Here is a 144,179-nt window from a genome sequence, read left to right on the forward strand (position 1 = left end):
TTTATGTTTCTTAGGATGTTAAAGATTACAGACAGCCAGCTGTAACAAGTGTATATGTAATTAGTAACTCTCTGAAACCTCTGAAATAAACAGAGCTCCTCACTGCAGTACCAGGCATATGTGTTACCTGTACAGAGTTCAATTTTGCAAAAGATCTTTGGCAATAGCAATGCTGAGTCTCTTAAACACTGTACCTCATGTTTCATTAGCATGTTAAAGTTTCCCAAGCAGTGTAATAGCTCATATTTTTAAACCTCTGGTTGGACAGATGAGGATTCTGAGGGTCTTATAGGAGTCAGGTGACTTGGCCAAATTCACCATCAGTTAGCAACACAGCCAGAGGTCACATTTGATCTTCAAACATCCTTCCCATACTTATTTACGTCACATGGATTCCCTTTTCAGTGCTTGGATTTCACTAGTGAAGTACAGTAGCAATTTCAAAGAAATATTACAAGTTCATACATGATGCTCACAAGCTTTAACTGTCAGGAAACTAACATTCTGTTCATCTCCAGTGGCAACATTTAGAATTTTAGACTCAAATGTGACAGGATAAACTTGAAAGCCTGGAGTCCCATTAACTTCTCCATCTCCCTTCCCTTGATATCCTATCAATTGTTCTGATAGGTGGATTATAATCCCCACATCTCTTGCATGCATCCCATTTTCTATTTCCACAGCCCCAGTATGTGCTTGTGCCCTTGTTATAATGCAATAACTTACTCTGTCTCTTTGCCTTCATTTTCTCCCCACCGCTTATACAGTGTGCTGGATTAATGTTTTCAAAACACAATGCAGATAATGACATATGTCCCCTTGTTTGCCCTAGCTCTAAAGCTCTAATAATCTTCCTTTGATTATAGATTAAATTCTTAACTCCATAATCTGGCTCTACAATCTGGCTCCAATATTCCTTTCCAAACCTTGAAGAATCCTCCTTTCTGGGTGGGAGTCGCAAGCAGTGGTGTGGTGGGAGCAGCTCATGATTGCTTTCAAGAGCCAGTCTTACACCTCTCGTCCCAGCTCCACATTTGGCAGTGTCCCTTGGGTAGCTTGAAGCTGGCCATAATGGGAGCCTTTACACCACACAAATCAGTCAATGCCACAAATCAGGGCTTTTTTCTCTTTTGGAAGAGCTGGTAATTAAACGTTACCAGCACACCACCAGTTGCAAGGGAACCAAGGCTAAATCTGAGAGTGAGGGTTCCATATGGTATAGGAGACAAAGGTGTGGACACTAACAGCCCACATACCAAGTGAGAGATAAGAGGGCCTGGCAGAGGAGAACAGAAGCAGCATGTTGAAAAACTGTTTCCACAGAAGCAGACACTGAGAAAGGGGTTTGAGTTCAAGGGGTTTATGTGGAAGATGATCCCAGGAAGCACTGGTAGAGGAGGGAGGGAAGGGAGACGATGAAAGGAAGGCAGCTGATGTGGGTTGTGTGGATGAGCCCGGAACCACCAGGGGCAATTGAGGCTCAGCCCCACTGGTTGCCCACGTGGGGGTGAAGATTGAGTGGCAAGGAGGGGAGTATGCGTATCAGCTGTGGGCACTTGCACTCAGAAGGGGTGGGTATGTAGGGAAGACCAAACGCAAAGGGGATACAAACTGGACATGGATATTCATGGTCTTACGTTTTTCATGATTCACTTGGTGGTGGCAGGGCTTCATTTAAATGGTCAGTGTTGGGGTGACCTCCAACTGGGAACCACTTGTTGCTACCCCAAATGCCCTAATTGTTTCTTCCTCTGGGTCTGCTCACAGGTTCCTTCCTTTGCTGTAATATCTTTTGTAGCTCCCTCCAGTTTTGACAATTCCATGACTCTTCCCAGTGCATCCGGGATCAGTCCTACCTCCTCCAGGAAATGCTGTCTAATCCCTACCCCTACACCCTGATGAGGGAAGCTGGGTGAGAAACAAGCCAAGCTGGAGGTCCCATGGGGCTGGAAGATAGGGAGCAGGGAACAAGCCTCCCCCTTGGTTAGAATGGCTGGGGTGAGGAGACGGAGACAGAAGTTGTGCTCTGGCATCATTCCAGACAGTGCACTCCATGTGGGAAGGGACTCATCACTCCTGTTTATCACTGCATCCCTCGGGGCCTACCCAGCACAGAGACCCAGCTCATGGTGGCTGCACAATTATTGGCGGTGTCAGAGAAAACTGAGTGAATGGAGGGCTGAGTGAACAAAGGCAACTAGGTAGAGAGCCAAACTAAGCAGTTGAAGTAGAATTAGAGAAGTCAGGAGTCATGGAGTGGATCGATAAGAGCACCTGGTAGAATTCTGAAGATGAATGTCAAACCCTATAAGGTGTTTCCACGTGTGACCCTGATGTCATTTGAGATACTTATCTTTGGAGATTCAGTGAAATTGCCGTTAACCTCATCCCACTTGCACACTGAAACACGTTCTCTACCACAGCACTGCAGATGCTTCTAGATTCCTCCCCAAGCAGTTGTTTGTGTAGGTCACACACTTGACTGAAAATACCAGCTTTATATTAGCATGCAGTTCGACCTCTTCTCCCTGCAGACATACAGTTTCCTTCCCTGTTTTGTGGAGATCAATTTTTCTCTCCAAAACCTATCCAGCCACTGGCCCATTCTGCCTCTTCAAAGAAGCTTTCCCGTCATTTCAAACAAGATATCATCTAATCTCTGACTTGGGACATTCACCCTATACTGTCTTACCTCCATGCCTTTGCAAACACTTGCTTTTGCCTGGAATGGTCTCTCCAGAACCGAAGATTTGGCAGAGGTTTGGAAACTTCAGTCTTTCCTCTCTTTATCTCATTCTGCACGTAGAAGGAAATACTGTCAAGGCTTATTTTCTTGCTGTTACTAAGTATGACATCACCACTATCCCTGCCCCAAAATGGCCATAACCCTTTTTTGGCATTACATACATCTTTACCAAGCAGCTTACCTGAGTTTGCTTAAGTCATATAAATGGCCAGCAGAAACAGCCCCCACCCCTTTCCCTCTTCCCTGCTTCCTGCCCTCCCCTTTCCTGGGGTGATAGCACCTGATCCAGACCTCTCCTATGGGCTTGTATTATTCATGTTTATTTACTAATCATATTGCCCTCACTGCACTGTAAACTCTACAATGGTGAGCTCATCTTCCTTTTCTGAAGTTGCAGCCAAGCCCAGGATCTGGACACAGAATATATTTGAAAACATCGGATTTATAACTGTGGGTAAACGAATGAATATGAAGCTTTGGGTGGCCTTTATTGATCTGGAGGGGCCTCCAGGGGAGGAGCATATCACTTCTACTGACTGTGGAGTCCTTCTGGAATTAATAGACAACTACCTATTTATTGAAGACCTGACCATGTGTAAGGCACAGTGGGGGCTCCAGGACTGAGAGTGTTTTGCTATACCTCTACCCCCACTCCAGCTTCTCACCATCAAAAAATAGCTCCAGGGCATTTCTTTCTATTCATTTTCGTGGAAAGGCTGGGACTCAGAAGTAGGAAAGTAATATCACTGCAAATACTCAGGGCTGTCATGTTTACATCTGGGGTTTTGCACTGCCAGTTCATATTTTCTGAGTGAGTTATTTCTATGTACCTTCACAGCAGCCAGCACCGCAGTGCCTGGCATATATTAGACACTCAGAGAGCACTTGTCAATTGATTTTGTACAAGTATGTGACAGCATAAATACATTATGAAAAATGAGGAGTCTGGACACCAAAAGAGTCAGGATCCCTTCTTAAAAAAAAAAAAACACAGTGGGGGAGCTTGGCTTAAAGTTCAAATGCTCCTGTACCCTGCCCTGCATATCTCTAACCAGGGCAATTTGATAAGGTAGGTGAAGGGTGTTACTACCCTTTGCTCTCTCATTGCAATTGAAAGCATTCCTGGATTTTAGGTGGACCCCACTGGCTACCTTGGTGAGCATAGAATCATCCTTTTTGTTATCAAAAGAAGATGCTATTTAATTTGAGGAACCTGTTGAACAACGTGACTCTTAGAAATGGTCACCATCTCGTGGTTCGAAATTTTCGGTAAGTGATGGCCAGAGATTTAAATATGACTTAAGAAGCATGAGTAATAAATGAAGTTCTATTCCACAGAGGAGTGCAGCCTCAAAAGGCCTCTTTTTGCAGGGTATAGTGCCAGGTTCTACCTTTATTTGAGGTAGCTTCTCTAGTTCTAGCTGAGTCTTCCTTTCTTTGTCCTCTGCAACCAGATTTCATCGTGCGCTTGGGAAGGGAGGGGGTACTAACCGTGGCAGGTAGAGCAGACCAAGTGTTCTTGGCATCTTCTGTTTGGGTACATTCTGAACGAGCAACTGGCTGAAGAAAATTAGAGAAACTGCTTTATACAGGGCCTTCAGCTTGTATTTGGGTTTGCTTGGAAACAATATTATCATTCCAGGGCATGGGAGTTTAATCCATTCTTTAAAAAAACAAAAACAAAACAGGCCTTGAATAACAACTAAATATTTACAGAGTTGCTGCAAAGAGCCTTTTATGTGATGAGGAGAGGACAATGATATTTTTAAAGCAAAATCCAAATTTGAAATCTATCTCTGAAATTCTTGGTAGCATGGAAGAGGAGGCTGTCTCCAGTGATTTCATTACAGAAGCTACATACTGCTCACAGCCATTGAGCGTGTGGTGGAGGGTGGTATGCAGTGCATCCACGGGGAAGGGGACAGGGGTGATGAGCTAACTGGGAAACAAGGCCATCAAATTCGGACATCGTTGCCAGAGAGCTTCTGGAGTAGTTGCATGTTAACAATCAGACAGAATTTTCCCAGACTGTCTTTGCAACCTACACCAACCTCAAAACTACCCCCACTGACTTCCTAAAGGAAGAAGTTTCTAGTCTGAAGTTTTCTCGTGCTGTTGGGAAGTAGACCTGTGACAGTGGCCCTGGGCCTTTCTTCTCCAGGCTAGCTGACAGCTCTGGGGTCTTTGGACTCCACCATTAGCACCCCTTGGTGAATATAAGACTTTCAGAAGCCAGAAGGACATTATAAGTGATACTATAAATTAAGTGCATACATTAGAAGTAGGTGGGACCTCAGGGTCACAGAACAGTGCCTTCTCTTATTTTACAGATAAGGTTAATGAGTTCCCAAGAGATTATGGGGTTTACCAATTAGTGCCAGAGTTAGATGATGTAACACAAGAACCCGAAAGAAAGCTCAGGCTTTGGAGTCTAAAGAACTAGTTTCAAGGCTTGTCACCACCTTTTGCTGGCTATATGACCTTGAGCAAGTCACTAAACTTTTCTGTAATATTGATTCACCTATAAAATAGGAAAAAGAAATATCTGCTATGCCTACATTACAGGGTGGTTCAACCATTCATTTAATAAATAGTAATCAAGCACCTGCTTAGTGCCACACCCTATGCAAGGTGTTGGATGTACCATGGTAAATAAGATATTTCATTCCAGATACATGAAGTCAAAGTCTGGTGATAATCTGAGATAATGTGTGTGAAAGTGACAGACAAATGTTCATCATTTTATTATTGCACACCAATGAGTTACAACAGATAAAATTTTATTCTGTAGTTTTTGACAAAGAATCATCACTGTGCTGAAAATAATCAAGTGAATGAATAACCAAAGCTTGGAACTGAAACTTAAACTCTTTTTGGAAAATTGCAGCAATGACTGATTTGTTCTACAGTTATTATGGGTTAAATTTTTGCAAGTAAAACCTCTTCCAACATTTGGGCTCTACTAATATTCTACTGTCTGTAACCAGTAGCCAACCAACAATGCTGAAAATCCTGCACAGTGCATGGGGGCTGAGGTGAAAGCATGGCTAAATCAGCCCAAATCCATACCTGTTATTTGAAAATATGAAGGCCTTGAATCATCTATGTCATTAGAAACTTAGGAGCGTTGAGTCTCTATTGAAAAATGGGGTAACATTGAAATGGTGTTCTTATGTGACGTGGGTATTTTTCTTTCCTGCTCTTTTAGTTAGGTACACTGCATGCCAGCTAGATCAGGATTGCTGATCCCCAATAAGACCTACAGCCATACCGCCATGGACATGATAAAATAACAGCCTAAGTGAGGCTAAAGCAATCCATGCAGGCTCCTGGATCAATCATTTTTAGTCAATTATTACTATTTTTTTTACAAAATCAATAGGCTTACACACCAAGACTGCCAAAACCATGCAGTCTATAGGCTTTTCATCTCACAAACAAGGCTCTTGAGTCTGGCTCTGTTTGGATAATAGACAGTATCCTATGATTTGTTGCCTATTAGGGAAACCACTTATAGCCTTTAAAGAAACCACTAAAAAATATCTCTTTCTTTATCAGAGAAGACCAATTTGTACATGCAGCTCAATTCCATCTCACAAGTATAAATTTCTTCAGAGAATATTGAGCTAATTCTGTGGAAGTTATGGATTGGAGCTGAAGGTGACTAGTCTTCAAGTATTCCATTCCAGACCTAAGGGCTTACATAATTCATTATGTTCCCTTCATCCCACACACATGCCCACCTATACACACATGGATACACAGATGAAGTGATTACAGGCCATCCATGCTCTTGCATAGAGAAAAGAAAACAGTCCCCTTCGATCACTCATATTTTCTGGCATACCTGAAAATGAATGCCTTTTTAAAAACATATTTCCTGACTTCGGAAAACTATACAAGGCATGAGACCAGGAATGGAAGGGGGTATGATGTTTCCCTTGACCAGTGGTAGAATTTGGTTTTATTTCTATTTATTATTTTTAGTAATTTAGTAATTCAACAAAGGTAAAAGAGATACTATAAAGGCAGCCACAGATGTTTCCACAAGTTTGGGTTTCTAGCCCTTTAATAGTAGGTCTGCAAAAAGCTAACGCTCATCTGATTCTTCAATTTTCAGATGAGGGGAAATTTCACAGTTTTAGAATATTGACAATCTAGTGTATCTTAAACATTGCTTAGTCACCAAGTCATCAATAGTAATGCATACCACATTTGAGTATGTGACAACAGACAGGTTGCAAGTAACTTTTGTTAATAAATTATTATTATTATTGTTGATAATAAAGAAACCTGGAAATGATTTGGTTTTGAGTTTCAAATCAATAGCATCAGATTCAAGCACTTTGTGAAAATAAAGTCACTCTCTCTTGCACTCATTGCAATATGTCTTCTTGAGATAGGAAGAAAGGGAAGGAGCGAAAGGCTACTGCGAAGTCTGATGACTCTATTAGGACTCATGGGAAATCTTGTATTTATAAACTTCTTGAGTGCTGTGGAAAACAAAGATATGAAGGATCAATGATTTTAGTTCATTTTCTTAGTTTTTTCAGATGAGGAATTGAGGCCAAAGATGGAAAATGATCTCCCCAAGGTCATAGTTGAACTTGGATTAGAATTTGAATTTTTAAAACCATTGCTTTTTTCATTGTATTGCTTTGATTACTTTGATCCTTCCAATTTGATCAAGTTGGCCAATCTACCCTTGCACAATACCCTTTTTTTTTTTGTAGATATAACCAAAATATCTCAGTAAGGAAAAAAATGACAAGAAAATCCACCTTAACTTTTGTATCATTCTGCAACATTAAAGAAACAGCAAAATCTCAACCATTGGCTCATTGGCTCTCTCTTATGCCTCCAGAAGATAAAGTCTTTATCTCAAATTCTCCATGGAGATCAAAATATCATTTAACACTGAATTTTTTCCTACTACTCTGGCAAAGTCATTTTCTGAGTGTCCATATTTTACTCAACAAGCACTTTCTCTTCCAACAAAATACAATTATACAAGGCAACACATCCATGTCTCTCCCTATGCTCCAAGCACTTTACCAGAGTTGGAAAATGCAGAGTCTAGCAATGAAAGGTTTCATTCTGCCAGTAGTGAATACTCTTCCATTTTCTAGCTAGGAAGATATTTGGGTATAGTTAACACAGGATCTCCTATTACCTTGGCTTAATTTCTTAGCATTCAGTGATTTGGGGTTGAGAAATCTCTATAATTATTTCTTTCAAGGGATAAAATGAATGTAAAGAACTAGTCTGGCCTTTATCAAAAGCTCTGGCTTTAACCAGACTTCAGTGACAGTTTGATGGAAAATCTGTACATGGTTCCCATTGTTTTCTCCAATATTGTACCCTCCCTATTATGTGTTGGCATAAGTATGATAATGTGGTTTAGGTCTGGTTTACCAAGAAGACATTTGAGTACAAGAAGACCAAGCATTTTATGGGAATACTAAAATAGTGATTTTAGCCCTGGTTCAAGTGCTTGTGAAACCAGAGTTGGCCGATTCCAACTGAAGCATGGGGCCTCTGTGAGACCCTAGTAGTCATTTATGCCAGTGGGTTTACCTGGCTAATTCAAGTGTGGATTTATCATGAGAAACCAAGAAATGCTTGATACTGATCAGAAAAAAAGGGGGCTGTGGTGGAGGCATTTCAACATGGTATAATTATGGAGCTCTTCTACTTTTCTCTAAATTTTAAACAGCTTAGGAAAGAGGTCTGGCAGCTCCATTTTGGAGCTGAGGGGAGGTCTAGGAGGAGACAGTAAACAGGATAGGGATTTAAACTGGAACCATTGTGTTTACTTTCCTTTCAGTGATACATTTTCCTGGTTACCTCTTAATATCTGAAAAACAGGTCTTTTTCCTAAGTGAACATTTCCTGCTCCACTTCCTGGGTAGAACTGAGATAGGTACTGACTAGTCTAATGATTTTTCAATGGTGTAAACAGTATGACCCCTTCACCAGTTGAGGTGCAATTAAACAAAAATTCCAGTTGATCACTCAAGCCCTTACACGCCAGTATAACCAGATACACAGTATCTATCTCTCCACCCTTTTTGTGTCCAAGAACCCTGGGGACTTATTCTGTCCCAAAGGGATTCATGGGAGAGGGAACCCAAATATCAATAGAGTGCACTATTACTGCTGTACTTTGGGTTTGGCCCTCATGGTGCTGTGAGCTGAACCTTGTCCCACCAGGTCCTCGCACCAGATTTCCAGGTGTGTGTAACTAACTCAGACAGCTGTGCCTAGGATCCAAGGCTGTAACATTGTTCTAATGCATATGCACAACTACTGTTCGCAGTAGTGCAAATACTGTACCAGAGTGGTTGAGCCCTGAGGGATTTCGGCTTTAGCAACACACTAGGCCACAATCAATTCTCCTCCATGACTCGCAGGCCTTGTGTTCAGCCTGGGCCACAGCCCATACTTGCTCTTGCCTCAACATTAATTGTGTTTTGCAAGCTCTTGGCATCTTTTTTATCATCAGACTTTGGTCAGGGCCTTGAAAACCCATTATGACAAATAGCTCTAAATTCATTCCCAGAAATCTGCTGAATTTCTTATATATTGATTTATTTCTGCCCCAGAAACCTACTACCATTCATTCATCCATTTACCTAAAAATTTTTATGGAATGGCTACTATATCCCAGACACTGCAATGAGCCCGGGGCATATATTAATGAATAAAACAGACAGGATCCCTGACATCATGGATTATACAATGCAATGGGAAGGTAAAAAAGTAAGCAATGAGCAGACACATAAATATGTATTAAAAATTGTGCCAAGTGTTATGAACAAAATGAAGGCAAGATGGAGACCACTTGGTACAGTCAGGGAAGGAATCTTGCAAAGGTGGTATTTAAGCCCCCAGCCTGAGGACGAGAAGGAGCCAGCCTTGAGAGCTGAGGGTCGAGTGTTCTGGGAAGAGAGGATGGTACATGAAAAAGTCCTATGATGGGAAAGCATTTGGAGTGCAGGCAGTCCTTCCTTTGCATGGTCCCAATATGCAAGAATTTCACTTATCACAGTTGAGTTAAATAACACCAGGTTTCCAAGTACACAGTTCAAGTTTAGTTGCTATGGTATATTAAATGTGAGTAGCTGCATAAAGTGAAAGCTTCATCATTAGCCCTTCAGTCCACAAATCACTGTGTAAATAACAGATGCACATCATGATCAGTGACCAATCGCATCACTTCTTTCAAAGTCTTTGGTGATTGCTCACTGCATATCTGTTATCCAAGTTTACAAACAGCAAAGAGTATATTTGTGCTGCTTTCATTTCTCTCAGAGATAAACCTACGCTACATTTTATAAAAACGGATAACGACAAGAAGGAATTGTCCAACAGAGATGGAAGTGCAACAAAGAAATAAAACAACAGAAGCAGTTAAATTTGAATCAAATGTGAATGTATTTATAGAAGAAAGAGCTGACATTGGGATTATTGACCCTGCTAGTGATTGAGGGACTCTAGCTGTGCAACCAGAACGAAGTTGTTCTAGAGCAGGTGCTGCTAGCAAAAACAATTCACACTAAGGGAATTCTTCAAGATACTTCACAACAGCGAAGGTGCAAAGGATATGTTGGAAGTTGATCCAAACTTAGAAAGGAGTGTGACAGTGTACCAAAGCATAGACAAGATCTTTTGCTCCGGATTGTAAATTATATGCTCTGCAGTTGGCATGAACTATTCAAACTACTCTTGATAGTTTTGTACAAAGAAATCAAGTGCTATAATTCTCTATGTTTCTAATGTTTTAAATTACAGCGTACTAAATAGATATAGGTTTTACTATATTTTTTCATTACCCTATGCATTTATAACTGACAATAAGAGGATTTTTAAGGTTTTGACAAACAATTTGAAAGTCACAGAACAATTATGATCTTCTCCATTGATTATTAAGGTTTCAGATTTAATGGTTATTTACAGTCCCACACTACTGTGCAAAGCCAGAACTGTCCGTATTTTTTTAAAAAAAGGGTATCTGCTAACATTTACTGGAGGTAAGATTCCAGGGCAACAAGAGTGAGAGCAACACTGTCAGCGGCTGCCACGTGGAGACTGCAGGCACGAGGAGGTATTCGTCTAAATCACTTGTGGTCGAAGAAAATGAATCTGAAATAAGGTTTCTGTTACCATACACATTTTTAAATGAAAGGTCTGGACAAAAAGGGAAGATTCAAGCAAGATGTTTGTATCTTCTTTCAGGCTCTAAACCCAACTCCGTCAATGGAGAAATAAAAAGAGCATCATCTCACAATGAGATCCCAACAGCAGAACATTAACCCTCACCCTCAACCCAGCCTTAACCCCAGCTCCAACTAAAAAACTTCTTGAAGTGTGGAAAGGGCATATCTGAGAAAACCCCAGAGACCTTTTACCTCTCCCTATCTGTCTTCTGTTTGGGTGATAAGAGCTGGAAGTTGGAGCTTTTTTGAAGTAGCTAAAGGTGTCATTGGGCCTCCTCTTTCATCATTAATTTCCTATTGCCTTTAATGGAAATGGGAGAAAATTTAGTTCCCTGCAAATTTTCCGTTTCCTTCTCATGTCCAATTCTTTTTCTCTGAGATTCAATAGAAACACCACCACAATTCTAAGATGTATGATATTCTTTTAAATGAAACTTATAGTTCTGTGAGGATTTAGAAAATAGATACAACCAAACCCTGCAAGGGCTGAGAGTGGGGCTGGGTATTGAATCCCTCAAGTGTAGCAGTTTGGACATTCAGCATTTGTGGGATACCAAATAACTGGGAATCTGAGCTTGAGCTCTAGGCAAAAAATAAGGCCTCAGAATTAGCTCCTGGGTTGTTTTCCCTGTTGCTGATGGATGTGAGTTCATAGTGAGGTTTCCCAAATTCCTTGAATCCTAGGGAGCAGGGTTTTCCAGCAAAGATTCCCCCCCCTTTAAAACTAATATTGGAGGAAGTCTGAAGCCATGGAACATTAATGTTTTATTGTAAGACATACAGTCAAGAGAGTTTAACCTCCGTGATTTTACGTTGCTTGGATCTTATCCCAGAAGAAAAAACTATTTTCAAGGCTACTCTAAATGTGAATTGGGAAAAATTAAGCTGTCCATTCCAGGCCAGACATGTTAAACCTTTTTACAGATTCCCCAGAAGAATCCAGCTGACCCTGAGAAATGCATGAATATCAGTCAAAAGGTTAACATCTCAACAATATCAGTATTTGTATATTCCAAGTGTTGCTTAAAATTATCACTAATTAATATGATCAGAACAAAACATGTAATCAAAATACAGATGTAAAAAAAATTTCCTGCCTAAATGCTATGTCTCTAATTATCAAATTACTATTGCTACTATCCAGTCTTGGACTCAGTTTTATAAGCTTTTTACTAGGGTCTCAGTAGAAGGAAGAAAATGAAAGTCTGTTCTAGAAACTTCTTTAGCCAGTAAAATATTTTTGTATGCTTGTAAGTTCACTTTTAAAATATTTGGTTCTACTTATTCTAAACTTCTCCATTTTTATTTATTTTTATGTTTTGTAATGTGCATCATTAGGATAGTAACCCATTTATTATAAATAAGTAAACATACATTGTAGATCTATGTTCAAAATTTTTCAATGTCGTCATCTGTAACAAACAAAATTGAGGAGGACTGTTTCAAGGAAATTTCCATCTGGACAGCATACGAGTCATATATTTTTAAAAGTTGAAGACAATGGCACATCTTTGAAATAGGAATGTTGCCCAAAACTTGCTCTACATATAAACTGAAAACACTAATTTCTGTTGGAGTTGAAAATGTCATTAATATATTAAATCAATCAGTCAACCATTAGCCAACTTATCACAAACCCTTGGTTTTTATGAATGTTCCTTTCCTTACTAACTAGAATCTCTGAAGGGCTTGATCTCACAAAAGGTCTACTGAGAAAAATGTATTCATAACTACTGAACATTAAGTGAACCAATCAACTCTGCCAGAAAGTTGGACATTTAGTGAAAGAGTCATTTGTTTAAGTTATTTGACATCATGCAGTGGAAACAACAATTTGAGTGCATTTGTGATTTTCCAACCTATCATCTAGTCACCATTGCAAAAAGACATAACTAAATCCCACCAGAGAATTTACTTTTCATCTCAAAGAGCACAGGCTCTTTTCTTAGGCTGGTATTTAAGCATGATCTTTTTGTAACAGTTGTTTTATACTCCTACTAAAATTAATGTTCAATACATTAGTGAACTGCAATTTGATCCTAGTTGTTCAGAATTTCTAGTGGTATAAGTACTAATTATTATTATTATAAAGATAACACTGGGAATAATGAAAGAATAAATGTCTGTTTTACATATCGATCATCCCAAGCAACAATTACTGTCATCACAATATTAAAATGGGCCTTTCTGCCTCTGTTTATGTCCAGGCCTAATAGGTTCTGACCCTTCCTCATTCCAAAGTGAAATGCTAGACCACTAAAACAGGACTTGCAAAGGAGATAATAAGAGGTAGTTTTGCAACCCATTGGTGACCACCTCCAGCTTCTCAAATGGATTTCAGATACTAAGAGATGGGTTGTAGATTAGAAGATTTTTGAAGTGTTACCATTGTGTATGATGTGCCCCACATGGAGGGGTACTCTTCCCTCACCTTAAACCTAGAAAAAGTGGCCCCAATGGCACCAATCTCTTCAATGGGAAAGCTTGGAGACACAGTACACTGATGCCAAGCCTATACTTGGGAAATCTAAAGGAAGAAGGATTGGCTGGCTAGCTGTTTTGGCGACAGAACAAGAGAAGAGTCTAGACTGGGATGGACCTGACTCTTGGCAGAACAAAGGTCACAAGGGCTTCCCATGAACCAATATGGATTGAGAAAGAGACCTAGCATGGTACTGTTTCACATCATGACCAAGAGACCTCATGAAGGGGTGGGGAGATCACAGCAAAAAGAGTCTTGGAAAAGTATTCCCTTAGGTGGCAGAGGAAATGTAATTATTGGCCTTCGAGGACTGCTGTGAGAAATTCCCAGTGATAAGGGCATTCCCACAAGAGAAAGAGTCAGTCTCAGGCACTTACACCAATGCCAGATTGCTAGAACAGAATCACACTTTGCCTGGCCCTTAACTCCTCACCTTCCCTTGACTTTAGTGGTAGAAACTGAAGGCAAGGAGACAGAGGAAACAGCCCAGGTTCCCTCTTCTCCCTGTAAAGGAGACCAGCTTGAATTAGGCATGAGCTGGAAGGAAGAAAGTTTTAACTAACTTGCAGTACATTTCTGAAAGGTAAAAAAATCATTACTATTATTACACATTATTTTACTGAGACTCTTTGAGAGATTAAGTAAGCAGAGGACTTTTAAAACATTTTTTATGAAAGTTACTAGAAAAGCCACAGGGTCCATTGTATTTGAACAGGGACAAGTAAAGAACAAATTTCCAAGAATAGATTTGAAGGGCAGTAGGTGAAAAAGAATGAAGTTGTTTCTATTGTATGTACATTATAAATTCTGTTTGTGTAATCTAAGGATTTCAATAATAGCTAAAATTTATCAAATGCTTATTATATGTCAGGTACTATATGATTTCATTTATATCAATACTATATTATATCATTTCATCCTGTCAACCCTAGAAGTTGTTATTGTCATTTTCTAGTGAGAAACTGCGGCTTTCAGAGAGAGGTTAAGTAACTTGCATGAAGTTGCCCAGCTAGTAAGTCTAGCAAAGCACCCATATGACTATAACTAGTAAATAATAATTCTACCTCTCCACTCAAATTTTTCTTTTCTATCGACATCCAAAATACTGGGTAACTAAAATGGACCATGCAGCCCTATCAATTTTAATGCATGAGCCCTTTGCACAGACACATGAGGCTACATGTGATTTGCTACTTTTTATTTCAAGAATAAAACAACGAATCACCATAGGACATGGGTTTTTTCCTTAAATATGTATTTCTCCTTTTGTTGTAGCTGTGGACAACCACTACAAAACAAAGTACAGCTGAAAGGTCGTGACCTTCTCACTCTGAAGAACTTTACAGGAGAAGAAATCAAGTATATGCTGTGGTTATCAGCAGATCTGAAATTTAGGATAAAACAGAAAGGAGAGGTGTGTAGCATTTTCGTCTTCTCTTCCACGACCACCAGTAAGCCATTTTAAAGACAGCCTTTCCAAAGAAAGAGGGAAAAGAAAATACATTAAGATTCCTAAACAGTAGCTAAGTAATGAAACTACACAGTCAAGGTACTTGATTATTACTGAGTGTGCAGGCACATAAAAAGCATAAAAATCAGTTATTAAATGACAAGTCATTGTACTTCTTTCATTTGGAGAGTTGACATTCATTACTAACTATATCAGAACCTAAGGAGCTGTTCCTCCAGAAAGATTTTATTTTTATATCTCCTTTCTTTTCTCTGCATGTTTTCTATCAAGTTAAAAACAAGGCTGAGACTTTGTTTTCTAGCAACAAATTTCAATTGTGCATGAATAACAGATACATGATCATTAGGATGATGTCAAAAAATTCACAATGATGTGACAGTGCTGGAAAAATGTAGATTAGCAAAAAATAATTAAATGGTGAACAAGTAGGAGAAGAGATGGGATATGGTGCTTACCTATAAGCATCATTCTGCATTTTGAGCAATTTATGTTTGAAACACACTTAGTTAAAGCAGCAGCTTCATTTAGACTGCTTAATTGTGAAAACATTTTTGTATTTCAAGCTTGTGCAGAAGCATTTTAAAGAGTTGGTTTCAGGTTGAGAAAGTTTTACACAACCTTCATTTTCTTATCTAGTTTAGTAGCTCCCCAAGTTCCTAAGATCAGGAGTTTCTGGAAACAGGAGTGACTCCAACGGCTACGGGTTGACAGTCTCACACAAGACCGGAAATAAGGAGAAAAGGTCCCCCAAGATCCCAGGCCTGTTCTTCACACTTTGAGTGTGAGGGAGATTGGCTGGCAGGAATCTATTTGTTTTAGAATTCATTTTATCAGGAAGTCCATCTACATAACCAGAAGGAGGAAGAGCCCCACACCACACCCAAACTCCCCAGTTGTTTCAAAGGACTTCAGAAATAAAGCCTTTGTACTCCTATGAGGAGGCATGGTGAAAGTGTAGGTGAAACTCTGGGCTTCACTTTATGAGTCTTCATGTCCCATGTTGCAACAGGGTAGCATATTCCTAGCAGACAAAACACTTCCAAATCAAGCATCTTCAAGGTCATTGAACATTCATAGGCATTTCCATGGATTTAGGTAAGAAGGCGGTTCTAGTATGAAATATTACTGTACTTTGGAACAAGTGCTCAGGTTGAACCCAGAGCAAATAATAAGACTTTCTAATTACATGTCAGTAAGCTGGGGGAGCTCCTCTTCCTCTCCCCCATTTGTATGGAACATAAAAAAAATGCTTGAAGTTCACTTTGAAAATAGTGTTTTGAGTATTTACTTGGAAGCAGTGATTAAGTATTCTAACATTTTCTGAAAATGTAAAGAATAAGTTTTGAAACATAATCCTTGATATTAGATATAAAGCATACTTTTCATTTTAATTGTACTCTTGTCCTTGCTTTTCAGTATGTGCCCTTATTACAAGGAAAGTCACTGGGAATGATTTTTGAAAAAAGGAGTACTCGAACAAGATTGTCCACAGAAACAGGTGAGGCCACAGACAAACTCGCTCCTGTGTGAAGAGGGGGCTGGAGGGTGAGGACCTGGGAGGAGTAGCCCTGTAGGGGGGGTTTGTCTCTTTCGCAACCACAAAAGGAAAATGTTGTCCCTGGGAGTAGCAGTGCCAGCCTTTGCATGCTTTTTCCAATTCTCACAGAGGCTGCAAGCAAAAAGGTGAGCTTGGAATTACAGGAAGATTTGAGTAGAAGTACTAAATAGCTCTTAATGTTCAGTACAAAATGCAAGTGGGCACAAATTCTCAGACCTCAAACTCATGCGGGCAAGAAATGTGTATTTTTGTCATACATAAAGAACTTTTCCTTGCTTTTACCGATTTTGCTGGGTAGGGAAAACCTAATCTCTGCAACACTAGGCAATCCTCAGCTGTTTCAGGGTTTTACGTTATTGATTTAGGGCCTCCTCTCCCCTTCCCCGCCGTCATGGTCAAGTCCTGGAGAGCATCTGAAAGTCCAGACATCTAGGGCTATAGCGATCTGGTCATTGGTCATCAGGCAGCATCATCAAATGTCCATGCTGCAGGCTGCGGAGACTTCTGTGTCCCCATTGGACCCTGGCTGTCTTCCGTTCACTGTGGAATTTGCTTCACTCAGATCACAATACCTGAAACTATCTCTTGGTTTAGCTCTCTCAGCCTCTTGGCAGCTCTCTAAGCCACACTGGACCCAGAGATACTGTAAGACTCTCTCTACGCTATTGTTCCTTCCTCATGCTGGGTGCCAGGGAGCATAACATTTGCTGCCTCCTTTGCCTCTTAAAAGTGAGACATAGGTGTTCTCAGCTCTGGAGTTTCCCAACGCATCTGAAATTTCCACCTTGCTCCCCACCCTTCCATGCTTGGCCTATGGGAGAGACAGAAGGATACAGTGTCAAAGGTCCATCAATTTCTATTTCTGTTGCTTCTTCTCCTTTTGTTCCTCTTCTTCCCCTTCCTGGTCCAGTTTTGGAGGCCAGGTGATAAAGCAGGAGGCAAAAACTGGCTCTGACTCTCCATGTATTCTTTCAAATCTACTGTTTGTGCCTGGAATCCAAGGCTGCTGAAATTCAAAATTTCTTTTTCTCTTAAGCTATTATCTCTCTAATGAGTTTCAAAAAGCCTATTTGAAACTCGTAAGCCACACATCACCTCTTTTCTTTTTCTCTGAATTTCTGCTTTTTCAGACCTCCCTTGAAACAATGATATGACAGCATAAATGGGCAAATGGATAGAAACAAGGGGGAGGCACCACAAATAAAAATATATTAGTTGATTCTTCAAAGATCTTGTTCTACTTAAAAGCATTGAAGCTTTCTAGGGCTTAGAAGCAAACAACAGTTTCATGAGGTTCTTGCCTTACAATGATCAGTAATGAGTTTCTCCAAATATATAACAAAATGAAGCTCAGAGGGATTAAGTGGCTTGCTAAATTCACTTAATTAATATAAATAACACCACGATTGAAATCTCAAATTCATTGTTCTTATTAATCCACTCTTTGCCACTTGAGGGAAAGGAGGAAGAGGGGAAACATAAAAGATGTCACCTAATCTTTACAGACCTAGGAAGAAAATAAATGAGAACATTTTGCTCTTTAAAGCTGGCTCCTTTAAGAGATCACGTTGACATCTGACTATATAGTAAAGGAAAAACACATCGTGTGTAAACCAGCCAGTAATTTTCAAATTCTGCTTCCTTTCAACACTTGTCTTCCATAAACTGGACAGAATTGTATTTTACTTTACCATTTTTTTCCTGTTAGTACTTAAGATAGGTGTTCTTTTTGAAGTCATCAAGAGAAGCCATTATTAGTAGGTAGAAATTTCTCAATTTCAAGTTTTCTAAAATTTGTTTTTCTTAGTTGTTGCTGTTTTCTACCACTTTTCTCTGTTCAAATGTTATTTTTTCCATCACTGTCCCTGAATAAGTGATTAGTTTTGCCATTTACATTTAATGTGGCAGTTAAGCAATTAATAAAACCAGGAGTGAAGACTTCATAAGCCTTTGGGTTCAGACCCTGTGCCAAGTGCTCTTCATTAATTACATGGATAATCTCATTTAATCCTGTGACAACTTTATAAGGGTAAGAGAGAAACAGGCTAAAACAGGTTCAGCAAATGGCCCACAGACACATAGCTAATAAATGGCAGAGTGAGGACTGGAAGCTAATATTAAATGTATTTTTAAAATATCTAATTTAATTCAGACATGTAATAGTCATGTTTTATTCCAGGAAAATTGTTTCTACAGGAGGCAGTAAGCATTCTGTTAAATTATGGTTTTCTATAAATAAGTGCTCTGAAACCTACACAGAATTGCAAACTGTAACCACAAATACATGAGGAAAGGAACATATGACCATCAAACGTCACAGTTCACAGAGTATTCATCGTTATCCTCATAAATACCCATGGGGCTAATTTCATATGGCATTCTGCCAAACTCAATGGTAGGAGAATCCATCAGAGTAAGTAGTTGCTTTGAATGCTTATGGAAACAGTAAACCTCAACCCAAAACATGGTAGAGGATTCCTCTTGTGTGCATGTGCATCTTAATAATTCATCAAAACCTCCTACCTTGGTATTTAGACTGAAAACAGGATGTAAACTGTCTATCACTGCCCCAGATTTGTGCCAGCCTCTGGGTTGAGGTGATCCTCACAGGATGGCCTTGAAGATTTCATCCCAAGCCTGAGTTGCAGAGATACAGTAGTATTTCTACTTACCTCAGGGGACAGAATAAAATTCATCACCCAACTTGAGACATATTAACTGCTCATGTACTATTTCTATTAAAGTATAACATGCCTACAAAGAGTGCACAAATCCTGAAGTGTATAGCTCAGTGAGTTCTTACAGTGAACACATTATTGTAACTAATACCCAGATAGAGAAACAGGATGTTAGTAGCACCCAGTGGCCCTCCCTTATATCTCCTTCCAGTCGCTACTCTCCCCACCCAAGGGTAACCATTATCCTGGCTTCACAGGATGAATTTTGCCTGTTTTTGAACTTTATATAAATGGACCCATTCAGCATATGCTCTTTTTGTCTGGCTTCTTTTGCTCAGCGTTCTGTTTGTGAGATGTACCGATGTCGCTGTGTGAATTTTTAGATCGTTCATTGCTCACCCACTCTTTGTGTATGCCTGCCTGGCAAACTGCTCGATTCTCCTGTGGGTTACTGATGATTATATTCTCTTAGCAAATGAATTGAGTAGATAGATGGATACATTTATTAATCTTGGTGAGTGCAGGAGTCCTAGGAGTCCTAAGAGATGGGTCTTTTCATTATTTAACATTGGTATTTGACTTTCAAGGTGAAATAGAAGCTGGTACTTTCCAAGCTATTTCAAGTTCATTATCTTTACAAAGGTGGCAATATAAGAATCATGGTGCTTTTCTGCAGGTATCAAAGTGATGCACAGAGAAGTTAATGACTGCCTTAGTTCTACCAGCAAGAGCCCCCAGTGCCTTCCTATTCCCAGTGTATGAATTCAATTTATATACCTTCTTTCAAAGCTTGTGCAGGTATCTGTGAGGAAAAGAAAGACCAAAATTAGATGTACTTTTATTTTCCCAGACAGAAATTAAGATATTAACAGCAGAAATCCTTTGTTCCAAAATATCTGATGTGAACACATTAACAAAAGAAACATATAAAAGCAGACTTCTCTGGATTAAGGGTGAAGAGGAAGCAGAGACCTATCCTTCTGCCCTCCTGTCCTCAGCAACGGCAGCTTCTGGTGACCTTATAGAACATCTGACACCCTCCCCAAAGCACTTATTGCCATCCAGGTCTGATCGACTGGCAAATGCTTGATTTGTGCTTTAGACTGGACTGGGGTCTGAGGCTTCTTTTGATCTGTCACCAAAATTGCAGAAGCAATTCTTTCTTTGAGGCAGTGTCCCCTCATTTTATCTCCTTCAAGAATTGCTGAAGGCCTTGACTCCTACTTCTTAATATTTCCTATCACCCTTCTTCCAACCCCTACCTCCTAAGTCCAGGCTTGATGGTGATCTTCTTTATAGTACAAAGGGAGAAATGAAAAGAAAACAAACAAATCCTGGGTTGTTACAGTAAAAGGACTTCTAGTCAGAGTAAGAGTACAAGTTGGAGCAGACCTGCTAGGTCTTGAACTTTGTTTGGAACCTTCCTAAATAGACCTCAACCCTCAATGACATTAATCCCTGTGTTAGGCATACAGTCTGTGCAGTAAATACTTTCTTGATGAATGTGCAGTACTCATATTTGTTTAGGTGACTTTCCCTCTTTAGAAACATATTAAGTGTTTAAGAGCAATTACTGATTATAATCATCATTAAACTCTACTAGCTCACTTCACACATAATAGAAAATCAAGTTCTGTTAACAAAATTAGGAGATGTTTGGAAATAAAAAGAATGGGTCCTCTTTCCAGAGTCAAAATCCCTTCTACATTCATTCATCAAGTATTTGTTGAGCACTTACTATGTACCAGTATTTATTCTAGGTTCTTGAGTGTGATACAAAACAGAAAAATCAGTGAACATAACAGAGGAAAATCCCTGCCTTCATGGAGCCTACATTCTAGTGGCTACCCAGACATAAACAATAGATACAGTAAATAAGTGGATGATACAGTATGTTGGAAAGTATTAAGTGCTTTCAGCAAGGAGAAGAATGTGTCCGGAACTGAGGAAAAAGCATGTACTCTATTGTTTGGACTTTGACTTTTATTCAGAGTGAAATGGGAAATCTTGGGAGGGTTTTGAACAAAGGAGGGACATGATCTAACTTATATTTTGAGAGGATTTCTTTGATGGCTCTGCTGGGAATAAGTTGCAGGTGCATGGAGTAGAGAGAAGAGAGAAGCAGTGAAGCCTGTGTCAAGGTAGCTATAGTACCTAGAGACTCAAGCCAAAGTGGTAGCAGAGGAAGGGGTAAGAGTGACAGATTCTGGATATGTCTTGAAAGTTGAGCCAACAAGATTTCTGATGTATCAGTCAATAGAGACATCAAGGATGACTTCAAGGTTTCTGTCTAAGCAACTGTGAGCAGGATGGACTAGGTGAAGCAGGATGGACAGGAAGACTGGCTTCAGTTTTGGAAATGTTGAGTTCGTGATGTCTATTAGACACACGAACAAATATGTTGAAAAGGCAGTTGAATATTAGAGCATGGAAGTGAGCTTTGGCCTGAGATATTTGGGAGTCATCAGCATGTAGATGATATTTAAGGCCATGGGACTTGATGGGATTATAAAGGGATAGAGAGAAGAAGACCAAGGACTGGCCCTAGGACATATCAACATGAAGAGGTCAAGGAAAAGAGAAGAGACTAGCAAAGGAGATTGCAAAGCAGCAACTACCAAGGCAGATGTAAAAGCAAGAAGGTGTGGTATCCTGAAGGAACTGTAAAGGAAGTTTGTCAAAGAGAAGGTGGTGAACAAACTTTGTTAAATGCTGCTAAGTCAAGAAAAATGAGAACCTAAATGGCCCTAGATGTAGCTCTGTGAAGGTCACTGGTAACCTTGCTGAGAGAAGCTTTGGTGCAGTGTTACAGGGAGCCAAAGCCTTATGGGAATAGGTTGAGGGAGATGAGAAAAGAGGAACTGAGAGAGAAAGAAAAACCAAAGTTTTGCTGCCAAGGGGGCGAAGAAGTAAAGGGATACCTTAGTAGGGGAAATCGAGGCAAGAGAAACTTTACAGTTGTTTTAATTCATGAGTGAAAAAATGAGAATATCCTATTCAAGATGCAGGTAATGTAAGGGAGGAAGGGAAGAACCCACTAGAGCAATGTTCTTGAGTAGGCAAGCAGGCTACAGCTTCTAGTGCATACATGGGGCACGAAAGATTCATCTACACTTAACAAGGAAAGCAGAATAGGGGTACAGAGGTTGGCAGGTGGGCAAATGGGGAGGGGGAATCTGGAAGTTCTTTGATTGCTACCATTTTTTTCAGTGACTTGAGGGCAAGGTCATCAGCTGAGTGCTGACCCTACTTTCAAAATATTTCAAGAATCCAATCATCGTTTCAGCTGCCACTACCATGGCCCAAGCTACCAACTCTCACCCAGATTTTTGCAATAGTCTCCTGACCAGTCAGTCTCCCTGCTTCTGCTCTTGCCCCACTACACATGTTCTATTAAAACATAAGTCTGATTTTGTCATTCCTTTACGCCAACCCTCCAATGGCTGCCCATCTTACTCAGACAAAAGTCAAAAAAGATGAGAATGGGGTAGGAGCTATCCTCATCTGCTCAGATGTCTACAATAACCTCACATTCCATGGAGAGTTGAAATGTGGTAAGGGTAATACGTGAATTGTGCTTAGCTTTGTCTTGGTTGGAGGATAAATGAAACAGTACAATGACCCTTTGACTTTGCTGACTTTTAGTCACTTAAAACTACCACTGCAATACTTTTGCCTGTTCCAGAATTTCATATAAATGGAATTATATGTTGTCTGCTCTTTTGTGTGTAGCTTCTTTCCTTCAGCCTAATGCTTGTGAGATTCATCCATGTTGTGTGTATTAGCAGTTCATTCCTTTTCGTTACTGAGTAGCATTCCAATGAGGTATCATTTTCATGTACTTCCCTTGGTTCCTCATTTTGCTTTGCTTGGGAATTTCCTATCACAGAGGTTGGAGAGCTTTAAAGATTTTGACTTTTTCAACTGATACATGCCAGTTCCTCATGATTTTGTTTCCTGCATTGGTTCTTTTTTTCAAAATGCTTTTCTTCTCTTACTTTTATTGTAGGCTTTGCACTTCTAGGAGGACACCCTTGTTTTCTTACCACACAAGATATTCATTTGGGTGTGAATGAAAGTCTCACGGACACAGCCCGGTTTGTAAATTTTCTTCTCTTTAAAGTTTATTTCCAAAGCAATGGATACATTTCAAAAAGAACATATGCTTCTCTTTAAGTAATGTAGTTTTCCCCTCAGTGCCCTTTGCACTGTTCTGTTTTCCTTCTCTCCCTCTGTACTTAATGTTCTGAATGCTTCTCCCTCATCCTCTAGCCACTTTCCATGAGTTACGATAATTTTTTTCTTAGCAATATGAAGAGGTTTCTAATTATAAAATTTCAAACGTAAAGAAATGTAGAAATCATTTTACAATTGAAGAAATGCAGGTCCAGGAAAATTCACATGTTCGATGACTCATAACTAGTTAGCATCAGAGCAGGTAATATAATATTAATAGCTAATGGTTATCGAGCATTTATTATGAATCATGCATTATTTTAACTCACTTAATCCTTATAACAACCCAAATAGATTGGCTTAAAGAGGTGAAACAACTTAATTAGGGACATACTAGCTGCTATAACACAAAATCTCAAAATGTCACTAGCTTAATATAGTGCCAATATTCCTGACAGGTAAGAGGGAAGGACTGATTACTTATTTGGCTATTCAGGGACTGTATGAGAGTGGCTCTACCATCTTCAACACATGGTCTCCAAGATCACCTTGGGTGTCAACATCTATCCAGGAGCTAGGGCAAGAGAGCATGGAGAAGGGAAACTTGCTTCAAAGCCACCTTAGCAGGGAAGTGGCACAATTAGTTCCAGTCACATTCTATTGGCAAGTACTAGTAGCTCACCCTTACCTAGATGAAAGTAGAGGTGGGAGAAGGCTCTTAACCACTATACTATAGTTGAACACTGAAACATGTGCCTTCTGACTCCCCATGCAATGAAATGCTCTCACCATTATATTATGTCTGGTTGAGAAATACAGAGCAAATGTCTTTCTTTAAATATTTTGCCCTTGGTATTGGAGACTAATGATTTTCTCCTGAAAATCATGTGCTGTAAAGTAATCCCTTGCAGACACTGTCTGCTTTTTATGGCTGCTACACCATATATACTGAAGAATACACCTCATTTGAATTGCTGAAGAGATTTGAAATAACTTTAAACCTTTTAGTGACATTATTTCAGATGGGACAATGTTAGTATTAAGAAGTGTTGTGTTCATCTTCTGGATGTGAGGGAGAAAAAGAATAAATAACCATAAATGATCTTTTATTCCTCTGACTGGGATTATATTTGCCTGATAATTCTACTTCCACAAAAGTTCAGTAGACTTTGTTCAAGAGCAAATACTACAAGCAGGTTAAGGGATGAAGCCAGGGACACAGCCAGGAGAGAAGTTTCAGTGGAGATCCTCCAGATAGAACCAAGTGAATGATGGTTAATGAGTCATGAGTGAACTAGTGGCTGGAGAAGAGTGCAGTTGGAGGAAGAGCTGGCACCCAATAAAGAGTTAAGGAGTGCAGACTGGCTGCCAGAAAAAGGTCAGGGCCCAGAAATCAGTGCAGTAGGAAGGACTCCAAAAACAAGAGACAGCTAGCCAAGCATGGGCGGAAAGCTGAGGATGAGTATGAACATGTTCTTTCCTGTGCTTGCTCCCGTACAAGAATTCCCACTATATATCCTTAGCTGGAGGAGCTCTATATAGATCCTGAGAAAAGCAATCTGCTCACAAGTGCCAAATGACTGGGACTTTATAGTCCACATAATTAATCCCATTGTTTTCTGTATATATGAATACATAAAATTGGATCCATAGAATTCCTTTTGATAACTCCATTTTATCCAAAGACTGAAGGAAAAAAAAAAAGCTCCTCCTTAAAGTCTGTATGGACTTCTTGGACTATTATCTCTAAATCTTTGTAACAACCTTACAAAGTAAGTATTATTGGCCCAATTTTATAGATGATGAAACCATGACTCAGAGAAGTAATGGAGCTTAACAGCTAAGTCAGCATTTAAATCATGCTGTTTTTTTTTTTTAAAGATCATGCTGTTTTGACTATCCCTACTGCCTTTTCTAAACAGCCCATGAGAGGGGCAATGAAGTAAGCTATGGGAAGCATCGGCTTTGTATCATGAGACCTCCAAGACCACCCCTGTGTCTGATGATTCACCAGGAGGGTTCACTGAACTCAGCATATAATCATATTCATAGCTATGATTTATTACAGTGAAAATATGCCAAGGACAATGAACAAAGGGAAAAGGCACATGTAGCAAAGTCTGAGGGAAACTAGGTTCAAGCATCCAAGAGTCCTCTCCCAGGAGACTCACTCAGGACACACTGAGTTCCATCAGTAACAAGTTGGGACAACACGTGTGAAATGGTGCCCACCAGGGGAGCTCCTTAGAAACCTGGTGCCAGGGACTTTATTGGAGGATGGCCAGATAGCACCCTCTGTTTGATATGTACCCAAATTCTAGACTCCCAGAAGGAAATCAGGTGTTTGAACCATATGGTTTGTAAAACATTTTAGGCACAGTGAATCACTTTTATCAGTTCTGGGAATAGTTGAAACCCTCCCAAACTGAAGTTCCCAGATGCAATCCAAGGGGCAACTTTAGAAGCAGGCCTTTCAAAGTCTAGCAGTCAGACCTGCTATGTGAACTCTTCTCTGCATAGCTTGGAAATCACAAGACTTAAAATCTAGTTCAGGCTTTGCCACTTATCTACTCTGCGACCTCATAGCTGAAAACCTCTCTGCGTCTCAGTTTCCTTTTCTTTTATAAAGTGAGGGAGTTATTATCATTAAAGTTCACTTTATGCTGCCAAATGCATGCAAATATATCAGATAGAAGGTGGTAGTCTTTAGCCAGAGGTGTGACCCAGTGTAAACTGTGTATAGACAGGTGCCCAGCAATTTGGATCAGGGTGGAGATACAAGGTAGAGAGAATTTCAAATGTTCTAAAACTAGTTTGAGAATTATGTTGAATAAACTGTTAAAATGCAGAATTCTGGCCCCACATTCAGAAATTCTAATTCTGCAGGTCAAGGTTCAGATGGTGTCTGAGACTCTGTATTTTAACAAGCTCCTCAAGTGATTCTTCTGGAAGGGTGGCTGGGCCACACTTTGAGAGACCCTGAATTGGGAGGTTGTGCAGTAATCATGGACTTCTGTGCAGTCAATCCATGCTAGTGCTTTAGTGAAAGGAATGGTAAAGAAGGACCAGCTAATAAGATATTTATATGGTTTTATGATAACTGACTGCAAAGGGTGTATTGACAGTGGAGTCAAAATGATTTCAAATTTGTTATTCTTAAAATATATAGTGTATATTAGCAGAAGCAGGGAAATGAAAGGAGTTTCTGCCTTGGGGAAAAAGGGATAGGTTAGGTATTGGACCTATTGTGCTAAAGGTTGAAACTCCAAGTACAAATGCCCACAAGCCATCGGAGATACAGACCTTGGGTGAAGTTGAGAGCTGGAGAAATAGAGGTATAAGGTCGGTGGTAAAAAATGAGCCCCAAAATCTCACAGTTGGAGGATTGCAGAAGGCTGACCATTGAAGACAGGTGCAGTTAGGGAGGGGCAGGAGGAAATCCTTGGGGTCCAAGGAGAATAACAATAATGCAATATCAGCAGAGGCTGGAATGGAAGACGGGGATGTCAGAAAGGTGGGTAGAGTAGCTACTGTGGAAGTCTGACTTTCTTTTGTGTACCCTATTATTGCTTAATCTGCCAAAATATCTGACAAATAAGATATGGCTGAGATTCAGAAATTCAGTAAATCTAAATTGAAGAAGACAAGAGAAATCCACTGCCTTTCACAGAAGGAATTGAACAGGACCTACCAGAAAGTGAATCTTAATGACATCTACCCTGCCGATATGCACCGTAAAATCCATAATAATTGCCTCCTGGCTTCTTGTAGAAGTTAAACTTTGTAAGATGCCAAGAGATTGGATGATGTTTGAATTACAGTGCTGGCCCTTTCAAATTAAGAGAATAGTGCCTACTTGACACTGATTAAAGATGTTTCTTCTCCATCTGCCTGCTTGGCTGCTTTGGGGGCCTGGTCGAATAAAACACATGACTGTCCATTGGCGAAAGAAGAACCTGAGGGGGAACACAGGGAGTGTGGTAACAGAAAAAAAAAAATTGAGCCAGTCTCTTGAAAGCTGTTAAATGAGTTTTCCAAAGTGTTACTTATTTAGTCAAGTGATTTAATTATTCATTTATCCAAAAATATTTATTGGATGCCTAGTTTTTCTTCCAGGCATTGTTTTAGCACTAAGAATGAAATGCTGATCAAATCAAACAAAATCCTTGTTTGAGTGAAAAATTATATTCCAGAGGGAAGAGGCTTTCACTAAATAAAGAAGGTGTGAATAGAGTATCAGGTTGAAATGAGTACTATGATGAAACCAAAGTAGGGTGATCTGTGGGGGGTGGGTGGGGGTTCCTTTAAATTGTGTGGTCAGGGAAAGCCCCTCTGAGGAGGCAGAAGTTAGGCTGAGAACTCACTGAAAACACAGAGCCAGGTATACAAAGCCATGGGAAGAGCATCACAGACAGAAAGAATTACTGGTACAAAAGCTTAGATGTATTCAGGAACAGAATAACAGCCAGCAATGTTTCAAAATCAGAAAAGAAACATATTTTAAATCTGTAAAATTAAAAAAGTACCTTCACAAGTTGGTCCTGTCTCAGTCACTAAAGGAAGGAAAAATTAAATCAGATCAAGGAGTAAAAAACCTAAGTACATATTCAAAATAAAATGTATTGCTCTTATCTTTCTTGATTACAATAATAAAACCTGTTCACAAAATAGTGTGAGCAAATTATCCTTAGCTAGGTCTATGTAATCTGAGGGCACTAGTGGGGAGTGAAGTGGGTACTGAGTTGGAGCCATTGACTGATGTTGTGGAAGAGCTGGGGTGTCAGGGGTCCCCAAGACCACTCCCAGTTTGACGATTCAATAGGAAGACTCACAGGATACAGCAGATGATCACACTCATGGCTACAATTTATTACAAAAAAAGGATGCAAGGCACAATCAGCGCAGGGAAAAGGCGCCCGGGGCCAAGTCCAGGGGAGACCACGCACCAGCCTCCAAGGGTCCCCTCCCTGTGGGGTCACACAGAACATGTTTAATTCTCCCAATTACAAGTTGTGGCAACACATGTGAAATGTTTTGTACCGGGAAGTGCCTTAGAGACCCGGTGCCTAATATCTTCATTGAGGGCTGGTGACATGGGCACCTTGTGCCTAGCATGAGCCAACATTCTAGACTCCCAGAAGTCAAGCTGGTGTTCAGCATAACCCACAGTGTTTATACAAACAGTTTAGGTGGTAAGTCATCCTTATTATTTCTAGGAATGGTGGGAACTCTCCCCAAGCCCAAGTTCCCAGATGCCAGCCAAGGGCCAACCTTGGAAATAGGCATTTTGAAGGTAATCATCTCAGGACTGCTATGTGAACTCTTTTTTGCACAAGTATGTTCTCATCTTCCTTCTGGATTTTGCTAAATGTCCTTTACCTAGATATACAATAACTGGTCAGGGAGTGTATCCTACACCCATGGAGGATGGCCTGAAGATTTGAATTGTTTCCTCAGTTCAGAGTGGATCCTTGTAAGGCCAGGCTCCCGCTGGGTAGAATCAACCATTGCTTATTTCCCTCTTTTGAGAAGTCTCTCTTAGCACCTCTTTTGCATCCCCTCACATATCGGAAGACATGTACATATGTACAAAACATATACATAGTATATATTCAGTTAAATTTGCTTCAGATTTGAAGTGTTTTCAGATTTTGTCAATTCTCTGGTGCTCTACTGGGGTTAAGAGTTGGATGTTCTTTTCTTCCCCTTGCTTTCGGCTTGTCCTTTTAGATTGCCACCAGAAGTGACACCTCGTATGATTCAGATCAGTGATTCTTTGGAAGTTTAAAATCAGATGGAACTTAGGAACAGCAGTGGGACATTATCACGCCCGTTTCAAGGCTTTGTGTTTCTTCTGTAATGACAGCTGTTCATGCCTAATGCTCTGAGTCCACTACTGAAAGGTGCATAATGGTTTCGCAGTCATTTTCCCTTTAATACAATGCTTAGAAATGCAGCGTCAGGAACCACATGTATGAAAGGCTCCATGTAAAACCAAATAATGTAATGTTGTTCTACTCTAATTACTTTCCCTATAGATGGAATTTACTTCTGGTAGTGATTGCTAAAGTGTGTCCTCCCAAAGTAAAACTAGTAGAAAGGAAACTCAGCATAAGCCACTGTAATAGTTTCCCAGGGGTGCAATACAAATTACCACAAACTTTGGGACATAGAACAACAGAAATTTATTCTCTCAGTTCTGGAGACTAAAAGTCCAAAATCAATGTGTCAGCAAGGCCATGCTCCCTCTGAAGGCTCTAGTAAAGAATCCTGCCTTGTCTCTTCCTAGCTTCTGGTTGTTCTCAGTAATTGCTGGCATTCTCTGGCATGCAGCTGCATCACTCCAAACTTTGCCTCCATCTTCACTTAGGCTTTGTCTCTGTATGTTTCTCATATCTTCTAGTTTTATGAGGACACTAGTCATCAGATTTAGGGCTCACCCTACTCCAGTGTGACCTCAGCTTATTACATCTGTGAAGACCCTATTTCCAAACAAGGTCATGTTCTAAGTTTCCGGGTGGACATGAATTTGCAGGACTCTGTTCAGCCCACTACACAACCACATATTCACATGCCCTTGCAGCAACATGGAGGGGATTAAAATCACTGTTATTCTCATATAGTTCAAATAATGGAAGTTACAGAGGGATTTATGGATGAGACATAGTCCTTAAGAGAAGAAGTGAACCATTGTCATATTAAGAGGAATGTTTTAAAAAGCTAGAATACTATTACTAAGGTATTTCTACCAATGATATTAAGACTGAAAAAGGTACTCTTTTTTAAGTTTCTTAGTAAAATGTTTAAAAATATTGGCACCTAATGGGAAATATATGTCTAATTAGATATTAATAAATTGGTATCTAATAGGAAATGTGATATTTCCATCAATGTGTACAGAAGTCACCAAGAAACTAGTGGGCATGGCAGTTGAATGTCCTTGAGTAAATGGTAACAAAAGCCAGTCCTTCTTTTTATGGCTGAATATTCCAGCAAAGGGGAGGGGAGTGGGCAAGGGGTAGAGGAGGGGGGAACTGTGATGTACATTGGATAATAAAAAAAATAATTTTTTAAAAATGTCAGTCCTTCACAGCATGAACTATGACATAGTCATAGTTTAGAGGCAGTTTGCCGTGGTGTAAAGAGCAGGGCCTTTGAAGCAGGGTTCGACTTCACTTCAAGTCATACCACATTGGCTCTATTGTTTGGACGAGTTGCTTCTGAGTCTTAGGTTCCTCAGCTGGAAAATGGAGATATAAATACTTATCTCAGTGAACTGTATCAGGGTAAATGAGATAATGCTTGCAAAGGAAAGGCACACAGAAGAAATTCAAGTAATATTGGTTGAACCAAATTTTGGCCTAATTCAATCTCAGGACAAGCTCTGACTTAAATTCCAGTCATCTCTGTGGTCTTGTCAGCTTACACTGATTCAACACTGAAATTTCTGTAACTCATTTTGAGGAGTTCACTCTGAATGTTATTATGCCCTACCCACTTATCTCTGAGGCTCTCAAAACTAGGAACTAACATCTAAGCCAAAGTAATCTGGCCCTTAGAGAAGCCTTTGTGAATAAATTGCATATGGTAATTTCATTCAATATCCCTAGGCTTCTTCCAACACCAGCCCACTTGAGAGATGCCAATCTAGGTTTGCTGAAGGTAGTATCTTGTTTCCTCATCATTCTTATATTGATATAACTAAAATAATAACTTAGGTAGAGATATCAGAGCACTGGAATATTCTCCCTCCCTGAGGGAGACTCACTCAGACTTTACACTGATAAAGTCTATGTATCCTCCAGGTCCTTGGCCTACTTCCACAAAATATAAAAATAGGGAACACCCTTTTTGTAATGATTATGAGCCTCGGTAATATCATTATGCACAACCAAAAATTCCTCCCACTGTTTGCCAGTGAGCTGTTCACTGACTGGAGATGTCATTGATAATAAACTGGAATTTAAGGGGACACTGATTCAAGGCAGGATGGGGACAAAAGAAGAATGCATAGCAGGACCCTACGAGAATACAACTTCTGTTTGCCTTTGGCTTTTGCAACAATTCACTATGTTCCAGTAGTTTAGAAACAACTCAGTAACTTCTAAGCACCTCAGGATTATTGTGTGATTGCCCATCTCCTCAATATCCACATTTGCTCTTAAGATTTGGCCAAGCACACAATTGTTTTTGTTTTCAATTTAGGACCTGTTTTCCGAATATACAGACTCCGCATCAGGCCTTCCTGGGGCCATGGGGAACTTCATTTATAGTATATTTTGTTTTGTTTTGACGTTCTGAGTATTTTAGTTAATTCCTAAACAGGTTTTGATCTTATGCCAATGGAAAAGATATCAAAAACTAATAGAAACTTGAGGTTGGCAAGATCTTTATGGGTTATTTACATCAACCATCCTTTTCATGCCTTCTTCTCACCATTCCTTCAAAATTGTCCTTGAGCCTATATGTACTCTGTACCCAGGGCACTCTTTACATACTGTGCACTATCTTGTTCCACTTTTTTACAGTCTGACTGTTCTGATGAGAGTTTATGCAAACTGAGAGTTCTCTTTTAAAATGAGTCAAAATTGATCTTGTTATGACTCTTCTCAGTGTTCTTGTTTTTTAGTATCTTTATAAACTCAGGCATTTTAATATATTTGAAGGTTTCAATTCATTGCAGTCACACTTCTTATTGATGCCCAAATTGTTCCCCATTTGGCCAGTGTGATCTGTTTTTAAGTTGGCTACAGGTCATTTTGATATAACTCTGTTAATCTTTAACTCCCTTGCTTTTGATATGGTAAGATGTTGCATGCTCATCTTGCACAGTTCTTTGCCACAGCCAAAATTAGCCATTGCTCTAAGAAGCCCTAGTTCACTTTCAATTACTTTCAAAATCATGTTTGGGAGAAACTTCCTTTGATGTGTTTTTTTCTAGTTATTACAGTAATACTCCTTCTGGTAGGAAATATTAAAAAGTGATTTAAAAGTATAGATAGAACCACCAATACTGCATCATCCAGAAATAATGACTGTTCACATTTTCTCTCCTGTATGGTCTTTTCATTTAAAGCTCTATGTCATGCTTCTCCTTTTTCTAAATAGTAGGAAAAGAGATGATGGTATGTGTGTGGGGTGGGGGGATAGACCACATTTTAAACATTCAAGCAAAATCAAGCTGAATAAATATTTTAATCTGTTAATAATTTTTTAAATCCTAATGTTGCTATTAAATGTCCAGAGGAAACTATTATGTGTGAGAAACTTAAAATTGGGGTAATTTGGATTTTGCAAAAATTGTTTTACTACCGTTTTTAACAGATGCCTAAGATTCTCTGCAAAGCTGTAGGCATCCTCCAGAAAGCAAACAGAGCTCTCTATTTTCAATGAAAATGAAAAAAGACCAAAATGAAAAGTCATTATAGCGGTAGAGTGTTTTTAACTTGTCAACCTTTCATTTGTAGCACATATAACACAGCTCTTACAATGTTTAAAGCTGGGGTTTTCAATTGATGGAGAGCTATAGAAAGCCCAGATTATTGTTCATGGGCCTATAAGTCCAGCTCTACTTAAAGGTTTGCATAGTTCCAGTGAAAATATTTTGTTTCTTTTTTAAATATCTTTGGTAACCTGAAAGAAGAAAAATAGGAGTGGTGATTTCTCTATGATTTATAGCGATTTTAAACGTAAAGTAGAAAGCAACGTCACTGACAAAATAATATGAACTAATTGTCTATTTAAAGGTCTTTAACATCTTTATTTCCCCCACTGATTCCAGGGTGAAAACAACCTGGGAGCTGCTCCTCTTCCCCATATCAATGATTTCACTTCACCTTTAGCTTCGGTGGCTGAGGGATTGAAGTAGTATTTTCTAGAAAGCTTTGTCAGATTTCCTTCTTCCCATGGATACTTCAATGCTCAAGGGCTTTTTTGTGCCTATAGGAATATTCCCTACTCTTTCTACTTTGTATATAGTCCAATATATTAATCTTACGAATTATCAAACATGTAGCATTCCTTCAAACATCAAATAGCAAACATTCCTCAGTGGTTAAGGTGTGGTTCCCAAACCAGCAGCATAGCAGTATCTGGGAGTTTGTTAGAAATGCATTCTTTTGGGCCCCAACCCAGACCTACTGATCAGAAACACAACCAGCTGTGTTCAAAAGAGCCCTCCTGGTGATTCTGAAGCATGTTCAAGTTTCAGAATGACTGCTTGAAACATTCACATGCTACTTATACAACCAACACATCAAATACATATCAAATAAACAAAACAAGTCTCCTCCCCCATTCAAACCCTGATTGCAAACTTAACCAAATGCTTTTAAACATTTAACTTAAATCACAAGCCTAGCATTTCAGATTTCCTGAATGCTCTAAACGTTTTAAAAAAAAGGAAACAATGCACATAAAATGCCCCATTGATTACAGAGCAGATTAATAATTTAACAACAAAACTTGGCACAATATTATTAATATAAGAGATTAATTTGTTTTACAGTCTTATCCCTACTTTTATTCTTGTCATTACATGGTCCTGGAATTTAGACTTCTATACACTGCTGGGTTGTGAGGATTTATCCAAAAGACTATACCTTTTCAGGGTTTATGTATGTCATTTTAGCAGACTGGAAAGGAAAAAATATGTCATCTCAGGAGGCTAGGGATGAAGGTTAAGTGGATTGCTGACCACTTATTTTGGTTGGGTTTTGGGAACTGGTTGCTAAGTTAAAGATGAATTAAAGTCAAGCTGCTGCCCACTGCGTTGAATATATTTTTGTCACACAGTTTTCATTTTTTATCATGGGATCTCTATTGGTTTTCTTCTATTTTAACAAGTTACCACAAATTTAGTGACTTAAAACAACACAAATTAATTTTCTTACACTTCTGGAGGTCAGAGGTCTAAGATGAGTCCTCAGCACTGTGTTCCTTTTGGAAGAATCAAATTTCTTGGTCTTCCTCGTCTCCAGAGGCTGCCTAGACCCTTTGGCTCATGGCTCCCTTCCTCCCTCTTCAAAGCCGGCAGCATGGCTACTGTCTTCTCTGGCTTCTGACCTCCTGCCTTTCTCTCATAAGAACCCTTGTCATTCTATCAGGCCCGGCCCAGGAGTGTTTCCTGATCTCAAGATCCTTAATTTCATCCCATCTGCAAAATTCCATTTGCCACGTAAGGTAACATAGTCACAGGTTCTGGGTATTAGGACATGAACATCTTTGGGAAGCCATTATTCTGTCTACCAGAGGATCCATATTTCTTTTTTCATACAAATTCTGATTTTTTAAAACAAATTGATAGATGAGGTATTCTGTAAGTTTTATTTATTTTTAATCTCTGGTAGTTCATTACCCTTTGTAATAGTTTCATGATATATTTTTAACCTGGCCTGGTTTCAAAATTTTAAAACATGTGGTTTTTTATTGGCATTTTAAAAAAAATAATTAGTTGGGTCATCAACAGGTTTCATTCCCAGAGACAGGAAAGTGAGTCTGAAAATTTAGGTTTCTTCTTCAGGACAGCTAAATTATTATTTCAGAATACACAGTTATATTGTCCTCCTAATTGGAAATTATATATTGCTAACTAGTACTAATTAACTGCTGGACTCCTACTTCACTTTATATAAGACTGCACATGCTAATGAGAACTGTCTGTATTACAGATTTTACTATTTCTAGTATGATTATGAAAAGTTTTGTTAATTCTTTGTGGTTTACACACATTAAAAGTACATATCTATACTTTACGAGCTGAAATATACTTAAAACCCCACAAAGTTTCTATCTGTATCAATAGCTATATATAAGCACTTTATTATTTAAGTAAGTAAATTTAAATGTACATGGTGATAGTCAACCTTTGGTATTACAATTATATTTTTGTACATTTTCTTTATATAACTCTTTTCTTATGAGCAGCATGGCCCTTTACAAGCACAACTTGTTTTATTTAGAGACTTTTATTACCATAAATGATCAAATGACACATGGGAGCTCTAAGTCGGCTCTTTTTCTTTTCAGCACTGCCCCTGCCATTTTTAAAGTCACTGTTGCTCTCAGGCAATACCCGTGTATTACAGATCTATAGTGATTTTGTCCTGCCCAACGACATGGAATTGCCTATCTGCTAATGATTTCTGGTTTCTTTTTCTTTAGTATAGAACAATATTAAGACCAAAATCTGGGTACTAGGGATGTTTACAAAAGTACCAAGGGGGGGAAAACATTGTAGCTCCTGCTACCACCATGGGACTGCTCTGGGTATTGACTGAGTGTAAAGGACAATACTTCTTTTATAAGTATATGAGATCTCATTCTTTCCAGTATAACATAGAATGTTGCTATCCCTTCCTTTTTTTATAATATGGGATTTCAGCAACTAAGACTTACTCCACATCAATACATTGCTCTATCCAGCCCCAGAGTATCCTACTCTCTTCCCTTCTCCTCTCTCTCTATTTTCCAGGATGATGGTTCTCAGCCTTGTCTTCACATTGGAATAGCTTTGGATGCTTTAAAAATATTGATGTGAACCCCCCACCATAGCTTCTGATTTAACCTTCCAAAGGGCAGAATATGGCCTCAGGATTTTTTATAACTCTATAGGTGATACTCCATAGGTGATGTGCAGCCCAGGTCGAGAACCTCTGTTCTAGGAGGTGTTGGGCAACCTCAGTAAAGCAGACTGGGCACTCTTCCATCAGAGTATACCATAGAGGATCCAGGGATACCACGTCCACATTACAGACAGGGAAAGCCAATGCATGCTTGCCTTTTGGCTGCTTTACTCCAAGAGTTCTTAGGATTGCTCGAGGGAGGGAACCACAACTGTCCTCTTTCAATCTTCTTGAAAGGCTCCCATGTATAGGGCATTGACTTCTCTAATTGCTCTTCTAGCATCTTCCTTTTTCTGCCTCATCTTTCTTCATTCTTTCCTAACCGTGCTCTAATTACTTCAAGGTTTTCAAAAGCCTTGGTTTTCTCACCCATGAGGTTAAGATAACATTTACATGTGATACCCATGAAATCTAACAAAACTCAAAAACACATAAAGTTCATGAAAACCAAGTTGGCAGCCCATTATGGATAAAGTGAAGGCTCCTCTGGCCAGGATCCTTACCTGAACCTAAACTACTTGATGATGTAACTGGCCTGCTGCTAGGCTACTGCATCCATACCCATGGGCAATAAGCTATTATTGACTAAGTCACTATATTAAGAGCTCTGCCCAGTGCTCTGGGTGGAGGCAGAGACTGAGGAGGATTACAGACCTGCAGACTGCTGGATGCAGATGTAATTCTAGTCCTCGACCTATCGCAGGGGAGAACAAGCCCGGTAATAAGCCCTTTCACCCCAAGAATGTTCCATTGTCACTCCTTGGTCTCACTGAAACCATAGTGAACTTGCCCGGGGTTGGAACCCATTGGCAAGACAGTCATTCACTCCTTTTTTGGTTTTAAGATGTCCTTTATTTTATTAAATGAAGATATTTACATATTATATGAGTTTGCTTGTTTCTCATGCCCTTAATTTGCTAAACCAAAAGTTGGGAATCTATGTTGAACTCATGGCCATGAGTTGATTTGTCTTGCTTTCCTGGTGGATTTTTTGTGTTGTACTTCGTTGAGCACTTTCTGTCTTTCAGAGATGCTGATAGCTATGTGGAGTGCAGGGGCAAGGGTTGAATGCCTTCTCAGGTTAACCCCTTCAGGAGTCATTGCTCTCTGTGTCAATTCAAATTCACTGAGAAACAGATTCCAAGATGGAATTTGACATGCAAGAAATTAATTGGGAGGTTAAACAACTGTGAAGGACTAAGGCAAGAGGAAACAGGAAGAGGAGGGAAGAACCTTAGTTCTCTAGTAAAAGGAGAGGAGGAAGAAAAGAGAAGGGATGGAAAAGCCTCAGACTGTAGCAGAGCTCTGAGAAAGTCTCATCTGGCTAGGTCAGTGAGAATCCCCAAAGACTGCCCATCAGAGAATCAGAGTGGCCTAGCTATGATGCCCTCACTGATCTCAGTCATTGGTGGGAAGAGCCTTGGGAGAGTGTGGCCTTGGTAGGAATTCTGCAGTGGATCCTCAAGGGCAGGTGCATCAGCTGGGGGCTGTCAGCTAATAGCACTCCACCCAGAAGAGTCTCTCTTACAAGGCAATCTTTGTGTGTGCCTACATGGCTGCCACACTGATAATTCCAATGTTATAGTGAAAATGGTTGTTTGTCTATGGGATGATGCAAAAGAAAATTAGCCATATGCCAGGTCATTAATGCTTCTCTGTATATCTTGTTTTTGGTCTTGTCCCTTTTAACTTTACTGGCTGCTGCTTACCAATTATATTTCATCTTCATGACTCTAGGCCCACAGCTGATTTCTTAACTCTTTAAAAAAGAGTAAAATCAGTGGCCACTGGAAATAGCATCTGACTTCTGTAATGACTATATGTTTAGTGTTAGTTTTTAAATCTGTCATGTTTTAAGTTGTGACTTAAGAAATGCTAATGATTAGAATTTTCACTATTACTATTTAAGATGTACTAAAGAAGGAACTATTAAGCATAATTAACTTAGATTATCTTTTTTTGGTTTGCTGCAGTGTGTTGTCTAGCATGACAGATGCAGTGTTGGCTCGAGTGTATAAACAATCAGATCTGGACATCCTGGCTAAAGAAGCAACCATCCCAATCATCAATGGGCTGTCAGATTTGTACCATCCTATCCAGATCCTGGCTGATTATCTCACACTCCAGGTTGGCTTATTGCTTTGCCTTTCAGAAGAGCAATTCAATAAATAGTTCCTGACTAGCTCCAAATGGAACCATTTAAATCATGGTATTGGTGTTTTGTTTTCAAATATCATCTTGGCAAGAATTACAGCATTTGCCTACATGTAATTAGCTATCCAAGGGAGACAGGGCATTGTTAAAAACAAATTAAAAGATCTTTCTGTTCTCAGCCCTGTTCCCAACCTCTTTTTAGCCCCTCTCTCACCCCTGTTCTTTCAATCATTTCCTTTTTGGTGTCATATTTAACACAATGGATCAACAGGGAATGCTGGAATACACAGAAGGGAAAAGCCTTGTTTAATCCTACATACATCAGGCTTTGGGGCTTGGGAGTGAGGACTGGTGGAATATTCAAAATAGTCCATTACTAAGTCACCTTCTGAGAAGAAGGCCGCTTTCTATCATTTTTATAAACTAATTGTTTAAGACTGGAGTTAAGAACATGCAGAATGTATAGAATCAAAGCTCAAATGTAGCCATGTCCTCCCAAGTGAGTATCTTGAAGAACATTGAAAGATTCATTTTGTTTGGCTTGCCACAGCCAGTCTACATGGTCTTGCTACTGGGAATGCTGACAACCATGGTTTCTGTGTCTATGGATTATTCTGGAGAGACAGGGCAACTGGATGGGAACATATTCCTCCTCATTTGAATAAGCTACACAAATATGAATGTGAGGTTAAGTTCAAATGAAACTTTGGTGATGAGGATAACATTCATACAGAGAGGATGACATCATGATGTTAGATACCGAGTAGCTGTTCGCAGGTGTGCCTTTACATATATGCCAGATAATTTAATGCTTCCCTCTGGGGTTTCACCATTACTACATTACAAATTCACGGAGGAACAGTGAAATTCATCATATTGTCTCCTGCAGGACCTGGTGCAATGCCTTCACATAGGAGATACATAGGAGTTGAATGAATAAATAGCTTATTAAGAGTGTGGACTCTAAATCAGATGGACTTGGGTTAGAATCCTAGTTTGACCGCCCAGTTCTATGATCTCCAAATTGCTTTGCTTTTCTCTTTTTTTATCTTATCTTTATAATATATAAATATATAAAATATATGAAACCTACAGACACTTGAAGGAAAATGAAACACCTGTATGCTCAATACACAGTTTTGTCAAATCTTATTTTAGAATTTTTTGTTTTCAAATAAAATATTACAGATGGGGTTGAAGCCCTTTATGTAACTTAACCTGATCCTATTTTCTCCCACCCCACAAAGAAATTATTATCCTGATGTTTGTATTTACAATTCCCAGGCACATGTTTATAGTTTAACTACATACATTTATATCCATGAACAACCAAGAATATTAATCGGAATGTTTTTCAGCTTTATGTAAATGCGAACATACTCAGCCAGCATGCTACACTGTTTCAGGTGCACTGTATTCCCCTTTCTCATGCTAACAAATGTATGCTCCATTAAGGCTGTGCCTTTTTGTCTCCATTATGCATTGTTGTATCTCCAGGGCCAAGGGAAGTGGACATTGATGGTGCTCAGTTTGTTGAATGAATGAATGAATTCAACAAAGATTCAGAATTGAAATGTATGAAAATAAGAAGCTCCCTATGAGTTCATATGGTGTCTTGATTTAAGATAGTAGTGTATTTCGTTGTTTTTTGTGGTTGTACACTCACATTATCAAATCACTGTCTGATGAAAAACGAACTAGTAGTTTATCCATTCCAACAAAGCATTAAAATTCAGGTGAAGACTGTTTCCTTTCTTTAAACCCTAATTATTGTCTCACTCAAGTTGATTTCCTCCTGCATCTCCTCTCCCCTATCCCTTGCTCTTTAGGAACACTATGGCTCTTTGAAGGGCCTCACTCTTAGCTGGATTGGAGATGGGAACAACATCCTTCACTCCATTATGATGAGTGCGGCAAAATTCGGGATGCACCTCCAAGCGGCTACTCCAAAGGTAGGGAAACTTTCTGCCTTGAAACTAACCCCCTCTCAAATCATCCCTAGATACAATTACCCAGTGAAAGCAAACCTGTCTTCCATTCAAGGACAGCACCTCAAAGTTTGAGGTGAGGCCTCAAACTTTAGGTTCTGTTACCAGCCTTACTGTTAAAGCTATCTAGCCTCTTGAATGCCCAATTTCCCATCTCTATAACAGGAGATAGTCTTGGCTGATGGCTTTCATCTTGTGAGTCTGTGTTAAAAGCATGTCTAAATTATCCCTTTGAATGTCCTGAAACCCACCATTATAATGACTGGCATTCTTGTGCATTATTACCACAAAGTCTGAAGCAAGCAGTGAAATCCAGGCCCCACGGAATTTCCAAGGCACAGGGAGGATGCTTTGATTTTTGGAATACTCCAGTTTAGTAGAAAAAATGTCAATCTAATGTGAAGGTCACAGTAATGGCATCTATACCACGTTAGGGTTTCAAAACCCAATTGCAGGGGCCTCTCAACTTTTTAAATCTGAGTCCTACATGGCTGTGAAGATGTCCCCCACATACTTCCTACCCTACTGCTAATTTCTCACAGAATGAAGAAACATGACTTCTTTCATAGGTCCAAAATAACCCTTTTGATAAACAAGAAACTAGTAAATGTTGTTCCCTCTGAGAAGTTCAAGGATAGAGGTAGGAGGGAGGCTTAATTTTCACAGTGTATCCTTTTATATGGTCTCAGTTTCTTAACATGTCAATGTTTCACCTACATAATAACATTAACCCATAAGTAAATACACCAAAATCAAAAAGTGCAGATCACCCTTGTCCTATGTTAAGATACTACCAGTTTCACACAAAACAAAGAGGCCTTTTAAAGGATAAAAATTAACCCTATTAGAGATGCGTATGCAAACCATTCCTGAAGGATCTCCACATAATCTTTTAAATATTCCATCTCTACTGAATTGTTTTGATTTCCTTCCTCATTGGCTACTAATATCCTATCAGGAGTCTTTGAAGGGAAAACTCCCTTGAAAAGAAACTGTTTAGAACAAAGTAAGAGAGAATTGACCTTCTCAGACAGACCATTCACAATTACTGTGCATCAGTGTGTTTCTGACCAACCACCCACTTGCTGTTATGTCTATAGTCATGCTGTGGTTCATTCTGACAAGCTAAGGCAACCAGAGGTGAATATGTGAGGGCTAAAAATTCCTCCTTGCTTCTGCTTCTTGAGTTGGAGATGTTTATTTGCCAATCACTGGGCACATGAATTATACAAGGTGCATTAAAAGATAAATTTCTCCCATAGGAAATATCTAACTCCTTAAGGTTTTCATTCACTCTTCCCCACCCACCCCACCAGTGTCTTGGGCCAGGTACCCCACAAGGAGAGCCCCAGATGAGGATTTGTGTACAGATAACTTTCTAGGGAAGTACTCCTAAGGGAGATCTGTAGGAGTATAGGGGAACAGGCCAGAGAAAGGGAAGAATCTAAGCAAGTGCCATTTACAGTGATTGACCATCCCAGTTTGCTTCAGACTGAAGGACTTCCAGGAAAATGGGACTATAGACAGGCACACAAGGATGATTTGGTCATCCTAGTGCTGTGTCAGGCACAGTCCCACAGAAGGGAGCTTCAGCCTGATCCCCCAGGTGAGCTCTGGAGTGTAAGTTATGCCCCGGAGTTGTCCCAAGCTGAGGCAAGGAAGGTGGGCTTTCATCCTTTGAAGCAGGCATTGGTCAAGGGCAATTAGGAGAGGTGTGATGGTAAATCCCCTGGCACTTCCAGTAGGAAAAGCAGCCAGGGAGCCAGAGGGCCATCTTCAGAAGAAGAGCTGCAAGTGCTAGGTGTGAAAAGCACAATAAAATGCAGAGAGGGAGCAAGAGAACAAAAATTGTCCAAAGGGGTCATTCTGACAGTGCGTGACAGAGCACTGGCCTTGTCGGCTGCCTTTCCCTAGTGTTCTTGCTGAACCAGTTTGAGTCAATGCACCTTGCTGCCTTAGTTTGCAGGAGCTGCCTTAACAAATTACCACAATCTGGTGGCTTAAAATAACAGAAAATTATTGTCTCACAGTTCTGGAGATTAGAAGTCCAAGATCAAGGTGTTGGCAGGGCCATGCTCTCTCTGCAGCCTCTAGGAGAGGATCTTCCCCCTGCCCCATCCCAACTGCTTCTGGCTGCCCCAGGTGTTCCTTGGCTTGTGGCTAATATCACTCCAATCTGCCTTCATCTTCTTACCATTTTATTTGTGTTTCTCTGTACAAATGTCCCTCCTCTTAGAGGACACTAGTCATACTATATTTAGACCCATCTTAACTGACTATGACCTCATCTTAACTAAGTACATCTGCAAAGACCCTACTTCTGTATAAGGTCACATGCTGACCTTCTGGTTGGGAATGAATTTTTATAGGACACTATTCTACCTATACTTGTCATACAAGAAATGGTAGGCACAAGCAATAGCACATATTGGAAGCCACCCTATTGTAGTAAACTTTGGGGACTCAGAGAGATAACTCTGACAACAGATAATTCTTTCATTCAGCATGAACTGAAATAAAGGGTCAGATCGGACATTGGCTTAAGGATGTTCTTCTTCAGTTTATGGGAAGACTTCATACACTGTCATTACAAATCCATTTGGAGGAAAGACTCTATATTAATACAAACTATTATTGCCTTTAGTTTTTACAGATAAAACATACATTTACAATCATTGTTCCCTGCAATATGATGTTTTTGGAAAGGCTTTATTCTGTTGGAGAAATATATGACTTACATTTTGTTGCATGTCAACGATGTTTTATTAGGATCAAAGAAAAAAATTCCAATATTACTGAGTAATTTCAGTATTGTTCTTATGCAGAAACTCATTTAAATGATAGAGTACTAAAACCTGGTTAAATGTTGTGGGAGTAAGAGTTTTAAAAAGTCTTCGGGAAAGTCTGATAGTGCAGAAGTTGTTCCATCCATTTATAAGTAGGTCTATTACCTTTAAAGATAAAGCTAGGGAATTTATTATAAATTTAAGAGGCCCTGAAAAGTTTCCAAGGCCATAATTAATCTATTTCCCCATTCTTCAACTGAGAAAAACTTCCATGTTCAAGAAAACATAATTTTGTCCTTGAGTGTAAAATTGCTCTATAAACTATTGATGGTAATGATTTTAACATTTTTCTAAGTGAATATTTAGACTGACCTGGGTTTGTTAATCACCTTCTTCATCTGGTTTTAAGATTTATGTAAAAGCCAATGAGTCATTTAGTATTGGAAGCTGATCTGTGAGTAAAGAATTCCTGTTTGTATTCTCAGTCATGGTCCATTGCATGCAAGGTTGGGTGATTTTCTAATTTCCAAACCTCTCTGTTGGTTCTCTAATTATTTATTGATTCCTTCTCTAAGAATAATTATATTAGGGAGTATAAAACCTACTCCTTTACTAAAGGGAAGGCTAAATTTTTATGGCAGGGGGCACATAGAGTAACAGCAAAGTCTCTTCATTTATGTTTACCAGTATGAATAGGCACAATATTAGTTACTAAATTAGCAAGGCTTTATTAAGTTTCCCAAATCCCGATAAACAAAGCTCCAGAACTGACGGCTCTTTGAGGGTGGTCAAGGCACTAAAATATCTGTGGCCATCATCATCACCATTTGAATGATTCCTTTCCTCGAAAATTTTGTAATGAGAGAAGAAACTACAGGAGACAATCATGTGCAAATAAACACAGTTTCAAATGAACAAACCTGAACATGGCTGTCATGGGCTAAGCATTCTGGAAAGCAGACTCCGAGACAGAGTTCAGCGTGCAGCATGTGCAGGGTATTTACAGGGCAGGTCCTTGAGATCCACACCTGCAGAAGGGGGGGAAGGAAGAAGGACTGGGACAAGGGAGAAGCCAAGCTGCCATGCAGGCCCAATAACAGCCTCGGCAGACCATACAGAGAGTTCTAGATCTAAAATGGCCATTCAGAGCTGTCCAGAGCTGGGAGAAGAGAGTCAAGTTTTCATACCCTGCTGTCAATTAGTCATTGAATATGGGTCACCCTGGAAGGGTATGTCACCTTGGATGAGTCAGCTCTCTGCCACCGAGGCAGTGCCCAAAGAGGGCTGACAGCTGAAAGCCATCTCCTGGCAGCACGCCCAGCAGCTAGGGGAATAAGTCCTTTATTCATGAAGGGGGATTTGGGTGGCATATCACAGCATCCACCACAATGCCCTACCAAGAATATATAAAAACCAACTCATCATAAATGCTAAGAATTCAGGAAAATGAGAAGGATGGACGAAGGTGAGAATAATCATGGTGTTTGAACAGACAAGACATCCATATGGAGGGTCTAGAGGTGGGGCTGGGATAGGGTTTTGACAAAGAAGGAGCTGACATGCTCTGATGAAGACACCCAGGAAGGGACAAGGGGGAGGCGTTCAAGGGTGGAAGGCTGTGATGGCAGAAAAGGGCAAGATGTGCAGGGGATAACAATAAGATTGGCTTTCCTGCAGCAAGATGTTAAGAAGAATTAAAAGAGACAGAAGCAAGGGATGTCGGTGGGGAGTCTTGATACCTTAATCAGCTTTGACATAAGAAACAAGTAGTAAACTTTGAAGGCTTCAGAGAAAATAATTCTTGCTGCTGTGTACAGAGCAGATTAGAGGGTGAGGATAGAGGCAGAGGGGCTCCCCATTGGGTCTGGGTTAGCCTGCGTGCTTTAGCTGCTCCCATAATGTCCTCTCACCTAGAGTTGAGACCAGAGTGAGCAAGTGAGGTGCCTATCGTGCAAAATTTGGGCTGTCTGGACTCTGACAGTGAACCCTCCTTAGATTTTGTGCCCTAGGGCATCTCACTTGTGTCACTCAAGATCTGACTCTGCCCTCACCAAACCATCCCAAACAAACACATTTTAGCAAGAATGGTGCACTTGCTGTGGAAATGCCATTTGAAAGCAAGCGCCCTGCACTCAGAACACTTACTGGTTAGTGCAAAAGAGTAAGATGTGTGCATGTGGGCTGTTAGTATTGATATTTAGCTGGGGTGGTTGAGGAAAGGTTTCTGAGGAAACACTTGAGCTGAGACCTGAAAGCATTATCCACACAGAGAGGGTGGAGAAAAGCATTTCAGACACATACACAAAAGCATTAAAAAAGAAAACAGCTAGTGGAAAGAGACAAAAATGCAGTAGGCTGTAGGATTATGTGTATAATCCTAAACTATTAAAGGAACAAGAAGAGGTGCTACCAAGATCTAGAAAGCACCACACCCTATTTATCGTTATGACTAAACAGATCAAAGGTAATAATGAAAAATGGGGCAATTGGTTACCTTTTTAAGTTCCAAAAAGGCACTACTAAGGTTTGAAATTGTAGATGTAAATATCATATTCTACTGAACATAGCTGGGCTACAACTCCAGACAAAAATGAGGAGAGCAGGAATATTGTTGAAAGGAAAATAATGCATATATAAGAAAGCACATATAATCAAATTACCTAAATAACAGTTGGCTTCTTCCCCCTGCAGGGTTACGAGCCAGATCCCAGTATCACCAAGTTGGCAGAGCAGTATGCCAAGGAGGTATGCTGCTTATATGCGAAATTATAATTGCCTTTCTGTCCCATGAAGTTGTTTAACCAGCATGCTTGTGTATGCTAGGATGGTACCAGGCTGTTGCTGACGAATGATCCATTGGAAGCAGCTCGCGGAGGCAATGTATTAATTACAGACACTTGGATAAGTATGGGACAAGAAGAGGAGAAGAAAAAGCGGCTCCAGGATTTCCAAGGTTACCAGGTTACAATGAAGGTACAAATTGCTGCCTCTCTCCATTCATAAAGCCCAGAACCATCTAATCACTCATTCACTTTGGGGAGAGAAGACTATCCTTTCATTCCCTATAAAGGACTCACTGACTGCATCCCCCAAGGATTTCTCTCCTGAGGATTTGCTGTATCCTTTGGAAAGACACTTTTGTCCTAGATGAAGGAATGTGAAGCTGTTAAAAAAAAACAAAATGCAACCAAGTAAATTTGAAGATCAAATTGGCTTTAGTAAGTGATTCAGAATTCAGGCTGCATCCCATCTAGCAAGCAGAGAGATGCTCCAAGGAGCTGTACAAAATGGAAGGTTGTTACAGGAAGGAGAGTGAGGCGAGAAGTTATTAGCAAAAGAAAAGAAAGGATTGTTTCAGGACAGGTCGTTTACCCTTAAGAGGGAGAGTAAGGGGTTTTATCATGCAGATTCTCTTATCACCTTTTATTTGGTGGTGAGGCTAATTGCAGCACTGAGGTATTAAGCCCTGGTTTGCTGACTCCTTGCCTAGCAGAAGTGACTCCATTTTGGAACTGTAGTTTTCTTTTTAATAAAACTCAAGCAGAAAAGAGAAGCAAGCTTTTCCTTCTCCCAGCAATGGAGGCATCAGAGTGCTTTACTCTGAGTGTGTTTAGAGACATTAGGTTATTTCTTTTGCATGCAGTTTCTTCTGACTTCTCCTCTAAGAAGAGCCCCATAATTACATTCTTCAGTCCTTGCCTCTATTTTCTAAGGACTCTCAAGTCCACTTTAGTTTTGCTAATTGCCTCCAAGACAAACCCAGGGGAATCCCATCTAATCTGATGCCTTCATCAAGATCTGAAGCAATGCTTCTCAATCTTGAACATGTTTAGAATTGCCTGGAGGAGTTAATACACAGCTGGCAGGACTCCACTCCCCCAGGGATTCTGAATCAGTAGGTCAGGGGTGGAACCCAAGAATCTTCATTTCTACCAAGTTGCCAGGAGATGTAAAGCTGCTGCTGCTCCAGGGTCATACTTTGAGAACCACTGCTATGGAGGACTATTCTAAAAGTTAGGTGTACATTGGGATTTTGTCAGCAGAGCAACTAATCTGTTTTGATGGAGAAAGGGATTAAGCAATTACAATAGATATTTTATTGACAAAGTAATGTATAAATACAAGCACCTTATTTATACATGCCAATAGAGCGAAGTTGGGAAAGTTAAAAGTGAAAATGCCTTTCCTCCATCCCCTTAACAGTGACTATTCCCAGAGGTAGCCACTGTTTAACAGTTTGATGTCTCTTTGCTGACCCTTTCTGTGTAATTTACATATGCCTACACACACACACACACCCCTATCGATTTATCATAAATGGTATGTCAGAAATATTATCCTGACTTTCTTTTCCCATTTAACACATCTTAGATTTTCTTGTTCATTCATTAAGATATTTTTCATTCTTTTTAATGGCTACACAGTACGAGTGGATCATGACTTACTTAAAATGTTTCCTGTTGAAAAATTAAACTATCTCTAACTATTACAATTGCAAACAATGCTGCAATGAACATCCTTATGCATATTCCTTTGTGCAAGAATTACTGGAGAATAGATCCCCAGAAGAAGAATTTCTGTGTGAAGTGGTATATACTTCTTAAAATATGGGAAATGCTGTTAAACTGCCCATCCAAAAAGGATTGACAATTTATATTCCCCCCACATTCTCCATTCTTTATTCACATTTTTAATTCAAAAAAATCTGTAGCTCCTGCTTTTTAAAATTTGCATTTCCCCGATTACTAATAAAGTTAAACATCTTTTCATGTTTATTGCCCATTTCCCTGTCTTTTTCTATAAACTTCTATTATATCCTTTGCCCATTTTCTATTGCTTTTTGCCTTTTTATTATTGGTTATAGGAGTTACTTAAGACTAATCCCTTGTCATATATGTGGCAAATATTTTCATGGAGAAATTTTAAATTTCCTGTGGTTTACCTTACACTTACCTTGACCAACCTTAAATGTTTTCTGGTGCTTTGGACTACAGGCCTGAAGAACAGTCATCTCACTTACCTATGACTGGTTCAAATGTTATTCCTTCCTCATGTCACTTGCCAATATTTTAGAAACTCGGAAAGTTCTGAACTTAGTAATAAGGTAGGAGGTGAAAGAACATTTTAGTACAAAGACAGTAATTTTGAGGTAAGAAATTTTGAGGGAATGTAGTTATGAATCTGTAAGTGAACAATGGAAATGGGTGGGAAAATGTAACTGTCAGGATTTAACTGCTGGAGAAAACTAAGATTGTTAGGACATTTGCATTAAGAATGAAATGTCTAGTGCACAGTGCCCATAATCCTATTTAATGCACTCCTACGTCAGTACTCTTTTGCAAAATTGTTTTAACTAGTGCTGAAGTATGCTTCAAGTGCTAAAAACCATAATTTAGAAACAAGCTCAAAATATAATATAATCACATCAAAGCAACTTAAAAAATGTACTGGGGCATAATTGGTGACTTTTGCCAATATTACATAGTAGAGTTATTTACTGAAATGTCCACTATCCCATTAGACAGAGTTCCAGAAAACTGAGTCAGTGGTTTAATCTGGAGTGACGATTCCCCAAATAGCAAAAATGACTTAAAGTTCCAGAAGTTCAAAGGACCATATACATTTCCTATGGGTGTCTTCAGCCTAAACTCTCATTCTGCCCCTTTGTCCCTCCCTTTGCATTGATCGCTGACTCTAGGTCATACGTATTCTTAAATATTGAAGAATATAGATGCGATAGCCACATGTAATATTCAAAACACAGTCTTATCTCCATCTCTTCTCTAGACTGCCAAAGTAGCTGCTTCTGACTGGACATTTTTACACTGCTTGCCCAGAAAGCCAGAAGAAGTGGATGATGAAGTTTTTTATTCTCCACGTTCACTAGTATTCCCAGAGGCTGAAAACAGAAAGTGGACAATCATGGTAAGCAAGAAATGGGGAACGAAGGATAAGAAGGAGTTCTCTGTGTGGCCCCAACTTGGTCATTCATGCCCTTTGGTAAATAATGAGCAACCTAAATTATCCATGTACCTTACTTGCTTATATGGCATCTATTTCTTTCCAGAAAGTTCATAATAGATTGTTATTACTTACTGGAATTTAGAGTGTATTTTTAAAATTTTGGTATCATTAATCTACAATTATATGAAGAACATTATGTTTACCTGGCTCCCCCCTTCACCAAGTCCCCCCTACATACCCCTTCACAGTCACTGTCCATCTGCGTAGTAAGATGCTGTAAAATCACTACTTGTCTTCTCTGTGTTGCGCAGCCCTCCCCGTGTCCCCCACACACTATACATGCTAATTGTAATGCCCTCTTTCTTTTCGCCCGCCCTTATCCCTCCCTTCCCTCCCATCCTCCCCAATCCCTTTCCCTTTTGTAACTATTAGTCCATTCTTGGGTTCTGTGATTCTGCTGCTGTTTTGTTCCTTCCATTTTCTTTTCTTCTCGTACTCCACATATGAGTGAAATCATTTGGTACTTGTCTTTCTCCGCCTGGCTTATTTCACTGAGCATAATACCCTCTAGCTCCATCCATGTTGTTGCAAATGGTAGGATCTGTTTTTTTCTTATGGCTGAGTAATATTCCATTGTGAATATGTACCACATCTTCTTTATCCATTTATCTACTGATGGACATTTAGGTTGCTTCCATATCTTGGCTATTGTAAATAGTGCAGCGATAAACATAGGGGTGCATCTGTCTTTTTCAAACTGGAGTGCTGCATTCTTAGGGTAAATTCCTAGAAGTAGAATTCCTGGGTCAAATGGTATTTCTATTTTGAACATTCTGAGGAACCTCCATACTGCTTTCCACTAATTTACATTCCCACCAGCAGTGTAGGAGGGTTCCCTTTTCTACACAACATCACCAACATTTGTTGTTCTTTGTCTTTTTGATGATGGCAATCCTTACTGGTGTGAGGTGATATCTCATTGTGTTTTTAATTTGCATTTCTGTGATGACTAGCGATGTGGAGCATCTTTTCATGTCCTGTTGGCCATATGGATTTCTTCTTTAGAGAACTGTCTATTCAGCTCCTCTGCCCATTTTTTAATTGGATTATTTGCTTTTTGTTTGTTGAGGCGTCTGAGCGCTTTATATATTTTGGATGTCAATCCTTTGTCAGATCTGTCATTTATGAATATATTCTCCCATACTGTAGGATGACTTTTTGTTCTATTGATGGTGTCCTTTGCTGTACAGAAGCTTTTTAACTTGATATAGTCCCACTTGTTCATTTTTGCCTTTGTTTCCCTTGCCTGGGGAGATATGTTCATGAAGAAGTCACTCATGTTTATGTCCATGAGATTTTTGCCTATGTTTTTTTCTAAGAGTTTTATGGTTTCATGACTTACATTCAGGTCTTTGATCCATTTGGAGTTTACTTTTGTGTATGGGGTTAGACAGTGATCCAGTTTCATTTTCTTACATGTACCTGTCCAGTTTTGCCAGCACCATCTGTTGAAGAGACTGTCATTTCCCCATTGTATGTCCATGGCTCCTTTATCATATATAAATTGACCATATATGTTTGGGTTAATGTTTGGAGTCTCTGTTCTATTCCACTGATCTGTGGCTCTGTTTTGTGCCAGTACCAAATTGTCTTGATTACTGTAGCTTTGTAGTAGAGCTTGAAGTTGGGGAGCGAGATCCCCCCAACTTTATTCTTCCTTATCGGGATTGCTTTGGCTATTCGGGATCTTTGACGGTTCCATATGAATTTTTGAAGTATTTGTTCCAGTTCATTGAAGAATGCTGTTGGTAATTTGATAGGGATGGCATCGAATCTGTATATTGCTTTGGGCAGGGTGGCCATTTTGACGATATTAATTCTTCCTAGCCAGGAGCATGGGATGAGTTTCCATTTGTTAGTGACCTCTTTAATTTCTCTTAAGAGTGTCTTGTAGTTTTCAGGGTATAGATCTTTCAATTCCTTGGTTAGGTTTATTCCTAGGTATTTTATTCTTTTTGATGCAATTGTGAATGGAATTGTTTTCCTGATTTCTCTTTCTACTAGTTTATTGTTAGTGTATAGGAAAGACACAGATTTCTGTGTGTTAATTTTGTATCCTGCAACTTTGCTGAATTCAGATATTAGTTCTAGTAGTATTGCAGTGGAGTCTTTAGGGTTTTTTATGTACAATATCATGTCATCTGCAAATAGTGACAGTTTGACTTCTTCTTTACCAATCTGGATTCTTTGTATTTCTTTGTTTTGTCTGATTGCCATGGCTAGGACCTCCAGTACTATGTTAAATAACACTAGGGAGAGTGGGCATCCCTGTCTTGTTCCCGATCTCAGAGGAAAAGCTTTCAGCCTGTCACTGTTCAGTATGATGTTAGCTGTGGGTTTATCATATATGGCCTTTATTATGTTGAGGTGCTTGCCCTCTATACCCATTTTGTTGAGAGTTTTTATCATGAATGGATGTTGAATTTTGTCGAATGATTTTTCAGCATCTATGGAAAGGATAATGTGGTTTTTGTCCTTCCTTTTGTTGATGTGGTGGATGATGTTGATGGATTTTCGAATGTCGTACCATCCTTGCATCCCTGGGATGAATCCCACTTGTTCATGGTGTATGATCCTCTTGATGTAGTTTTGAATTCGGTTTGCTAATATTTTGTTGAGTATGTTTGCATCTACGTTCATCAGGGATATTGGTCTGTAGTTTTCTTTTTTGGTGGGGTCTTTGCCTGGTTTTGGTTTTAGGGTGATGTTGGCTTCATAGAATGAGTTTGGGAGTATTCCCTCCTCTTCTATTTTTTGAAAACTTTAAGGAGAATGAGTGTTATGTCTTCTCTCTATGTCTGATAAAATTCCAAGGTAAATCCATCTGGCCCAGGGGTTTTGTTCTTGGGTAGATTTTGATTACCGCTTCAATTTCATTGCTGGTAATTGGTCTGTTTAGATTTTCTGTTTCCTTCTTGGTCAGTCTTGGAAGGTTGTATTTTTCTAGGAAGTTGTCCATTTCTCCTAGGTTTTCCAGCTTCTTAGCATATAGGTTTTCATAGTATTCTCTAATAATTCTTTGTATTGCTGTGGGGTCCATCGTGATTTTTCCTTTCTCATTTCTAATTCTGTAGATGTGTGTTGACTCTCTTTTTCTCTTAATAAGTCTGGCTAGAGGCTTATCTATTTTGTTTATTTTCTCGAAGAGCCAGCTCTTGGTTTCATTGATTTTTTCTATTGTTTTATTCTTCTCAATTTTATTTATTTCTTCGCTGATCTTTATTATGTCCCTCTGTCTGCTGACCTTAGGCCTCATTTGTTCTTCTTTTTCCAATTTTGATAATTGTGACATTAGACTATTCATTTGGGATTGTTCTTCCTTCTTCAAGTGTGCCTGGATTGCTATATACTTTCCTCTTAGGACTGCTTTCACTGCGTCCCACAGAAGTTGGGGCTTTGTGTTGTTGTTGTCATTTGTTTCTATATATTCCTTGATCTCTATTTTAATTTGTTCGTTGATCCATTGATTATTTAGGAGCATGTTGTTAAGCTTCCATGTGTTTGTGAGCCTTTTTGCTTTCTTTGTAGAATTTATTTCTACTTTTATACCTTTGTGGTCTGAAAAATTGGTTGGTAGAATTTCGATATTTTGGATTTTGCTGAGGCTCTTTTTGTGGGCTAGTATGTGGTCTATTCTGGAGAATGTTACATGTGCACTTGAGAAGAATGTATATCCTGTTGCTTTTGGATGTAGAGTTCTATAGATGTCTGTTAGGTCCATCTGCTCTACTGTGTTGTTCAGTGCTTCCGTGTCCTTACTTATTTTCTGCCCAGTGGATCTATCCCTTGGGGTGAGTGGTGTGTTGAAGTCTCCTAAAATGAATGCATTGCAGTCTATTTCTCCCTTTTGTTCTGTTAGTATTTGTTTCACATATGCTGGTGCTTCTGTGTTGGGTGCATGTATATTTAGAATGGTTATGTCCTCTTGTTGGACTGAGCCCTTTATCATTATGTAGTGTCCTTCTTTATCTCTTGTTACTTTCTTTGTTTTGAAGTCTATTTTGTCTGATATTAGTACTGCAACCCCTGCTTTCTTCTCGCTGTTGTTTGCCTGAAATATGTTTTTCCATACCTTGACTTTTAGTCTGTACATGTCTTTGGGTTTGAGGTGAGTTTCTTGTAAGCGGCATATAGTTGGGTCCTGCTTTTTTATCCATTCAGTGACTGTATGTCTTTTGATTGGTGCATTCAGTCCATTTACATTTAGGGTGACTATTGAAAGATATGTACTTATTGCCATTGCAGGCATTAAATTCATGGTTACCAAAGGTTCAAGGTTAGCCTCTTTAGTATCTTACCGCCTAACTTAGCTCGCTTATTGAGCTGTTATATACACTGTCTGGAGATTCTTTTCTTCTCTTCCTTCTTATTCCTCCTCCTCCATTCTTCATATGTTGGGTGTTTTGTTCTGTGCTCTTTCTAGGAGTGCTCCCATCTAGAGCAGTCCCTGTAAGATTCCCTGTAGAGGTGGTTTGTAGGAAGCAAATTCCCTCAGCTTTTGCTTGTCTTGGAATTGTTTAATCCTGCCATCATATTTAAATGTTAGTTGTGCTGGATACAGTATCCTTGGTTCAAGGCCGTTCTGTTTCATTGCATTAAATATATCATGTCATTCTCTTTTGGCCTGTAGGGTTTCTGTCGAGAAGTCTAATGTTAGCCTGATGGGTTTTCCTTTATAGTGACCTTTGTCTCTCTAGCTGCCTTTAAAACTCTTTCCTTGTCCGTGATCTTTGCCATTTTAATTATTATGTGTCTTGGTGTTGTCCTCCTTGGATCCTTTCTGTTGGGGGTTCTGTGTATTTCCATGGTCTGTTCGATTATTTCCTCCCCCAGTTTGGGGAAGTTTTCAGCAATTATTTCTTCCAAGATAGTTTCCATTCCTTTTTATCTCTCTTCTTCTTCTGGTACCCCTATAATATGGATATTGTTCCTTTTGGATTGGTCACACAGTTCTCTTAATATTGTTTCATTCCTGGTGATCCTTTTGTCTCTCTCTCTATGTCAGCCTCTATGCATTCCTGTTCTCTGGTTTCAATTCCTTCAATGGCCTCTTGCATCTTATCCATTCTGCTTATAAATCCTTCCAGAGTTTGTTTAATTTCTGTGATCTCCTTTCTGTCATCTGTGATCTCCCTCCGGACTTCATCCCATTTCTCTTGAGTATTTCTCTGCATCTCTGTCAGCATGTTTATGATTTTTATTTTGAATTCTTTGTCAGGAAGACTGGTTAGGTGTGTCTCCTTCTCTGGTATCTCTGTGATCTTGGTTTGCCTGTAATTTTGTCCTTTCATGGTGATAGGAATAATTTGCAGAGGTGGGACTAGTGATGGCTGGAAGAACTTCCCTTCTTGTTGGGTTGTGGCCTTCCTCTCCTGGGAGAATAGCGACCTCTAGTGGCTTGTGCTGGGTAGCTGCACACAGACAGGGCTTCTGCTTCCTGCCCAGCTGCTATGGAGTTTCTCTCTGCTGTTGCAGTGGGTGTGGCATGCCTCGGGCTGCTGCTTCAAAGTGGTGGAGTTGCATTGGAGGGGGAGCAGCCGGGAGGCTATTTATCTCCGTAAGGGGCCTCTGTGCTCCCTGCAGCCCGGGGGAATAGAGTACCCAGAGATTCCCAGATTCCCTATCTCTGAACTAGTGTCCTGCCCTGCCCCTTTAAAATTTCCAAAAAGCACCTGCCAAACAAAACAACGACCCCCCCCCCCAAAAAAAAATGACCACTTGTTTTTCTTTATTCTCCGGCGCCTGCCTCGGGCACTCGCTCACCGGACTTGCTGCCCTGTTTCCCTAGTATTGGGGTCCCTATCCCTTTAAGACTTCCAAAAAGTGCTCGCCAAAACAAAACAACAAAAAACAAGAAAAAAAGGTGGCTGCTTGCATTACTTTTGTTCTCCAGCACTGGTCTCCGATACCCGCTTGCCGGTCTTGCTGCCCTGTTTCCCTAGTAGTGGGGTCCCTGTCCCTTTAAGACTTCCAAAAAGCACTCACCAGAAGAAAACAACAACAACAACAACAACAACAAAAAAAAGATGGCCGCTCGCTGTTCTTTTGTCCTCCGGCGTCGGCCTCCAGCACCCGCTCACCGTTCTTGCTGCCCTGTTTCCCTAGTATCCAGGGCCCTGCGCATGCACTGTGTTTGCGCTCTGGTCCGGATGGCTGGGGCTGGGTGTTCAGCAGTCCTGGGCTCCTTCTCCCTCCCGCTCAGACCTCTCTCCTCCTGCCGGGAGCTGGGGGGAGGGGCACTCGGGACCCGCCAGGCCGGGGTTTGTATCTTACCCCCTTTGTGAGGCGCTGGGTTCTCGCAGGTGTGGATGTGGTCTGGATGCTGTCCTGTGTCCTCTGGTCTTTATTCTAGGAAGAGTTGTCTTTGTTATATTTTCATAGATATATGTGGTTTTGGGAGGAGATTGCCACTGCTCTACTCACACCGCCATCCTGGCACCGCCCCCTGAAAATATATTTTAAAGAGGGCAAGAGGTAGAGCTATATCAATATGAAGGTAGTTAGTCTGTAAGAGAAAGAATACTCAATGGGAGTGAGGAGACTTGAGTTCTATAACTGTCTTTCAGACCAGTCAGCTGTGCCATCTTGCATAAGTATTTCTTCTCCAGGTCCCAGTTTCCTCACATAAAAAAATAAGCAGATAATTATATAGAAGTCAAAAGATTTTTAAGCTCGGGTCTTCCATCTTGTCAACAGACTACTTGGTGTCCTGTGTAAAGCAGGTTCTAAGCCTGCCTGTGGTCTTGGAAAGGAAGTGGCTTAAATGACTACTGATACCTGACACAGATGCTGGAACGGAGGTGCTGCTACAGGGGCTCCCCTCTTTGTGTTCCTGCGCTACAGGATTTGTACATCACATTGAGTTCAGTTCATTTCAGCAATCATATACTGAGCATCTCTCTGTACCAGGCCCGCTGCCAGGCATTGGAGATATGAAAAAATGAATATTGTGTGGTCTCCACACAGCCTGTACAATTCACAGAAGCATAGCATTTTCAAGGGGGATGAGACCTTGGTGACTGTCGAGTGTAAATTCCTATTTTCTAGTCAAAGAAATAATTCTTAGCTTAATTAGAGTGGCATTTGGCCTCAGTACTGCTGTGATATCTTTATCTGGGATGTAACGGCACAGTATTTTTTTTTCCTCTAGATGTCCCTATCCAATACAGTAGCCACTAGGTGCATGTGGTTATTTAAATTTAAATGTAAACTAATTAAAATATAATAAAATTTAAGATTCAATTCCTCATGCATACTAACCACATTTTAAGTGCTCAATAGCCACACATGGCTGGTGGCTACACTATTTGTAAATGACAGCACAGACATAGAACATTTCTATCATTGCAGAAAGTTCTATGGGACAGCACTACACTCTAGAAAATGATTTCCACACAATTTCATTTAAAATCAGGATAGATGAAGGAAGGAAAGCTATAATCTAGCCTCAAGTTCTGAGATGCCCACAATTACTGATGAAAGGTATATAACTAAATAGGGTGACAGGCTTGTTCTAAAGGCACAAAACACTTTTAAAGCAGAAGTGTACTCTTTCAGCATTTAGAGTAGCTTTTTAAGGCCTCGAACCCGAGTGATTTCCAGCAGTGCTGTTCAGAACACTCTAGTAATCACATCATTCTCTCCGTGGTGCATAGGCCTTTGGATCCCTTTGTTAAAAAAGATAATACCCCCTCTCCTCCCCACAAAGCTTGCTTTATATTTTTCAATAATTATTAAGACATATATATACTTACAAAAAATAGGTGGTTTTCTTCCTCTGCCTACAAATTTTATTGTAGAATTAAAGGGACCTAAGGGAACCTGCAAAAGAGCTGATATTCCAGACCCCTAGATATACAACACCAATGCAAATGTAATGTAACTCACAGTGTTTTATCGCCTGTTAACATCTTTGCAAGTTAGGGGTGCCAGATGAAATACAGGACACCCAGTTCAACTGAAATGTCAGATAAACAATGAGTATTTGTTTCATATATGTATGTCCCATGCAATATTTGGAACATAATTATAATTCTAAGAAAGTGTTGTTTATATCTAAAATGTCAATTTAACTGTCTGTATTTATTTATTTAACGAAATCTGGCAACTCTACTCCAAGTTCACTTTCCCAGATTTTACCTTTGGAAATAAATTTGACACATGCAATACCCATTAAACAAAAACAAAAACCAAACCTGAGATGTGGTCCCAGGAACCCATAAAAAAAGCTTAAAATATTTTACCTGGAAGATATTCTTATCCCAGAGTTTGGCCTTCCTAGTTCCACCTTGTCATTCAGATCTCAACTTAAATGTCATTCCTTTAACAAGGCCTTCCTTGGCCACCCACTCTTCCATGGTTCCCCTGCCTCCTTGATCCCATTTTAATTTTATTTTCTAATGACACTTATCACTACTTGATGTGTGCTCATTTGTTTGTTTCTTTTTCCCCCATTATAGTGGAAACTCTTTGATAAGGGCTTTAATCTTATCTGTAATGTTCTTTATTATACCTAGAATGGTGCCAGATAAATACCCTAAGTATTTGCTCAATACATTTTTGTATCCTAAGGCAACATAGGGTATTGGTTCTAGAATATAGGCTTTGGAAGCAGGTTAAAATTCTGGCTGTGTGATTTTAGGCAAACACTGTGATTTCTCTAAGCCCAGTTTATTCATATGAAAATGTGGATAAAAATAGAAACAACTTCATAAGGTTTTGAGAATTAAATGAGTTAAGAGTCACCTGAGCACAGTGGTCAAGGTCTAGGGATAGGCAGGCACAAATTCACCCCTTACTACCAACACTCAGGAAAATACCCCTGCCTCAGTTTCCTTATCTGTTTTCTCTCTCTTACAACCTCACACAGTAGAAAAGAATATTAAAATGGTGTGATGCACATAAAGCACTCCTCACAGGGCCCAACACATGGTAACTATTCAATAAATACATTCAGTGAACAGCTTTGAAAATATAACACCTGCCCTTCTGATACAGGCTATGGATACACGTATAGTATGGTAGAAAGGAGAAAGCAAGTACCTGAAAGGCACTAAAACTACCTTTAAGAATAGAGTCAGAGAAACCTGGGTCCAAACCCAGTTGTGTCCTACCTGTTGATTTTGTGATCTGTAAGTGGTAATAACCGAAGCTGCCTTAGAGCAGTGCCTCATCCAATGAGATAATGTGTACACATTTCTCTCAAGCTCACCAAAGTGGCGAGCACAGTACCTGGCAAATATTCCTTAACTGACTAACACATGGTAAGGCACTTAGTCTGGTACACAGGCAGCACTCAACAAACGTTTGTTGTTGTTGTTTCTGGTATTACTACTATGGTTATTATTGTGGGAATTGGGAAGAGTAAAGGTGAAAAAATGACCATTTGTGGCTGACAGCCTGATGGGAAGCTGTACTCTTGGTCATAAAAATTCTTTCACAAGGACTCAGATTCAGAAAGACATTATTCATTAACCCAAATGATTTACTTTTATTACTCAACATCTTTTTTATTCTAAGCCTCTCTATGTTACAACTGACCAAACCACAGTGTAAATATGAGGATGGGAGCGACTATATTTTTTGAAAACCGACCAATACCAAGTTTCATTTATGACTAAAAAATGCAGTCACGGCTATCACTGTGGAATCTCATTTCCATTCTCTTACTCACTAGTCCTAGAATGAGGCCTAAGTAAGCATGGTGTTTCTGCACATATTTGGGTCTGAGCCCTCCTGACCTTCCTTTATCCAAGTAAAAATAAATATTAGTTCAAAAATCTATCATTTCCTTGGGAAAACACACTTTAACCATTAGGCCTTCAAGAGCTGCAAAAACCCAGTTCCTCTTCCCTAGGTCCTTAAGTATACTCTTGCTGATGTTTTCCCATTTCTTTCTTTTTCTTTGTTGTATCATCCCCCAGGCTGTCATGGTGTCTCTGCTGACAGATTACTCACCTCAGCTCCAGAAGCCCAAATTCTGATGCTGTGATGCTTGTCTTCAGTACCGGAATGAGTCAGTTTATGGGGGAAGGAGAAGAAAATCTAAGAAATAAGCAAACCCTGATACATGCTATAGGTGAATGCTACCATCTCACTTTGCTATTGTGAAACCTTCCTGAAACCCTTAATTTAAGGGCTGATGCACGGTAATACACAGCTTGACTTGGGTTAAGCTCTCTAATTCACAATTTCTGAGTTATGTTTGGGTATCATATTAATAATCATACACATTTGCTTCAACTAAACATAAAATACTGTGCTCATAATGCATAATGTCTAAGCCATTAAATGTAATCTATGCTTATTACCTTAATAAATTATCACCCACGCTAATTTATAAGTAAACATTTACCAGAGAGTCAGCTGCTGGTAGATCTGTGGGCTGTGTTCATATCCCCCAGGACCAACAAGGAAGCCAAATGATCTATCTTGCTGATGTAGTACAATTTTCAGGCAAGTGAGTTAGGCAGACATTCACTTATGGAGGAGGCAAATGATGACATTATTAGAAAACAGCTACCCCTGTACCCCAACAATGGATTTTTCCCCCCAGTCATTTGTGAGAAGGAAGGTCTTTCCAAAACGCACATCTCTTCTCTGTAATGAATACTTAATGTTACAAGCCTAGAGAAGCCTTTGTGAACAAGTGGTAAAACCATGGAAACCTAGTTTGCAATGTAAGATCCATTAGAGACTGACATTTTCATAGGTGCAAATTCTCCAGCAGAAGCAATTTCATTTTTTCATGTTTGTGCTTATTATGCATCTGCTCATACTACACACTGGATATTTCCATAAATTCACTACTTGACACATATTTGCCCATTTTTTCCTCCAATTTTTCTGCAGGATAATAAAAACTGCATTACTGGATTATTATAATGTAATTAAAGCTAGATGTCTTTTGTGGGTGGCCAAAATTTGTATTGTGGAATTATTATGATCTATTTTCACATTGTTTTAGTGAAAATGTTAAATTATGTAACTGGAACTTTAAAAGAAATAACATATTTTACTGAGGACAAAAAAAATGTAATGATCTTTACATTCCACTTCTAGTATTAGAAGAATGTTTCCAGGTTGGCTGATGGATATTCTTCAGCAGATAGTTATGACTTAAATGAGTGAGTAATAAGAGATGAATTACAAATTAGATTTTCAATAAAGATGCAATAAAGCATGTTTTGTAGAGGGGGAAAGGGCTCATAATATTACCGGAAAAAAATCAATTTTTCTAGTAAATATCAAAGGTGACTTTCATGTGTATTCTAATTTATTGGAAAAGGAAATTTAGCAGACTATCTTCTTTCAACAGAGAGTAGAGGAACGATTTAAGCAGAAGGTGCCATGTGGATTGTGGAGGCTCTCCCTCAAAGTGCCTACATACAAAAGACAATCCGGAGTGTCCTGCCACTTTCTAAACAGTCCTCCATGGTAATGAGCTCTTATTCTTTGCTGGTTATTCTTTGAACCAAATGGAAGGTATAATTTTGTTCCTTCAATCAGGAAGAACTTGTAAACATTTCTTGACAGAACGTAGTCACTTTACTTCAAAGAGCCCCAAAGCTTTCTTTTTTATGTACACACAATTTAACATCCTTCTGAACCCAAACCTGTAGGAATTTCTTTGCTTCCTTCACTTTTCATCTTAAGGAGACATTATTTATATCATCAAGAATAAAGAAAACAGGGAAGGAAAATTTAGTCTTAATTTTTTCCAAAGCTATTTGTAGCTCCTGTTTCTTTTTTCTCTTTCCTCCCTGATTCCCCTTCCTATGTAACCACTGTAAGGACCTTTGCATCTCTGGTATACATAATCAATCCTACCCACTTAATTAATATAACTAGCCAAAGACTTCCTTTCTTCCAGGCTTTCTCCACTGTAACATTGGAAGTAGAAAACATGAAGTGATTACACTGCAATGATTTCAGTGTTCGAGAAGAATCATCAGTTGTTTTTTTTTTCAGTGATAAGTTTCCAAGAATGTTAGAAAAATAATTCAACATCAGATATTTCTAATGTATATTACACTAATCATTATAAAATCCCCAGGCAGAAAGATCTGCACAGATGAACTTGGCAATACCACATTAGACCTTCTATACAAGCAGGTGACCCTAGAACCTCAGTTAAAATGGCAGGGGCTCCTTGGTCTAATGCCAAACCTGCAAGGCAAGTCTTCTCATGTGATAAAAATGAAGGAAGAATATATGCAGAGAGCGTATGCAGAACACACTCTTTTTTGGGCGTTTTTTTGTCTTAGAAGCTCTATCAATGTTTGGATTATGGTGATGGCTGAGGAACGTCTTGAGACATGGCACCACTCAGCAATTTGGAAAACCAAAGCAAAATGGTAGTCTGTGTGTTTCCAGATGGGGTGAGACTCTGCTGGGATGGGCCTGATAGAATGACAAGGGTTCTTATGAGAGAAAGGCAGGAGGTCAGAAGCCAGAGAAGAGAGTAGCCATGCTGCCGGCTTTGAAGAGGGAGGAAGGGAGCCATGAGCCCAAGGCTAATGGCAGCCTCTGGAGACGAGAAAGGGCAAGAAATTGGTAGGATTGATTCTTTTGACAAATATGAAAGGTCATATCAAAGAATGGAAAACCAGTCAAATCACAATGATCAGACTCCTACAGCCAGGAACACCATATACTGATGTACAAATTGTGTTCTGTGCAAAGGTTTCAGGTGAAAGGTGTGATGAGGGGTTGAAGCCTGGTCTGCACTTCAGTTCCTCGTTGTGTACCCTCTTGTAGGCGTTATAGCCAAGAGGAAGGAGTGACATTTTTTTCACAAGTTGTCCACCCAGAGAGGACATTTTTCAGAATGTCATAAGCCTGAAGAAGTGCTTTCTTTGGTCACACAAAGGGCCAGGATCTGGTAGGGATTGGCACTACCATCAACTATTCACATCGGGAATCTTTTTCAATACCACCTTGTACTTGATTAAAATGAGACACGTAGGGACACTTCAGTGATGGTTTTGGTGTCTTGCCTCAGTTTCTGCCACAATTTCATTAAGGCTCCATAATGGGAACAGTAGTGTCTGACCAACTTTGTCACTAGCAAATACATGACACCAATCACTGAAGTAGAAATTTGAGGTCAACTCTTCAGTCCTTTAATATTTTAAAGAAATTCATCCCTAATAATTGTCCAGAAAATTTAATATCAATTATTGATGAAAGAATCTTGGTCAGAGCAAATGGAAGCAAAATCCCAGACATGGACTAAATTTTTTCACAGTTTTAATAGTGCCTGTCTTATATCAATGATACCAGACTTAGTTTCTAATCTTTATTTATTTATTTATACTGTGAAACTCATTCCCAGAGGAAATGCAAGCACAATTGCCTTCTGGAGCAAAATCATTAGGCAAATGAATTTTTAAACTGGAATGAGGTGCACAAATAATCCAGACTATCCCTTCAGTTTGCAAAAGAAGAAAATAGGAAATAAGAAAATGTTCATAGGCTAGACATATATACAATAGGCAGAGATAATGCATGTGTTCAGTGCCCCTCTGCATGCTATCTGGGATCCTGCAAATGTAGCCGCTTGATTTGATTTACCTCACAGGCTGAGTTGGGGATAGGAAGCTGGCTGGTCCAGGACTCTGGTTCTGTGCAGCCATAGGCCAGAGAGGAGAGTTCACAGAGGAGGCAGGGATGGGTACAGACATCCAGAGACATGAGCAGAGATCCAAAAAACATCCACATAACAGGTGATGGTGGTGCCCTGTCCAGATCCTTTTACCTGGGTTTGCCAAGCCCTCAGCTGGGTTGGCTGCTAATGGCTCATAGCTGCCCTCTTTTCTGAAGAGCTGCTCTCATTCACCAGGAAACACTTAGCACAGGACGTTACATTCTGGCTCCCATCTCACAACCACCAGTCCACAGTCAATGAATGACTGAGAGAGGTGTACAAAGACTTGCTCCCTTCCTTCTAGGCAAGACAACTCTGTGGTGAAATTCATGCTCCAGAGCTCCGCATGGGATCAGGCTGAAGCTGGTGTCAGAGACCACATCTTTGGTTAGCTTCCCCTACTGCTTAACCTGCTTCCCCTTCTTCTGAGAGTGCTTCCTCAATAAATCATTTGCACAAGAATGTCCATTTCAGGCTCTACCTTTAGGGACTCTGATCTGGTATGATCCATGAATAAGATGTTTCAGAGGTCTGTATTGTACTGTTCATCCTTCAGGCACCAAGGAGGAGTAGAGAATTAAGGAGCCATTAGACAAATGCTGAAGAGCTCATGCCTAATAAGCAAAAAGTTTCCAGTTACCAGGGTCAGCCTTTCTTAAAAGGAAGTAGAACTTTAAATGTAACAAATATTATTTTCCAGTCACAAGTTCAAATTCATAACAAGGTCTCTATCAGCTGCACAGAATAGGAGACTAATTTGCTTTCTCCAGAGAAGAGTAGATATGAGTTAGCTGGCATGATATTTCTGATTTTAGTTGTGTTGTTTTAGTACCTTTAGACAGGCAAACCTGGCGGCTGCTTAGTGAGCCTGCCCTTCTCATTGCCTTCCGGCTTCCTCCAAAGCTTCTTATTCAGCTGGTCTAGGTTGGAACCTGAGAATCTGCATTTTAAACAAGTGCCATGGGATGCTGATACTGCTGGTCCAAAGACCACACTTTGAGAATCATTAGTCTGAGGCAGTTATAAAGACTTATTTGAGGTGTGTTCGTCTCCACATCCCTAAAGCACCACCTTAAGGCATTTGGCCAATCCAGATCCTCTTAATTAATCTGTCTTTGGACCCACTGAGGTGTGTGTTTCATCCCTATTCTGCTATCTAACAGCTATTGAACCCTGCTCTCCTTATCTCTACAATGGGAACAATAACACCCATCTCATAATGTTGTTGGGAGAATTAAATGAAATAACATATATAAGATCATTTGCTTAGAGCAAGTGCTCAGTAAATATTAACCCTTTTTTATTTGATCAATTGTTTCCAATGCTTTATATGTTTTTTCTTTGGATCTTTGTAACAACATTCTATCCTGTCATCATAAATATATTGAGTAAAATACTTGGTGTCCAAGAAAAGTGCAAGGAATGAGCTTGTCTTCTGAAGTTTGCCAAGAGCCCAGCTGCTGCGTGCTTTAGGTGAGTCATCTCTCTCCACCAGCTGGTTTGTGAATGTGCTGCCCAGGTGAGCCATCTGGCACTTTGCCAAACCAAACCACGGAAGCCAACAAGTCCAAAAATCTAACCAAGGTGACTAAATGCTTTGCTTAGGAAAGCATGGTGGGAATTCCCATTTATATGAAATAAATCAGAGGCATCTGGCAATTGGTGGACTTGGGGTCTTGCTGATAAAAGGAGAAAGAGATTAGGAAGAACTCATCAGGATTTATTCATCTCTGTCTGAGGCTACAACTGCTCAAATGAAGGTTTCAAACTATTCTTAAGGCAGCAACTTTCAAATGTTTTGGTCTCAGGACCTCTTTATATTCTCATAAACTATAAGATATCAAAGAGCTTTTGTCTATGTAGGATATATGTATCAGTATATAACAGTAAAAATTGAAACAAATTTGAGAAATACTTATTGATTCATTTAAAAATAACAATAGTAAACCCCTTACAGGTTAACATGAATAATATATTTTTATGAAAAAACTATTATTTTTTAAAACAAATAAAGTTAATGAATAGAAGGGCTGACATTGTTTTATATTTTTGCACATATCTTTGAGGTCTACCTTAATAGAAGACAGCTGAATTCTCATATCTGCTTCTGCATTCCATCTGTGGCACATTGTTGGTTTGAAGCATAGGAAGAATATTTGGTCTCACAGAGATAAGTAGTTGAAAAGGGAAGGCTATTTTAATAGATTTCAAGTAATCATGGATATTATTTGATGTTACATTGAAAATTCACAAGTGATAGCTCCTTAAAGATTAGTTGCGATTTGGAATCTGAACCCCATCAATGAACTTTACACACTTATATTAGACATGCCTGTCTTACACTTTGGATAGATATTTTACCCATGTGTGATTCCACATTGGTCATTTGGAAACTATTAGCTCATGGAATTATGCAGATCTTCCAAATTATGGTACATTACATAAAAATTTTTAAATTACATTTCTTAATATCACCATTGCTATGCCTGAATGTTTATGTTCTCCCAAAATTCATATAATGGACTGCTAACCCCCAAAGATTATGGTATTAGTAGGAGGGCCTTTGGAAGGTGATTAGGGCATGAGGGTGGAGCCCTCATGAATGGGATTAGTGCCCTTATACCCCACAGAGCTCTATAATCTCTTCTACCATGCAGTGAGAAGGCACCAGCTATGAATCAGGTTGTGTTCCTCACCAGACACAACCACACTGGCACCTTGATACTGGACTTCCCAACCTCCAGGACTGTGAGAAGTAACTGTCTGCTGTCGATAAGCCACCCAGTCTGTTGTATTTTGTTATGGCAGCACAGATGGACTAAGGCAGCTACCTATCACTTTAGAATAATATTTAAGTATTGCAAAACAGATACAAATTTTACACAATTCTAATTTTCTCTTGAAAGCTCAACTTTTATCTTTGGCAACAAATAGTGTCATCTACTTCCCTTGAAGTGACAGGTTCACCTCTTTCATTTTTAAGATGTCTGCAAAAACCCAAGTCCTAATGCACAGTTTGCCAATGTTATTTTTTTTTCCTTTTGGTCAAGTAAAACTGGTGTACCATGCAAGAGGCAGCTAGTTCAACATACAGCTCAAAGAATTGCATAAGTGCTTTTCTTCAAGACAGTCATCATATTTCATTATGCAAGAGAAAGGCTTAAATACCTACTTCTCATGTTATGACACAATATTAAAGAGATGTGTATTCAAGGGTTGAAATTTAATATTAATGACTTTTACTGCTTCATCAATGACATTCACAAGTGAGTCTGGCTTTTAAAAAAATTGCTTGTATGCTACAGTGAAGAATAAAATAAATTCTGGTTCTATGCTTTGCTTTTGTGCTAAGGTGTCAGCGGTTTTACTTACCATTCCTTTTGTATCATCCACTGATGCTGCTGATCCAGGGACCACCCCTTGTGAAGCAAGGTCCTATACTGCCTTCTGGGATCCGAGGCAGGCCAAGTGAGAACTCTGGAACACCCATTCCTGATTAAACCAGAACAGCTACTTACTCGGATTTTATCTGTACTATTTAGTAGCATTCCTCAAAAAGTTTTATTTTCTGATGGAAAATAAAAAGTTTATGACTCACTTCTATAAAGCAAGTCTTGTCTTGGCTGCATGAACTATGGATAAAATCTACATTGAAATCTTGTTTTATTGATCCTACACATACCAAGACCTCTATTGTTTTGAGCCCCAGCTTTGTGCCAGGAACTTGTCAGGCACTGGGATTTCAAGAAAGACATGACCCCTGCCCTAATGGTACTTACACTCTAGTAGGGAGGGCAGACAACCGCATGTAAATAGATAGTGTGCTAAGCTGTAAGGGAAACAAATAAGATCCTCTAGTAGAGAATAAAGGGATGAAAGGAAGAGTACACATTTAGATCAGTAGTTCTCAAACTTCCGGGAGGATCAGATCCACCTGGAGAGCTAATAAAAAACCTGGAGTCGCTGGCTTATTGAAGTAGACAGGTACTGGGCCTCTATAGTTTTACCAAGTGATTTTCCAGGATTTGAGTAATGCCGCTTTAAATACAGGTGCCCAGAGAAAACCTCTCGGAGAAGGACACTGAGCCCTGACTGATGAGAATCATGGCGTGACCCAGGTTTTTCACGGGATTTGGGTCAAATTTGTCTGAGGTGATGGCAATTTTTCTACAACTGTAGGTTAAGCTGTAGGACTGGAAAGTTCATTTACTGCTTAAGGGAGCCCATTCCGTTTCTTATTACAAAAATATGTTATCATTTAAATGAGCAGCTAACTACAAGTTTCTATAACAAACATATTTTATAGGCAAAAGTGGTTGTTACACTTAGACATTTGGTATCTATAAGCCTTGTCATAGAACATCTCTTTGAAGAACTTATCCTATCAACAAGCAACAGAGCACATATCTTTTTCCATAAAAACGTATGCCCCTACTAGCTATATTTCCAACACTGTCTTTTTATGTGGTCACTGGAATGTAAATGTCCTCTGACTTCTTTTTTTTTCATTTGATTCACATATTTACTGCAAAATTATTACCACAATAACTTTAACACATCCATCACCTCACATAATTACCATTTTTGTGGGTGTGATGAGAACATTTAAGATCTACTCTCTTAAAGTATATAATATACTAAATATGGTCACCGTGCTGTACCACACATCCCCAGAACTTATTCATCTTGTAATTGGAAGTCTGTAACTTTTGACCCATACCACACCATTTCTCCCCCTGCCCCCAGCCCCTGACAACCACCATTCTACTTTTTTTTATTTTGGTATCATTAATCTGCAATTACATGAGGAACATTATGTTTACTAGACTCCCCCCTTCACCAAGTCCCCCCACATACCCCATTAGTCACTGTCCATCAGCGTAGTGAGATGCTGTAAAATCACTACTTGTCTTCTCTGTGTTGTACAGCCCTCCCCGTGCCTTCTTTTTATGGCTGAATAATATTCCATCATATATATACTTTATCCACTCATCCATTATTTCCATAGGTTGGCAATTGTGAAAAATGCTGCAGTGAACATGGCAGTGCAAAATATCTCTTTGGGATCTTGTTTCCATTTCCTTTTGAGATATATCCAGAAATGGGATTGCTGGATCATATGGCAATTCTACTTTAATTTTTTGAGGAAACCCCATGCTATTTCCTTTTTTTTATTGAAGTATTATTGATATATGATCCTATATTGGTTCAAATGTACAGCACAGTGGTTCAACAGTTACCCATATTATCAAATCCTCATCCCCTCTAGTGTGGTTACTATCTATCAACATAGATGTTACAGAATCATTGACTCTGTTCTCCATGCTGTACTACCATCCCTGTGACCAACTTATATCACGATGGAGAATTTTTGTGCCCCTTTATCCTCCTCACCTGCACCCCCCTCCACTTGCCCTTACCCCTGCCCCTTGGTAACCACTAGTCACTTCTCAGTGTCTATGAGTCTACTGCTGCTTTGTTCCTTCTGTTTTGCTTCATTTTTATAGTCTACAAATAAGTGAAATCATATAGTATTTGAATTTCTCCACTTGGCTTATTTCACTGAGCATAATACCCTCTAGATCTATCTATGTTGTTGCAAATTTCTTTTCTTTCTATGGCTGAGTAATATTCCGTTGTGTATATGTACCACCTGTTCTTTATCCATTCATCTATTGATGGACACTTACGTTGCTTCCATATCTTGGTTGTTGCAAATAGTGTGGTGATAAACAGGGGTGAATATATCTTTTAGAATCAGGGATATTGTTTTCTTCAGGTAAATGCATAGGAGTGGAATTAATGAGTCTAATGGTATTTCTATTTTTAGTGTATTGAGGAACCTCTATACTGCTTTCCACAGCGGTTGCACCAATTTACATTCCCAACAACAGTGTAGGAGGGTTCCCATTTCTCTGCATCCTCACCAACATTTGATGTTTCTTGTCTTTTGGGTAGTGTAGCCATTTGAACTTGTGTGAGGTGATGTCTCACTGTGGTCTTTATTTGCATTTCCCTGATGATTATCAAAGTGGAGCATCTTTTCTTGGGCCTGTTAGCCATTTGCATTTATTCTTTGGAGAAGTGTCTGTTCAGGACCTCCACCCTTTTTTGGATGTTGAAGCATATGAGTTCTTTATATATTTTGGATGTTAGCCTCTTATCAGATGAGCCATTTACAAAAATATTCTCTCATTCTTAGGATGCCTTTGTGTTCTGCTAACAGTGCCCTTTACTGTACAGAAGGTTTTTAGTTTGATGTACTCCCACTTGTTCATTTTTCATTTTGTTCTCCTGGCCTGAGGGGATGAGGCTAGGAAAATATTGCTCATACTTATGCTCAAGAGATGTTTGCTTATGTTTTCTTCTAAAAGTTTTATGGTTTCATGTCTTACATTTAGGTCTTTGATCCATTTTCAGTTTACTTTTGTGTATGGAGTTAGACAATAATCCAGCTTCAGTATCTTACATGTAGTTGTCCAGTTTTCCAAATAGCAGTTGTTGAAGAGGCTGTCTTTTCCCCATTGATATTCATGGCTCCTTTATCATATCTTAATTGACCATATATGTGTGGGTTTATATCTGGGCTCTCCTATTCTGTTCCATTGATCTCTGAGTGTCTTCTTGTGCCAGCACCAAACTGTTTTGATCACTGTAGCTTTGTAGTAGAGCTTGAAGTTAGGGAGGATAATCCCTCCAGCTTTGTTAATCCTTCTCAGGATTGCTTTGGCTATTTGGGGTCTTTTGTGGTTCCATATGAATTTTAGAACTATTTGCTCCAGTTCATTGAAAAATTCTGTTGGTATTTTGATAGGGATTATATTGAATCTGTAAGTTGCTTTGGACAGGATGGTCATTTTGACAATATTAATTCTTCCTATCCATGAGCACAGGACAGTTTTCCATTTATTGGTATCTTTTTAAATTTCTCACATGAGTGTGGTTTTCAGAGTATAGGTCTTTCACCTCCTTGGTTAGGTTTATTCCTAGGTATTTTATTCTTTTTGATGCAATTGTAAGTGGAATTTTTTCCCTTATTTCTCTTTCTGCTAGTTCATCGTTAGTATATCAGAATGCAACAGATTTCTGTGTATTCATTTTGTATCCTGCAACTTTGTTGAATTCAGTTATTAGTTCTAATAGTTGTTGGTGGATTCTTTAAGGTTTTCTATATATAATATCATATCATCTGCAAACAGTGACTGTTTAACTTCTTACCAATCTGAATGCTTTTGATCTCTTTGTTTTCTCTGATTGAAATGGCTAGAACCTCCAGTACTATGTTGAATAAAAGTGGTGAGAGTGGATATCCTTGTCTTGTTCCTGATCTTGAGGAAAAGCTTTCAGCTTTTCGCTATTAAGTATGATGTTGGCTATGGGTTTGTCTTATGTGACCTTTATTATGTTGAGGTATGTAACTTCTACAAACATTTTGTGGAGAGTTTTTATCTTGAATGGATGTTGAATTTTGTCCAATGCTTTCTCAGCATCTATTGAGATGATCATGTGGTTTTTTATTCTTCTTTTTGTTGATGTGGTTATGATATTGATTGATTTATGAATATTGTGCCATCCTTGTACCCCTGGAAAAATCCCCCTTGGTCATGATGGATGATCTTTTTGATGTATTTTTTAATTCAATTTGCTAATATTTTTTGAGGATGTTTGCATCTATGTTTATCAGAGATATTGGTCTATAATTTTCTTTTTTGTGGTGTCTTTATCTGATTTTGGTATTAGAGTGATATAGACCTCATAGAATGAGTTTGGAAGTAATTCCTCCTCTACTTTTTGGAATACTTTAAGAAGGATGGTATTAGCTCTTCTTTAAATGTCTGGTAGAATTCTTCTGTGAAGCCATCTAGACATGGATTGTTGTTGTTTGGGAGTTTTTGGTTACCAATGTGATTTAATTGCTAGTAATTGGTCTGTTCAGATTTTCTGTTTCTTCCTGGGTCAGTCTTAGAGGGTTGCATTTTTCTTGGAAGCTGTCCATTTCTTCTAGGTTGTCTAATTTAGTGGCATATAATTTGTCATAGTATTTTCTAATAATTCTTTGTGTTTCTGTGGTATCTGTTGTGATTATTCCTTCTTTGTTTCTGATTTTGTACACTCTTTCTTTCATGATAAGTCTGGCTGGGGGTTTATCTATTTTATTTTCTCAAAGAACCAGCTCCTGGTTTCATTGATTTTTTTCTACTGTTTTATTCATTTCTGCTCTGATCTTTATTATGCCCCTCCTTCTACTAATTTTGAGATTTATTTGTTCACCTTTTTCTAATTTCATTAATTGTGAGTTTAGAGTGTTTGGAATTGTTGTTTCTTGAGGTAAGCCTGTATTGCTATATATTTCCCTCTTAGAAGTTCCTTCATAGTGTTCCAGGAGATCTCAGGGCTGGCTAGATCAGATCTCCAGGGCCAGGTGTTCAGTGATCCTGGGCTCTTACGACCTCCAGGCTCCATTCATCTTTCTCCCACTTGTAGACTGTGGTGGGGGGAGGGCTTGGGTCCTGCTCAGTCATGACTCTACCACTTTACCCTTTTCTGTGAGGTCTTCTCTTTTTCCTCAGGTGTAGGTGGTCTGTTCTACCATGTTCATGTGGCTTTCAGGTTTAGTTGTATTTGCTGTATTTTCTTCTTTTACATGTTCTTGGGAGGGAGGTTTCTGCTTTTCCTTTCTACTCCACCATCTTTTTCCTCTTCTGACTTCTTTTTGTTATCTTCCTGAGACTTGCAGTTACCATAACACTCTGAATTAATTCTCAAAGTACTTATGCTAATAAGATTATTTCCCCTCAAGGCTTTTCATTAATATAATTATAAAAATTACATTTCTTTAAGTAATGTCCATAAAAGAAATTGAGGTATTTAATTTCTTATCCCCACATAATTAAGTGAAGGATGGAGGAGAAGAGTACTCCAGCTAGAGAGAATAGTGTACAGGCTGGCCCTGAGGTGAAAAAGTGTTGGGTTTCTTCAAGGAACTGGAAGAAGATGACTATAGCTAGAGTGTAGTGAGCAAGAAAGAGGAGTATAAGACAAATCTGAAAAGTAAAGCAGAGGTCGGCCCATGTAGGCCTTTCAGGCCAAGGCAAGAATTTTGGTTTTTGGTTTTTATTCTAATGATAGGATGTATTCATTACACATGTTTTGTGAAGATAGCTATGAGTTGGGTGTATTGTAAAATAGTGTCACTGTACATGAATATACTATTATCTGGTTTATCCATCAATCTCTTAGATATTTGGTTAGTATGAGTTAGTCTTTAAAGTCTACTCAACTGTTAACAAACCAATACATATCCACAGCTTTAAAGTTGAGAACCAAATATTTGATGGAGGTTAAGCCATTTAAGAATCTGCAACAGATCTGTTTATAAAAGGAGGACCTGGAAGACAAATGTTGACAGAACCAGCTCTAGAATCCTAAGCTCCATTTTATTGGCTCATGCTTCACTTCATCTTTTTATTTCTCCTTTGTTAATTCTTGCCTTCCTCTGCTTCTCTGTATTCACCTTCCTATTAGTCTTTCAATGTGTTACATCCCCCCAATCTTCCTGTCTTCCTTCTGGTAAAATGGTACTTAAGATCATAACTTAAGTGCACTATAGGATAAGAATATGGGCTACTCAAATTACACCTCTCCTCTTATTGGGTGGATGTCATTGGCTAAGTTCTATAACATCTCTAAGCCTCAGATTCCTCATCTGTAAACAGAAGATAATAATAATGCCTACTCATAGAAATAAATGTGCAAGTCTACATACAGAAAATACTGCATGGCCTGCTACATACTGCATGTTCAAAAAATGTTACTGATATACTTTAATTTCCTAATTAAATCTTCCATTTACATTGTCATCTCACATTTTGAGTTTTTCAGGTCAAGGAGTATATAATTTATTTTCAAATCTACAATGCCACCATACATTCTGTTCTTACTCTGTAAGTAATTTGCAGTCTGCTTAATTCAACTGTGAATGCCACAAGACTGTAGGGAAAGGAGAAAACACCTCCTACAGGACTGACAACATTTCAGGTTAGTTGATAGATATGACTCCATCACTGAAGGACTAATAACATTTGGATAGGTGGAGAAAAAAAAGAAGGGCATTTAGAGTGCCAGGGCTATGAGCAATTATGTAAGATGGGAATTCTTGTTTGATGGTCAGTGAGTAGTCCATATTGTTTGAAACAGGATTTGTGTGTGGAAGTATTTGGAAAAGTATGTTGGTGAAAAACTGAGAAGTACTTTCATCAAGCAACTCCTAAGTTTGGAATTTGTCCTGCAGGCTTTGGAGAGCCAATGAACATTTTGGTATGAGAGAGGGACATAATGAAAGCAATGTTTCACCAAGATTGATCTGGTGATCCTGTGTAGGTTTATTTAGGAAATGAGTCTTTATGGATATTTTGTTCCCTGAACTGGAGTAGCAGTTGTAGAAATGGAGGAATTGATACAAGAGAAACCTGACAGGACTTGGAAGTTGAATCTAAAAGTCAAAGAAAAAGAATAAACTTGAATTTGAACTTGAAATGATCATGAAACATAAAAGCAGATCACTTCACCTCTTTGCCTCTATAATTCTATCTCTAAAGCAGTGTTAATATAATATAATCTGTCAGCTTCACAGGGATGATAAGAACTTAACCAAGATACTTGGTATGAACCATGAATATGATAACAGAGGCAAGGACTCCTATGCTCTTACCTAGTACAAGGAAAGCAATTAATAAATGTTTATTCATTTTTATTATTTTTGATATTTTTGGAACCAGAACTCCATAGACAAATTAGGCAGTTTTAGGGTGAGAATAGTTAAGGAAAATGATCAAAGGATGTGCTCTATCTATATTTCCTGTCTTCAAATACTGATTTGTAGATTAATAGATCAAACAAACATATTATCTGCTCATGCATCTGAGAGTGGAATAAAGTAAGGAAACTTAGTTAGAAGTACTAATGTCTTCTCTCTCCTTTTTTTCATCAGTAAAAGCTTAATAACAGCAGAACAGTATGGATGCAAACATCTGTTTCTCTGAGCAAACCAAGTCCAAGCTCTTTTATTATCCAATTATTAATCCTTTAAATGTCATTGAGAGTTACACAGATTTAAATAAGAGTGGACAGTTATTCTCAGTAATAAAACATATGATACATTCTTTCCTCTGAAGCTGACCACTTTTCTGGTCCCTGAATGGCCATTTTCCTCCTTATACCACTTCAATTTAGGCCATACACTTGTTCAGTTTCCAGGAACCATTTCCATTGGATTTCTAAAGGCCTTTGTAATGATAAAACTCTTCTTTTTGTTATTTCTATAGGTCTACTTCCAAAGAACCAAGAATTCTGTAATACATGACCAGTAAAATATATCCATACCATAACTGTGGGTATCTAGCAAGGTAAAACCATCCCAAGCTCTCTAAGAGGCTCTGAGAGCGCTGACATGATGGGCCCTTTTCCTGGCTGATAATAGCTCAGTTAGTCCTACTTAAAGGTGGAGAATCCCCACTGGAATGGCTCAAATTTAAAGGAATTACAATACCTATTGTCTTTGAGGCTAGGATAGGATAAGGAACTACTAAAACTCTTACACTTTGCTGATAGGAGTGTAAACAGGTGCAACCACATTACAGAACTATTTGGCAATAACTTGCAAAGCTGAACATACATATGTTTCATGACCTGGCAATGTGCACTCAAGGGAAATGAGTGCTTATGTCCACCAAAAGACACTTTTAATAACTTGTGCCAGTTTTTTTCATATAGCCCCAAACTGGCTAATGTCTATCAATGGATCAGTAAATGGCAGTATATTCACACAGTGGAATACTACACAACAACGGACATATATGGAGTACCGTCATTCACAAAAACATGGATGAATCTCCCAAGCATAATGCAAAGTAGAAGAACTGAGACCAAAAGGAGCTCCTGAAGTTCAAGGACAGGCAAATATAATCTATGGTATAGAAGTCAGAATAGTCATTACTTTTATGTGAATGGGTACTGATTGGAGAAGAGCATGAAGGAGCCTTCTGGGGGGGTCCTGGAAACATTCTCTATCTTGATCTGATTGGTGGTCACATAAGTGTATGTAAAAACTCATTAAGCTGTTCTTTTAATATTTATGCACCTTGAAGTATATACTTTTTATCTCAAAATTATAAATAAATAAAGGTATTTCTATTTTTAAACATTAAAAATGGTAGAGGAATCCAAAGCACAGGAATTAAATCAATTGCCCCAGGTTATCCTTTGTCTGGATTTGGAGATATATTCCACTGCACTGCATACCAAAGAGGAATTTCATTTTGAAAACATTGTATTTGATTAAAGAACTTGGGTACCTTCTTCATTAAAACGAAAGTTAAACCTTATAAAATTGCTAGGTTCACCTAATTTTGCTCTTCCAAACTATGAGATAAGAGAGGGCTGCAAGACAGAAAAGCCATTGCTTCTCAGTCCTACTGCTAAAAGTTTTTCCCAAATGGGATTATTTTGGCTGGGGTTCTTATTGGATTCCCATACAACATATCCAGACTATCTCTAATGTATATAATACTGTACCTTATATTAAGAGGATATAGACTCCCCCCACACACACTTTTTAATGAAGAGGCTATAATACATCCTGAAGAAATATATAATCTTTTGAAGGTGTGTTGTTTATCTTCCAGATAAAAGCCCATAGCAGTCTATTTTCATCAACTGACATCAGCAATAAATTCTGAAATCAGGTGTTTTTAACCATCCATAAGGTACAACGAATGAACCTGAGAGGGTCCATGAACTCCTTGAAATTATACACATTTTTACATGTGTATATTAGTATTTTTTTTATGTTAAAGGAAACAAAGCTTTGTAGCAGCCATGAAACAAACCTCTCATATCTCCAAGGGCTACAAGAACCATAAGTGACTGATGGCCCCAGCTGCTACACTCCGAAATTTATCATTGTGTTGATGCAAGGCCATGCTTCCCACAGCCTGCTCCAAGCCAGTATGCAGGACTTCTCTGAGGCATCTCTAGCTCGAGGACTTCCTGACAGCTTTGCAGAATTACTTCAGAACTGTGTTGCCATCTAAGATGCTTCCACCCAACCTTCCTACCTTCTTTCTCCTTTCTCTCTCTCCTTCACCCAGAGTCAGATCTGTCTTGAGGTCTCCAGCTTCTCCCAGTTTCCTCCCCATTTTCCCTCATAGTCACTGCCCCTAATAAATCTCTTGCATGTCTAGTCCTATTGTGGCATCTATTTCTTGCAGGGCCCAAACTACATAAGTTGTACCTGGAATAATCTGAGAATATAGGCAGTAAGATGTGGAGTTAGAACTTGGTTATTTACTGCCCTATAGGCAAAGATGACACTGTCCTGGTTGGTAGGTGGGGTACAAGTAGTCCCTGGCACAAAGTGGTGACTTAACTGCTAAAGATTTCACTGGTGGTGATCCCAGTGGCAAAGTGCAGCAGGATGCTGGAATACCCCCTCCAAAGTAAGCAGCAGTGCTGAATCTTACATTCCCTACCACAGAGGATGCACAGTATCTGGTAGGCTTCTTTAGGTTCTGGAGGCAACATATTACATTCCTAGGAATTTTCCTCTACCATGGAAGACTGTCAGCTTTAAGTAGGGTCCAGAGTAGGCACAGGTTCTGCAGAAGGTCCAGGTTATGGTACAAGCAACCTTGCCTCTTAGGCCATAAAATCCAGCAGACTTTATGGTGTTACAAGTGTCAGTGATGGAAAAAGATACATTATAGAGCTTATGGCAGGCTCCAGAGGGAGAAAAACAATGTAGAACCTGGGAGTCTACAGCAAGGGCACACCATCCACAGCAGAAATTGATATGCCTTTTGAGAAACAGGTTCTTGTATGTTATTGGGCCCTGGCAGAGACAAAATATTTGACCACGGGCACCAAGGACCATGCAGCTGGAGCTCCCAGTTAAGAGTGGGTTCTTTCTGAACCATCAAGTCATAAAGTCAGGCAGGTTTGGCATAAGGCCACAATAACATGCGAATAGTATGTGCAGGATGGGGCCCGAGCAAAACCAGAGGACACAAGTAAACTACATGAGCAGGGAGCCCAGACTCCCATGTCACCCATGAGAGTGGTATCAGTGCCCTACCATGGCTTGAGCTTATAGCCATATGTGGGAGGGTTCTCATACAAATAGCTGGATGACAAGAATAAAGCTCTTGCTTGGTTTACAGATGGTTTGGCTCAATGTGTGAGTAAAAGCTGAAAATGGATGTTGGCTACATTACATCACATTCAGGAATGGCCCTGAATGACAACGGAAGGAAAATCTTGCCAATGGGTGGAGCTGAAGTGGTGCATCTGGTCACCCACTTTATGTGAAAGGAACAGTTGTGTGAGGTAAGAATATTAGATTCATTGGCAGTGGAAAATGGCAAATGGAAGGGAAAACTAGAAAATCAGAGTTCTGGGGTAGAGGCGTATGGGAGTGAGTGGTTACAAAGTGTGAAGATGTTTGTATCACATGTAAATGTCTACCAGAAAGCATCCACCACAGAAGAGGCACCAAACAACCAAGCAGACAAAATGATTCAGCCAACTGACATTAGCTAGCCTTTTTCATTAGCCACTCCAGAACTGGCATGAAGGACATATTCATGAAGTGGCCATGGTAGGCAAGATGTAGGCCAATAACATAGCCTCCCGTTTACCAAAGCTGATCTAGGTAATGTCACCTCTGAATATCCGCCTTATTGGCAACAGAGACCCATACTGAGCTCCCAGATATGGCACTGTCTATTGGTTACTTAGTGTCAAGCCAACAACACTGAGGCCCTTTCACCCTGGAAGGGTTAACAGTTTGTCCTCACAGGGATAGACACCTATTCCAGGCACAGGTTCACTTTTCCTGCCTGTAGAGCCTCAGCCAGTACCACTATCCAGGGGATTATGGAAGGCCTGATCCACAAGGGAATCTGATGCAACACAGCAACTGACCAGGGGACCCATTTTACATAAAGGAGGTGAGGAAGAAGCCCATGAACATGGGATCCATACTATCAGCCAGCCTGATAGAACACTGGAATAGTTTTTGAAAGGAATAAGCAAAATATCAGTTTTGAAGCAACACTCTGAAAGAAGGGAGTGCCTTTCAGGACACAGTGTATATATTAAATCAGAGACCTCTATTAGGTACTATTTCCCCAGCAGGAAGAATACATGGATCCTGAGACCAAGGAGTGGAAGCATGAGTGGCCCCACTTAGTGCTTCCAGGCCTGTCAACTCTGGGCATGCAGTGTTGGTGGGCATGTTCCTCAAAGAGGACACTCTTGCCAGAGGAGGCAGGAAGGGTCCCACTGAATTACAAACTACGGCTACCACTAGACAGTTTGGACTCTTTGTGCCTGAGGACCAGCAGGCAAGAAGAGGAGTAACAATCACGGCCAGAATAATTGAAGCTGATCATCAGGAGAAGTAGGGCTGCTTTTACATGATGGCAACAGGAGGAATGTGTGTGCTACCCAAGTGAAACACTTGACACTTCTGCAGGAACACCTACAGAGGTGAGCTGAGAGTGAGAGAAATTTAAAATGGGTAGTAGAGGAGTGAGAGGATAAGTGCCAACTGCAGCTCCAAGACCAACTGCAGCAACAAGACTTGTAATTCATACCACTAACCCACTTTTTAAAATTTTCTCCTTAGGAAAAGAGTCCCATGGGAACCATGAAGGATCAGTTCCCTCAATATAAGTGAAATATATCTGTGTAGCACAAGGAGAAGACTAGCAGCCATGAGAATGCCCCTCTTAGACCTCTGACTGTCGGGAGGGTAGCTGATTGAGCCCTGGTGGCTCCCAGGCAGTGAGTATGGCAGGGCTCCTAAGGCAGGCATGTTTCTCAGAGATGTGGGACTCTGACAGGCAACTTTGGCTCAAGGACTCCCTCATAGCTTTGCCAAACTCTCTTAAAACTGCACTGAAATCTAATACACTTCCACCTAACCTTTTTTCCTTCCCTCTTTCCTCAGTCTGATGGCTCTCCTAGCCTCCCCAGTTCTACCCTCCTCCCCCACATTTTCTCTCAGAAGGCTTTCTCTCAATAAACCTCTTGCATGATTACTCCCATCTTAAAGGACCTGGATCAACACACTTTCATCAGATATTCAAAAGATCTGTGACCTAAGAAAGGTTATGGCCCATTTGCCAGATGCTGAGTTTGCTATCCTGCTTTGGAAGAACCAGAAACAGAATTTGGGAGCATTCTTGATTCATATCAATGGTCTCATTCTTGCTATATCCTTGATCAAGGCGAACAAGATTGTGCTGATGTATCTGGGAAGATGAGTCAACATTGGGGATAAGTTTAGGCCTAACAGTGATTTCTTTTCCCTCTGGCCAGTCAGGTCACCCTTTCAACAGAGTCAGCTTTATTATATAAACTATGGGGACTCAATGGAATGTCACAAAGGCAATTAAGCTGGAGAAATAGTCTGCTTTATATTTTACTTATTAAAATAATACATTAAGTAGAATAAAAATTCTCTCTGAATCATCCAAGTTGCATGCTATCAGTCATTCCAGTAACTCAAAGTGTACCACAAACACAATGGCTTTCTCCATCCTGAAAAAAATGCAGTGATGAGGAAAAATAATTGCAAGCCATTTCTGGAGAAAATTAAATACATACATTTTAGATTTTAGATGGTTAGGCTTTTTTATAAAATGTGTGCTCCCCATCCACCCTTGAGCTTTCTCCATGGCATTAATTACATTCTGCTGGCAGGGAGAGGGACAATGTCTACCTAATAGATCTATAACCCATGGGGGAGTGTTTCAGAGGCTGGCAGCATCTTCCTCTCTTTTTAGTGAAAGAACTGATACAGAGTCCTCCTCTCTGACCTGATTACTCATGGGTATGTTATCAAGGATAATCATAAGCTTTCTATTTCATAGCATAATAAAAACAAATAAACTCAAAATTCATACTCTGTTCTCTTTCTGTCCCACTCTTGTCCTGGTAATAAATCCTGGGTCTTTGCTCCTCAAGACAGCAAAATAAAAATCTTATTTTCTAAAATGTCAGTGTCTAAAATCCCTCCAGATGTCAGCTCAACTTAAAAGTAGCTGAGGGTATAACTCTTCTAGGGTAGTGTGCAGGGAGAGGAGAGGCTGGAGGTGGGTTTGAGGGTGTAAGTGGGAGTGAAGCCTTATTCAAAGCACACCAAGTCCCAAATGATCCTTCCTAGAGAGGGAGGTTTCTGAGGAGTATCCTGATAGTCTCAGATACTAGAATGAAGAAACTGCTAAAAGGTAGGTTGATCAGACCTTCCCTTCATTCTTACATCATAGCTGATGTAGTTGCCAAAATCATTTGCGCATTCTCTTAGGGACAAAAACAGTACTGGAAGTCATGCCAGCTCTGCAGTTTAATTAATCAGGAGACCCAATTCACCAAGTGGCCCTAGAACAAGCATCTAATGCCTTGCATCTAAATTTATCCACTTGTAAAACTAAGATAATGTTACTTAGCTTTCTCATTCCATAGGTTCTTATGAAGGGGAAAGATGCCCCACACTTAATTATATCAGGTTATAATGGCCAAAATAATGTGTCATATTTGATTCACAAGAATCTTTCAATGTTATCCATGCAGGTTTGCATTCACCAAAAGAAAACTTATTAGCTCTGACAGACTTCGAAAATGCAGCTTCAAACCTTCTTTGAGTACCTTAAGGGGGAAAGGGACAAAATAATGTTGCTAGTTAAAATTATGAAAGATGAAAAAGTCAGTGTTATAAAACCATTCCTCACATGGTATTGTTTTTGAAAGAGCATATTTAATACAACTAAAGATAAATTTTAAATAGGTAAAATTTTTTACTTATATTTCAGCATCTCCGTAAAGAAGAGTTCCAATATTTTTTTGTCCCTAAGAGAATGTCCAAATGATTTTGGCAACTAGATCAGCTGCAATGTAAGAATGGGGGGAAGATCTGATCAGCCTACCTTCTAGCAGCCTCTTCATTTTAATACCTGGGACTATCTGGATGCTCCCCAGAGACCTCACTTTCTAGGAAGGATCATTTGGACTTCATGTGCTTTGAAAAAGGCTCCACTCTCACTTACACCCTCATAAAATCTCAAGCACAATTGGTCATTTCAGAAGGTAGATCAAGAGTTTGGGAAAGGTATGTTCATGTGCTATGAACCAGTTTTTGTATCAGAGCACATACTGTGTTCTACCTTGTATTATTGTTATTTGTTAACAGGTCTGCCTCCATTAGCTCATAAGCCTTTTGAATACAATGGCGGTATCTTTTATTTTTTGTATTCTGTAAAGAAGTGCTACTCAAAATGTGGTTTGTGGACAACAGCTAGTACCTGGTCTGTGAACTCTTTGCTACCAGTTTGCAACAAGATAAGTACAGAAACTAATAGTAGGTATTTACAATCATTTAAAGAAATTTAACATTACCTTACTGTTTAAGTGCATGATCATTGCACTCCTCTTGTTGAGCAAGGCATAGGCCAGACTGGGTGTTGCTGAATTCACTTGGATGAGTTGCATATGGTACAAGTTGTTTATTTTTCCTGGGCAGGAATAAACAAAACCAAAAATCTGGTGATTTACCACAGACAATTTGAGAAGCTCTAAAGCAGGAGTTGGCCAAGTATGGCCTATGAGTCAAATTCTAGTCACCATCTTCCTGTTTTTGTATATAAAGTTTTATTGGAATAAGCCATGTCCATTTATTTACTTACTATCTATGCCGCTTTCCCTACAAAGGAAGAATTGAGTAGTCCCAGCAGAGCCCACGTAGCCTTCTAAGCTTAACATATTTAGTATCTGACCCTTTAAAGAAGAGGTTTGCTGATCTTTGCTCCAAAGTTACCTTTTTTAAAACTGTATTAGACTGGAATTCAAGGTAAGAAATATATTTTGCTTTGCAAACAAGTAGACACATATGTATATATCTATCTGAGATCAAAGTTTTACAAATAGTATATACTCATACTACATGTGATACACTTTGTTATTCTATTTTATTCTGCTTCATTGAATTTTATTAAAAAAATAACATTGGACACAACATAATACATTAATGTTACACCCTATTATAGGTTTTTACCCACAGTTTGAAAATTACTGTTCAAAATCTCCTAGCACAGTGCTAAGCACATAGGAAATATTTATTGACTATTTTATTGATATTTAGTAATATCAGAGTTATTTCCTCTCAGTGTCACGTAGGGATTTCTGGTATTCAGTATCATCTCCACTTTCTAAGTTCTCCCTTGTATCACAGGACTGAAAGCCTGGAGACTGTATTTCCCAGATTCCTTTGTCATAAAAATTTCAGTTAGATTTTTCTATGAGAGAAGTTGAAGGTACAATTAAGGAGGAACTGTTTCCCCCCAGTGGCAGGCATACAGGGAGCAAGTTGAAGTCAGTAAACATAGAATTTTGCCACACAGTTCAGTCATCCACTCGAGAATTTTTTGCTCCAGTGCTACAGGCAGCTGAGATAATTGTTGGTAGCTCTGCTGTGATGCCTGTACTTCAACAAAAAGAATTTGAAGGGAGAGTTACAGAAAGGACGAGTCACAGTCAGTGGTGTACCTGTAAATGTTTATCAACTGGCTCTCTGATATGTAGGTTTTGCCAATTTCCATGGTGTAAATACTAACACAATAGCCAACTTCAAGAGTGGCCTCCATGACTGTGGAGTTGGGAGATAGATGCACACAATCAGCTCTGTAAGCTGGTGGGAGCTGGCTGCAACACCCGAGTTACAGTACTACTAATCCCAGCTTTCACCTGTTGTTGTCTAGGTATTCCACCTTTCACTTTCTACAGTATTTTCTTCTATTTAATACAGTCTATTCTTGTTATTCATATATTTGTGTTCTATAAAGTCACTGTAAAAACTGAATTAGCAAATACTGAACAAATGCTCCTAGGGAAAATACAGAGTCGGGTTCCTGCAAGTCTTTAATAACAACATTTTCATCAATACATAACTTTGTTTTATCTGTGTTAACGTTTAAAGATACCTGACTTCATCGTATTGTTGGTTCGTTGACATTGAAGCAAAGGCCAAAAGCATTTTAATTCATACCTGAATGAAGCTTATCTAATACAGATATTCTGTCCATGAAGCACATCACTGCCTTCTTGTGCTAATGAACACTAGCCAGCATTTCAGTACTAAGTGTTTTGGGGCTATTTTAAACAGCAAAATCACCAGCAAAAAGCACAAAAACAGGGAAACTGTGGCAACTAATACACTGCTAAAAGGACACTTGTTTACAGTATGAGAGCCAAAACAAGAAGGCAGAACATAGTCACATTCAACTACAGCTGGAGACATGCACACTGAGAGAGCAACTCAAATTTTTCACCCCTCTGAGCATGTCTGTGAATGACAGCAAAAGCAACACTAGTATTGTATTTGGTGTTACAAATACATTTTGGTGAGTTTGTATTGATAAATTTGCAAATATAGTACCTGTGAATCATGAGGAGCAACTGTATGTTATGGTCACTCTAGTTATTAAATGACAAATATTAGGTCTCTTCATGGATAGGAAGAATAGGAGCTCTGGAAGACTTAGTTGGAGAGGAAGGAAGGTTTCAAGTTTTGGTAAGATTTTGTTGAAGAGGATTAATATTTAAAATCAATTTAAAGGAATTACAAGGGGACAGACAGATTGGATATGTTACAGGTTTTATCTTTCTCTAGAGTTCCTGTAACTAACCAGATCTTGAATCTCAACATAGGTGTTTTCGTCTGCCAGTTGGCAAATGGGATGAATAAACAAGGTCACTGTAACCTCCATACTGAGGACTTTGGAATTTATTGCAACACTAGTCTGCTTCTTATTGGTTTCAATGTGAGTGAGAAATTGAGAAATCCTTAATGCTGGGAGCATCCTTAAGAAGTGTGGTCTTTTGTTTGGGTCTATTAGAGAGTCAGACTGGTGGTGAACAGATTTGTGACTTGGGTGTCAGATATTCTCTGTTTATCCCTGCAGTTCCATGCTCCACTCTTCTCCATCCTGCTCTCTGCCCCAGGAACCAACTTTTATAGACTGTATCAACAGACTTGTTTGTCCTCTGGCTCCTGGCTAGCCAATGGTATACATCTATAGATCATAGGACAGAAAGAGGTTGAAATTGAGGTGTTTATTCCTCTGCTTGCTTCCCTGATGGGTTGCCACAGATAGGCACTGGTTACATTTCTCTCCCATATGTCACAGCTCCCACTGAATGACCTTCTCCTACAACTACAGTACTCTTCTTAGGTTCCACCAATTGCTCCCTCTCTTTACCCCTTCAGGCCTAGGATTTATGGCCCCCTGCTCATGTGAATCCTAGGATACTTCATCATTCATGTTGACTTCCTTAACATGCCCACACCTTGGTAAACAGTATTTTCGTTAGATTGTCCTCTGTTATCTTATTTGGCTTATAGGACAATAAGGTCATATTGTTTCCTTCTGTGACTTGACTGATGACTGTGTTCAGGCATTGTAAGCTTGATCCTTCCATTATAAAGGTCCCTTCTGACGTCCACATAATGATTTTGACAACTTTTGATGACTGCTGCTAGAAATGCTGTGCATCAACTATGTAGTTACCCTAAAATACAGCTTGTATGAGAAATAGAATATTTGATTCTTTCTCTTTATTAATCAATTTTTAAAATAATAAATTGAAGTTCTAGTAACTTCCAAAGAAGCTCACTCTTTTTCAAATATTTTGAAATCATAGACATTTATGTATTTGGTATGCTTCATTATTCCTTTTGATGCTGAAATTGTCCCATGTTTCACACACAGGAATCTTTTTGACATGACCCGAACAGATTTTGACAATTCCTTGCTTTCTAAAATACATGATGTCTCCAATTTCTTTTACACATTTCCTTCTCCATACTTGGAACCAAACATCACTCTAAGAAGCTGATTCCTTTTTGTGGCAAATGCTATTCAGAGACTGTAAGTGGGAATGTTAGAGGTCTTTATTCCTACTGGGTTTCCATTGCTGTAGATTCTACACTTTTGCAGTGAACAGAATTAGGAAATGTGCACATTTTTAGAAAGTGAAAAATAAATCATGAGTTTGTATTGATATTTCTTTATTTTTTAAAAAGTTTTTATTAAGGTATGATTGATATACACTCTTATGAAGGTTTCACATGAAAAAACAATGTGGTTACTACAGTTACCCATATTATCAAGTCCCCAACTATACCCCAATGCAGTCACTGTCCATCAATGCAGCAAGTTGCCAGAGATCCACTATGTCTCTTCTCTGTGATACACTGTTCTCCCCGTGATCCCCCACACCATGTGAACTAAACATAATACCCCTCAGTCCCCTTCTCCCTCCCTGCCTACTCACCCTCCCACACTCCTCACCTTTGGTAACCACTAGCTCATTCTTGGAGTCTCTGAGTCTGCTCCCATTTTGTTCCTTCAGTTTTGCTTCATTGTTATACTCCACAAATGAGGGAAATCATTTGGCATTTGTCTTTCTCCACCTGGCTTATTTCACTGAGCATAATGTCCTCCAGCTCCATTCATGCTGTTGCAAATGGTAGGATTTGTTTCTTTCTTATGGCTGAATAGTATTCCATTGTATATATGTACCACACCTTCTTTATACATTCACGAACTGATGGACACTTAGGTTGCTTCCATATCTTGGCTATTGTAAAAAGTGCTGCAACAAACATATGGGTGCATAAGTCTTTTTGAATCTGAGAAGTATATTCTTTGGGTATATCCCAAGGAGTGGGATTCCAGGGTCAAATGATATTTCTATTTTTAGTTTTTTGAGGAACCTCCATATTGCTTTCCACAGTGGTTGAACTAGCTTACATTCCCACCAGCAGTGTAGGAGGGTTCCCCTTTCTCCGCATCCTCGCCAACATTTGTTGTTCGTATTGATATTTCTAAGTCAAATTTAAGCTTGCATCATTATTATTTGACTTTATATTCCTTTTCTCTTAGAGTGAAAATATTTATTCCTAATTAAATTAACATAATGAGTAATTTGATTTATCCTTCATATATCATAGTCTCAAAAATAACATAATCATTAAAAATAAGACAATTGCTGTGTAAGATTGCTTGAGGGTTACTGGTCTTTAGGATATATTCCTCAGAGAATGTAAAGAGATATAGAAGGGATGCATTTTAAAGTGATTGACATAATTCTTCTGTGGCTAAGACACCATATTGACCTATAATTAGATTCCATAATTAAAGTTTGTTTTATATTTTAGAGGTTGCTTTGCTTTTATTTCTAATTTAATTTTGGTTCTTATTTGTGTAAAAAAATATGATTCCAAGGTCGAAATTATAGAATAAGGTACATCCAGAGAGTTCTAGCTTCCATCATTGTTCCTACCCACACATTCCCTCCCTTCTCCTATAATACTCTTCATTAGTTTTTGTTTGCTTCTATTGTTTCTTTTCAAAAAGAGAAGCATGTGTGTCTGTGTGTGTTTGTGTGTGTGTGTCTCTCAAGACCTTTTTAATACAAAAAGTAGCAAGCTACATGCATTGTTATTTTGCTTTTGTTTCACTTTTAACAATATATCCTGGAGATTTTTCTGTAGTACTTTGTAGAGATCTTCCCCTTTATTTTTTAAATTTTTTTATTTTGATTTCATTAATGTACAATCACTTGAACAACATTATGGTTACTAGACTCCCACCATTATTAAGTCCCCCCCACATACCCCATTACAGTCACTGTCCATCAGCGTTGTAAGATGCTATAGAATCATTACTTGTCTTCTCTGTATATACTGCCTTTCCCGTGTCCCCCCCTCTACATTATGTGTGCTAATCATAGTGCCCCATTTTCCCCCTTATCCCTCCCTTCCTACCCACCCTCCCCAGTCCCTTTCCCTTTGGTAACTGTTAGTCAACTCTTGGGTTCTGTGAGTCTGCAGCTGTTTTGTTCCTTCAGTTTTTGCTTTGTTCTTATACTCCACATATGAGTGAAATCATTTGATACTTGTCTTTTTCCACCTGGCTTATTTCACTGACACGATACCCTCTAGCTCCATTCATGTTGTTGCAAATGGTAGGATTTGTTTTCTTCTTATGGCTGAATAATATTCCATTGTGTATATGTACCACCTCTTCTTTATCCATTCATCTACTGATGGCCACTTAGGTTGCTTCCATTTCTTAGCTATTGTAAATAGTGCTGCGATAAACATAGGAGTGCATATGTCTTTTTCAAACTGGGCTGATGCATTCTTAGGGTAAATTCCTAGGAGTGGAATTCCTGGGACAAATGGTATTAATATTTTTAGTTTTTTGAGGAACCACCATATTGCTTTCCACAATGGTTGAACTACTTTATATTCCCACCAGCCATGTAGGAGGGTTCCTCTTTCTCCACACCCTCGCCACCATTTGTTGTTGTTTCTCTTTTGCATGTTGGCCATCCTAACTGGTGTGAGGTGATACCTCATTCTGGTTTTAATTTGCATTTCTCTGATTATTAGTGATGTGGAGCATCTTTTCATGTGCCTGTTGACTATTGGAATTTCTTCTTTGGAGAAGTGTCTGTTCAGTTCCTCTGCCCATTTTTTAATTGGCTTATTTGCTTTTTGATTGTTGAGATGTGTGAGCTTTTTATATAATTTGGATGTCAACCCCTTATCAGATATGTCATTTATGAATATTTTCTCTCATACTGTAGGATGTCTTTTTGTTCTACTGATGGTATCCCCTGCTGTACAGAAGCCTTTTAGTTTGATATAGTCCCACTTGTTCATTTTTGCTTTTGTTTCCCTTACCCAGGGAGATATGTTCATAAAGAAGTTACTCATGTTTATGTCCAAGAGATTTTTGCCTATTTTTTTTCTAAGAGTTTTATGGTTTCATGACTTACATTCAGGTCTTTGATCCATTTTGAGTTTACTTCTGTGTACGTGGTTAGACAGTAATCCAGTTTCATTCTCTTACATGTAGCTGTCCAGTTTTGTCAACACCAGCTGTTGAAGAGGCTGTCATTTCCCCATCATATATCCATGGCTCCTTTATCGTATATTAATTGACCATATATGCTTGAGTTTATATCTGGACTCTCTATTCTGTTCCACTGGTCTATGGGTCTGTTATTGTGCCAGTACCAAATTGTCTTGATTACTGTGGCTTTGTAGTAGAGCTTGAAGTCAGGGAATTCCACCTGCTTTATTCTTCCTTCTCAGGATTACTTTGGCTATTCGGGGTCTTTTGTCATTCCATATGAATTTTAGAACTATTTGCTCTAGTTCACTGAAGAATGCTGTAGGTATTTTGATAGGGATTGCATTGAATCTATAGATTGCTTAGGCAGGATGGCCATTTTGACAATATTAATTCTTCGTAGCCAAGAGCATGGGATGAATTTCCATTTATTAGTGTCCTCTTTAATCTCTCTCTTCCCCTTTCTTTTTAACACTAACTAGTTCTTCATTGTTTAGATATACCTTTGTTAATTCAACCAGTCTCCTATTGAAGGACATTTGGGTTATTTCTAATCTTTTGCTATTATATGTAGTAGTGAAAGGAATAGTTTTTAAAATATATGTCATCTTGTATTTTTGCTAGATTTCTAGAAGTGGGTTTGCTTGTTCAAAGCATTAAGTGCATATGTAATATTGTAAAGATGTTACAAGTTCTCCTCCAAAGGAATTCCAGTTACAATAGCTCTGTAATGGACTGCCTATTTCCCCAGAGCCTCAGCAGTGGATATATTCTCACACCTTGAAAGTTTTGTCCCTATGACAAATGAGAACTAGTATGTCAGTGTAGTTTTAATTTTCATTTCTTTTAGCATGATCAAGGTAGAACACTTTTGCATATGTTTCAGGGCCATTTGCATGTCTATTTGTATAAACCTCTATCTTTTTGAGAGAGGAGAGATTTGGATGCTTTTCAAATTATGTAGCATGAGTGTCTTAGTTTAGGTTGCCCTGAGGCACACCTTGAGACAAGAATTCATATGAAAGTAAATTATAAGGAGGTATTTCCATGAAAAAGCAGTAGGCAAATGGAGAAATGAGACAAGGAAGGAAAGGGGGCCAGGCAAGGTGTGATAGCAAGCAGTGCTTTGAGGAATATATTGCTTTGGGTGAATCTCAAAGGGGAGTTACGGAGACAGTGTAAAACACACCTAAGAATTGTCCCCATTAGCAGGTGAGGGAGCTGGAATATTAATTCTCTTTGCTGTCAGTCACTGGTTAAGGGCTGCTCTCAGGGAATATAGATTCCCAGGCACTTCTAGGTTTCCATGTATCCGGGCAAATCAGTCTCCAGCTGCCCGAGGGCAGTCAGCCAACTAAAACATTCCCTGGACATCTTGTTAACATGCTGATCCTGATTCAAGAGGTCTGGGGTGGGACCTGTGAGTTCCCAGGTGATGCTGCTGCTGGTCTACCTATGGACCACAAGATGAATGTAGGTGCTGGCTATTGGGAATGCAAGCCTGCATAACACCAGGAAGCATGAAAATGGTAAAGGGATTAGAGGGGTTACAGGCAGAGCAGCAGCAGCATCTGCTTCAGTGACTGACTACCCATCCCACACTCAGGGGGTGAGTAGTATACAAAAGGAACATTTATCAGGCATGATTTCATAACCAACATTAGTGTTATGACAAATGAGAGCATCATTGGCATTTTATTTATTTGATTTGACTTCATACTATTTGCTAATCACACGTGTTAAAAGAAAATTACTGTGTATTTTGTACACGCAATTTTCCCTAGTCACAGCGTTGAGTCAGATGGCTCCTATGAGGCTGCCTTAGTACTTTCACAGATGCCTAAGATAATCCCTTTGCGTGAAATCAACACTTAGACCTGTGTTGGAATTAAGCCAGGGTCCCCCTGACACTAGCACAAGGAATAAACAGAGCCTTGTTTTCCCAGCTAACAAGAGCAAACAGCTCCATCCCGGGTGGCCTTCCTTAGAGATTTTGCAACTATAAGTTAATCACATCCAGGCCAGAGATGCTATTCAACAATCCTGAATGAGAAACCAGGAAAGAAACAGAAGAAAATGCCTTACTGAGACTATCAAGTGTATTAATGCTGTGGCAAGAAGTTTACTGACAGAGCAAAACAGATTTTTAACTCTTAAGCCTTTGACCCTAGACTCCATGTTTTTATTCATAGGAGGACCTAAAGACCTGTAAGATTTCAATATCTGAGAGCAGAGACCTGTTCTTCACTGCATCTGTTTTCTTAATGCTTAAAATTAGTCAGTAGAGACTATGAGATAAAAGCTAACACTAATGGAAATTGAGTGTAATTTCCCCACATCCATTTCTTTTATCCTCCTCAACTCTAAAATTGAATTTACATTAATTTTAAGGTGATCAACTCATCTTGATTTGCCTGGGACTTCCTTGGTTTCAGCACTGAAAGCCTTAAATACAGGGTAATACCTCAGTCCAGGGCAGGCCAGGATGTTTGGTCACCCTAGCAATTTCTAGAATAATTCTGGTTACACTGATGGTATAGAACTGGGTTTCCAAACTAAAGTGCATGCAAATTCCCTGAATATCTTGTTAACATGCTAATCCTGATTGAAGAGGTCTGGGGTGGGGCCTGTGAGTCTGCATTTCTAGTTTCCAGGTAATGCTGCTGCTGCTCATCTATCTATGGGCCACAAATTGAATGGCAAGAGTCAAAGATGAGCATAATATTGATGCCATACTTCTGCTGCAAATCTCCAACATATGAAACCTAATTTTAGTTCATTTTTGCTTTTAACTTATGGAAAGAAAAGTATTTGTGTGGTAATATTGTTCCTTTATGAATATTCATAGCAGAGAGAAAGAAAGTAATTTGTTTGTTAATAGTGCATTTCTGTTCATGAAAAACAGTTTAAAGAAAGGGTACTCAACCTACAACAAAGCAAATATTAACCGATACAAAAATTACACATGATGTTTGTTGCTCTACTTTTTATATTATACTATTCACCTTTATTTAGTTGTTTTTTGGATTTTGAACAAATTTTAACTGTAATTTTTAGATACTTTTAATTTCATCAACATATCTGCATTGCCCATTCCAATCACAATCACATATAGGCATCATCTGTACCTTCAAATTTAGTTCTGTGTTTTACAACCTGATTTCCTTATTCTTACTTTATGGGGACATATTTCTTTATAAATCTTATATATTTCACGTGTAAGATATGAAAGTGCCTAATAAGGGCTCTTTCTAGTATTATTTCAGCAATTCGCTATCTAAAACTTTATTTATTTACTTTTCTTTGGGCACATTTCTCAATAGCACATGTTTGAACAGCACAGTTCATTGATGCCATGAGACACCTTTGATTCCATGAAAGAAAAGCTAATTTTGAGCATTCCTAACTCCACAGCAGGGCTTATTGCTGTTAATCTCCATTGCCACAATTAAAATGATAAACAATATCTAAACCTGCATCATACTTTTCCAGTGAATTCTGTAGAATTATTTCTTGCCAGCTTTCTCACCTACAGGGTGTTGGCTGTTGGTCATGCTTGTTTAAATGTCTATTTTAGGAGAAGAGTCACAGAAAACAACAAACATTTCATTTATTAGTCCTATCATAGTTGATATCCTCTCAAATCCACCAACTTCATCAGGCTTCTAAATCTATTAATGTTTAGTAGTTGTGTGTATGTGTGTTAGTATGTATATAAGTGTAGCTCGGTGAAAATACACATTACCTTTGTCCACAATGAAAGAAACCCAAATAAAGTTATTTTATTTTATTTAAATTAGACGATGTATGTTCTTTCTACATTGGACTAGGAAGGATTTCACATAACTTGCATGGGTGTATCTCAACATAAAAAATAAGAGCATTAAAATGGGATGAAAATAAAATATATCAGAGGATAAAGTTAAACTAGGAATAAACACAGAAATAGATATAATAATAATAGTAATATTCACATCTAGAGTCTAAGCTTCTAGAATCAGATATAATAGCATCCAAGAGATAAAAGCAGGCCAGCTTATCTATATTTTGCAGAGGACTAGTTCATTGTAATATTTCATCTTATTCTATTGGTATTCATGCCAAGAACAAACTGTCCTAGGAAAATGAAACTTCTTAAGGAACTAAATTGACATGTTGTTTATATACATAAAAGGCGACTATTTTAAGTGTATACTTTGATGAGTTTTAACATATTTACAAACCTGTGTAACTACCACCACAATTAAGGTGGAAAACTTTTCCCAAACACCTAAATGGTCCCTTGCACCCCATGCTAGTTGATCAAGCCTCCCCACCTCCAGCCCCAGGCAACTACTGATCTGCTTTCTGTTACTATGGATTAGATTTGTCTTCTAAGATGTCACAAAAATGAAATCATAGAATATATGGGGTCTCTGTGTCAGGTTTGTTTCCTTCAGCATAATATTGTTGAGATTCAGCCATGTTTTTGTGAGTATCAAAAGTCTACTTCTTTTGATTACTGATTAATAATTCATTGTGCAGATATACTACAATTTGTTATCCATCCACCAGTTGATGGAAAAATGGTTGTAAGGGAAGAAAATTTGAAACAAACAAAACTACAGGCTTATCACTTTGGCTTTGTGAATAACAAAAGATATAAAGAGAGTAGGATTCTTGCTAAAATACTCTAACTCAACAACTAAACTTCTGACTCCTGTTCTCTCTCTGGGCTTGTTGTTTTTCTAATAATTAGTAATAACTTTATTATACAAACATAAAATAGGTTCACATAAATTATTATTGGCAGAAATCGAAATATGTCATATTTATCACCTTGGGCTCACCTATCATCTCTGAGTGGCTGGCAGATGGCAGAGTCTATTATTGTCTCTCTATTTAAAAGGAAACTTGTGGAAGTAAACTAATGTTTTGGGCCATAGTAAAAATGTGGAACTAAAACTAGGAATAAGACGTAGATTTCCCAAACCCAAAGTTACTCCTCTGCTCCCTTCCTCTACCCTTATCTGGAAAAGAGGAGGCAATGGACTGAATAGGCAAGGCATGGCCCCTTCTCCTCATCCCCACCCCAATCACCTGTTCTCACTTCAACCCAAGCAACTGGTCTTTAGCTAGTTTCATTTATTGAATATCCACGTAAGATTTCATTTGTTAAAATGGTTTTCAGGTCAAAAAAAAAAACAACAACTGAAAACACACTGAATCAAATCATCCCAGGAAAATTAAGATTCTCTCTGTTTTAAAATACAAACTTCCAATGATAAAAGAATGCCTTCCACTTACAGGACATTCTACTTCTTTAAAGAGCTTCCACAGACATTTCATTTGGCCAAAAGAACAAAACTAATCAATAAAGGCAATTAATTAAGACTATGCATTCACAAATGTGCTAAGTCCAGTTAACATTTAATTATCCTTGTTAATGGGAAATGAACCCAGTGTGTGTATGCAAAATCCACACCCCAACTAAAAGCTTAATTTGAACAGGTTGTTTCTAGCTCCTCTCTCATTAAACTATGGCTGGAGGTCCTGAAAAGTATCCACAGTGGCAAAAAAAAAAGAAGGCAATGAATGTGGGTTTCATTTCCTGTCTCTTGCAAAGGAGTGGTAGTGAAGAAGTGAATGAAATAAGAATCCTAGGGAAGCAGATTTTTTTGAGAGGGCATCTCTCATATTTATTGATCAAATGGTTGTTAACAACAATAAAATTTTGTATAGGGGACTCAGTGCACAATCATTAATCAACCCCAAGCCTAATTCTCAACAGTCTCCAATCCTCTGAAGCATAACGAACAAGTTCTTACATGGTGAACAAGTTCTTACATAGTGAATAAGTTCTTACATGGTGAACAGTGCAAGCACAGTCATATCACAGAAACTTTCAGTTTTGATCACGCATCATGAACTATAAACAATCAAATCAGATATGATTATTCGTTTGATTTTTATACTTGATTTATATGTGAATCCCACATTTCTCCCTTATTATTATTATTATTAGTTTTTAATAAAATGCTGAAGTGGTAGGTAGATGCAAGATAAAGGTAGAAAACATAATTTAGTGCTGTAAGAGGGCAAATGTAGATGATCAGATGATCAGGTGTGTGCCTATGGACTAAGTATTAATCCAAGCTAGACAAGGGCAACAAAACATCTACAGATGCAGAAGATTTCTCTCAAAACAGGGGGGGTGAGGTTCTAAGCCTCACCTCTGTTGATCCCCAATTTCTCACCTGATGGCCCCCCTGCAACTGTGCCTGTCTTAGCTTGTTCCTCCCTTGAGGAATCTTACCCGTCTCTGGCTAACCAGTCATAGGGAAGCAGATTTTTTTAAGCCCTCAAAAAAAAATGACTTTCCAAAAATCGATTGCCAAAATTTGACCTGATAAAGACATGTTTTCAAAAGTGACTTAAAAGTCTCCCAACAGCAAATATTAAAACACTAACAACAGTATAACTTATCTTTGGGCCATTTTCTGAGAGCAAGAGGAGAGGACAAGCCATAGCTATATTCAGTGACAATTGGTCCCAGTCTGCCTGGACAGTTACAGTTAACAAATGGTTTTCCTAGCATAATTGTTCATACCTCCCACTTTCACTTTCACAACTGTCCTGATTGGGATGATACATTATATAGTTATCCTTCATATAAGGAAACAGCACTGAAGCACAAATGACTACAATGGGAAAACTTCCTGCCATTTTTTCCATTTCTCCTTCCCCAAAAGATGCTCAAACTGACACCTCGCATCATCTAAACTACAGACACAATGAGACTTCCTCTCCTTTCTATTCATTTCCATCAGTGACTTGCAACCCTGTGTGCTCAGTAGAATCACTGAGAAGCTTAAAAACACTGATATCTGAGCCACATCTTGGAACAATTAAATCAGTGTCTCTGGAGGTTGGGCATAGTCATTGATACTGTCTCAAAGCTTCCCAGGGAATTCTAATGTGCAGCCAAGGTTGAGTACCAATTCTGTCAGTTATCAAGTAATTATTTCTATTACAAGGCACCTGATATTCTGAGTGATGTATGAAAGTTAATATCTCCTTGGGGAAGAAGGATAGATAGCCCTGCTGGGCACTCTTAACCAAGGACCCGGGCATACTCTCCTTTGTTCTATCCTCTGGGTGGCCAAAGTCTTGCTCACTCTTGTTATCCTCTGTTCACGTAAGGACAAATCATTATACTTTTCTTCTGAAATCGTCAGTGCCTGTAGAGATAATATAAGAAAGCATAGACTGTTAATAGTCCAAATAAAGAGCTCTTTCATTCTTTGATAAAGGTACTTGAAGTGATACGTGATAAAGGTATTTGAAGGGACCTTCAAGTTGGACACTCATTATTTGATGGAAGCTCTGACATTCTGAAAGTTTAGCAACTGAAGCTAGGTGGCAGTCCTGCTTAGGCAATTAAAGGAGACGCCAAAAAGACAATTATAAAAAAGATCTACACAGAAGAAAACAAAAAGATGTTAACACTGATGTAACACAGACATGGGATCAATAAGGCAAAACTAACTTGCTAAAGTTTTCCCTTTAAATTAAGTCTTCTTTATCAAAGTTGGGAAATTTCTTAAAATAAAGGGCTACTCCTGAACTTTCTGGATGCTTCTCAATATTCTCTGTAACTTCTTCACCTTCCAGGTTTCTAGAGATCTCCCTGCTCCTCCGACCCCGCAAGCTCAGATGTGTGTCTACAAATGGACACTGGCTAATCGTTTATCTTACTTCTCTAAAATGAAAGAATGTGAAGAGGTTATGGAGAAAATTGAGAAGCATTTGGAATGGTAATGTATGTTACAGATACCCAACGCAGTGACGAAATGTGGTGTTTTAAAAAGGACATTACCTATATGTCTATAAGGATGTTCACTAAAATATTAAAGGTATTTATCTCTAGGTTTGGGTTTTGAGAAAATTTTTATGATCTTTTTTATACTTTTCTGTCTTGTTTAACTTATTTTACAATAAGCATATGTCCTTCAATTTAAAAATTTCACTGTTTTTATGAGTCATAATATCCTTCAACTAAGTAATGTCCATTAGTGATTAGATAATTAGCAGATCATGACTGTTTTCTGTCATGTTTACTCTCAGCCCAAGACCTGCTTTATTTTAATTGAAGGTTCTCCTAATTAGAGTTGTTAATGGGCGATGCTAGTGTATGTTCATCTCAGACAATCAATAGATTGTGCTCGTACACACTTTACTTTGCAAAGCTAACCAGAAGTTGATGTTTCTCTTTGCAATTTTGGGGGGAAATACCCAAGATGTGGATAGGGTATATTCAGTTGTATAAATTTCATAATCTTAAAGTGTTTAATAAACCATTCCTTAGAGCAGATATAATTTTATATATTGCAAAATAAATTACTACATCAGAACTAAGAGCTAAGATTTTGTGGTTCTGCTAAACACATTCATTTAGTTATTTGAGTTAAGCACAGTACATTAAGAAGTACAGTTGGGAATACAACTGACAGTAACAGTTGAGTAACCCAATGGGTGATTAACCTTTCTCAAAAATAATGGTTCATTGTGCAATCAGATGTTGAGCGGGATTTTCCTGTTGCCCTAGAATTACAGTTAAGGCCCAAAGTTGATTACAAAAGACTAACTAGTACCCTAAATCTAAGTTCATCAAGCTATCTAGATTTGGGGCTATAAACCCCCTTGCAAGGAATATGAATTGGAGATTAAAAAAAAGAGATAAAACAAAAACTACCACCACCCACCCTACCCCTACCCCATCCCTCTCCTAGCCAATATAAAGGGAGAACTGGGGAAGAGCCCACAATCTTTCAGTATCTATAAAGTGAGCTGCTTTGACCCTTCACTATTACCCTACATTGGTATTCTCTGACTGGATTGGGGAAGGATGCTTCCCTTTTTCAAAGCTAAGTTTGGGGCTTAAAGAGAACTACACATAAGGTTATGGATATCTACTAGAAAAGGAGACTGGACTTTCACTCTCTTATTGGATGTCTCCTTAGCCATTCCTGGACTTTCCCTGTACTACTGGAGGAGGGAAACGAGAATTTGGAGGAGATGGCAAGTTGGGGGAATACCAAGCAGAAGGGTTCCATGAACAAACCCCAGTTAGATTCATGTTTCCTGAGAGGGACAGAAGATGGATCCCACATAAACAGAGAGAAGATGCAACTGGGAATTCCAGTCCGTTGGTTCTGTACTTGAACAACATTTTAGATGGTTATAATATTCATAGGACTCCTTTTCCCTTATGTTTATAGGCATTGCTGTACTTGCTATTTTCTAGGATTAAATACTACTGTGCAGAAGTCAGAATTCAACCTGATTTTTTCCCTTGCAGGTGGCCTTATCTTTTTTTTTTCCAGCTGTACAAGTATGGTTTTATCTTTGTCTTTTTATGCCCATGGGACACCTTCATTATTCCTAAAGTCTAGAAAATTTACTAAGATATGTTTTATTCTTGCTCATTCTGTCAGAGTCTAGTCATTAAAACAGACACCATACTAGGTATTTCAACAGAGCGGATTTAATACAGAAAACTTGCACAGGGTGTGAGCGGGCTGGAATAACATAAGAGAACACTGGAGGAACCCAGAGACACTATCTGTAGGAAACAGCTATTACTCCTAAGACTGGGAAAGCAAAGAGAAGAGATGATCAGAATCTATAAGCTTGGAGGTGGGGACTCCAGTCCCAAAGGAAGGGGTGGTGCCTGGCTGTTGTTATCACTTCAGGAGCTTAAAAAGACCCTGCAAAGCTGAACCTCAGACCTCTAAAGAGTGTGCAGTTCAAGCTGCTGCTGTTCTACTGAAGGGGCAAGAACAGTCAGTTACGGCAATGCTAAAGGAAGCTGGAGACAGGAACGAACAAAGTGCCTTTGCTGGGTCTACGTTGATGGGGAGTATCATGCAAATGGAAGGAAGGATGTTCCCTTATCCTGCCTTCTGATATCCCTCTAGTGTTCCCTATTGTCAGAGCCTAACAAGGAATTAGTTGGCAAATGAAATATGTAATTTGTAGAGTGTCAGTCAGCCCCAGCATCACCAAGTGGAATATAGTAAGGGTATGTTTGGAGCTGACACATTAATAACGGGCATGCTCATTCAGTATCAAATTTTCCTTGGATGCAGTACACCATTCACATCTGTATATTCAAGGCTCCTTTTATTTCAGCAATGTTTTCTTAATTTATATATCTGTGAATTTTTTCTTTTCCATTGTTTGGTCCTTAGGTTTTTCTCTTTCTTGTGGGCTACAGATTGACAAAAAGAAACCACCTCATGCACATACCATATGGTTAAATCAATTCCTATTTTGTTAACCATGACATATATAAATCTAGCAGCAGGAAAGTAGCTACATGGTACAGCATGCTCTGTACAGCTTTCAGACATCACCACCACCACCTCCAAGCCCTGAACAGGGGAATCCAGCTGCCACTGTCAATGTCTGCATAAGGTAGGGTCTTGTTGCATCTAAGAAGCTTAATTTTATATTTGTAATCCAGAATGATACTCTGGGAAAACACTAATAATGTCATAGAGATAGCTTTATTTTCTTCATTCCCAGTTCCATTTTAGAACCCCAAATCCCTTCCCCAAGTATTTGAGAAAAGAAATCCAAGCAACAACAACAAAAATAAACTGAGGTAAAAATAATATAGTGATTAGTCTTGGGATTTTTCCATTTCTGGTTCAGTTTAGAGCCTCTGACTAACAAGCTTGTCCCCAAGTCCTTACATTTATAAATGCTGGTATAACCTTTAGTTAATACAGAAACCAAAAATTAGATGTGGAAATTGCATTTTGTTTGGGGGTGATTTCTTTCCTCCATAATGATGAGTGTGGAGGGTGGATTTGTGAGCTTTTACTGCTAGTCAGGCATCCAATATTCCTCACCCTGCTGTAATCATCTTTTGCAAATTGCTCTCTCAAATGGCAAGCTTCATCTGAAATTAGACACTTTACTAGAGACACCATTTGAGTAACAGTGTAAAAGATTCTAAGCTTAAAGGGAATGAGGAGGATGATAACAATATCAACCACAGAAAGCTATAATGAATGAGTGTATTTACCTGACCAGTGCCTGTAAGAACAGGAAAAGAATACATATATTATCTTGACCTCAGTCTCTTCTTGTGATACTTTAGATCTGGCTCCATCAATTTATATTTTTAATTACTCCTGTTTTACAGTTTCTTCCTTTTGCTGACACTGTTAGGTCTATCCTGTATTTAAAAATAATTATATCCTACAACCCATAAGCTGCCAAACTCATTGCAGTCAAACTTCTTGAAGGAAATGATCATAACCTGCTCATTGCTTGCCCCTTTGAAATGGTTTTGCTGCCCCGCTGAAACCACTCACCAGTGTCACAGATGACCTGCTAATTGTCAGTCCCAATGCTGTCTCCTTCTCCCTATTCCTCTCCATCTTCCCATGTTCTTCTTCAGCCTCTCTCTTCTGAGTTTTATGACACTGAAGGCTCTTTTTTTTTTTAACTTCTGGATACTCCTTCTCTGTTTCCTGCACTGGTTTTTGTCCTCCTCTTGCTCCTAAAGGTTTTCCAAGACTCTGTCATGGGTCATTATTTTTTTTCTCTTAAACCTGGATAAGTTCACCAGTGCCCATGGTTTCACCTACCAAACCTACTTCTCTTAATTCAATGATTTCCTCACGCTCTGTTCCCATGTTCTCAGCTCCCTGATGGACATCATTCCCTGGGATAACCCAACTGCATCTCAAATTCAGCAGATCCAAAGGTAAATTCATTATGTTCTCCAACAAACTCTCTTCTTTCCCAAAGACTGAAAGTCTGTTCTCCGTTCCTCCCTATATCCAGTCAATTGCCACATCAGTAAACCCTCAGACTTTGCAGTATCTGCATCTGCCTCCTATATTCCATTCTCACTGCCATTGCTCTACTCCCAATCCCCACAACAGCTCATATTGTCTCTTGTGACAAGCTTCTAATTTATCTTCCCTTACCCTTTCTTTCTTACTCCAGTCCATCATATCCAACAAAGTCAAATAAATTCCCTGAAGTAGAGCAACAATCGCTTACTTGCTTAAAAACCTTCAGTAGCTACCCAGTTCCCTCTCATTTAAATGCAAATTTCTCATTCCTACATTCAAGCTTCTTTGTGATTTATCCCCAACCCATGTATGGTTGGCTTCTCCCCTCTACTCCTAATACATCCTGCAAGAAAACTGAATTACTTATTGTTCCCTAAACCTAACCCCAGATTCCCTACCTCTGTGCCTTTATTCATGCTACTTCCCTCATTTCTACTTGTTAAAATCATGACCAATATTCAAGATCATTTTGGATGCCCTCTTTTCTGTCCTCTCTTGTAAAGACTTGGTTGAAACCTCTGCCAAGATCCCATCTGAAACTTCAATTACAGCAATTATTATACTTTGTATCTAATCACAATTTTCTGTGAACTTGTTTTACCCTTCTACTCAATCTGGAACCTCTGTTGTTTAACTGGGTAATATATTAGACATTATCAGGGCTCCACCCTGGCCATTTTTTACCATTTAACTATTATGTGCCCTCCCTCCACCAATGTCAATGTTCTCTGTATTGTGAGGCCAGCCCCTGTAGCAGCTCTTCTTCAGAGAGCTGCCCTCAGCTTCGCTGCTTTGTCCACAAGGTCAGAGGGCTAGTGCTGGGAGTATCCATTCCCCCTACTCTACCCTGATGTGGGTGGTTGTTAGGCAGTGGATATACAGCATGCGAGGATGAAAGCACAGCTGCCTGACCTCACCATGATACAACTGTCACACTGAAAGTTCATCTGCAGGATCAGGCTGTGTTACCACTTGCAGGATTTTTGCTGAGATTCCACCCTTGCTTGCCCTCCTCTCCTTCTCTGCTCCCTAACCTATCTGCCCATCTCTCAGGGTGCTGCTGGGAACCCTGGCTAACCGATCCTAACACTTTTGAGTACCTCCCACATGCTAGGCACCATGCTAAATGTACATATAAGTGATTTCATTTAACTTCAACCCTCACAACCACCCTGAGAGCTAAGTACTATCATTTTTCTGAATTAACAGATAAGGAAACTGAAGTTTAGAGATGTTAAGCAATTTTTTCATGGCTATATAGGTAGTAGGTGGCAATGCCAGGAATCCAAACAAGGCTTCAGAGGCAGCTCAGCCAGCCACTTTGCTATGCTCTTTCCAAAACTCCTAAATGGAATGCAGACAGCTAGCATGGTCTCTCATCATCCCTACCTCCTGCACATCCATATGTAATCCCTTCCCTTTGAGTATGAACTGTACCTAGTTATTTGCCTCTAACATACAGAATAAGGTAAAGTGAAGAGATGATACTTCCTTGATTAGTTATACAAGACTGTGACTTCCCTCTTGCTAGCAGACTCTCTTGCTGGCTTTGATGAAGCAGACTGCCAACTGGGGAAGTCTATGTGGCAAGGAGTTCAGGGTGGCCTCCAGTCAAGTGCTAGCAAGGAACTGAGGCCCTCAGTTCAAATACCTGCAAGTTCCTGCCCACCGCCATGGGAGTGAACTTGGAGGTGGATCCCTCCCAAGGGAGACTACAGCCCCAATCCACATCTTGATTGCAACCCGTGAGAGCTCCTGAGCTAGAGGGCTCAGCTAAGTTGTTCCTAGAGTCCTGTCTCACAGAAACTGAGAAATAATAAATGTATGGTATTTTTTTTTTAAAAACCCTGTTGTCTGGAAAGCAGAGGAGTTAGTCTTGTTATTCTGTGTAACGCTTGCAGTTTCTGGCCCAGTGACTTACCAATAGAAATGGTGACCAATAATCTGTCCCCTATGGTGATTTTACAGTCCAATAAACTTAGCTAGGATGGTAGCAATACACTACTTGAAAAGCATTAGCTTTCCAGTGTGATTGGTACTTGGTGCCCTTAGAACCAAGCAAACAACAAATAAATTATGAGTGAGGATTGGGTAAAGAATTTTCTAATGCATCCAAAGAAGCCTTTGATTTTGTGTTTGTCAATCGTCTAACCAATCAATAAGGGACAATGCAAATTGGGCACCAACTGGCCTATTGCGCAATGATGAGCAAAGTTACGTTCCGTGCCTCCCAGTCAACATCATGTCTTCCAACATGTGCCTCTCCCTGCCCCTGCCTCCTCACCCACATATAGCACAGTTGTAATGTAAATGGGCATCAGCCAAAGATGCTCTCTCCAACTCTTCATTCCTCTTGTTGCCACAGGATGACAAATAAATACTCAGAGTAAAATTGGAAAACATGCAGCACTTCAACTTCCACAGCAAGAAAAGGTAATAATGGAATGGAGGACATTGAGCCACATGCAGCCACTATGCAGGTAGGAGTAGAAAAAGGCTGGAAGACAAAGGCAATTGCATAATGTCTCCCAGGGAAGAATGCACACCTTCTCCATCCTTTTCAAACTCTGGTTGGCAACCACTGTCCTGATTTGTCTGAGATATGTTCCCGTTTTAGCACTGAAAGGCCTGTGTCCCAGGAAACAGCTCAGTCCCTGGCAAACCAGAATGGTTGGTCACCCTAGCAACAACCGTTAACTCCCAAAGGGCTCTGCTCCCACTAAGGTTTGCATTTTAATTGGAGGGGTCAATAAAAAGCTATTTTCCTAAACTTTTCTCTTTGAAAGCTGTAAATATCCTGTTGGCAAAGCTTATTTTTAAAGGTATTGTCATAAATTCCACTTCTTCCACTAAAAAACAAAAAATACATTGGAAAGATTTTACTAATCTTATTCAGATGATATATTTGAGCTGAAAGGTGGGGGATGAGATAGGGGGAGTGTGTTTGAAAGACAGAAAGCTGTCAAAAATATGGACTAAAAGCACATTTAAATTCATTGGTATATTGTTGATTGATGGAATCATTTGGCTGAACAAAGGTACAGGTTAATCATGATGGTCACTTTTCATCCCTAGAGATCTGGGCCCTAGAGTTTGCAAATTTTATAGCTGGAAGATACCTTGGAGGTAATCTATTCCAAACTCCTAACATTTAAACAGCATTCAAAGAAGCATAAAGCTTGCATTTTGCTGCCTGTTATAGAACCCTGGTATGGGGAGATCTTAATAGGTGTTACATGATAAGAGATTTCCTTAAATTTGGCAAATATCAAGGTAAGCAATATCAAACAAGTTTCTTGACTGCAAGAATTTTCTAGGCATTTAATATGTTCACAGTGACTCTAATGAAAAAATGTACATTAGAATCACCTGGGGAACTTTTAAAAACGACAGATGACTGGGCTTCACTCAGATCTAGAGAATAAGAGAAAATATATAACTCTCTGGATAGCTCTGATTTCATCTGATTAAGAATAACTGGCTAATGTGCACTGTGAATCTGCAAGAGGAAGAAAATATCTGCAATATATTCTAACCTTATTAGATCATATATACATGAATTCCTCCCTCCCTCCCCCTCTCCCTTCCTTCCTTCCTTCCTTCATTTCTTACTTTTCATTTTGGTTTTGGAAAACAGTGATTCATATTTTGAGGTTTTGTTTGTTTGATCAACTGTTGTAAGGGGAGAAAATAGAAAATTATGATATCCATAAATAGAATTTTATTTATTAAAAACAAATTCTTTGCACTTTATTTAACTCTTTAATATGAAAATTTAAAAACATGTAGGAAAGTGGTATAATGACCCTCTTATACCATCGCCCAGTTGCAACAATTAACAACACATGGCCATCTTGATTCATCTATGGCCTCAATAACTTCTCCCTTTTTCCACTACTGGATTTTTTTGAAGCAAATCCCAGATAATCATATTATTTTACTCATAAGTATTTCAAAATGTACCTCTAAAAGATAAGAATTCTTTTTAATGTAATTGCAATACCATTATCACATCAAGAAATTTATAGTAATTCTTTAATATTATTAAATATTCAGTCAGTATGCCAACTTAGAAATTAACTCAAGATGAATTAACAACTTAGTGATAATAAATTTTAATAGCCCACAACATGGTATGTTCTTTCATTTGTTCATGTGTATTTTTGTATATTTCAGAAGGGTGTTACCGTTTTTCTCATACAAGTTTTGGACTTTTTAAAACTAAATTTTCACCTAGATTTTAAGTACACAGTTCAATGAGTCTTAATAAAAGTATATATCCATTAACCACCATCCCCATTATTGATTTTTTTGTTGATTTTATAACCTGTTAATTTACCACATTTCATTTTTTAATACATACTTTCAAATTTCTTACTAGCTTTTGCCCAGTCATTTAAAAAGACATCATATTCCAATTTCTGTTTTTGGTTTTACTTCTTACTCTATCCCACCATGCCAAAAAGATTTTCCAGTTAATGCTGTTATAGGAATAGATTCAATGTCAAATTCTGACTGCTCGTAGAGATTTAAATTGTTATTGCAGGCATAAAGAAATACGATCCAATTTGCAACAGGTGTCATGCTAAATACAAGTTTACTGATGTAAGCAGCTAATAATAATTGGAATGTGAGCTGACTCAAGAATAGACATCTGGCTAGTTACTATGTCCTTCAGAGAAATAGGCTCAAATATTCTTCTCCAGTCTCAGTGGGTCCATGACTTGGATGTTTAGATGAATAAACTTATAGCCAATTCCAGTAATAAGGTTGTCATTACTCAGAGAATTCCAAGTGACCACTACCTGGAAAAATGTTTTTACCCAGCCACAGCTGTTGTACTTACGAATATTTGGGAGGCTACGGTGACTGACAGTGGTCTCAGTGCCCCCAAAGAGTGATGATTTCATTTGAAAGTTGAAAGGCAGACAACTCATTCGCCTAGCCAAGACCAGAGTAAGAGCCACAACTTTTCATGGGAATCATGGCTTTCCAGGCTGAATCTCCCCTGGAGCCATGAACACCATGAGGATAGACTGTTAAGTACATAGGGGTAAGGTCATGAGCAATATATGGAACAAGGTGCTGGGGCCAAAAGGGTGAGCCATACTGGTTGGAGGATAAAAGGAAAAAAGAGTGGGATCTTCCAGTAGTTCCTAGAGCCAACAGAGACTGTAACACATCATTTATTACTTCATTTTTATCTTAGTTTGGGGGTCTGAAAAAGCAGACTCTGAGTTTATTGGAAGAAGAAGCATGAACATTTTCTTAGATACAACGTAAAACATGCCTTGGAACTGACCTACTGAGAGCTGAGGACACAGCGATATTTATACACTAATTTCCATTCCTTATCAGTTCAAGGTTTGCTGTAAGGGAAGGGGCAAAAGTTAACACTCGGCCCTTCTGAACTCTCCCACATGTAGAACAAGCATGCTCCTATGGCCAGAGAGTACCTTCTGGCAAAGAGTGGTATTTACAACTATTTACAAGCAATTTCCTGGGTAGACTAAGAGAATGTGGGTGCTATAATTCTTTATTGCTGTGTTACTCTCTGGTTGTTTTGTATGTGTGTTTCATTTCCCTAATAGGAATGTAAACCCTTTGAATGCATGGGCCACAGTTTATAGTTGTATTGCTTCCTCCATAAATTCTGGCGAGCTTCTTGTTGCTGTGAGATTAAGTCCATTTAAATCCACCATGACCTGGGCCTTGCCCAGACTTCCTCTCCAGACTTCTCTTTGCAGCACAGTTTCTCATTCCAAGCACTCCAGGCATTCCATTTACCTCAAGTGCCTCGTCTCCACCTAGAATACCTCTTCTTCCATTGTCCGACTGATTAGCACTGATCATCTTTCCTATCAGCTAAATAACTTCTTTCATAAAAGTGTTCTTTTTCCCACCCAGGTAGAGTAATCCTGCCCTCTTATGCAAAGCACTACCTACTTGGCTCTTACCTCTACTATACAATTTATCATCCTGTACTGAAGTTATATTTTTATATGTTAGTCTTGCCTCCCAGAGTGTAAGCTCATTGAGAAAGCAAACTACGTCTTATATATTTCCTTATCTGCAGCACTTACCTCAGTGCCTGGTGTAGAGTAAATGCACAATAAATATTTTTGGAATGAATAAATAAACTTGTCTAATAAACACTTCCCAATTAGATGAAACAAGAAGCCAGGCATATTGGCTTTGGACAACTCTAAAAACACCTCTCAAATATTTGTAGATTAAATGGAAAATATTCCCCAGAATAGCATGTCATTGCCCTTCAGCCAAAGATGACTAATAAGACACCTGTTGTTAAATAAGTTGGAATTTTACTCATTGCAGAGAGAAAACACACATTATGAGGGACAGTGGGGTGTCTCAAGTAACAGATATTTGAAGAAAGTATAGGATTTGGGCTTTGAATATATGATTTGGGGGAAGGAACAGGGAAGAAGAGATTTGCCCTAGATTAGATGCTGTCTGAAAGCAGGGCAGTCCTTTGGGGATTTTGTGAGAGGCAGTAACTGATTTTGCCAGTGCTTAGACAAACCTATGAGGTGACCCTGTTTGGTTTCACTTTATCATGGTCTCAGAGTAACTTAGAGTTTGGTATTCTGTGAGATCTTTTAATGTTCAACAGAACAAAATGGCCTGGCTGTGAAAGTTCGACCAGTTTGTCATAATATTGAGGTCTAGTTGGAAATGACAGATAAGTTTTGAACATCAGGGAATGCTTTTTTTTTTGAGATGTTGAGTGGAGAGGAAGGCCCCAAAGGAAGGTTATTAGTGCTGAGAGCATTCACAAATGTGGAATGAGTGCTGAAAGGAAGGGAATAAAAATGAAAATAAAACTGAATCTTCCATCCTGCTTTGTTACCTTTTAGGTTGATAAAAGTTTTAAATTCTGAAGTTCTACATAGTACTAAAGGCATATAATGGCTGAAAAATTTTTTTTCACCAGGAAAGCAAGTGCACAGATTCTCCTTTGAAGATAGAAAAGTATAATGTCTGGAAATTAAAATACTTAATCCAGCAACAATATCACATGTGTAGTGATAAAAAAATAGGATGTCCTTTTCCTTGCTTCCCCGTTACAGCCACTCTTTTGTTAAAAAAATTGTTGACATCCTTTTTCCTAGATAAGAAATCTGAAAGTATATAATTTATATTCAGGAAGAAAAAAATGAATCTGAAATTTTCTGGTAGTTAAATTGTTTATGAAGCCCTGTGACTGGAAATCTAAGACCACAGGGTCATTTGAAAGTCTTTAAAACATTCATTGAACAAATTATATTTGAACACTTAGTGTAAGTTAGGTACTATGGTAGATGCAGTAGTTGCAGGTCTAAATTATCTGTGATCGACTTTTGCTGGACAATTTTTTGTTCAGATATAATTTCAAACTTGCAGAAAAGTTGCAACAATAGTTTGTTCTTCATACAAATTCACCAATTGTTTTTCTTAACCATTTGTAAGTTAGAGAAATCGTGCTCAGCTACCCCTAAATACTTTAGTGTGTATCTTCTAAAAGCAAGGACAAACTTCTACTTAATTACCAATTATCAAAATCAGGAAATTTAACATGGACACAATACCATTATCCAATCCATGGTCCATATAAAAATTTTATATATTGTCTCAATGTCCTTCACAGTTTTTTACCCTACACGGGTCCAATCCAGGATCATGCATTTAGTTGCCATGCTTTTTAGTCTTCTTTAACCTGCTACAACTCCTCAGTCTTTCTCTGCCTTTCTTGACCTTCCTACTTTTGAGGACTATAGGCTAGTTATTTTGTAGAATGCCCCTCAGTTTGGATCTCTCTGATGTTATCTCACTATTAGGGTCAGGGTATGAATTTTTAGCAGGAATACGTACTTTTAAATCACAGACTAGCCACCTCTACCCACATCTCCCATACTTTGGTCTGACACCTTGTGCAGCTGGGGAAAGTTTGAGGTCTCCTGATAAAATCCAGACTTTTCTCTGCTTCCTCTTAACCCTAATTTAGCCATCAGAATTGCTAAAATGCTGAGGAGGATATCTGCTTCTTGGCGAGTTTATACTCAGCTGAAACCTTATATTAATTCAAAACTCTTTCCAAATGTGTACCCCTCCCAAGCCCCATGGATAAATGCCTGCTTCGTTATTATTGTGAAGATTACTCATGAAAGTGGACAAATGGCTTATGGAGATAAACAGCATGCCATGAATGTAGTAAAAATGTTTCTCTCTTCTAAATAAGTAGCATTTTTATCCCAACCCTCTAAGACTGTACATCTTTCTAGACAGAGTAAATCGACTACATAGTGCCCCAAAAGCACAAGCTTTAAACAGACCCTCCATAAAGGAGAAGCTCTAGGCCTCAGTAGTGCCCAGAGTTCTGACTGTGCCTGTTCAGTTCCTGCTCCCTCATGCTGACATATCCCAGGTTACCACGAAGTGGAAGGAGGAGGATGTGTGGGCCAAAAGAGTGGGCAGAGAAGACTTCCAAGAACTGCAAACTATGTAGAGTAGCTGCAGGCAGATAATTAGTTTCAGCTCTGAAATGACCCCTTTGTGTGGTTTGTCCTTCTTGAGAGAGGTTAAAATGCTGTCATGCCTGCTTTTAGGAGTGTGGTAATTAAAACAATTAATCCCAGGTCCTAAATAAGGTGGCTCCACTTATTTGGCTGAAGAGAGAATGGTTCTCCATTTTTTCCCCCTTCTACTCACTGAACATCACATCCAAGAAATGAGCAAATTCCTACATTTTACTTTCACGCATAGGGTCTATTTAGAGGGAGGAATGATTAAGGCATATTCTAGAATCTAAAGTTATCAATTTTCCTGCAACTGAGAAGCAAGCTTATTTTGAGATGTTACGGTCACAGTTTTTACTAAGCTCTGCTGGGATACAAAGTCAGTTGATAAAGATAGCTAACAATTATTGTGTATTTTGCTGATAAAGATAGCTAACAATTATTGTGTATTTTGCATGTGCTGGGCCATGGCTTAGGTATTTCACACAGCTTATCCTATTTAATCCTTCCTAAAATCTCTGAGTTGAATAGTATTCATCTTCATTATGATCACGTATAGTTTTTCAGATAAGGAACCTGGAATCAAGAACAGTGAAGAAACTAGACTAAGATGCATTAGAGTGGAGGCAGGATTTCAACACACACAGTCTGGCTCAGAACCCATTGCTCAACCATTGTACTATCTGCCTTTCTATATTCCAACTTGCCTACAGCCTAATAGGTACCATGAAACAACTAAAAGAAAATAAATCCATGCCAGATGACTGGGTTGGGTTGGTCAGGGAAGATTTCACAGAAGGCAGATTGCAACTAGGCTGAAGAGTGGACTGAGTTTGATTTGGTGAAGAAGGCTCTGAATGGTCTTCCAGGTGAAGGGAACCACATGAGAAGTGGAAGTACTGGGAGAGCAAATTGAGCATGTCAGCTATGGCAGAGAGCTCCTGCAGTTGTTTGCAGGAGACCTTTCTCTCTTAGGATTTATACTTCTATAAAAGAGGAAACTTCTACCCTGGTCCCTCCAGGGGACACCAGCAGTGGGGTACTCTGTGAACGTGGAGAACTCTGAGAGCCTGATGTCTATTGGTGCACATTAGCCATAGTCCAGGGTCACAGCAATGACAAGGCAATGAGGCCTGCCATGTCCTCCCCACTTCCCTCAGGCCACCAGCATTGCCTTGGGTTCCAGTCTCTGTGGGGTTAGCAGAAAAGGCTGAGCCCGCCTCTGGCCAGCCCAGTCTGGTTTCTGTTCTGTTTCAGCTTTACTTCCTGGAATTGGGTGGCTGAGCTTTAATTCAGGATGTGGCAATGGAAGCCCTAACATATTCTTCAGTTTGATTTTGCCACCAATAAAGATATCTTGATTTTCATTTGGATTCTTGTGCCGGTTCTAATTGAACTCAACTTGGATCACAGGAAAGATGAGTGACTGGTACTCCCCAAACTTCCAACAATAGAGAAGCAATAGAAAATTTGCATGGTAGACCAAGAAGAGCCTTGAAGGCTGGTATAAGGAATTTATTCATAGCCTACAGCAATCATTTATCATAATCCTCTGTGAAGTACACACACACACACACACACACACACACACACACACACTGGCTAGCCATAGGGGAAATCACTGTGGGACTTATTTCCAAATTTATCTCTAAAATTTTAATGTCATCAAATCCTCATTTTCCTACAAATAAATTTACCAAGAACGTTGTTATTTTTAAAAGCCAAACTAGTATTTTATCCGTATGTCTCTGAATTACTTATTGTCTACCTAACAAATTGCTATTTCTCAAGAATTCTTTGATGACCAAAGAACACTTAAGCCTTTTTGGAAGACTTTAACGAAGCTTTCTCCTATAGCCCCATTCTTGACATTAATAGACACTAATAATGGTTTCACAAATATAATGCCATTATTTGAAAACAAATATTTGCATCCTTCTTCCCAAACAATCTACCTCAAACTACAGTCTTTCAATTGATCTCCTAGTATTAGGTGATTTTTTTCTTTCAGATTTATGTGTATACATGTGAGCGCCAATTTGAAAATAATTTTTAAGTATATATTTTTAAGTTTGGAGATCTAAGTTTTAATCCAAATCTAAGTATGTCAACTGCTTCCTTACATTGTTTACTGCCAATTACCAGCAAATGGGCAAAACTACTTTCTCTAGGAATAACTTTTCCACTATCTTTTTTATTATCAAAAGACTTTGCAGGATCACGGGAAGATGGTGGCATGAGTAGTTCTGTGGAAATCTCCTCCCCAAAACATATATATTTATGAAAATACAATAAATACAACTATTCCTAAAAGAGACACCAGTGGATACAGTACAACAGACAGGATACATCTACATCTGCGAGAACTCAACATCACACGAAGAGGGTAAGATACAAGCTGCAGCCAGGCGGGACCCAAATGCTTCCCCACCCCAGAACCTGGTGGGAAGAAAGGAGTCAGAACACGGAGGGAGTGAAAGCCCAGGACTGCTAAACAACCAGCTCTAGAAATCCGCACCCAGAGCACAGACACAAGATGCACGGGGTGCTGGATACTAGAGAAACGGAAAAGCAAAACCTGCGGGCAGGTCCCCGCAACCAGCGCCCCTGAGACAAAAGAAAAGTGAGTGCTTTCTGCAAGTCTTAGACAGGGACCCCCACAGCTGGACGAAGTCTTCCTGGCACACTTAGCCAGCAGCTGGGAATCCTGGGGAACTTTAGGCGCCCTAACCCCCTGGGCGGCAGCGCAGCTCTGAAGCCCCTCAGGGCACTAAGCAGCCTGCCAGTCGTTCCCCCAACTGGCGTGGACCCCGACACACCGGCCCAGTAGTGGGAGAGTGGCAGCATACGCCAGGGGCGGCGGCGCCCGAGGGGACCGGGAGCAGCCCATGTGTACTGGTGGTGCCTGAGGGGACCGGAAGTGGCTGGTGTGAGCCCGCTGAGGTGGCAACCAAGCAGCCTGGGAGCTGCCTGCGTGCGCCGGTGGCAGCGGCGCCAGAGAGGCCCAGGAGAGGTCCACACGAGCACGGGACGGTGGCAACCGAGTGGCCCGGGAGCGGCCTGCGTGTGCCAGCAGCAGTGGCGCTAGAGGGGCACGGGAGAGGCCTACATGCACCTGCAGCGGTGCCAGAGGGAGTAGCCGTGCTCTCAGCAGCCGACCGGAATTCCAGTCTGACACACAGATGCCCAGGCCAGACCCAAAGGCCGCTGCTGGCACACAGCTGCCCAGCAGGGGCGCCCCTATTGCAGAGGAGTGCACCTGACATGCCTGCCACTCCCCGCAGGGCTCTGCGCTGCGCTGACGGAGACCCTGCCCACAGCAGCTTAGGGAATTAACCTGGTGGCTGCTCCAGGAGGGCAGGTAACCGACACAGGCAGTGGAGAAGGGCAAGGCATCCAGCAAGCAGGAAAGGACTTTCTTCTCCCAGCTGACACACCTGCAAACTGCCTATAGCCACCGCTATCACCATGAAAAGGCAGAAAAATTTAGTCCAGTCCAAAATAGTCCAGACAACCCCTGAGAGAGGATCTACAGAGACAGACCAAACCAGTCTCCCTGAAAAAGAATTCAAAATAAAAATCATAAACATGCTGACGGAGCAGCAGAGAAATATATAAGAGCTACAGAATGATGTCCCAGAGGGAGATTACAGAAATGAAACAATCTCTGGAAGGATTTATAAGCAGAATGGATAAGATACAAGAGGCCATTGATGGAATAGAAACCAGAGAACAGGAGCGCATAGAAGCTGACACACAGAGAGATAAAAGGATCTCCAGGAATGAAACAATCTTAAGAGAACTGTGTGAGCAATTGAAAACGAACAATATCTGCACTATAGGGGTACCAGAAGAAGAAGGGAGAGAAAAAGGGATAGAAAGTGTCCTTGAAGAAATAATTGCTGAGAACTTCCCCAAACTGGGGGAGGAAATAGTTGCTCAGACTGTGGTAGAACACAGAAATCCTAACAGAAGGGACCCAAAGAGGACAACACCAAGACACATAATAATTAAAATGGCAAAGATCAAGGACAAGGACAGAGTATTAAAGGCAGCATGAGAGAGAAAAAAGGTCACCTACAAAGGAAAACCCATCAGGCTATCATCAGACTTCTCAACAGAAACCTTATAGGCCAGAAGAGAATGGCATGATATATTTAATGCAATGAAACAGAAGGGCCTTGAACCAAGGATACTGTATCCAGCACGATTATCATTTAAATATGAAGGAGGGATTAAACAATTCCCAGACAAGCAAAAGTTGAGGGAATTTGCCTCCCACAAACCACCTCTACAGGGTATTTTAGAAGGAATGCTCTAGATGGGAGCACTCCTAAAAAGAGCACAGAACAAAACACCCAACATATGAAGAATGGAGGAAGAGGAATAAGAAGGGAGAGAAATAAAGAATCATCAGACTGTGTTTATAATAGCTCAATAAGTGAGTTAAGTTAGACAGCAAGGTAGTAAAGAAGCTAACCTTGAACCTTTGGTAACCACGAATCTAAAGCCTGCAATGGCAATAAGTACATATCTTTCAATAATCACCCTAAATGTAAATGGACTGAATGCACCAATCAAAAGACACAGAGTAATAGAATGGATAAAAAAGCAAGACCCATCTATATGCTGCTTACAAGAGACTCACCTCAAACCAAAAGACTTTTAAATCAAAGGATGATTAAAAGTCAAGGGATGGAAAAAGATATTTCATGCAAACAACAGGGAGAAAAAAGCAGGTGTTGCAATACTAGTATCAGACAAAATAGACTTCAAAACAAGAGATAAAGAAGGACACTACATAATGATAAAGGGATCAGTCCAACAAGAGGATATAACCATTATAAACATATATGCACCCAACACAGGAGCACCAACATATGTGAAACAAATACTAACAGAATTAAAGGAGGAAATAGAATGCAATGCATTCATTTTGGGAGACTTTAACACACCACTCACTCCAAAGGACAGATCCACCAGACAGAAAATAAGTAAGGACACAGAGGCACTGAACAGCACACTAGAACAGATGGACCTAATAGACATCTATAGAACTCTACATCCAAAAGCAACAGGATACACATTCTTCTCAAGTGCACATGGAACATTCTCCAGAATAGACCACAAACTAGGCCACAAAAAGAGCCTCAGTAAATTCAAAAAGATTGAAATCCTACTAACTAACTTTTCAGACCACAAGGTATAAAACTAGAAAAAAATTATACAAAGAAAGCAAAAAGGCTCACAAACACATGGAGGCTTAACAACATGCTCCTAAAAAATCAATGGATCAGTGACCAAATTAAAATGGAGATACAGCAATATATGGAAATAAATGACAGCAACAACACAAAGCCCCAACTTCTGTGGGACGCAGCAAAAGCAGTCTTAAGAGGAAAGTATATAGCAATCCAGGCATATTTAAAGATGGAAGAACAATCCCAAATGAATAATCTAATGTCACAATTATCAAAATTGGAAAAAGAAGAACAAATGAGGCATAAGACCAACAGACGGAGGAACATAATAAAGATCAGAGAAGAAATAAGTAAAATTGAGAAGATAAAACAATAGAAAAAATCAATGAAACCAAGAGCTCATTCTTTGAGAAAATAAACAAAATAGATAAGCCTCTAGCAAGACTTATTAAGAGAAAAAAAGAGTCAGCACACATCAACAGAATCAGAAAAGAGAAAGGAAAAATCACTATGGACCCCATAGAAATACAAAGAATTATTAGAGAATACTATGAAAATCTATATGCTAAGAAGCTGGAAAACCTAGGAGAAATGGACAACTTCCTAGAAAAATACAACCTTCCAAGGCCGACCCAGAAAGAAACAGAAATTCTAAACAGACCAATTACCAGCAATGAAATTGAAGCGGGAATCAAAAAACTATCCATGAACAAAACCCCTGGGACAGATGGAATTACCTTGGAATTTTATCAGACATACAGAGAAGACATAACACCCATTCTCCTTAAAGTTTTCCAAAAAATAGAAGAGGAGGGAATACTCCCAAACTCATTCGATGAAGCCAACATCACCATAATACCAAAACCAGGCAAAGACACCACCAAAAAAGAAAATTACAGACCAATATCCCTGATGAACGTAGATGCAAAAATACTCAACAAAATATTAGCAAACCGAATTCAAAACTACATCAAGAGGATCATACACCATGACCAAGTGGGATTCATCCCAGGGATGCAAGGACGGTATAACATTCGAAAATCCATCAACATCATCCACCACATCAACCAAAAGGAGGACAAAAACTACATGATCATCTCCGTAGATGCTGAAAAAGCATTCGACAAAATTCAACATCCATTCATGATAAAAACTCTCAACAAAATGGGCATAGAGGGCAAGTACCTCAACATAATAAAGGCCATATATGATAAACCCACAGCTAACATCATACTGAACAGCGACAGGCTGAAAGCTTTTCCTCTGAAATCGGGAACAAGACAGGGATGCCCACTCTCCCCAGTGTTATTCAACATAGTACTGGAGGTCCTAGCCATGGCAATCAGACAAAACAAAGAAATACAAGGAACCCAGATTGGTAAAGAAGAAGTCAACTGTCACTATTTGCAGATGACATGATATTGTACATAAAAAACCCTAAAGACTCCACTGCAAAACTACTAGAACTAATATCTGAATTCAGCAAAGTTGCAGGATACAAAATTAACACACAGAAATCCGTAGCTTTCCTATATACTAACAATGAACTAATAGAGAAATCGGGAAAAAAATTCCATTCACAATAGCATCAAAAAGAATAAAATATCTAAGAATAAACCTAACCAAAGAAGTGAAAGACCTATATCCTGAAAACTACAAGACACTCTTAAGAGAAATTAAAGAGGTCACTAACAAATGGAAACTCATCCCATGCTCCTGGCTAGGAAGAATTAATATCATCAAAATGGCCACCCTGCCCAAAGCAATATACAGATTCGATGTAATCCCTATCAAATTACCAACAGCATTCTTCAATGAACTGGAACAAATAGTTCAAAAATTCATATGGAACCGTCAAAGACCCCGAATAGGCAATGCAATCCTGATAAGGAAGAATAAAGTGGGGGGGATCTCACTCCCCAACTTCAAGCTCTACTACAAAGCCACAGTAATCAAGACAATTTGGTACTGGCACAAGAACAGAGCCACAGACCAGTGGAACAGAATAGAGACTCCAGACATTAACCCAAACATATATGGCCAATTAATATTTGATAAAGGAGCCATGGACATACAATGCGGAAATGACAGTCTCTTCAACAGATGGTGCTGGCAAAACTGGACAGCTACATGTAAGAGAATGAAACTGGATCACTGTCTAACCCCATACACAAAAGTAAATTCGAAATGGATCAAAGACCTGAATGTAAGTCATGAAACCATAAAACTCTTAGAAAAAAACAGAGGCAAAAATCTCATGGACATACACATGAATGACTTCTTCATGAACATATCTCCTCGGGCAAGGGAAACAAAGGCAAAAATGAACAAGTGGGACTATATCAAGCTAAAAAGCTTCTGTACAGCAAAGTACACCATCAATAGAACAAAAAGGTATCCTACAGTATGGGAGAACATATTCATAAATGACAGATCCGATAAAGGATTGACATCCAAAATATATAAAGAACTCACACGCCTCAACAAACAAAAAGCAAATAATCCAATAAAAAAATGGGCAGAGGAGCTGAATAGACAGTTCTCTAAAGAAATCCATATGGCCAACAGGCACATGAAAAGATGCTCCACATCGCTAGTCATCACAGAAATGCAAATTAAAACCACAATGAGATATCACCTCACACCAGTAAGGATCGCCATCATCAAAAAGAGAAACAACAACAAATGTTGGCCTGGTTGTGAATAAAGGGGAACCCTCTTACACTGCTGGTGGGAATGTAAACTAGTTCAACCATTGTGGAAAGCAGTATGGAGGTTCCTCAGAATGCTCAAAATAGAAATACCATTTGACCCAGGAATTCCACTTCTAGGAATTTACGCTAAGAATGCAGCACTCCAGTTTGAAAAAGACAGATGCACCCCTATGTTTATCGCTGCACTGTTTACAATAGCCAAGATATGGAAGCAACCTAAATGTCCATCAGTAGATGAATGGATAAAGAAGATGTGGTACATATACACAATAGAATATTACTCAGCCATAAGAAAAAAACAAATCCTACTATTTGCAACAACATGGATGGAGCTAGAGGGTATTATGCTCAGTGAAATAAGCCAGACAGAGAAAGACAAGTACGAAATGATTTCACTCATATGTGGAGTATAAGAGCAAAGAAAAACTGAAGGAACAGAATAGCAGCAGAATCACAGAACCCACTAATGGACTAACAGTTACCAAAGAGAAAGGGACTGGGGAGAATGGGTGGGAAGGGAGGAATAAGGGTGGGAAAAAGAAAGGGGGCATTACAATTAGCATGTATAATGTGGAGGGGGTACGGGGCGGGCTCTACAACCCAGAGAAGACAAGTAGTGATTTTACAGCATCTTACTACGCTGATGGACAGTGACTGTGAAGGGGTATGTGGGGGGTACTTGGTGAAGGGGAGAGCCTAGTAAACATAATGTTCTTCATGTAATTGTAGATCAATGATACCAAAATAAAAATAAAAAAAATAGAACACCTTGGGAAAAAAAAAAGACTTTGCATGAAAACAGATAAAGTTTCTCTATAACTGGGCAAAATAGTCCTGATCTCTGTAAAATACTCTTCCTATGCCTCTGGCCCTTTCTATAATGATATTCCTCTAAAATAAATGATAACATGCCTTTGTTTTTCCTGCACCAGGAAGGAAAGTTGCTGTAGGAAAAGAATTCTTTCCACTTTTGTGAATTGAGAACTTATAACTCCAGCTTTTCAAAGCTCAGGGAAAATAACACAGAATTATTAGATTGTTATCTGCGGGACACAGATGTATGGATTTAATGGAAAACAACTCACCAGAAAAATGGAACACACTTTAAAAAGAATGCTACATTTTACTGCTCTTCTTTCTCTTGGCTTCTGGAATTTAACCTCCATGTGACCCACCTCCATTGTAATCACTTTGGCTCTCTTACTGCTTCCTTAAACTTATCTTCTCTCTTCTCTAAAATGAACAGCAGAGCCATTTTTTAAATCTGCATTTTTAAAGTTTACTTTATCTGTCTATTCATACACAACTTTGTTCCAAAAAGGGTATAAGGTGACTTAAAAGAATTTGTAAAGTATACCACGAAATTAGTATCAGAAGAACCAAGAATGAAGCATATACAAAAACACACAATCGTAGTCTTTTACCCTGGATAAGCCACAGATTCAGCTCTAAGCTTTCCAGCAGGCAGTCAGAAAAGGAAACTTAATTAGTTACATCATTTACAGTGTCCATAAAACAAAAACAAACCAATTATCCAACTGAAGCACTGTTATTCTTAATATTAAGACCAGAAAGAAATTTCTCAAGAGGCTTCATAAAGAGGTCAGTGCATGTTGTAATAATCAGTGTTCTCAGGAACAACCTAATGGGAGACACAAAGAGAAATTTTACAAGGCTCTTGCTTATTATATTCAATATAGGCAGATGGCATCACACCAATTGGAAATCAGAAAAAGCAATTTTTGTCATGACTGTGATGGTTGGGGGAGACACAATGCATGGTCCAGGTACTCAGCTCTCTGCTCTGCTAGGCAAAACCAAAGATAAAGTTTAGCACAATAGAGTTTAATCCAGTACCCAGACTGGCTTCAGAGAAATTATGAAACCCCTACAATTGTATGCAACATTGTACAAATAGGTATGCTTATTTTTCTATACAGGTGATTCACAAAAGTTAGGAACAATTTCTTTAGAATTTCTAGAGAAACAGAACACAAATTATTCATGCTATTCTGCATATTTTTTTTCTCACAGCCTAGGGTTTTTTCCCCCCCTCTGCAAAAATAACCTTTTTGTTTCCATTTGGTCCCACGGCTTGGGTGAGACTTACAGGGTGGTTAAAGAGATGCCTTCCAGCTGGAGAAAGGGGCTCAAGCAGAAATCCCAGTGCCAGGGGAATGAACGAGGGTCCCTCCAAGGCTGCTAGGCTCTGGAGCCTCCTAGCTGTGCTTGAGGGTAAGCCTTGCGAAGATACTCGCCCAGCCCAGCTTGGGGGCTGGCCAGATGGCGGAGGTTGGTCAGGTGGTCTCCCATCTTCTTGATGAGTTTCGTCTCCTCCTTTAGTAAGTAGTTCTCCAGGAAGTTACACAGATGGAGGTCTGTGTTGGCAGAACCCAGGGCATGTAGATCCAAAAGGGCCTGGTTCTTCTCCAGGGCCATGGCGGCTTCCATAGTGTCCACACTGCCACTCCACCCATCTTGGGACAGCTTTGACCCATCTAGTTCTGCCCTTATCTTTCAAATGAGAATGGCCAACTCATCCTGTATAGATTATTTTCTGTTTGGATAGGGGTCAGCTCCAATCCAACACTGCTGAAGCAAAAGTCCCATGGCGGGGGATGCAGGGTACAGTGTCTCAGTTTTGTTTCTGATAAAGAGTTCAATTCTTCTTTCTTTCCTAATTATTGGAAAGGAGTCTTTGTCTGCCATTTTAACCCAATTCTTACCACAATTGCAAGATGAGGTAAGAATGTCCAAGGGAGAATCAAAAGTATTACAGTGAAACTCCTCCGATTTTCATTTGTGATTAAAAACTCCCTCGTTTCTTATTTTAGAACCTTTTAGTTATATATTTCCCTGTCCTTAATCCCTCTGTTGAGAGGGTGCCTATTAGTTTCAGTTTGCCCAGAGCAGTCTTTTTCTCTGGGTTTAATTATTAATGTGTCCCCTAAAAAAATTAATTAAAATAGCACCCCCTTTCATACTCAAAAAGGCCCTTATTTGGAATATACATTACATAGTATGTATGTACTTATTCATTGAGGACAAAATCCACACTAGAGTATATGAAATGGATAGAGCTTGAACTTGGGCATTATTCGTTTTCATTATTAATTAATCAAACCAGTAAAAATCCCATCATAAATTTTCTATTTAGCCTTCATTTTTTCTCATTTGTTAATGCATTTATTTCTTCCAGTAAAAGTTTTAATGAGTACTTGTTTACATGCCAGGTATTTTGTTAGGTATTGGTGCCTTCTGTGATTACCCAAATATTCCACCATTAACTGAAACATGTCATGTGAATGGGCTCTAAAGATGAAACTGTAGAATTACAAATCCTACCCAAACAGAAAAGAACCTATACAGGATGAGTTGGCCATTCTCATTTGAAAGATGAGGGCAGAACTAGATGTTTTCATAGGGTCTCTTCCAGCTTTGTGATTCCACACTTAACATTTTATTTTCCCAAATACAATATGTCTAGGGCTGTTTCATGATTAGAAAACTTTCACATGCTTTCTGTTAACAGGAAGGTAAATTCTATTCAGGTAAACAATATTTAAACCCAGATAAAATAGTTTTGCTTTAAACTTTGGACCTAGTTTTAAATGAAAATAAAAATCCGTTCTTTGCAGCTACTTTCATATTTTATTTTCTATGTCGCTGAAAACTGGCATCTTAAAATTTCAAAAAGAGATCTGTAGTCTCTCTAGGGTAAAATATGAACACATATCCTGTATTTAAATCCTGTATTTAAATACAGGATATATTCTCATTTTTTTCATGGAAGGTTGTTGTCCAAAAGTGTTCTCATATTGCATTTGAGGTTTGCAAAAACTGTAGAATTCATGAACAGCACATTTTTCAATCCTGGAGGGAATTAATTGGGTAAAACAGAAGTAGTTTGGCAGCCTTTCTGGTCTCAATTCTAGGGCAAAAAAGAGGCTGGGAGTGGGGAGGAGGGGGAAAAACAAATATTCAAGCCCAAGAAAAATTCTAGCATGTACCCATATAGGATAGAAAATTATACTAGGTGCTGTACTCTCCAAATGACTACAAAGAAAATGATCATTTTTGTACCTTGTGTATAAACCACTATTCATCATATTGACCTGGTAATAAGAAAATGCTAAACTTAGAGAAGACTTCATCATATAACATATTATCTGTATTGCAGCCTGTCAAGCTCATTTAATGTATTTCAACTTCTTGCACACTTACTTATTCTTCTTAGAAAAGAAAAATATCTATACAAAACTTGTCAGATGAGACAGTTTTCTGCCTTGTGCAAATGTTGACAAACCTTTCCCTCATAACTTTGGAGAGAAGAGAGCCAGTGTTGAAACTGTACTCTGGTGGGTGGTTAAGCCTGAATTTGTCAGAACTGGACCAACTTGGCCTCAAATCCCAGCTTTGCCAGTTACTATGTGTGTGACCTTAGGCAGGTAGTACAACCACTTTAAGCCTCAGCTTTCTTGCCTGTAAAATGGGAATGTTAATATCTCACAAGTGTACCACAAGGATTAAATGATACAATGTATGAGAAAACACTGGCCAGCAAGTAGAAAGCACTCAAAAAATTGTACTATATCATCAATTAGTTTCAAAACACAATTGTGGAGACCCTTTGTCTTGCCAATGGGTTTCAGCCCCAGGCAAGTTCACTATGGACTCAATGTGACCAAAGAAAATGAAAGTAGAACGTTCTTGGGGTGAAAGGATTATACCCAACTTTATTTCCATGGTGGCAGGTCCATCACTAAAATCCCATCCACTCAGAGTGAGTCTGCAGGCAGCAAGCTGGTCTCTGCCTTTGGGCCTCTGTCCTCTGCTCTCCTGCAGCCTTGCAGCTGTGCCACCATGTCACCCAGAGCACTGGGCAGAGCTCTTTATATAAAGTCAGTAGCAATGTATTGCCCACACATGTGTAGTGAGCTAGCCAACCAGGGCCAGGTGAGAATGCTGGCCACAGACACTTTCATTTTATCTGTAGCCTCTCATACCCTAGTAAGTACTGGAAGCATACCTCAGTATGATTTTGGTCAGAAGTTTCCTCACTGAAGACCTGTTGTGCTGAATCACTATTCATTCTCTGTGGCAATGTCGTTTTAAGTATGAAGCACAGAGGCACAGCTTTGGTGTCCAAGATCTAATTCATTTAAAACATGAGCAAAGCCAGCTTCTCTTACTTCCCTTGATTAAGTGAGATTCAACACCTCCTGAGTTCCTCAGTGGCTTTGTCGGCTGTGAATGCAGGCAGAAGGATCAGTGCATAGGTGGTAGAGGTCACTTATCTTCTTAGTTCTGCAGCCCAAGATCATCATCCACTACAGCAAGAAACATCTAATGAATGCCTACAGGAGAGAGTAAGATTATGGAACATCCCATGTGAATGGTGGAATTCACCTCCTCCCCCACTCAAACATAGACTGTGGAATGCTTGTGTATTGGGTCAGATATGGTGGATAAAATGAGAGTTCCTGTGGCTAGGATTCTCACCTGGCTATAGTTGACTAGCTCACTGCACACCTGTGGGCAATACATGGCTGTTGACTAGAGCTCCGCCCAGTGCTCTGGGCACGACACGGTGGCAGGGCTCCAAGGCTGCAGGAGAGCAGAGACTGTAGTGGTGGCAGTGCCGAGGACAGAGGCCCAGAGGATGGCTGTGTGGGATGGTTGTGCAGAGAGGCCCAGAGGACAGCTGTGCAGACAGAGGGGCCCAGAGGCAGAGACTGGCTTGCTGCATACAGACTTGCTCTGAGTGAACAGGATTTTAGTGACTGACCTGCCACCTGGAAATAAAGTTGGGTATAACCCTTTCACCCCAAAGAGCGTTCTGTCAATTTCTTTGGTCACATTGAATCCAGAGCAAACTTGCCCAGGGCTGAAACCCACTGGCAAGACAGATACCCCAGAAGCAGACCCTGAGATAAGGATTCCTGTGCAAGTGATTTATTGAGAAAGTGCTTCCAGGCGAGACCAATGGAGAGTGTGAAAAACTGCACAGAGAGGAAGCCAAGAAGCAATGCTGTGATTTCAGGAAAAGTCTCAGCTTCATATCATCCCAAAGTATAGTTTTGGAGTGTAAATTACACCTAGAGTTTATTTCAACTGGAAATGGGAACTGGACTTTCATATTCCTGCCCACTGGCTCTGGGCCTCCCCAGGGAGCTGTAAATTGCCAGGATCCGTGTACAGGTGAAGCAACTGCCAAGAGCTCAAGGGAAAAGCCAAAGAAGGTCACAGGTGCTCACCATTAGCAAAAAGGCTCACTGAAACTGGGTGCTGAGCACATCAAACTGGCAAAAGTGATCTGATAGGATTTGGGCAAGGCATGCACAGTATCCACCACCAGCTTGCTTCCCCACTTGACCTTGGAAAGTACTAGAGTACAGTGGAGACGAGAAACCCCAGTTAGTATCTTTTTACCAGGAATCCAGTATGAAGACTTTATTATAGGTGTTAACCTATGTGTATACCTCTTTGCTACTTCCCTTTACAGGGAATATAGGGGCTTTGGAGCCTACATCTGCAGTCCCCTTTACCAGCCTTGAAGATCTGCAACTCTCTCCAGGGGTCTCATTTGCACATATGCCAGGCCAAATCAGACCCAAAGCTCCAGCTAAGAAAGCATTTGCATCTTTTGTGGAACCCTCTATTCTAATTGACAGCATTCCCATATTGGAATCATATATTGATTTTTTAAATAGCTGCACATAAGTACTTAAAAGCAAAAACATCACTAGCAACCCAGAAACTGACAGGCTGTGCAATGGCTGCTTAAGGACCTGTCATCCAAACCAAATTCACCTAAAAGCTGATGTTACACAATGAGCAAAATGGTCTCTGTGTGCTTGTTACTTTTCTGAAAGGAACTGTAAGGGGTGCAATTTAGTGTTGAGCTGTTTATCTGCTTTGGACAGAGACAGCCTGGCCTCAGGCACAGTTATGAAACAGAAAGAGCCTCCTCCTCATTCCACCTGGGACTTCCACTAAACTCTGGAGCTCACTAAGAAGCTTGTCCAGAGCCCATCCCAACAGGTCTTCCTTGCAAAACCTATCCTCCCTGTGTTTCTCAAAGGCACCTCAAACAAGCAGTCATTGTCAGCTAGGGCTGATTTTGTCCCCTAGAAGACATTTGGCATTGTCTATAGACATTTTTGGTTGTCATAACTGCAGGGAGGGGGATAGCTACTGGCATCTTCTGGGTAGAGGCCAAGGAAGTTACTAACCATCCCATATTCCATGGGACAGTAACCCTCCCCCCACCCGCCCCACCAGCAACAAAGAATTCTCCAGCTCAAAATGTCAACAGTATCCAGGTTGAGAAACCCTGTGCTAGTGGGTAAGTAATGTTGGTGTCTTAGTTTGGCTTCCCCTAAAAGCACACCCTGAGACAAGAATTTGACTACTAGTTTATTTTAAGAGGTGATCCCTGAAAGCACCAGTAGACATGAAAGTAAATGAGACAAGAGGAAGAAAACCAATAAAGGGTGTGTTACAGAGCAGGTTATCCCTATGGCAACAAGGACTCAATCCTACTGGGTAACTCTGTGAGACTGTATGAGGCACAACTCAGGATTATCTCAAATAAGGAAAAGGAATCTTTACTATTTATCTTCCAAGTTCATCTGCCATTAATTGAGGACTGTTCTCAAGGATGGTAACTTTCTGGTACTTCTGGCCGACCCTTTGAGAACCAGAAGAAGCCTCCTCTGGCACAGAGTTTTGCATGCTTGTAGCAGGACCCCATGGCCTGTATGGAAATGGTGAGTGCTGGTTGAATATAGGTAGGACACCCACAATGCATGTTGAAGTTGGTCCTCCAGGGAAACATTCATGGGAATATATCGTCAGTTGCTTTTTCTGAGGATGATGCCTTAGCCAAAAATATAATTCTAATCATGACCACAATAGATATCCTAGAAGACCGGCAAGAGTGGTATATTTTAGTTAGAGAGACTAGGTTAGAGTGTGCAGTTGAAGGCTTCTTAGAAACCATATGTTCCAGCTCTGTACCAGTGCATGAATCCCCTTAAGAATCCTCCAACAAATAATTATCTAGTCTTTGCTTGAATTCACCCAGGTTGCCAGGAACACATTAGCTCATGAGGTCTACCCATTCCATTTTTAGAGTGTGACGTGGGGAGGGAGCCACTTGGGAGCCAACCTGACCTGAGCTTGAACCTGACTCTTTCACTTAATGGCTGCGTAACTTTGGGCAAGTTACTTAACCTCTCTGAGTCTTACACTCTGTAGGTATAAAATACCAGTAACATTATCTACCTCTGAATATTACTATGAGGATTAAATAAGATAATACAAGGAATTTAGCACAACTTCTGACATACAGTAGGTGCTAAATAAATACTAGCTGTCATCACTCCTTTTCCTTCTCTATCCTCTCAAATCTCATGTGTCAGTTCTCTGCCTCTCATTAAGTTTGATCCTTTCTTTCTGGTTATAACTTCCAGAAGAATATAAAATAAATCCATCCTACCTTTCCACTGATCTAAGAGTCTTCTCCTATTGGCTTTCTCCACCATTCCCCACATGGCTTGGCCCTGCGGGCCTCTACTGTCTGGTCTCTCCAGAAGGGAGTGGAGTCCCCCCAGGAGGCAGCTTCAACCACACCCTTACCTGGAAAAAAAATATACTTGGAGATCATATCCTTTAAATTCTGATATATGTGGATCAAAATGGGTTCTGTATGGAATAGTGTTCTCTTTTAACAAAAAGAAAAACATGTTTAGTCAGGAAAGGAAGGCAGGAAATTATTTTCTCTTTCCTTACCATGCTCCATTTTAACTCTTGCAAATGTTTCTTCCAACCTGCACTTGTGCTTTAGCCCTCCATGATAAAATGAGCTTTCTGTTACTTTTTAAGAAGAAAAATGTAATGTTTCATAGAAAGAAACGAGATTCACTTTCGAAATAGAGGTGGCCTCATATTTCAGAAGGGCTGGCAAGTGTGCCCTTAGTGGTTGCCAAGAAGTGGGTTGGAGAGACACAGCTTGAGCTGGAAAGAACATCCAGCGTTGACATTTGAAGTGGCAACTTTTGCAATGCCACTCTCCCTTTCCTTGCTCAAAGCTCCTGAATGTTCCTTTGGTCATGCTGACATCTGCCTAGAGAAGAGAATGACCCAGCAAGAGATTTTGCCTTTTACTACCTATAACATGATCCCATTTTTGTAAATGTGTGTGTGTGTGTGTACAGATATATACCAAAATGTTAATGGTGGTCCGTATCTTTGTGTAACCAATCTGTTACTTTTTACTTAGTATCTGATATTTTTGGCAATGAGTCAAAATTTAGTCAATGACATGATGTATTTAAAATTACTACATAAAAATTAGGAAAAATAACCTGTTTCTATTTTCAAAAAAAGGGGGGAAAACTCGCTCTCTCCTGTCTCAAGTAGGTCATATGATGTTGGTCCACAAAGCCCTGAACAAGGCTTAGAGCTGGCTTGATGCATGGCATCCTTCAGCCTGGTGGGTACCAAGCTACTTTGCAATTGGGAATGAAAATTCAGGAAAATGAAGGGCTTCCCTCTCCATGCCTCTCCTCTACTCCCTTGGGACCTCACTGGCACTCCTTCTACCCCGATCAGCCACCAGTACCTGAGATTCAGTCTGGGGACCAAAAGCATAGGAGAATCCCTCCTGAAACAGAGTTGGTTTATAGGACAGGGATGTGGCCTTGTACTTCTTCCCTATTTCCGGCTGGGCCTGGCACTGTGCTAATCACTAAGAATCACAGGTTCTCAGGGGTAAGGAAACCTCAAAGGTCATTTGATTCTAGTCCTTATCCCCCTTGTCAATGCTTAATAATTACCTGATGAACAGATTAAATGTGGCTACTGGCCACTTTAGCTGCTCAAGGGGTTTGAGCCATAGTCAGATGCCCCAGTTCACTCAGACACCATCCCAGCCAGTCCCCTCTATCAATGTCCAGCAGTACAAAGGACATGATTCAGCATTTATGCCCCCAGAGTGGGACAGAAGGGGCCACTGACCCATGGTGGGACCAGCACCAACAATAGGTCCCATTTACAGCTTCTGGGGCTGGTGATGGCTGCATGTCTGGCGTCAGTACCAATCTCTCCTCCTGTGGTCCCCCTGCCCCCTCCTCAGGGTGTACAGACATGGCTGCAGGCCAAAACACAGCACTGTTCACCAGTTCAAGATAAGGAAATATCTATCTGGGCTTGACTCACTATATAAGCACCAGATGGTAATGATTAAAATTAAATTAAATTAATGTTTGACAGTCCATGAAGGGCATAAATTGCATGGTGTGCTGCCTATCCAATCTGTCATCTTGTGTCCCTTGGCTCAGGTAAACAAACAACAGCCGAAGGCTCCCTCTCTGGGTCAAACAGTAGCTTATTTCTCTGCTATGGAAATAGCTCCTCAGTTATTAAGTTGAAGGGTCCGATGATGCCAAAATCATGATTAAGATGCCTTAAAAGGCAGAGAATTCTATCTTATTGCCACAGTCTCCAGCAACCCTCTCCCAAACATATTGTAATGGCAATTACTGGTTAGAATTCAGAAACTGGGAAATCTGAACTTGGCCTAAGAGGAAACCATTGCCAAAACCACAAAGCAATTTCCAGCTCTAATGACAGCCTTCTTCATTCACATGGTTTCTAGAACATGTGGGCAGTGTTGATGTGTTATCAAATTGCAAAAGAATTCATGATATCACATTTAAAATCACCCATTTGCCAAGTACTCCCTCCAAAAGAACTGTCAGATTTAGACTTTTGCTCCTTCCCCCTGTGTTATTCAGGAATCAATGTTCCAATATTTACATTGTCGTTCTAGCTACTTACATCTGAAGTCACATTGCAACCTTTGTACTTTTACACAAGAACTTTGATGAAATTTTCAAAATGTTTAGCATATATTCTTTGGTGGCCAAGATCTGCTTCTTCAAGAGTTAGTGAAACAGTAGAATAAGCAACAGAAAACACCCACAGGTTGGTGGGAGCTGGGAAGTTCCACTCAGATGGCCCTTCAGAAATGAAATGCCTCTGGGGTGCTGCTGGAAGGCGGCCTACAGCTCTCATGCCCTCTTTGGAGACTGCCTCCATTGAAAAAAGTGCCTTGTCCGATCCCATCTCCTGAAGGCAGCCCGCATCTCCCAACCCAGGACAATTCTGAGGGGCCCACTTTTCTCGCTATTTCTCTGCCTGGGTTTGTCTGAGATATACTGCCTGACTCCTCTCCCTTCTTTCCGGTTTCTGCTCAAATGTCACCTCACCAGAAAGGCTTCTTCTGCTCTACTTCTAAAGTAGTACACACTCAACCTTTCCTCACAGCTCCACCTCCACAGCTCCCTGTGTCTTACTCTGCTTTCATTTTCTTAATAATTCTTACCACTACCTTACATTATTTAGATATTTATTTACCATTTAGCATATAGCCTGTCTCCCTTTTAGAATAGAAGCTCTATGATGTTGGGGACTTTAGCTGTTTGTTCATTGCTTTATCTCCACTACCTAGAAAAATGCTCAGCACATATATAGAGGTGCTCAGTAAATATCTGTGATTAAGTGAATTATTAGTTGTGTAATATCTTAGGTACTTCCTAGCACTTAGGCAGGCTAGCTCTCTCCCTCCGTATTGCGGCGAGAATCAGAGTCCTGCCAGGGTAGCATAATAACCAAGAACACAGACTTTGTAGTTAGGCTGACCTGTTTACTTAGCTCACACATAATTACTAGCTCTTAAGTTGTGTCAAGCATTGCTCTTGGTACTTTAATGATATTAATGCATTTAATGCTCTTAACAGACATAAGATGTAGGTATTATTATTATTATTCCCATTTTAAAGAGGAACATACTGAGAAACAGAGAGGTTAAGTAATTTGTCCCAGGTCATACATCTAGTAAGCGTCAGAATTCAAACCCAGTCTGTCTCTAGAATCTCTGCCTCTTAACCAGCTGTATAGTTTTGAGTAATTCCTCTCTGAATTGGCTTCTTTGCCCATAAAAATTTAGATAATAGTGCCTACCATGTAGAGTTGTATGCATAAAATGAGATGATGTGTATAAAGTGCTTAGCAGGATCCCTGATCCAAAGAAGTTCTTAATAAAGGGTAGTTGTTAACATTTTTGTCTCAGTGCTTTGCCTTCACTTATATTCGAACAGAGTGCATGGACTTCCAAGTATTACTCCTACCTGACTTTTGTTTCATTTTAGATGCTCTATATTGAGTGCTTGACCCTTGCTGAAGTGGTGAAAGCCTTGGCTAGCATACCCAGTCACATTCTGATGTCCCATGGACAGACAACCCCAGCCTGTGTCACCTCCACGCTCAACTCCACTCTAGTTTGCCTCACTGCTGGAGAAAGACCTAGGGCTGGGTCCAGAACTCTTCACTGCTGCCCTTCCCTTTCAGATCTCAAAACAAAATGATTTTCAAAGACAGAATAAGCCACAGCCCAAATTTACCAGGTGTGGTGGTCCCCCTAATAGACTTCCCAGATCCCCGTTCAATGAAGTCCTTGTTGTTACAACTACTAGGAATCCTGGTGGTAGCCACCCCCAGCTCGCAGCCCCTTCAGGGATTGCCTCCACCACAGAGAACCACCCTCACCAAAAGGTAGTCCATATCCAATGACAGATCAGTGCAGGAATATAAAACTCCCACCATTTTGGCTCAACTGAGGACAACTTTGAAAGGCCATTCTAGCTCCAAAGGTCCCTGTGGGTTGGCTGAGGCTGTTGTTAGGCCGCATCACAACTCAGGTTCTCTCTCTGCCCACTCCTGCTTCCTTCCCTTCCTTCCCCCAGGTGTTGATCCAAAGGGCACTCCCTAATAAGCATCCTGTGTCCTATGCTGTATTTCAGAGTCAAGTTCCCAGAAAGCCCATCCTTCAGCACAAGGTCTAGTCCAGTTCATCCACACTAATTTTTATGGTCTCTGAATTCCTCCAGAAACTATTAAACCCAGGAGACAAAGTGACCTCACAAGATTACAACTCCCTGGCCAATTCCCCAACTGATCCCCAATCATTTTTTACCTTTTCTCAAAGGTGTAACTAGTGTAGTCTGCCTGCTTACACAAGCACATAAATTAAGCCAGAAAAATGATCTTCACTGATGACTATTAATCAATTTCTTGCTTATTGTTCAGTGCCTCAGCTCAGAGCTTTTCTTTCCTGAAGGAAGTGAGACAGATCATCATGAGTTGCGATATAACACTGGATCTTTACTTTGACTTCTTGAATCCTAGGGGGATTTATCAGCAAACAGCAAGTTCATTTAGCTATACATCAGAAGCAGACAGAGAGTCAGTCATTAAGGTTATATAAACAACTAGGTGCTTCACCCATTTTGTAAAGATGGTATATTTATACTTACAAACATGCCCTCGGGCAAGGGTCAGCTTCACCAATACCTCCCCTGGGAATAACAAATCCCAAACCACTTATTTGTTTTGATCTGAGTAACCACTAAAATATATGTTCTTTTAATGGCACATAAATCTTAACCCACTTCCCTACATGTCAGATTTCTTAAACTACAATGGGACAAACCTCACAGCTCCCACTGATCATCAATAATAGATAAAATAACTGCTTTATTTAAGGATCTAGTATGGCCTGTTTGATAAGGTAATAAAATCATAAAGGATAAAAATGGAGCAGAGCATAGCTGCTTATTTTTTAAGATTATCTGTGGAAAGATATTTCATTAAGTAGATTTTCCTAAGGAAATCCTTTACTTTCATAGCATATAGCCTAATTCTTACAAAGGAATTAAAGAAATACTTGATTGTCTATTGGTTTCTCATATTAGTTTTTATTATGTCTCTTTGGAACTATTATTTTGTTTTTGATCTTAGACTGTCTAGATATCCAAAATGGAGCTGGTATTGCTAGGCACACATGGGTACTGGTCAATATTCTGTCCTTGATAGTAAAACATGATATGATCGATGCTGATCCTGATCAAGATGGACAATTACAGCTGGAAACACATGCTACTCTCCTGGGCCCATCCCAGCCATATGTTTTGATTCATGGTGCTGGGCACTTGCCAGAGCTGGGCATTTTCTGTCAGTCAGCTTCTGATACCCCTGAACTATCTGAAGATTATTTTTTAAAAGTTATGAAACACTGCTGATGGGGCTAGCTGCCTCTATTGCCTCCCAGGTTTCTACAACTCCTATGACTCATGCTCTGAGATTTTGCTTTTGTGCCTCAATGCTTATAACCACCTCATTTTAGAACAGTGAATTGGAAAAGGATTTTTAAAAACATTCTGTACAAAAAATTATGGTTCTGAACACCACTATAGGAGAAACTAGTGCAGTTTAACATCTGCCCATAGGAGTTTCAGATTTATTGGGGGAGACAAAATTAAAACAGAGTGATGTTTGCTATTATTGAAACAGGTTGGGTGGTATGACCACTCACATAATTCCAAAGTGAATCATGGGGCATCCTTATTAAAATGCAGTTCCCATCACACATCTATTGAAAAACAACCTCTGGATTAGTGTTGGAATCTAAATCTTTAACAAGCTCCCCAAGTAATTCTCATGCACACTAAATGTTGAGAACCATTTCCCTAGAGACTGATTATTTTAGGCTAGGCATGGTTTGTGCAATGCCACCACTAGTTAGTGGTTCTCTGTTTTGGAAGGAAATGACAGCATTCAGTGAATATCACCACTGAAATGTGTTATTAATCATTATAATAATGGTGTTGATGCCCCACCCAGAGCTCCTTTACCAGTCTGGTGAACCCATCCCCCAGCTGCTGATTCCATCTTACCCAGTACTAAGATCAGCTCTATTTTCCATTAGCAGCTGAAAGCATTGGGTGTCAACAGCTTGCAGTTGCACTCTTCTCAGGAGAAATGTTCCCCGCTAATGGGGAGCCACCTCCTCTTGAGATGTCTAGAGGTTATATACCCACCAACACAGCCAATGACTGGCTGGTATGAAGGAGTAGAAGTCCAGTTCCTTCATCTCTAGGGAGACAACTGTTTTGCCATCTTTTCTCTAGGGCTCTCTGAAGAATCAGGCTGATGCTAGACATCTACTGAAACCCATTCTTTGCTTAACTTCTCCTGATGCCTTTCCTGCTTCCTTCACTTCCTTCCTTAGAGGTTCTCCTGAGAACACTCCCTCAGCAAGAATCCCTGTCTCATTCTCTGCTTCTAAGGTACTCTACCTAAGGTAACATTGTTATTCAGCAGTTGAGGAAGCTTTTCCAAGGAAAAAGTTGTAAAAATAACAAAAGAGATTCTGTGAATAAATACAGAGATATATTTGTAGCAAGATATAAAAGAAACAGGAGGTTCTGGTTCTAAGCAAAGTGGGGTAACTATATAGCATTTATCACACTCAATGCAGCTATAAAATGTGGAAAGAATGCACAGGGCCGCTGTTTTGAGGCCTCTGAAAAGTAAACAGTGGCACACAGACTGGGAAAGAAGACAGAAAAGAATCCAAAGTACTGTCTGATTGGTGGTGGGTTTATGTTTATTTTTTCTCTGCCATCTCTCACCTAGACTCAAGGCAGCTCAAAACCTAGAGGTGAGAAGTAGCTCATGGGCAAAGAGAGCTACAGGGAAAACCCTCTAGTTCTGTCTGGAAGGGAAAAAAAGGAGATATTTATGTTAGAGTGAGGGATGCTTAGAGAGAGTGGAGGAAATCTCCCAGGGTTTTTTCCCCCATTTTCTCTGTTTTCTTGTACTCCACAAAACTGCAATAGCTGCAGCAGCAGTAGGGACAGTGTCAGCAATGGGGGCCAACACGTATGTAAAACTTGGAGGGCAGGGAATCATTATGTCTGATCAGGAGAGCTGTGTCCCAAAAGGATGTGGTGAACTCCCATTACTGTTTTTCTCTCTCTTCCCTCTTGCTGCTCAGTCCCAGACATGGGTACAACTGTGGGAGGTGGACAGAACAGCATAATAGCTAAAGCCCCATCTTTCTGGAGTCAGAAAGGTGAGCCCTGGAGAAGAAAAAGTAATAGGGAATGGTTGAAGAGGGTAGAGCTTTGGAAAACAACCACATAAAATTGTTTATGAAACCAAAGGTCACTCACTAGTAATGAATATGTGGATCTGACCCTAAATAACAAAGATTTAAAAACTGAATTATGGATAGAAACTGCCCAGGTCCCACACTGGTCACTGGGTAGCACACACATGAGACAGATCTGAAAAGCACTACAAATGCTTTGAAAATGAACTGACTTTGGAACCACAATCCACAGAAAGCTAGCTGGAATATGCAGATTGCACTCAAACAGACTGCTGTTTAAAATACCTATCTTCCCCAACATATTTTCAAAAGACCCAGAATCTCATAATTTAGAGTCTCCCAAAATATCCAGGATAAAATATAAAGTTACTCAGCATACAGAGAACCAGGAAAAAAATCTCAATTCACATGGAAAAAGACAACCAACAGATGACAAATAGGTTTATCAGACAAAGACTTTAAAACAACAATTATTAAAATGTTCCAAGAAGTAAAGGAGAACACTCTTGAAATGAATGGAAAGAGAAAGTCTCACCAGGGAAATATAATATATAAAGAGGAATCAGATGGAAACTTTGTGCTAAGAAATACAATAATCAAAATAAAAAATTCACAAGAAGGGCTTATTAGGAAAATAAGATAATAGAGGAAACAGTGAAATTTTGTGTAGATCAATAGAAGTTATCCAATCCAAACAATAGAGAGAAAAAACAGAAAAAAATGAATATAATCTCGGGACCAGTAAGACAATACTAAAGGTTTAACATTTGTGTCATTGGAGCCGCAGAAAGAGATGAGAAAAAGCAGCCTATAGAAAAAATATTTGAGGACATAATGGCTAAAATCTCCCCAAATTTGGCATAAGACACAAACCTACATATTTAAGAAGCTCAATGAATCTCTAATAGTATAAACTCAAGTAAATCCATGCTGAGACACATAATCAAACTGCTAAAAATTCAAGACAAAGAAAAACATCTCAAGAGCAGCCAGATAAATTAATACATTACTTATAGAAGAATAATTTGAATGTGAGCAAATTCTCTTCAGAAACCATGGAGGCCAGAAGGAGTGGAAAAACATTTTTTAGGTGCTGGAGGAAAAGAACTCTCAACTCAATCCTTCACTAATAAGGGTAAAATAAAGGCTTTATCAGAGATAAGGGAAAAGTAAGAGAATCTATTGCCAGCAGAACTTTTTTTTAATCAAAAGACCTATTAGAGCAATTTTTAGGTTTATAATAAATTTGAAATGAAGGTGCGATATACAATATCCCATATACTGCCTGCTCCCACACATGCATAGCCTCCCTCATTACCAATATCATTCATGAGAATGGTACATTTTTTACCAAGGATGAACCTACATTAATACATCATAATCACACACAAGTCATAGTTTACCAATGGTTCACTCTTAATATTTAATATTCAATGGGTTCAGACAAATGTATAATGAAATATATCCATCATAATATTATAGAGTATTTTTAGTACCCTAGAAATCCTCTGTGTTCTCCCTATTCATCTTTCTCTCCCCCAGTGACCACTGAATTTTTATTGTCTCCATAGTTTCACCTTTTCCAGAATGTCATATAGTTGTAATCACATACTATGCAGTCTCATCAGATTGGTTTGTTTCACTTACTAATATGCATTTAGGGTTCCTCCATGTCTTTTCATGGCTTAATAGCTCATATCTTCATAGTGCTGAATGATACTCCATTGTCTGGATGTACCACAATTTATTTGTCCATTAACCTAATGAAGGACATTTTGGTGCTTACAAGTTTTGGCAATTATGAATAAAACTTCTGTAAGCACCCACATCCAGATTTTTGTGTGGATATAAATTTTCAGCTCCTTTGGATAAATACCAAGGTACACAATCACTAGATCATATGGTAAAATATGCTTGGTTTTGTAACAAACTGCCAAACTGTCTTTCACAGTGGTTGTACCATTTTGTGTTCCTGCTGCAGTGTATGAGAGTTCTGTTGCTCCACATCTTCACCAGTATTTGATGTTGTCAACATGCCATATTTTGGGCATTCCAATAGGTGTGTGGTGGTACCTTGTTGTTGTTTTAATTTGTACTCCCCTGATGACATATGATGTTGAATATCTTTTCATATGTTTATTTGCCATTTGTATGTCTTCTTTGGTGGGGTATGTTTAAGGTCTTTGGCCCATTTTTCAATGGGATGTTTGTTATTGTTAAGTTTTAAGATTTTTTTGTATATTTTAAGTAATAGTCCTTTACCAGATGTGTCTTTTGCAAGTATTTGATCCCAGTCTATGGCTTGTCTTCTAATTCTTTTGATATTGTCCCTTGCAGAGCAGAAGTTTTTAATTTTAATGAAGTCCAGCTTATCAATTATTTCTTTTATGGATCATGTCTGCAAAAAAAGCATCACCAAAAATACAGAAAGAGCTCATGCACATCAACAAACAAAAAGCAAATAATCCAATTAAAAAATGGGCACAGGATCTGAACAGACACTTCTCCAAAGAAGAAATTCAGATGGTCAACAGGCACGTGAAAAGATGCTCCACATCTCTAATCATCAGAGAAATGCAAATTAAAACCACAATGAGATATCACCTCACACCAGTTAGGATGGCCACCATCCAAAAGACAAACAACAACAAATGTTGGCGAGGATGTGGAGAAAGGGGAACCCTCCTACACTGCTGGTGGGAATGTAAATTAGTTCAATCATTGTGGAAACCAGTATGGAGGTTCCTTAAAAAAGTAAAAATAGAAGTACCATATGACCCAGGAATTCAATTTACCCTAAGAATGCATCAGCCCAGTTTGAAAAAGACATATGCACTCCTGTGTTTACCGCAGCACTATTTACAATAGCCAAGAAATGGAAGCAACCTAAGTGGCCATCAGTAGATGAATGGATAAAGAAGAGGTTGTACATATACACAATGGAATATTATTCAGCCATAAGAAGAAAACAAATCCTACCATTTGCAACAACATGGATGGAGCTAGAGGGTATTATGCTCAGTGAAATAAGCCAGGCGGAGAAAGACAAGTATCAAATGATTTCACTCATCTGTGGAGTATAAGAACAAAGGAAAAAATGAAGGAACAAACAGCAGCAGACTCACAGAACCCCAAAATGGACTAACAGTTACCAAAGGTAAAGGGACTGGGGAGGATGGGTGAGAAGGGCAGGATAAGGGGGAAAAAGGGGCATTATGATAAGCATGAATAATGTGTGGGGGGCACGGAGAGGGCTGTACAACACAGAGAAGACAAGTAGTGACTCTATAGCATCTTACTACACTGAAGGACAGTGACTGTAATGGGGTATGTGGTGGGGACTTGATAATGGGGGGAGTCTAGCAACCATAATGTTGCTCATGTAATTGTAGGTTAATGATACCAAAAAAAAAAAAAAGCATCACCATTCCCAAAGCCAGCTAAGTTTTCTCCTACGTTATCTTCTAGGGATTTTATAGTTCAGTGTTTTACATGTAGGTTGGTGATTCATTCTGAGTTGATTTTTGATGAGTGTTAGGTCTGTTTTTTGTTGTTGTTTTGTTACACATGGATGTCCAGGTATTGTAGCACCATTTGCTAAATAGACTATCTTTGCTCCATTGCATTTTCTCTGCTCCTTTGTCAAATATCAGTTGACTATATTTATGGGGGTCTGTTTCAGAGCTCTCTCTTCTCTTCCATTGATCTTATTTGCATATTTTTTTCATAAATACTGCACTGTTTTGATTACTGTAGCTCTATAGTAGGTCTTGAAGTCAGATAACATCAATCTTCCAATTTTGTTCTCCTTTAATATTGTGTTGCTATTCTGGATCTTTGCCCTTCCATTAAACTTTAGAAGCAGTTTGTCAATATCCATAAAATAACTTGCTGGGATTCAGATTGGGATTGCACTGAATCTATAGATCAAGTTGGGAAGAATGGGCATCATGACAATATTAAGTCTTCTTCTCCATGAACATGTCATATCTCTCATTTATTTAGTTCTTCAGTTTGGTTGATGAGAGTTTTGTAGTTTTCCGTAACATATTTTGTTAGAGTTATACATATGTATTTCATTTTTTGAGGTGTTAATGTAAATGACATTGTGTATTTAATTTCAAATTCCATTTGTTCACTTCAGGTATAAAGGAAAGTGATTGACTTTTGTATATTAACCTTGGATAATGCAACGTTGCCATAATTGATTAGTTCCAGGATTTTTGTTGTTGTTGTTGATTCTTTCAGATTTTCTACATAAATGATCATGTCATCTGTGAACAAAGACAGTTTTATTTTTCCTTCTCAATCTGTACACCTTTTATTTCACTTTATTGTCTTACTGCATTAACTAGAACTTACAGTATGATGTTAAAAAGGAGTGGTAAGGGGGAACACCCTTTTTTTGCATGTGATCTTAGTGGGAAATCTTCAATTTCCTTATGATTAAGTATGATAGGTGTAAATTTTTTGTATATAGTCTTTATCAGGTTGGGAAAATCTCCCTCTATTTCTGTTTTACTGAGAGTTTTTATCATAAATGGGTAATGACTTTGTCAAATGCTTTTTGTATCTATTGATATGATCATGTGATTTTCATTCTTTAGTCTGTTGATGTCATGGACTACATTATTTGATTTTTGAATGTTAAACTACCCTTGCATACCTGGTATAAATCCCACTTAGTCATGCTGTATAAACATTTTATAATTTTTTGGATTTGAGTTGCTAATATTTTGCTGAGGATTTTTGTGTCTGTGTTCATGAGAGATATTTGTCTATTGTTTCTTTTCCTGTAGTGTCTTTGGTTTTGATATTAGGGTAATGCTGGCCTCATAGAATGAGTTAGGAGGTGTTCTCTCTGCTTGTATCCTGTGAAAGAGATTGTAGAGATTAGTATAATTTCTTCCTTAAATATTTGGTAGAATTTACCAGTAAAACTAACTGGAACTGGTTCTTTCTGTTTTGGAAGGTTGTTAAGTATTGACTTAGTTTCCTTAATAGATATAGGCCTATTCAGATAATCTGTTTTTCTTGTGTGAGTTTTGGCAGATTGTGCCTTTCAAGGAATTTGTCTATTTCATCTAGGTTATCAAATTTTTGGTTATATCATTGTTCATGGTATTACTTTATTATCCTTTTTTTCAGTGGGATCTGTAGTGAGGTTCTTCTTTCATTTCTGATATTAGTAATCTGTGTCTTTCCCTTTTTTCGTTAATTAACCTGGCCAGGGGCTTATTAATTTTATTGATCTTTTCAAAGAATTAGCTTTGGGTGTCATTGATTTCCTCTATTGCTTCACTGTTTCCAATGTCATTAATTTCTGCTCTAATTATTGCTTTAAGTCTTCTTACTTTGGATTTAAATTGATCCTTTTTTCTAGTTTCCTAAGGTAGAAACTTAGATTATTGACTTTAGATATTTATTTTTTTATTTTTTCTAATATGTGCATTCAGTGCTCCACATTTCCCTTTAAGCACTGCTTTAACTGAATCCCACACATTTTGATAAATTGTGTTTTCATTTTCATTTAGTTAAACATATTTATTAATTTCTTGAGATTTCTTCCTTGACCTGTGTGTTATTTAGAAGTAAATTGCTTAATCTCCACATATCTTGGGATTTTCTGGTTATCTTTCTCTTTTTGATTTCTAGTTTAATTCGATTGTAGTCTAAAAGCAGACATTGTATGATTTATATTCCTTAAAATTTGTTAAGGTGTGTTTTAGGTTCTGGAATGTGGTCTGTCTTAATGAATTTTCCATATGAATGTGATAAAAATTTGTATTCTGCTGCTGTTGGGTGAACTAGTCTATAGTTGTCAATTATATCTACTTGATTGATGGTGTTGCTGGGTTCAACTATGTCCTTACTGATTTCCTGCTTGCTGGATCTGTCTATTTCTGAGGCATGTTGAAGTCTCCAGCTATGATAGTGGATTCATTTGTTTCTCCTTGTAGTTCTATTAGTTTTTCCTTTATGTAGTTTGACTTTCTTATTGAGAATTTATTGTATCTTTTGGAGGAATTGAATCTGCTTATCATTATGTAATGCCCTCCTTTATTCCTGATAACTTTTCTTACTTTGCAGTCTGCTGTGTCTGAAATGGCTCCTTTTGCTTTCTTTTGATTATTGTTAGTGTGTTATATTTTTCTGCACCTATTTACTTTACTCTGTATGTGTCTTTATGTTTAAAGTGGGTTTCTTGTAAACAACATATCATTGTCACGTTTTTTAAGCCACTCTGACAATCTCTTTATTTTAATTGGTACATTTGTACAATTGACATTAGAAGTGATTATTGATACAGCTGGATTAATGCTTACCATATTCATTACATTTTCTATTTGTTCTTATGATTGTCTTCCACTCTTTTTCTGTCCTTTGTGATTTTAGTTGAGCATTTTATATGATTTTATTTTTCTCCTTTTTTAGCATATGTTATATTTTTTCTTCTTTTTGTAATGGTAGCCCTAGATTTTGTAATGTACATTTACATCCAATCCAAGTTCTCTTTCAAATAGCACTGTACCACTATACTAGTAGTGTGAGTACCTTATAACAAAATAATCCTAATTCCTTCCTCCCATACTTTGTAGTATTGCTGTCATTCATTTCACTTATATATAAGCATACACATATATATGTATATTTACATATACACATAAGCATACATAATTGAATACATTGTTGCTGTTATTATTTTGAACTGTTACCTGTTAGGTGAATTAAGAATAAGAAGAGTAAAAATTTTTATTTTACTGTCACTTATTCCTCCTTCAATGCTTTTCCTATCTTTATGTAGGTCTGAATTTCTGATCCATATTCTTTTCCTTCTTTTAAAGAACTTCCTTTAACTTTTCTTACAAGGTAGGTCTAGTGACAAGAAATCCCCTCACTTTTTGTTTATCTGAGAAAGTATTTCTCCTTCACTTTTAAAGACAGTTTTGCAGGGTACATAATTCTAGATTGATTTTTTTCCCCTCAACACTAGATATTTTATTTCACTCTCTTCTTGCTTGTGTGGTTTCTGAGAAGTTGGGTGTAATTCTTACCTTTATTCCTCTATAGGTAAGGTGTTTTGTTCCTCTGGCTTCTTCCAAGACTTTATGTTTGATTTCTTTGCAATTTGAAAATATGCCAAGTTGCAGGGGGTTTATTTTTCTTTTTTGTGTTTTTGGTATTTATCCAGCTTGGTGTTCTCTGAGCTTCCTGGATATGTGGTTTGATGTCTGAAATTAAGTTGAGAAAATTCTCAGTCACCATTGTTTAGAATATTTCTTCCGTTCCTCTCTCTTTCTCTTTCTGGTATTACCATTATGCTTATGTTACACTTTTAATAGTTGCCCCACAGTTCCTGGATATTCTGTTCTATTTTTTTCAGTCTTTGTTCTCTATTGATACATCCGCTAGCTCAGAGATTTATTTCTCTCAGTTGTGTACAGTCTACTAACAAGCCCATAAAAGGCATTCTTCATTTTTGTTACAGTGTCTTTTATCCCTTGCATTTCTTTTTGATCTTTCTTAGGATTTCCATTTCTCTGCATATATTGCCCATCTGTTCTTACATGTTGTCTACCTTATCTTTTAGGGCCCTTAGCTTATTAATCATGGTTGCTTTAAATTTCCAGTCTAGTAATTCCAAAATCTTTGCCATATCTGGTTTTGATGCTTGCTCTCTCTCTTCAAATTGTGTGTTTTACCTTTTGGTATGCCTTGCAGTGTTTTATTGATTGCCAAACATGATGTACCAGGTAAAAGGAACTGCTGTAAATAGGCTTTAGTAATGTGATATTGAGGTGGAGGGGGAGGGGAAGCAGTCTATAATCCTATGATTAGGTCTGAGTCTTTTAGTGAATATTGCCTCTGGACTATGAACTTCATATGTGTTTACCATTTTTTTCTCCCCTTCATAGGTGGGACAGGATTGCAAGAGTAGGCTGGGGTTGGGTATTTCACTTACCCAGTCAGTTAGGCTCCAATAGGTTAGGTTCTAGTTAACTACTTTCACTTGAGGGCAGGTCTTGTTAAGAAGAACAGAGTGCTCTGGCATATTCAAAATGGTTGCTTTTCCTGGAAGACTGAGGGGATTTTTCTCTGATATTTACTGTGGGAACCTAGTTGAGATGCTGGAGATAAATCTTACAATATTATAGCAGGCCCCCCTATGAGCAGGTCCCCCTGGAGGTTTTAACTTTCAGAGTTTCAATTTTGAGCTGCCATCAGTTTGTCAACTGTAATTCACTTTTCCCTACCTCAGTACTGGTTCTTGATAGTGAGTGTGGATAAAATGAGAGTTCCTGTGGCCAGGATTCTCACCTGGCCCTGGTTGACTGGCTCACTGCACACCTGTGGGCAATACATGGCTGTTGACTCTATATTAAGAGCTCCGCCCAGTGCTCTGGGCTCGACACAGTGGCAGGGCTGCAAGGCTGCAGGAAAGCAGAGCAGAGGCTGGAGTGGTGGCAGTGCCAAGGACAGAGGCCCAGAGGATGGCTGTGTGGACAGAGGGGCCCAGAGGCAAAGACTGGCTTGCTGCATGTAGACTCGCTCTGAGTGAACGGGATTTTAGTGACTGGCCTGCCACTGAGAATAAAGTTGGGTATAACCCTTTCACCCCAAGAACGTTTTGCTGTCATTTTCTTTGGTCACACTGAATCCATAGCGAACTTGCCTGGGGCTGAAACCCATTGGCAAGACAGTGAGCCAGCTCCAGTAAGCTACAAATCCCTTTATTTACCTGTCTCTCCAATCTTGGAGGCAGTGGTTTGCCATATGTCTTCCCCTTTCTTATAGATCCAAGAAGAGTTCTCTCAGTCTCCAGCTTTTTACTTTAGGACAGAGTGGTTGTGGATAAAATGAAGGTTCCTGTGGACAGGATTCTCACCTGGCCCTGGTTGGCTAGCTCACTACACATGTGTGGGCAATACATTGTTACTGACTCTATATAAAGAGCTCTGCCCAGTGCTCTGGGTGGCATGGCTGCAAACCATTGGCAAGACAGTGGTGACTTCCAAGTTTCTTATGTGCAGAACTGGAAACTGGAAATCTCTCACCAGCAAAACTTTTCCAAAAAAATTGTTAAAGGAAGTTCCTCAGAAAGAAACTTGGAATATTAGGAATGAAAGAAATGTAACAAGATGGCAAATATCTGGGTAAATAGGATATTCTCTCCTGTTGAGTTCGTTAAAATACGTTTAATGACTGAAAGCATTTTATCACATTTTCAGATGAATTTTTTGATACATGTAGATGTACTACATAAAAGAAAACTAATATAAGGGGGTGAGAGTAAAGAGATCTATACAGTGGTTTTTTTCCACTTGAAATAGTAAAATACTGATTCTGAATAGACTGAAAAGTTGAGTATATACAATCTCTAGAACAAACACTAAAAATACTATATAAAGAGACAGTAAAAATACAATAGAAAATTAAATAGAATATTAAAATGTGTTCAAATAATCCAAAAGGATGCAGTAAAAGGGAAACAAAAAAATGAAAATTAGAAAGAACAATCACAAAACAAATAATAAGACAGTAAGCCTAAATCCAAACATTAATAATTACATTAAATGTAAATATAAAAGAGATTGTCAGAATGGATTAAAAGAAAAGACAAGACCCAATTCTATGTTGTCTACAAGAGACTCACTTCAAATATAATGTTAGTAGTAAAAATGATATACTTTAATGTAAATACTAAAAAAAGGAACGCTGGAGTGACTATGGTAAAAAAGAATAGACACTATGGCAAATTGGCACAATGCTGAATCTAAACTACTTGTCACCCATAATTGCTTAATAAATTATTCACATTCTTTTCTCAAGAAAGTTTTACTTCATCTTATCCCCAGACTTTCCAGGCATCCAGATACTAAAAAGCTGCCCAGCACATGAGGAGTATGTTTACGGCCAGAGTTAATTGGCTAGAGGAGTTTAGTCCCTCTGGACTGCAGGAACTGCCTTTAAGGCTGTAGGGAACCAATATATTGGTACACCTGTAACCCATTTGTGGAGAGCTGCAATTACAACAATGAGAATTATTTCAGTATAAAATGCAAGTTTTTGCTATAACAATCCTTGGGGTTTCCCTTTTGAGTTTCTATAATCCTCAGCTTAATTGTACTTAATCCCTTTTACTTTTTAAACACTTCAAAATTTTTAAGTAAAAGAGAACATTAAATACTTACACAGGGGTTTCCTCACACATAAAAAATCACTACAAAGCCATGTATGCTAACTTCCCATGTGGATGACGGGCAGAAAATGATAGGAATTTTCAACCTGGTTTCCTAAATTTTTGAAAATTACACCTTCTTTTTTATTTCCATTTTCCATTATGCAAAGGAGAGAATAACACCTATGTGATATAGCTGTTGTGAATATTAAGATGAGATACCTAATGAGATGTGCTTAGCATAGTGCCTGGCACATAGTGGGTACTCAGTGAACATAATTCGTTTCCTCTTCATTTTCATTCCCTAGAATAACGTTTGCTAACGAAATTAAAAGCAAGGAGATACAATGTCAGCTTTTAAGTCTCAGACAAGTCTTTACGGAGGGTATGTAATGATCTTGGCCTTGAGGAGAAGGTGAGATTTGATGGACAGTGGAAAAGCAAAAAAGGCCTCCTAGGTCCTGGTAATAAGATGTTATGAAGATAATCTTTGAAGTCTCAGGCAGCCAAGGGCATGCTCAATGAATAAAGAATACTTGATAAGTAGAAGAGATACTGATATGGAACCTAGCCTTAAGGAAACACAATGAGAAAGTCTAACTTGTGGGGGTTTGAGAGCTGACTTCAGGTTAGCCCATGAACACATGATGAAGTAGACAAAATTTTCTTTTGGTGCTTTTCCCAGAAGGGCTTTTTTGTTTTTTCTTCTCTTTTCGCATGACTTCTTCCAAGGACTCCATTATACTCCTTATGCTCAACTATCACCTCTTTTGGAAGAAAGTAGGCTAAAGTACCTAATCATACTTAAGAGTTCTTGACCTAATGGATTAACCCTTCCAAGTTATCAGCATTTAAAAAGAGAATCCTGGATTGCCTTCTAATTAATCAAGAGAAAAGCTCTCCTGTGATTGAATTTCCAGCATTTCTGAGTAGGGAAGATACTTTTGATTATTGAGGCCACCCACTTCAATCATACCATAAAGACAACTTCCCACTCCATCTATGGGTGATAAGGACCCTAATTAATAGACCTGGACATGCACAGTCTAGGCATAATCATGCTTTAATATCAACATTCTAAATGAGGCTCTAGAAGAATTTGTCTGAATTACCCCTGTGCGAGTATCAGGGTTGAATAATAGGGAGAAGCCCTGCAGTGATTCCTGACTGAAGCAGCTCTGGGTGAAAGAAATGGAGGAGTAAGCGAGAAGAGCCAAGACCCAAAGTAACAGATCCAAAGCATTACAGCCAAAGGGCCAGACGCATGATTGCCATGCATCCTCCAAGCTTTTGTAGTTAGAGGAGGTGTGGTTCAAAATAGGAACTGGTCAGGAACAACTGGTAAATCAAAGGGGGTTATGGTGACCAGACCATTCATAACATCCATGGTTCATGTTTCTTATTCAGTGGCTGCCATCTGCGACTGCCCTGCTGGATTAGTTGAAAAGGTTAAAGGCTGGGTGAGTATAAAAGCTGCAACAATGTACTTGTGATGCTTGGGGGAAATTTTAAATAAATATTAGAGAATAATTGGTAGCTGTTAAAATATGGAGCTACAAAGCTATTAGAATGCAGAAGTTACAGCACGTGCGTCCAGAGGAGGTAGTAAAATCACAATTTAAAGACTCATTAGACACCCATCCATTTTTAAGACAGGATTTAAGAAAAATAATGAGATCTATCTTGTAGTAGTGCTCAGATATGAGCTAAATGACTCATGAGAGGTCTCTTTAAACCCAAGAGATTCTGTTTAAACGTTAGAATCCATCTGCTGTAATGGAAATTAAATCCGATAAGCACTCTCCTCGGAAAACATTGCTTTATATGAGCAATGCTCTATTTGCTCTTCTCTTTCTTTCTTTTCATCCCTTCTGAATTACAAACTGGTTCAAACCTGTCTCAAAAGTAATTTTCTTGATATTAACCCCTAAGAACAGGATTCATCGACTCATATACCAAGAATGGCAAATAGACTTCATCTTGATAGAGGTTTCCTGAACTATGTGTTGAGAAATATTCTGAAGCTGCATTCAGAGGGCTGTCTATAAGCAATGCCTGCTCTATGCAGGAAGGAGGGACTGAAGCATGCTGATCAGGTGTTTGCTACTCCTGCTGTATAACAACCCAAGGAGTATTTATCAGTAAAAGCAATAAAAAAG

General features: G+C 39.2%; 1 protein-coding gene across 3 annotated transcripts; it reads left to right on the plus strand.

Annotated features, from left to right (window-relative positions):
* The first annotated feature begins 3,789 nt into the window (after positions 1-3,789).
* Positions 3,790-66,156, plus strand: OTC (ornithine transcarbamylase). Of its 3 annotated transcripts, XR_001853765.3 has the most exons (12): positions 3,790-4,015; positions 14,723-14,861; positions 16,335-16,416; positions 23,164-23,251; positions 37,927-38,080; positions 39,937-40,059; positions 45,573-45,626; positions 45,705-45,854; positions 48,669-48,806; positions 58,829-58,983; positions 59,967-60,031; positions 60,223-66,156. XR_001853765.3 is itself a non-coding variant. In XM_017664937.3 (10 exons), exons 1-10 carry the CDS (start codon positions 3,939-3,941, stop codon positions 58,886-58,888), a joined length of 1,065 nt encoding a protein of 354 aa, XP_017520426.1. In that variant the 5' UTR covers positions 3,790-3,938; the 3' UTR covers positions 58,889-60,216. The 3 variants fall into 3 exon arrangements, 1 of the variants encoding a protein (XP_017520426.1); XR_001853764.3 differs by lacking the exon at positions 59,967-60,031; XM_017664937.3 differs by lacking the exon at positions 60,223-66,156 and having other exon boundaries at positions 58,829-60,216.
* The last annotated feature ends 78,023 nt before the right edge of the window (positions 66,157-144,179 follow it).

The sequence above is a fragment of the Manis javanica genome, chromosome X (assembly GCF_040802235.1).
Source record: "Manis javanica isolate MJ-LG chromosome X, MJ_LKY, whole genome shotgun sequence".
NCBI classification, from domain to species: Eukaryota; Metazoa; Chordata; class Mammalia; order Pholidota; family Manidae; genus Manis; species Manis javanica.

Excerpts from the sequence above, each read along its gene's own strand:
- OTC (XM_017664937.3), top strand. The coding sequence starts at position 3,939 with ATGCTATTTAATTTGAGGAACCTGTTGAACAACGTGACTCTTAGAAAT. Across the intron at positions 16,417-23,163 it reads AAGATTGTCCACAGAAACAG|GCTTTGCACTTCTAGGAGGA; the intron begins GTGAGGCCACAG and ends CTTTTATTGTAG. Across the intron at positions 38,081-39,936 it reads CTGATTATCTCACACTCCAG|GAACACTATGGCTCTTTGAA; the intron begins GTTGGCTTATTG and ends CTTGCTCTTTAG.